General features: G+C 43.1%; 3 protein-coding genes across 4 annotated transcripts; 1 reads left to right on the top strand and 2 right to left on the bottom strand.

The window, feature by feature from the left end:
- Window positions 1-31,810: 31,810 nt before the first annotated feature.
- On the bottom strand, window positions 31,811-44,877 carry IDH1 (isocitrate dehydrogenase (NADP(+)) 1). The gene is made up of 9 exons (XM_084265707.1): window positions 44,856-44,877; window positions 41,892-42,019; window positions 40,011-40,302; window positions 38,175-38,280; window positions 35,778-35,955; window positions 35,185-35,336; window positions 33,991-34,131; window positions 33,195-33,357; window positions 31,811-32,742 (listed from the first exon to the last, which is right to left on the bottom strand). Exons 2-9 carry the CDS (start codon window positions 42,011-42,013, stop codon window positions 32,649-32,651), a joined length of 1,248 nt encoding a protein of 415 aa, XP_084121833.1. The 5' UTR covers window positions 42,014-42,019; window positions 44,856-44,877; the 3' UTR covers window positions 31,811-32,648.
- Window positions 44,878-48,615: 3,738 nt separating this feature from the next.
- Window positions 48,616-109,084, top strand: PIKFYVE (phosphoinositide kinase, FYVE-type zinc finger containing; the record flags this gene model as incomplete). 2 transcript variants are annotated; one of them, XM_084265055.1, is made up of 41 exons in its annotated part: window positions 48,616-48,787; window positions 50,310-50,462; window positions 56,157-56,275; window positions 58,997-59,168; window positions 59,885-60,092; window positions 62,309-62,398; window positions 64,664-64,802; window positions 67,453-67,610; window positions 68,378-68,489; window positions 70,171-70,318; window positions 70,809-70,976; window positions 76,110-76,172; window positions 78,208-78,337; window positions 78,691-78,871; window positions 80,186-80,260; window positions 80,927-81,034; window positions 83,073-83,213; window positions 83,677-83,803; window positions 84,905-86,091; window positions 87,465-87,565; window positions 88,728-88,799; window positions 90,331-90,502; window positions 91,859-92,037; window positions 92,521-92,634; window positions 95,211-95,319; window positions 95,425-95,579; window positions 96,133-96,223; window positions 96,559-96,619; window positions 97,183-97,326; window positions 97,496-97,616; window positions 98,687-98,782; window positions 99,485-99,568; window positions 100,101-100,192; window positions 100,812-100,976; window positions 101,531-101,590; window positions 102,034-102,210; window positions 102,857-102,960; window positions 103,220-103,348; window positions 104,694-104,955; window positions 107,008-107,082; window positions 108,501-109,084. In XM_084265055.1, 41 exons carry the CDS (start codon window positions 48,616-48,618, stop codon window positions 108,614-108,616), a joined length of 6,330 nt encoding a protein of 2,109 aa, XP_084121181.1. The 2 variants fall into 2 exon arrangements, with proteins under 2 accessions (XP_084121181.1, XP_084121182.1); XM_084265056.1 differs by lacking the exons at window positions 56,157-56,275; window positions 58,997-59,168; window positions 76,110-76,172; ... (27 more) ...; window positions 107,008-107,082; window positions 108,501-109,084 and having other exon boundaries at window positions 70,809-70,987.
- An 8,850-nt stretch (window positions 109,085-117,934) lies between these two features.
- Window positions 117,935-139,378, bottom strand: DNAJC10 (DnaJ heat shock protein family (Hsp40) member C10). The gene is made up of 22 exons (XM_084265413.1): window positions 139,172-139,378; window positions 137,474-137,639; window positions 135,740-135,790; window positions 134,947-135,029; window positions 134,639-134,770; window positions 133,719-133,812; window positions 133,444-133,521; window positions 132,202-132,245; window positions 131,704-131,841; window positions 130,513-130,602; window positions 129,595-129,708; window positions 128,679-128,793; window positions 126,907-127,034; window positions 126,520-126,636; window positions 125,183-125,284; window positions 124,032-124,187; window positions 122,556-122,689; window positions 121,287-121,340; window positions 120,764-120,911; window positions 120,191-120,310; window positions 119,585-119,701; window positions 117,935-119,036 (listed from the first exon to the last, which is right to left on the bottom strand). The coding sequence occupies exons 1-22, from the start codon at window positions 139,370-139,372 to the stop codon at window positions 119,025-119,027; spliced, it is 2,394 nt and encodes a 797-aa protein (XP_084121539.1). The 5' UTR covers window positions 139,373-139,378; the 3' UTR covers window positions 117,935-119,024.
- Between the last annotated feature and the right edge of the window lie 3,247 nt (window positions 139,379-142,625).

Genomic DNA, 142,625 nt, shown 5'->3' with positions numbered 1-142,625 from the left:
TGTCAAACTCCAGAGGTTTATTAGTCCATCTGCAGCAGATACAGGACTCTTCTTTTTTTTTTTTAAATTACTATTTTTTAAGAGAATAGGCATAGCAGTAAAGGAGGGGCACCTGTTTCAGCTAGAAATGTGAGGAAAAGGAGCTCCATCCCATTCCCAAGACTGTTTTTCCTCCTTTTCTTAAAGGTGGGTCTGCCAGTATCTGACAGGGAATAATGTGCTTGCAGGGGTGGGAGCTGGGGAAGCCGTCTCTCCTGCCCAGGGCTGATTCTCAGGCGTCAGGAGGTGACAGGGAGCTGAGGAAGGTGCAGTTGTTTGGTCCTAGCAGGGACAGCAGGGCCGAAGTGATGGCTTGCTGGGGACTGGCACGCACCACACCAGGTTTTGTGGGACCTGAGCACTGCCATTTCATCCTGGGTTCTGCCAGACTGGCTGGGAGGGTCGGGTTTGCAAAAGCTTTTTGTTCTGCTGAATCTGAGGGTGTGATGTTCCTCTTGCCTGTGCCACAGCCTCTGCGGCCAGGATGGATGCTGGGGCGAGCCTGGGTGCCCACAGCTCTGCTGCTCTCAAGGCAGGTCCTGGGGCAGCCCATGCCAGCGTGGCCAAACTCTGGCAAGGCTTGAAAATAGCCCTCAAAGTGCAGTGATTTCCCAGCTGCAGGCTGGGTGCTTTTCCCCTCTGACTCATCCCTGGTTTTCTCCCGAGTTGCCCCAACCTGTCACTCTCCTGCAGTCACGTTTCTGTGCTGGATAACTGTGTTTTGCGACTCTGCTGGTCTGAACGCATCAGTTCCAGGCAGCGGTGACGCAAAATGTCCCTTAGGTCACCCGTCCCCGTAACTAGAGGTGGGGAAAGGTGCAGTTTAATGAGTTGCACTGTCTGCTCATCCCCCGGTGTAAACGGGCATGGCTGCAAGAGGGTCCAGGGGCTGCGAGCATCTGGCATGGAAGAGGGTAAGGAGCGAGGGGCAGGAACAGCAGCTTGCAGGCAGAGCCTGTCTGCCTCTCTCTCTCTGTGTGCCATCTGTGGCCTTTGGAGCTTTCCAGTGGGGACTTAACCAGGGCAGAGGGGAGGATCACCTCCTTTGACCTGCTCCTTGCACTCAGCGCTGAACCATGACAACCAGCAACTAATGGAATTCCCCACCTGACGTGAAGTCAATTCAGACTGATTGGATGCCTCAGCTCCGTGGTGGTAGATACTGCAATCTCTCTCTCTCTCATTCTCTCACTCTCTTTCTCACTTTTCTCTCTTTCTTCCCCCCCTTCCCCTGCACACTTGTTGCAGGCTAAATAAACTCACTTAAACCTTGACTCCGTTTTGAGTCTTAATTCTGTTCCCGAGGATTGTGAAGACCTCCTCACAGTAAAGCACCTAAATGGACATCACTCAGGGGTTAAGCCCAGCCGCCCCCAGCCAACCAGAGCAATCTGAGGTCGCTTGGATTGCAAGGGGGTTTAACGTCTGCCAAAGCAGTCTGTCTGGTTGCGGATCGTGACACTTCCAAGTGAAGGCAAACTGTGGCCTGCACTCTGCCACCAAAGGAATGGAGAAGAAAGCATTTGCAATGTCCATTGTGGCGTACCACGTGGCCGCTTTTGACTCCAGTTCCTACTGGAGTTCTAACATACCTGACACTGCAGCACTCACAGGAGGTGTGACTTCACTTAGGCCACGATAGCCCACTGTCAGCCTCCACTCTCCATTGGACTTCTTCACTCGCCACATTGTGAGCGGTTTCTACCAATCACTCCCTGACTCCCCAGTTATGAGTTAGCCCAGGCTAACTCAGCTCACCAGTGCTGGCTGCTTGGGGAGGTTAACTCTGGCCTGGCCAGAACCAAGGCACAGGCCTTGAGCCGGCTAGTGTTTGCTCTGTGGAGCCTGCAGAGAGCTTCTGGCTGTTCCTTGCAGCAGCCACCCCTGCAGCCCCCCCACTCTCTGCCAGTACCCAGCTACGCAAAGCTGCGACAGGCTGAGCCCTGAGTGCGGCTTGGAGCCCCGACAGGCAGGACTCCAGTCTCTGTTCTGAGCTCCATGACTGGTCCTGGGAACTGGGTTTCAAGCCCCCAACATGCCAGACTTGAGCTCTGTTCTGAGCCCGCACACGTAGGGCCGGTCTCTGCCTCCCATGGGGTTGCCCCGATGCTGTGGGCCTGGGTTAAGCCCAGCCGCCCCCAGCCACACAGAGCATTCTCAGGTCGCTTGGAATGCTGTGGCTGCTGTGGTACCCGGCCATGGCTCCTGCTGCCGTGGCTGGTCTTTGGCTTCTGGCAGCCCCACGGCTGCCATGCCCCAGTTTATAGTGTGAGATGTCAAGGGAGCCCTTGATAGGAACGATACCTGCTTGATTCCCCCTTTAATTAATTTAATGGGGGAGATAGAAGAGTTTTTTGGGGGGGAGGGGAGTGTCCTTTTCCTGTGGATGGCTCCCCTGTGCTATTTTTGCTGCTCCTTGGGTAGAGGGCCTGCCCCCCAGGTCCCCTCCTTGTGGCGGTAGATAGGGCCTTGCGGTCGGAAGATGTCGGGCTGTACGGAAAGGTGGGACTCCCTCCTCAGGTAACCAATAGCGGTTAGCCGATGATGTATGCAGATGGAAGTGACATCGTAAATCTAGGCTATATAACACTGTGCCCCTCACTAATAAACGCCATTTGCCGTCCACCACATTGGTGTCTGTGAGCTGTATGGACCGTGCTGCCAGAGTGTGGCGCCGTTGCCATTCCTGAACCAGGTCTCCACGCCTAACAAAGGCAACATCCTTGTCAATCCCCGTCCCTGGAGTTTTATGTATATATTTATGTTTCCATATGCAGAGGAGTCCGCTTGGGATGGCTGTCGGGGAGGCACGGGAGCCCACCGACACTGGCTACCAGTATAGACTTCACATAAGGCGAGCTGGAGCAGCAGCTACAGTCTCCTCCTCCCTGAGGAAATCAGGTCCAGTGGTGGGATGCCCGCACTGGGAAGTGATCTGCAGCAAAAAAGGGCCGGCAAAGAGCCCTCTTTGGGGCTTCTTGGGGCCCGGAGAAGCTGCGGGCCTGTGCCAGAAAGCAGCCGCTTGTTGGCAGCCTGCTGAGGTGGCACGGGGTGAGCCAGCATCACCTGCGGCTGATCTTAACGAGGTGCCGAGGCCCCACGGGGCCCTCGACTCGACCCCTCCACACCCCCACCCTCAAGGCGGCTTCTCAGACCCTTGTGCAGCGAGCTAGACCCAGCAAAGGGGGCAGAGCGAGGCACCTGGGCCTGGCGCCCTGGTCTGAGCAGTCGGTCCTCCAGGCTTGGCCATTCATGGCTGGAACCTGGGCCAAGCTGTCACCAGATGAATGTGGCCTCCCAGAAATCAGAGGGGCCGTGCAGCCATGGGTGTCCAGGCCTCGGGCTGCCGAGAGTGCCAGAGCCTGGTACTTGTCATGGAGGGGGAGAGAGGCACAACGGCCATGTCACTGATGAGGGCAACAGAGACACCACGGCTGTGTATGGTGCTGTCAGGAGGCAAGTGTGGTGATGATGCTTGCGACCAAATAAAATGCTGGAATCCTAGAATATACTGAGTGGGAAGGGACCCTTATGGATTATGGCGCCCAACTCCTGACTGCTCCCAGGGCAAGCCAAGCTTTCCCCTTGCTTATTTCAAAAATATTTCCATCAGAAACATTTCTGGTGGTGATAATGAATAAGGCCTGTTGGGCCTTTACACTTTTATTACAATCAACAGTGGAAAGAGTCACTCTACATCTAGTGTTCTTCCACCTTGCCCATCGCAGCTTCTCTGCCAGCGAGTGCTTGAAGAGTGACAGTGTCACTTCCCCTTCAGGAGGGGGAGCAGGGGCAGGAGGGATGGGAGAGAAAGGCTCTACGCCAGCCTTCACAGGAGCTGGGAACGGAGAGCCGGCAGGACGCTGGGCATGGAGGATGTGCCGGTGGTAGGGCGTCGGGCAGGCACTTCTGCACTGCTGTCAGCATCTGGTGGTGGAGGGGAGCCCTGGCCTGGTGCTCTGGGTCCCAAAGAGCTGTGCTGCAGGTGGATCCACCTCCATGGGCTGTCCTGGCTCTTTGGGGGGATCCACCTCCATGGGCTCTTTGGCCTCTCTGAGGGGATCCACCTCCATGGGTTCCACACCATCGTTCCCCTGTGCAATGCTCATCGTCCTCTGGCCCCGTCTCTCCTTCCCTGGTGACTGCAGCCGGTTCTGCTCTCCCTGAGTCACAGCAGGATGATCTCCCACACTGCTGCTCTGAGAGCTCCTGGGGACCAGCACTGCTGGCACTGAAGCCACCTGAAGCTCTGTGAACTGGGGGCCAGTTGACGGGGGCAGGAACATCAGGCAGCAAGGTGGACTGTCACCTCAGAAGGCCATTGTGATGGCGATGCCTTTGACCAATGAAAATCCTGGAATCCTAGAGCCATGGAATATACCCAGTTACCAGGGACCAACGGGGATCATGGAGTCCAACTCCTGGCTCCACATAGGCCCAGCCCAGTCAGCGCGCAGCACTGAGCGTATGGTTCAGATGCTTCTTGCCCTCAGCCCAGCTTGGGGCTGTGAGCCCTTCCCTGGGGAGCCTGTGCCAGCACTTGACCCCCCTCTCAGTACAGAACCTCTTCCTGACATCCAGCCTGAACCTCCCCCCGTTGCACCGAGAGCGGATGATGTAGGCTCTTAGATGAACGCCAGGGGCTTGTTGAAAGATCTCCTTTCCACGAGCTCCTTCCTGAGAAGACAATCTTCACCAGTGGAGTTAGAACCTACGTCTCCTTTTCAGCATGATGCTCACTGGGATCAAGAAAAGTCTGTAAGGGCTACAAAATAAAGTTCTTCTCTAGGAACAGTCATCGTGAAGTGGCTCAGATAAACCTGCCCCTCACTCCCAGCTCCGTGTGCAGGAGCAGCTTGGCTTCTCCCATGCTTTCAGTCCCTGCAGACAAAGCACTGGATGAACGGCTGCTACAAAACGGCCTGAGCCATCTGGAATGTTATTCCCTGCAGCTTTGGGAAGAGGCTTTCCCTGAAGGCAGCCGCAGGACAGCAAACTCGTGGGGGGCTCCGCGTGTGCTGCGTTAGGATGCGCAGGGTTTCTTTCCCCGGGGCTTTATGAAGATGGTGCTGGGATGCCCATGGTTGGAATGTAAACCCAGCGCTCCTGCCCCTTCTTGTCAGGGACTGGGCTGAAGCCGTGGCCCTGTGGTTCTTTCCAAAGTCCAGGCTTCCCATGCCTTCAAGCTTCGGCTAGAGAGAAGGGCGAGGTGTCAGTTGGTGGGGTGTGGAGGCGCAGAGGCACCGCACAGCTCAGCAGGACACTCTGGATGGAGTCAGTACTCTGTTAGTGTCCGGCCACCCTCACAATAAAGAGTCTGTTTCCTGTTAGGAAATAAAGCACTAGAATGTTGGAGTGTGCTGTACTTTGTCTTCCTGCTGAACAGCACTGTGAAGGAGCAGATTCTTTACAGGGGAGATAATTTTGTTACAGTGTCATTGAATGCTTTGGGTTTGAAGGTATCTTAAAGATCATCTAATTCTAACCCTCTTCCCTGCTCAGGGCAACTTTTACTAGATAATTTTGCCCAAAGCCCCATCCAACTTGGCCTTGTACCCTTCAGGAATGGGGATTCCACACCCTCTCTGGGTACTCTGTGCCAGCGTCTCACCGCTCTCATAGCAAAGAATATCTTCCTGTTGTAGTTTTGCGTGGCTGTGTCCTGGTGAAGGGGTGGCTGCAGGGGTGGCTGCTGCATGGAGCAGCCAGAAGCTCTCTGCAGGCCCCACAGAGCTAGCTGAAGGCCAGAGTTGCTGCTGACCAAGGCCGAGCCCATCAGCGATGGTCACAGCGTCTCTGGGAGTCACAGTGAGGAAAGAAAAAACCCATTAGCATCTGCATTTTGCCCCCACAGAAGGGAGTGAGAAGGTGTAGGAAGCCATGCAGACACCAAGGCCAGAGAAGAAGTTGGAGGGGTGTGGGGAGGCGGGAAGAATGAGGTGCTCCAGGTGCTGGAGAGAGAGATTCCCCTGCAGCCTGTGAAGAAAGCATGGTGAAGCAGGCTCTCCCCATGCAGCCCATGGATAATGAGGGGGCAGGGGCGTGGGAAGAAATTCCAACTACAGCCTGGTGAGACCAACCCACGCCGCAGCAGGGTTGCTGGGGGGACTTGTGTGTGACTCTGTGGGGGACCAGGCTGGGGGAGTCTGGGCCTGAAGGTCAGCACCCCATGGAAGGAGCCGTGCTGAGGCACGTGGCGAGGAGATGATGACCCACCAGAGAGGACTCACACTGGAGAAGTTCGTGAAGGACTGTCTCCTGTGGGTGGGACCCCACGGTACAGCAGGGGAGGGGGGTGAGGAATGCCCCACCGGGCTAAGAAGGAAAACAACCGGTGAGGTGCTAACCCAAAGCCCCGTTCCCCCAGTCTCTGCCCCTCCCCGTGCCACAATGGGGGGCAGAAGGGAGTGAAATGCTGCCTAAAGATCAGTCTGCTGAGAAGGGAGGGGTGGGGGGAGCTGCTTTAAGCTCCCGGTGTCACTGGGGGTGCAGGGCCGGGCCATCAGTTAGAGAGTTTCTGTCCTTTACCCCGTGCTGAGTCTGTCCTGCCTGTGCCGCTGACTGCGGGATGGGCTCTCCCTGCCCTTATCTCACTCCTCAGCCTCAGTATCTATTTCCTCCCCTGTCCGCTTGGAAAGGGCAGTGACAGAGCGGCTTTGGTGGGCGCCTGGCCTCCAGTCGGGGCCAAACCACCGCAGTCGGTTCCGACAGAGCCCAGCGGGTCGGGAGAGGCCGCCCACCCGCTCGCCCGCAGCTCCCGGCGAAGAGCAGAAGGCGGCGCCGCCGTCCCTGGCGCCCGGCCGAAGGGCTGCAGACCCCGCGCTGGGGGTGAGGGCCGGGCGCAGGCAGGGCCGGGGCGGAGGAGCGAGCACGGGGCGGAGGAGCGAGAGAGCAACGGAGCGGGTGGCGGGGCGAGCCCAACCGCCGTGGCGGCAGCTTGGGGCCGGACGGCGCCCGAGGCGCATGCCAGGAGCTCGATATTGGCAAGCGGCTGCCCGGGCATTCGCGGTTGAGATCGTGACGCCAGTGAGTCAGGCCAGGAGCATTGGTCATTGCTCGTGTGTCTGGTTTGGGAGCTGTTGCATTTTGTAAGGTGGACGCTGGTAGAGACAGGAAAGGAGATAGGGCACTGTTAGCACAGAGCCTCAAGGGCAGTGGGGCTGCTTGTGGTCTACATGGGGAGGTTTGGGGCCAGGAGCGGCATTCAGTGCTGGCACGTTTGGTTTGGGGTTTGGTTGGGTTTGGTTTGTGCCCGTGGAGTGAAGCAAAAGCTGCAGAGGCTGCTGGCGGGTAACTGAGGCGCTGAGGGGTCAAGCCGAGAGGTGGCAAATGCCACCAGGGCATCTCCTGCTGGGCAGGGCCTGCTGAGGCTAGGGCTGTTTTCAGCCGAGAAGGGGGAGGCGAGGGTGTGACTTAACGAGCAAACATGCAGGCTGTGCGGGGTGGGGGTGAGGCAATGCGGTTATCCTTCCATGCCTGGAAACATCCTGAGAGTATTTCTAGGCCTGTGGCCTTCAGCTAAATTGAGGGACACGTAATGGGACTGGTGTGCAGTACCTTCATGATGAACTGTGGCAGTGAACTTGCTCTAATCACAGAGAAGGATGTTACTTTTATGAGGCATTTGAGATGTAAGGTATGGTCTGAAATAAATTCAAGAACAGAATTGGTCCCATGGACTTGGTTAGAGGTGGATTTTTGGATTTTCATTATCACAAATGAAGAATTTTTCACTTGTTTTCTCTAAGGACTGAAATAATATTTTTCTTCAAAGATGCTCTTTTTAAATTGATATGAGACTGCAGATGAAAATTCAGCTTGGCACTTTAGATGCAGGGTTTGGATGTTACCATCTCATGTCCCTCATGTCCACTGACTTCAGGGGAGTTACTCTGACCACTAAAATAAGTACAAGCTCTGAAGACCCCTGTAGTCAAGACAATTCCTTACTCTGGGCTTGAAATCAAAGGCTAAAAGCATTGTAAGAAGGAACCTAATCCATGTAGGCTCTGAAACTCCTTGGCCTTAATAAAGTACTGATGGTACTATTTATTCATTGATGTACAGCTTAGGGAAGTGCTGGTTATGAAATATCCACTGTTGGTTGGAAGAATCCACCTCTGGCAGTCATGGAATCCCAGCTGGGGATTCACCTGTACTTGCCAGGCCTTTGGATATATGTCTGTTCTCAGAAGTGCCACTGTTTATTTAAAACCCAGCTTTGTTTAAGAACATTATGAGACTCTATGTAGTTATAGTGAAAGTCATGCTGGAGAGAAGGGCAGTTACCCATGAACACAATATCATCTCCAAAAGTAATACCTTTAATTTTTCTGGAGACCTTCAACCTTATTTTCCTGTATATCTTTGAAGCCTAAGATATATAATCTTTAGGTCTGGCTCAGTGGCTGACAAAGGGAAATTAGCCAGACAGAAAAATATTTTTTTTTTCTTTAAGTGCTTTGGCATTTGAAAGCTGCTGAGTACACGGTAGGCTTTCTTTAGGGAACTTATCAAAGAGCTAGACGATAAAACCACTTAAGGTTTTCTGTCTGTGAATTTGTTGGTAGACCAGCAAACTGCCTGCAAACAAGTTGCCTAAAGGAGCTATGCATGTACTAGGTTGGTTGTTGGTGCACTGTTCACTCAACTGTTCTTGACTTGCCATTTTTTCCAGGGTTTTGCTATGAGACCTCAGCATGCAGGAGGAGTTAGCAGATCTTTATATAGAATGCACAGTGCTTGTGTCCACAGGAATAGGATAAAATATTTTTTCTCAGTGAAGAGAATGAATGTTTTTCCCCTTCTCTCCATTTCATTTTCTGAATGCAAAGTAACAGCAGTAGTTTGTGGGGTGCCAACTATCTACTGTCAGTAAGCAGAGGATCAAAGTAAAGGGTAGGTCAAACAGTTTTTTTACTGATGGAACATATGCAAGCAAAAGTGCTGGAAATGCTGCAGCACAATTGTTTCATGTGACTGTATTTGTAATGTCTCTTTTACCTGGTTATAAGATACTAAAGGGGTTTAACATATATGGTTTACCAGTGGTAGCAGCATAAAACAGTTTTCACAATATGCTGGTAACTGTTAACACTTTCCAGAATCTTCAGACCAGGCATTGCTGCCTGTTTCCTTCAGCAGTAAGAGTATGTATATAAGAGAGAAAGATCTAATAAAAATGTGTGGTAATAGATGTTTGCATCAATACAGACTTCCCTGCTGAAATTCTACATTAATGTCATTCAGACATCACAGAGACTAGAACTTGAAGGAAAGTCACCACTTCTTTAAGGCAAAGAGCCTTTTTAAAACTGCATATAGGAATGTTTCACTTGAGGTGTACAGATTTTTGGAGCTCAGGTACGAGTCACCAAGGCAAAATGCAACAGCATAGCAACTTCAGTTGAAGGAATTGTAATCGTATTTTTAACTTAAGTTGTTTAGGAAGAACATTTTGGCAAATTTTCAGTCTGGCCTGATTAATCCCAAGGATGCTTAGGACCGTGTTCATTCTGAGCCCTTGTTTGAACTGATGCAACACAACTCCCAGTCAACCAATACGTTGCAGTGGTCTTTACAATTTTGGGCTTGTAGGGAGCCCCAGTCAGAGCGGTTTTTAATTTATTGGAAGAGCAGACTGAAGCTGATGTGCTTCGGGGCTGTAGATTAAGTTATTCTGCTGTTCACTGTCTTTGGGTTCTAGCAGGAAACTTTTTTTCTCAGCTCATCTTTGAATAATGGGACAGGAAGGGCAGTGGATCGATCATAAACTCTGTAGCCAAAATGTCTTGGTACCCAAATGGTATCCAGGTTCTGAGAAATCAGTTATTTACATCTGTTCCAACTGTCCTTGACTAGTATACTGTTATAACAGCTGCTTTTATGTGGAGATTGACTACTTTTGTACCCCAGAAAAGCTCAAGTGTAGGGATAATCTGAAAATAGCAGTGAGTGTCTGTAGAGAAACAAGCCCTGCATGTCAGCAACTGTGGTGCCTGCTACCAACTGTGAAACAAGCTACATGAACCTAGATGACTTGCTAGCAAAACTTGGATGGTCTCTGTGTGAACTCACAGTACTCCTCTTGAGGAGTCTGCTTGAGGTGCTCTGAGCATTTGTAAATGAAAGCAAGTAAAACCTCTCAGTACTCCTTGAAAGGTAAGACTTGCCACCATTTCTGTCTTGAGCTGAGACATTTTGAGAAGTTTAGCCACCCCCAAACTCTAGGACACGGCCGAGTCAAATTCAGACGTCTTAAGTATCACTCTGATCACTGAGTAGTACACTTCTGTTTATTCATGCTGTTGACCAAAGGAATAACTTGCATATAACCTGCACATCACTGTGTAGCCATATTTCTCAGCTGTGCTAATTGAGCTAGATGCTTTGTTGGAGTAGTAGGTGTATGTTAATTATGTTTAGGGATCTGGGCTGTTCTGTCTTATTGTTGAAGGCAAATGGTTCCCTGTTCTAAGCAGGTAAATAGATGCTGTGCTTTGCACACATGGGTAGCACACTAACCTAAGCATGCTACTAACACCTGTACTTACTACACTGTGCAGCTCCTATAAATGCACAGTATTAGCCATTTGTGAACAAGAGGAAACATGCTTTTTCACACCTCTGCCTTGAGAGCTGAGTTGTTCATGCTCCATTTCTCTCTGGCTGAAGCATGATGCCTTATGTATGCCAGCCATTTGCAGCAGCTGAACAGCCTACTTTGTGCAGGAAAGGACAGGCAGGAGGGCAGATACAATGCCCCATGCACAAATGACACAACGAGAAGGGCAAAGAACAATTCTATTTTCCTCTCCAGTGTTGTCAGGGAAAGGCTGATGAGGGATCACTAACAGGCTATTACTGATGGGTCATGTGAGCACGAAATAATGGTTAAATGAGGTCTCTGACATTGTAGCAAGTGGAGATGTGAGTTTTAATGAGGCTACCTCAATGCTGTAGAAGTTGCTTGGTTTTACTGAAGGACTCTGTTATCAGAATGTTTACTAGGCAAAACAAAATCAAAGGCAACTGTCGAAGCTCGGATGAAATTGTTTAAAATTAAGCATGTGCGAGATAAGGTTGCAGAGTGTCCTAATGGTTCTGTTCTTGGTATTGCTTTTTCTTTCCAGAAGTCTCCAGTGCCTTGCTGAAGAACACTAGTATATTTGTCTAACTATGCCTGGAGAAAAAAATAATCTAGACTCTACTGCCTAAATGAGAAGAGCTGTGTTAAGATGTGAGATCTCTTAGCTGTGTTTTGTTATAATTTATTATTGCTTTCATTCATTATTGCACAGAGTGCCTGCTGGCACAGGATTCAGTGATGATTAACTGGCATATGAGTAATTACTTGAATGATAATTAATGCAACAGCAGACTTTTTCCAGCACAACATGTTTTCCTGTTTCTGACCCACATGGATGTGCTTATGTAATTTCTTTTGTGTGTAGAATAGCCTGGTGATTGAGGGCTTTGGTTCAATCTCCTGCTGCAGCAGATCAGTGCAGTTCTGAAGTTAGAGGAGGGCAATTGATACCAGCTAAACATCTAGTTCATGAAGCACCAGTTCACTAAAATATGCTGTATAAAGATGGTGTGATTTTTTTTTTTTTTAAGGATCTGAAAAAATTATTTCAGTAAGAATAAGCTGAACTAAGTCTGGAAAGCTTTCCTGGACTGGTGATAGCATAGAACAGCTTGTTTGCATGAAGAACTTTATACATCAGACCACCTGTATTCCTACTGTTGAATACCCTTGTCATGAGGATTGCTTAACTGTTGTACTTGAGTTGACGTATCATTGCTGTTACTGTAAGTATACTGTTCAGGGCTTGATTTTTGCCTGCTGGCCAGGTTGTTGACCTGGACTCAACTGGCAACAGGCAGTGTGAGCATGCAAGCAATACAGAAAGTTAGTGTGGAGTTGTCACAGTGCTTTAATGTCATATCTGACTCTTTCAAAGTGTAATCCCTTTGTGTATAGAATGATTTAGGTTGAAAAAGACCCTTAAGGTTAAGCCAAACCTCTGGCAAACTGGTGGGTAGATCTTTGGCATGGTAAATGATGTAGAGAAATAGTTCCTGCTGCGTGGATTGCATGGCCCTGCATGTCTTTGGCAATTGAAGAACATACCTGCTTCACACAAATGGATTATATGTTTGCACTGCTGGTGGGAATACCTGTGTGTAAGTACCTGGCAGATTGCTTCCATAACAGCATCTGACCTGGAGACAGTCCATGCAGAATTTGGCACTTGGTGCTCTCTCCGATTCCGCCTTACTGTAAACTCCTTTTTGGAGCCTGTCTGGGCTAATTCCTGTTCTGAGCAACTCTAACCATTCTTAGGTACAGAAAATGCAGCAGAGATGCTCTATACTTCAACCATGACTCCCCTAGTGGAGCCAGCATCCTTTCTTTTAGAGAGACTGAGTAAAACTGTACTCACTGCTTTGGCAGTGAAGTGAATAGTCCCTGCTTTTGAAGTGCTGCATCCTCTCTTTGGCTCCATAAAAGTAGCATGGTGGGCTGAGCAACAGTAGGGATGCACTAGGAAACTAAGTTCCCAACACACGGGCAAGCAAGCAGAAGAGAGGTGGCTAAGGGTAGAGGAGAGAATGACAGAGCCTTGTATACAAGATATGAGGGGTGGGAAGGAAGGAATGACTCCTAAGATTTAAAAACAAGCAACCTCCCCACCCCAAAAAAATCTAAAACACAAGTTGCAAATGTATTATCAAAGCTAAGGGAGAAGACATCTGTTAGCTCACCTACAGCTAAGTGAGGTACATGAAGTGTGGGTGTTTATTATGTCTTTGCTTCCTTTGCATTCCTGGCTTTTGACAGGTTGGTCCAGGCTTCTCTGGGGATATTCCTTGTTTTGCTTCTGTAGTTCCCTGCAGGATGCAAATGTTAATAAGCACAATCGCAGCATGCAGGGCTGAATCCATCAGGAGAGATGGAGACTGCATGGCAGATTGGCTTCCCTCCTGGTGTGTGACATGTGATGCACACTGAACTCAGGGTTGTGGGGGAGCCCCTTTACTTGGTGAATTCCAGCCCTGCTGCTGGAGTGTTTTCTTGGCTCTCTAGCTCAGTGGAGCTGCAGCAAACTAAGGCTTAGCAAATCATAGACTAATAGAATGGCAGAGCCCAAATAATAGAACCATCAAAGTTGGAAAAACCTTCAAGATCATCAAGTTCAACTGTCATGTATGTGTTAAACTAATCTGACATTACTGGCTTCTTAATGGACTGTTTTTTGTTATGTTTTTAAATAGTCTTCATCTATTTAAATACTATTTTATTTCGGTTTTTTTACCTAAAAGTGATAGTAATTTATGTGTTCTGTAGGAATATTAGTCAGAAGAGTGCCTTCTATGTCTATGTTGAATATTACTGGAGCTGACTTTCCAGCTCATGAGTGACACCTCCTGCCAAGGTATGATACAGTTGCTGTGAAAATCCAAATTAGGATTGACACTATATTATAAACTAGTGCTACTGTAAAACATCTCATGCTAAAGATTGCTGAGAGAGGCAGACAAGAAAGGCTCTGTGGGCTCTGTGTGGCCTGAGGTGCCTTTCCAGTTGTGACATTCAGTGACATTATTAAAAAAAGCAGTTTTACTGTCTTGTGTGAATTCTTTAGACTTACTTTACCAACCTGTTGTTTCCCTCTGGTGAGTTGCTGTCATTTTTAGCTCTTCTTGCTGAACAAGGGTTGGTCTTCTGATACGCTGCTGCTGTCTGGTACTTGATGCCTTGGCAGGGCGGGGAGGAAGAGCCTCACGTCATTCTGGGCTTAGAGTGCCCCCAGGCTGGTTTACACACCTCCTGCATGGGTTCAGTTATAATACATAGTTGGAGGTAAAGGGCCCCAGCTTCAAATTCTCTAATGCTCCTGAAGTTACTTCAAGTTTGTGGCACTTAAAGGAGAAGCAGGGAAAGGAGGTAGGGGAGGTTTTTTTCACTGGCCTGTAACATAACTTTCCAAAAGTCCTAGTACTAATCCAAGCTTAAGAACAAACAAGTAATTGTCAGACATGAAAGGTGATTCTACTAGAAATGTGCCATCTTATTGTTTACCTTGACCTGAGGAAAATGCTTATTTTGCAGCTGTCATGAACTTCAGGAGCCTGAGTGAACACTATTTCTAGGGTGCAATGAGAAAATACCTGTATCTCCCCAGATCTTCGAGTCTAGGACTTATCAGGGGGCATAAACTGTGCTCCAAGAGTTACTGTTAACACAAACAGTAGATTTTACCTCTTAAACTTACTGGTGCTTTGCAAAACAAGTTATCTTTAGTTTCCAGATTCATCAAGGTATTTTGGTTCCTTTCTCATAGCGTAAATGATCCTAAGACCATGATTAATATTAATCATTGTTGGCTCAAATAGAAACTGGAGATCCTAATAACACTGGCTTATTTTCCCTCTTCAGAAAATTCTGTCATTTTGCTAACTTATGACCATCAAGGAGATATCCCTGAGTCCACTAGGAACAGGATCAGGGAAGTGCACAGTAACATAAGATGAACAGAAAGACTGTCTCTGTTCTTTCTTTGTCTCTGCTTGCATAACACTGGAATACAAACCAAAGTTGTTTTAAATCCCCAAAATACTACACCCTTGCCCCCCCCCCCCAAAAAAAAAAAAAGTCCTAAACACACTATGGGAAGCAGCATGAGTAGCTGCAAGACTTCTAAAAAACCACCACTCCTCTGCAATGCATGGTGCGTACTCAAAATGGAGATTTCTAAAAATATCCTAGGTTGGAAATTCCTAGAGAAAAGGATTCCTGCCCATAAGAAGCATGACAGTAAAAATGTAGTGTAATGTTCCCAGCAAAAGGAGGGAGAGCTGATCTACCTCCTTATCCCAGGAGCAGATGGGAAGATTCCTCTTTCCAAATGCCCTGTTGTGAAAGGCTCCTATGGGCATCTAGTGGTACTTCTAGTTCTTCACATTGGAGAAATCAACTAAGTTTATGGTCTGAGCTGTTCTGATGCACATAACTGAGCTGGAATGTAGCTCTAGACCTTCCTGGATACCAGTTGGCAGTGGATGTTATGATTAAATATGACTAAAAGTGCACCAGAAACACTGTGAATTACATGTGGATAATCTAGTACAGTCTGATTGCAATTCCACAGAAACTTTTAATGGTTGCTTGGGAAACATCAATAAAATCTGTGCTACTGAAAGTAAAATTTACATATTCCAGCATGGATGTTCTTTTGTTACATAGCTGGACCATACAGGATGCTTTCCTGTGACTTTAATCATGAATCAATGACTCCTCTGTTGCTCTTAAAGGGTAATCACACTTATATGGCTGAAGTCATGTGGCTAGAAACCTTCCCTGAACACAAGCAAGGCCCTTGAAGCAGGCTGTATCTCTTCAGACCTGCATAGCCTCCTCAATCTATGTTAGTGGTACTTTCAGCATACTGGTGGAAATGCTTCTCTGTAAAGCACTATGCTCAAGGCACAGGAGCTGAGTTACATCTTAGTGTGGCTGTGAGTAGCTGGACTGACCTTTTCTTGCCATGATGCACTGTAAGTTGGGAGAGGAATAGTTCAGCTTTTTGCTATCTTTGCAGAGAGGAGGCTGGAGCTAGCTTGCTAATACTAATAGGGCAAAAGCAAAAGGGGCAAATGAGCTTAAAATTCAACATTTTTTAAAAGGCACAGGTATTATAGGATCCAAATGTGTTATGCCTTTATGCAGTGGGAGATTTCCTCGCTCATAGCACACCAGTCTAGGCAGTAGGAGAGAAAGGGAGCCAATAGCTTACCATTGCTATGGCCAAAGCTAGGAGTCACTGGTAACACTGGGCTGGTACATATCTGTTGGTGGACTTTCTCTAGACCCAAAGGGGGAGACGACATCAAAGTCTGGGGTAGATTCTGTAAGGTGATTTTTAGCAACGCTAGAAGCCTTTTAAGTATGTTTCGGAACAGAGTACCACTTTAAGACTGGTGCTAAGGGTAGGTATTAGTGTCAGGGCAGGATAGGATTTGGGAGTTTTAAATGGTGAAATCTCTGCAGAGCCCAGATGAGATCTGGTCAGTAAAGCTGAGGTATCTCCTTTTTGTCTACTGAAGGCCTTCCTTTATATCTATCTGGTTGCTCAGTTACATTTCTCTACTGTACATAGTTTTGCAAGAACCAAATACACATTTTCTTCTCCTGGTAGCCTGGGGATAACTTTCAGCTGAGGTCGAGCAGATGGACAGCACAACAGAGCCAAACAAGTCACTCCTGCCCCTTGAAGAACAAAGCCCTATCCCTGAAAGTCAGCTGCTGAAGACAAAGAGCTTTAATGTGTCTGTTCAGACCTGCAACCTGTAGAGAGGGGCAGATGCTGGACCAGGTTTACTGGGGGGGACTTGTGACACTGGGGGAACCAGGCTGAAGCAGTCTGGTCCTGATGGATTGCACCCTATGGAAGGGGCCATTGGTGAAGAGCTGAAGCCCGTGAGGAAGGACTCATGTTGGAGAAGTTTGTGGAGGGTTGTATCCTGTGGATGGGATTCCACACTGAAGCAGGGGAAGGGTATGAGGAATGCGACCCTCTCCCCCCTGCTAAGAAGGCAAACAACTTGTGAAGAACTGACCAAAACCCCCATTCCCCATCTCCCACAGTAACACCTGACAAGGGGAGGGAAGAGAAATCATGAATAAAGTTAAGTCCATGACGAAGGGAGGGGTAGCGTTTTAAGGTTTGGTTTTATTTCTTCTCTGACTCTGTTTTCATTGTGTATGTAATAAATCAGATAAAGTTTTTTTTATTGTGTTGAGTTTGATTTGCCTGTGACCTTAATTTGTGGAGTGATCTCTCCCTGTCCTTATCTTGACTCCTAATCTGCTGTATATGCTGTGTTTGAGAGTTAAAATGAAAGCAGTGCTGGTAACACCCTGATGTTTTTAGTTGTGGTCAAGCAGTCAAGGACTTTTTCAGCTCTTCATATTTCTCTATTAATGAGAAAGGAGGGGCGAAGCCAGGACAGGTGACCCAAACTGGCCAAAGAGAGTATTCCATGCCAATTACGTCATGCTCAGTATAAAGGGGGGCTGAGGGGAGGAGGAGCAGGGGTGGCTCCAGGACGTGCGGTTTTTGGGGGGGATGGTCGGGTTCCAGGACGGCTCTGGGTGGCACAGCCTGAGTTGTGGGTTCAGTGAGAAATTGCATTGTGTATAAACAGCTTCATATATTTTTTGCTCTAAAGTCCTGTTGGCATTGTTATATTTTATCTTTCTGCTATTCTAGTAAAGTATCCTTATCACAACCCACGGGTTTTTGGTTTCTTGGTTTTGGGGTTGTTATTTGCCCCTTCCTTTTGCCTTCCCTTCCCTTCCCTTCCCTTCCCTTCCCTTCCCTTCCCTTCCCTTCCCTTCCCTTCCCTTCCCTTCCCTTCCCTTCCCTTCCCTTCCCTTCCCTTCCCTTCCCTTCCCTTCCCTTCCCTTCCCTTCCCTCACCACCCCCTCCACCCCACTTCTCCCCCTCCTCTTTTCCTTCAAAGAGCAGGCAGCTGCGTGGATCTTGGCTCTCAGCTGGGGTAAAACCACGACATACTTACAGGAGTTTTCAATCTCTTCAGTGACTCTAGCTGTTGACTATAACATAAGCTCAATGGGATCTAGGAGAGAGAAAAGTGCATCCTACCATGTACCTCTGTTAGTGAGTGTACGTGAATCACAGATAAAAAGTATGGGACACTTCAAGATTCCCTACAACTATCTGGCTAAAAAAAATATTTCAGGTAGGAAACAGCAATAGAAACTGAGAAAAATCCAGTCAATAAAGAGTACTGAAAGTGAGGGTAAGGAATTTGGTAATGGGAAATGGGCAGGATGAGCCCATTCAAGATGAGTCGGAATCTTGACTGTTAGCTTGCAGATTGCTTGCATACCCATCGGAGTGATGCATATTCCCTCCTATAATGCTATCTATTGACACCACTGCTGCCTCTGAGTTTCTTGGCACAGGACTTGCTCTCCCCTGTGTATGTGTATTAATCAGATCTATGTGGTACAAAGAGGGGGTGGACCAAGAAAAGGACAAGTTGGAAGACATGAGGTAACAACTGGCCTGACAGGACACAGCAAAGACAGCAGCCAGCTTCTGGCCCTGCAATTTATTGTAAAATCAAAGCACATGCTTCACTCCTTTGCTCCATAATCCACAAAGTAATGACATACCTAGAAAGCTCTTTATGTTGCTGGATATTGTGCCCCCATGTGCTCTGTCTTGCATGTACGTGAGATATCATGCACTACCTGTATGAACTCTTGGGACAGGCTTCAGGATCTGGGTTTGGAGCCTCTCTGACTTCAGGTATCTAGGAGGAGGAACTCCCTTCTGATGTTGCTGTTCCTTTCTTGCATCTGCCCACTCAGTTTGCGTGCAAGGGAAATTAGGCTATGGCTTCACACAGGACTGCAGCTTTCTCTTGTTGCTTAGAAACAGCACTGCTGAGCTGACAGAAATTAGGGAGAAAAAAAAAGGCAACGCAGGAGAGATTAAACCTGCACCTTCAGGTTGGGTTAGCAGCTTCAGGCTAGGTGATCATTTCTAGGCATTGAGTTTCACTGCAGAATGGCTTGTTGGAACCATACAAGACTTGATAACAAGGGATGCAGAGACTGTTCACTGGGGTTTCCGATGGGTCTAAGTGGTTGTAAAAGAAACTATGGGTTTCCACTGTTCTAGCATTCCACTGCATGTAATGGTGAAAAAATAGACCAGGTGTTTCCCAAGAGCCCATCTAAGGTTCTGCTTGCAGTGTTTAGGGCATATATCAAGGATTCTGCTACTTGTTCTTTCATCAGTATTATGTTTTTACTAACAGTATTAGGAGATATTCTAACAGCCAAGAAATCCCACCACTTACTATGGCTTGCTAAATCCTTCCAATGGATGCAGGGCACATCTGGCATGAGATTGTTGATGGTAGCCAGTGCATCACAATGTCTAACAAGTCAGTGAGAAGCTACTGGATTTTGTAGATTAGGAAGCTCTGCAGTCTGTAGTTCTGAATTGAATGCACTATCCCCCTCTTTGAGATGCACCTCTCATGTTATTAACAAATTACCTAGAAAGCAATAGGAATGATCATAGTGTGGCCTCTCTCTGTGGTGGCCTAAGAAAACCTAAAAGCAAATGCATTATTGTGTTTTTCAGGAAGAAGCCTACATGGTTATAACAGAATTTGTGCTCTTCCTTATTTCATTTCTCTGCGCTTTTTTCAAAGCCCAAGCTTTAGGCATGTGCCTAAGCAGGTACAAGAGCTAAAGGTGGCAGAGACAGTTCTGCCACCTACCGTGTCTTTGCAATAGCAGTGGAAAGCTGGGAGGGCTGGAATTTGGGAATGGCCCTTTCTAGCAGCATTAGATGCTTATGGCCATTCTTAGTAATTCTGTGGTAAAAGAAGCATCCCCACTTTTCATTCCAGCTGTGGGGCTTGTAATCAATTGGGTTTATTTCTGAGGGCATCGGTCTGTCAGGCATCACGGCAACCCTGTGTCTCCAGTATAGATGCTGCTTGTTTGCTCTGCTTTGAGAAATGCCTTTCCTTCAGTTACACCTACTCAGGGCTTGGCTGCTGAGTGTGCCAGGTGAGCATGAAAACACCTTCTCTAAGTGAACACAACCACACCAGGACTGCCCCAAAGTCCTGCTAACCCTCTTCTATTATGTGGCAAGGGTGATGATCTGATGAAGAAAGCAACTTCCCTGAAATAAGGCTGGTCCCTAGGCCTGGGTTGAAGTGACCCCTGCTATTTTCCCCAAAGCAAGAAATGCCTCTGTATCATTGCAAGGCAGGGAGGGGGACAGCACTGTTTGTGCTCTTCCTAGGAAAAAAAAATAGCCACTAGTGGAAGCATGGGGAAGAGATAGGAGAGCTGTGCCAGGCGGCATCAAACCTTCTCAGTGTATTTCCCCATTCTCCACTGATTTGCAGCTCAGGACCTTCTTGAGCAAAAAGTGTCGTCTTGGCAGTTAGTAGTTCTTGCTTGCTCTGTTACTTCCACAAACTTGTCCAATTGCTTTTTGAAATGTAAGTAATTGACATCTATAGTATCATCTGGAAAAGTTTATCACTGTTGAAACAGGGCTGTGGGAAAGGGTCTCTGACTTTAAGCTCTCCATTGTTAATTTAATTTTTTAACCTGTATGTTTACTTAGTAAAGTAACTTAGAGAAAATTTAGGCTCCTGGAACTGTAGAATTCATCATGTATGCAGCACGTATGCATGGTTCAGAAATGTATTGGAGAAGGATACTTAAGTCTTTTCTCCACACCATTGCACATTTAATGCCAGTCACAGGTTCCCCAGAGTAAGAAATTAAACAGGCAGATTCTATGTGTCTGCAGCACTGAAATCTACTACAGATCTGATTTTCAGGGCTGGTATGGAGGGCTTGTCAATCTTGTACTTAAGTTGGAAGGAATACATTTATTTATTAATTCCCATGATTTAATGCTTATTAGCTAATATGCTAACAAATACCGCACAGAACAGGAACAGAGTAGGATATAGGACTCTTGCAAAGGGCTACATTTCTCATGCCTGTGGCTGCAGGTAAAAGCTTTTACCAGCCTTGTCTGTACTGCAAATTCCCCCTGCACCTTGACTGTGAACCGCTGTTCTGCAAACTATTTGGCTGCTTTTCCCTTACATGCAATTTCCTTAAAATACTGAACACTGTCACATCTGTACCTGCAATGTCAACTTCTTCAGGATAAAGTAAAATGTGTCTGTAAAGGAATGCATCGAAATATGAATTACTTAAAACTTCTTTTATAAGACTATAAAATGTCACTTTTCAGGAGGTGAAAACTGTAAGCAAGGTGATGAATTCTGCGGACAAACTTTTGGGGGAGATTTGTCCTTCAGACTTGCCCCCGGGCTTTTCTGAGGCGTTTTAGGAGCGGTTTATCTCTCCGTGCCAGGGACAAGGTGGAGGCAGTGGTGCTCGGGCCTCAGGACCGCGGCTTCACAGTCAGAGGCTTCCAGCCAGAAGGACGGCAGGGGAGGCGGCATTTCGGAGTCCCCTTTCACCAGGAGGACCGAGAGCTCCAGTGGCTCGGCGTCCCGGACCGCCATGGCGACACAAGATGGCGGCGCTACCTGACCCGAGAGTGCGGGTGCCACAGGCTCTCTGCACACGCGGGCCCGCGCGCCCGCCCGCACCCTGAGGGGTGGGCGATGTACCGTCCCCGCTCGTGAACAACCGGCAGCGGGGAAGGAACGTCGGTGCGCTCCCGCTTTTGTCGCTGTTTTTCCCAGGGAAGCAGCAGACCTACATAAAACGGCCGCTGCCCCACCGCCGTTTCCCGGGGCGGGGCGAAGGGAGGGGCGAATGCCGTCCCGCTTGCATTCGAAAGTCGCCCGGCGGGCGCGGCCTCCTCCCTGTTCTTCCGTACTTTTCCGGCCCGGGCGAGGGGCAGTCGCTCACCGTTTTGCGGGGCTTGCTGTGTCGAGGGGTGCTGAGGCTGCTGCTCTGCGCGCAGGTGAGGTGGGGATCTGCCCATCCCCGCGGGGCCGCCGGCGTGAGGGAGGAGGTGGAGGGGCTGCAGCGGCCCGGGGCGGCAGCCTCCCCTGAGAGCAGCTAAGGGCGAGGTCCGGCGTGGCGCCGTGCCTGCGGCCTCGTCCCTCCCTGGGGCGGGGCGGGGAGGGGAGCTAGGCTGCAGGTGAGCTTTTTGGGGAGAGCAAGCGCTTGCTGGAGGGGAGAGGGCGGGTACTAACTCTGCTCGGTGTCGCTTTCCAGCTATGGCATCTCGGCAGGCTTCTGAAGCATCCTTCTTCAACCCGAGCAGTGTAAGAGACAGGATGTTGGAGAAGAAAAGGGGTGCCTTGAGGGCTGCGAAGCTGAACGCCTCGCTTGCATCAAAAATCAAAACAAAAATAATTAGTGAGTATATTTTGCTCTGCAGCAACGTGCAGAGGCTGGCAGCCATGTCAGCTCGTAACTGTGCTTTTGGCTGTGGCGGTGGTGGATGGCAGTCTCTTACCCAGAGCTCGCATTTAACAGCTGCTTCTCTGCCTGCGGGTTTCCAGTGAATTCAGTATGCTGCAAATGAGTGGCTTGTGTTAGTTGATGTGCCCAAAAGTGTCTGAGGTATCTGTGACTGGCAGGTCTAACACTGAACCTTTGGAGCAGTAGCTGGGGGCATCACAGGCTGGCAGCATCTCAGATGGCATTAGACAGCTGGGTATCCAAGTCCTCAGGGTAAGCAAGTCCTCAGGGTTCAAACAGTAAAAATAAGCGATGTGGAAAGTATTTTTGTGTGTATGCAATCCTGTGTGTAAGCTAGCCCAGCTGTGATGTGGTTTTTATCAGGGAAGTAATGCAATGATAATGCATGAGATGATTTGGACTACTTTGTTAAAGATATTTCTGTTACTTTTATTGTTCTAAAATTGGGAAAAGTATCTAAATCTGCTCAAGGGCTACTAGAGAGGAAAGTAGGTTTTCTCCCTCTGTTGGGATGGACATGAGGGCTTGGAGCTATAAGTGACTCCTTCAAAATTAGAAGCCTATCTTTCTAAATTCAGCACCTGAACTATTTTTTCATTAAGGGTGAACCAGCTCTTCGTTAGCAGTTGAAACAGTAGCTGGCTGACTGAGCATGACCCACTGAGGAAGGAGAGGGTGCCTGTCTGAAGTGTTGCAGGTTATTGAGGCTTCACATGGAAAGTTTTTCCTACTGTTCTCTGGAGACTTATTGTGGGAAGGAATTATACTGACATTGTGTGGGGTCTGTTGAGTTGTAGAGATCTTGGTCTGAGGGAGGCTATTGTGGGAAGAGGAAGAAGTATGATGAGGAAAGAGGCACAGATGAGACATTGGATGCTGATTGTATGATACATCTCTATCACTTACAGACAACTCCTCCACTATTAAAGTCTCCCTAAAGCACAACAACAAAGCACTGGCCATGGCCCTCAATGCAGAGAAAGCCAATGCACAGCGGCTCGCCCAGGAGAAGGTCACCTTACAGATGGAAGTGAAGCGGTGCCACTTCGAGAACGCTGTGCTGCGGCACAAGCTCTCCTTCCTGGTATGGCATTAACAGCGTGGCTGGCATGGGGACGGGTGGTGGGCAAGGTAAGCAGCACCTCAACCTTGGGAGGAGTGAGCTGTTGTTGATGGTCCATAATCTGCATATGAAAAACACTGCCGTTCATTTACTCGTACTTTCTTCCAAGCTGTGTTCTCCCCAGAACATGCCTTGCTCTGGCTACCAGCATCCTTGTTGGAATAGATGTTTTGATTTTAATGTCTTTATGTTTTTTCTCTATATATTATTTCAACATAGAATAGAATCTTTAAAGAATTTGAAAACCTTATGGATGAAGTTAAGATGGCCCAGCTGTCTGAGGTAAGCCATGTGAACATATTGCTCTGGGAAGGGGGCTGTGTTTGTCTCTGTCCTTTGCTTTGTGTTGCCTGCTGATTCAAGTGTCTGATGCTTCAGCTGTTTTTCTTCCTTGAATTGTGCTGGCTGCATCTTTCTTTTGAGCTTGGTGTTTACAATTTCCAGGGTAACTTTTGTAGAAAAGGCTACAGTTTTAAATTGCTGGCTTCTGGGGCATTAGCTGTATTGTTCAGTAGGAACTTCTGCTACATCAGGTTGTGACTTTTATACAATTTCTCTGTTTTAAGTGTTACCATGGCAACCTAGTATCAGGAACACAACAGTTTGCATGTGTCCTGTCTCACGGGTGTGCGGGAAAATATTCCTGCTTCCTAGTCTCAGGCTATCTGAACTAGTTTAACTTAATCATTAAGCTTATGGAGACAGAATCTGACTCTGCTGCAAATTATTCCAAATTTTGCACAATTTAAAATGGGAGGTCACCAGCAGTATTTGACATAATTTCCAGGGTGAAACTGAGCTTCTGGTGTTTCTGTGCAGGAGGCTGCAGAGGGGATTGCAAGTGCTTTAAACTACAGAATCACAAGGTTGGAAGAGACCTTTGAAGATCATCAAGTCCAACCATTCCCATCCTATGCTAAAACATATCCCTAAATACCTCATCTACCCTTTTTTTAAACACATCCAGGGAAGGTGACTCAATCCCCGCCCTGGGCAGCCTGTTCCAGGCCCTGACAACTCTTTCAGTAAAGATTTATTTTCTGATATCCAATCTAAACCTGCCCTGGCACAGCTTCATGCCATTTCCACTTGTCCTGTCTCCTGTCACCTGGCTGAAGAGACCATCGCCCACCGCTCTACAACCTCCTTTCAGGTAGTTGTAGGTGGTGATAAGGTCTCCCCTCAGCCTCCTCTTCTCCAGGCTAAACATCCCCAGCTCCCTCAGCGGTTCCTCATATGATGTGCCCTCCAGCCCCTTCACCAGCCTGGTTGCCCTTCGCTGCACTTGCTCGAGGACCTCAATGTCCTTATTATGGTGGGGAGCCCAGAACTGCACACAGTACTCGAGGTGTGGCCTCACCAGTGCCGAGTACAGGGGCACAGTCACCTCCCTAGACCTACTGGCCACACTGTGTTTGATACAAGCCAAGATGCCACTGGCCTTCTTGGTCACCTAGGCACACTGCTGGCTCATATTCAGCCTGCAGTCAACCAACCTTTCTGTTTCTCTGATTCCAGTTCCATACAAGTTTTCAATCCTTGTCCAATGGCCAGAAGAGCGGCATAACTGAAGATAGCTGGGTCGATGATATTGTAGATGGTCAGTTTGTCAGGTGGGTCTCAAAACATCAGATATCCCCAACCTTATGAATTTCTATATGCTAAACTTCCTTTTGTGTTTTACATGTGAGCACAGTTGTCAGTTTTGTATAAGATATCTTCTCTAAAATGCCACTGCTGGATGTTTTCCTTTACCTCTGTGTCTTCTTGCTCCCAGTCCTTATTTGACCTAATGCCAAATCTATGTGTAAACTTGTCCTCCTTCCTCCTTTGTTTGAAAGCATGTTGCCTTTAGGTAGTTTTTCCTTTGTAGCTGGTGAGCACAGCAGGGTTTCCATAAGTGAGCACCACCCTGGCTGCTTTGATGTTTGTTACAATAGTCAATAGTCATCTGCTTGTATGATGTAAACTTGCGTTTTAGAAAAAACCTCAGAGCAGGATCTCTTAGAATATATTTAAAGCTTCTGTCTAGTCTCCCCTTTGAATGCAGGGGAGCTCTTGGAGCTGCCCACACATACCTCCAAGCAGCTGTGTTGGTTTCCCAGCGAGGTGACCCTGCAGTTGCAGCCTGTGCGCTGAAAGGCCTTTCTTTCTTGTTGCCTCAATGTGTTTCTCCATTTCTGTGCCTGCGGCAGTGTGTTTTCCTTATGAATTGTGCTTGCACAGAAACAGGAAATCTGGCTGGCTGGGCAGTGTGTGTTCTTCAGCACCTGGCTGGAGCCATTTGAAATGTATTTCAACAACACTTGATGGAAGTGAAAGGTGTAGTTCTGCTGGATTCTGGGGCCTGTCACAGGTATGGAACATGCTCCATTGCTGTTACTGCTTCTCACCAGGGCTACAGGGATGCCGATGAGGGTGCCCATTTCCAAGCTGTGCAGTGTAGGACAGCAGGATGGCAGCTCTATAGCAGTACAGACATCCTCTCCGGATCTTCAGAGACCTGCATCTAATGAGCCCATGGAAATTGTGCCTGTTGCTTCTAAAGACGCTTTATCACCACGGTCTGCTGAGAAGCCACAGTCGCACCAGGAAGAGAATTGGAAGAAGCCAAGTGAACCAACAGAAGTACAAGAGGCTTTTCTTGACTCCCACGTGTTTGGAGGTAAATTTGCATCTTTTACAGTTCTTCTGGTATGACTTGTGTCTGTGTTCAGAAATGAGTAAGCACAGTGCCATAGCTCCAGCTAGCTCCTAACCATCATTCCAGCAGATCCTAATTACCATTAGGAACTGAGTGTTTCAGTGATGCTGATACTGCTACAATTACCTATAGTCCAGTACGGGGTGGTGGGGATATTTGGCAGGTGGTATTTGGCATGTTTGCAGTAGCTGAGGATCACTCATCTGCCTTCCTGAGTAGTAGACACGGAACTTAAGGTTGTCACAAGTGTCTGAAGGTGCAGAATCTGACTAGATGCACATCTGTTCCTTGTGGATTTGCCATAACAATAATAACTCTTGTTCGTACTGTAAGCATGTCTAAATCCTAGGACTGCATAAGGCATCTTGCTTTGGGCTGCCTTTCTGTTTTGAGGGAGCTCACTGAGCAATTCTGTTGCACAGTAAGTTTGGGGAGTCCCTGTAGAGGCAAAATCACACTTTCTTGATGCTCTGGATTTGTGGCAGTGTGGGGACATGGCTTTTAGTGGTATGGGGAAAGCTGCCATTTGTCTGCTGCATCTCTCAGGAATTAATTTTGTCTTTCCAGCAGAGGCCTTGTGTGCCTCTGAAGAAAATCCCAACAGTTTGCCTGCATATGCCTGGGAAAATTATCCTCTTTCCTATGAGTGCAATGAGATGGCAAAAGAAATCTTCGATCGTCTGTCACAAGGTCATGTTACTCAGAGGAGAAAACGCTCCACTTTGTCTGCAACAAGCACTGTATCTTCCAGTGCGGATATCTTCTCAAGTGTCATTTCCACTCAGGCAGCTCGGTGTAGTATCACAAAGGATAGCAGCAGCTCCAGCAAGAGCAACACAGAGCCACAACTGAAATCTCTTAGCTCCCTGGTTTCACCTACTCAACTCACTGTTACTCCTGATAGACAGTCGGTGGGTAAAGAGATTTTCTGTCATCAGACACAGGCTAAAGAAACTGGATGTGGTGTTGAAGTGGACACTAGCAATAGCCAAGACCCTGAGTTTGTTCCTGTAAAGGTTAAAAGCAAAGGTAACTCTAAGCCTCGTCAGAAAACAGCTGTTAAAAAAGCAAGCAAAGGAAAAAAGAAAACAAATGTGATTAAAAGCAGTGCAGAAAGTAGTCCTGATCTACCACAAGCTGAGGAGAGTGCTCAAAATGCAAAGAAGCTTCTTCACACAGAAGCTGCAACACATTCTAATGAGTTTGAAGTCTCAGAGATGAGGCAGAAGGCTTGTGGGGGGGCTCTCAACAGGAAGAGCAGAGGCTGTGGTGTGGAGCAACATTCCTGTTCTCCTGATGGAGTTCGAGATCTCAGAAGAACATACACAGTGGATCCAGCACAGCTGCATAGTCTTGGAAGTGATTTAATGCAACAGAAAGAAGCTGTCCTTGAGATCCAAAGTATGGAGAGCTTGTCAGGAAGCCAAGTTCCTATCTTCTCAGGTCATGAAGCTCCCTCAGATTATTCCAGTCTACAAAATTCACCTTTCTTGAGGAAAGAGATCTCAAGCGCCTGTGTTTTGCAGGAGGATTCAAGTGTGAGGACAGAGAGCATCAGATGCAAAACCAACAGAAAAACTAGAATAATTAGGCAAGAAGATGACTCTCTGAAGAATCTGCCAAGCAGTTTGAAAATATCAGAGGCCAAAGCTGAAGAACAGCCTAAAAGAAGGCAGAGAAGCAGGAAGTCTGTCAGGAAAAATAGTTGGAGTAATCAGAGAAATGATGTTTTTCAGCCATGTATAGATGTTCAAGGAGCCCCTAAGGAGAACACAAAGGATTTGCCAGATAAGAGTAAATGTAGCAGGAAAACTTACATTGTCCAGCCTTTGGATCTTTCAGAGAACTCAGGTTGTGTCCAGAGACATTTTGAAGGGGGTGAAATTGTACCTTCCAAGCCTGTTCGTGGGAGCAAAGCTAGCAAAATCCCCAGAGTTCAGAGGATGGTAGCTGCTCAGAGCAATAAAAACCAGCCAGGGGGCCTTCAAGAAAAGGGATGGGCTGAAGCTGATGACAATAGTGTGAATGCTTTGAAAAAAGCGTCTTGTTCCAAACTGAAGCCTCAGAGGAACACCTCTAGTCCTCCCGAGACTGATACCCTAGCCAGCCAAAGTGATAGTGCCAAGGTGCTCACTGAAGGTTCAGCAGAACTTGCATCCAAGCAAAGTGACCTGACGGGGAAATTTTCCTGCATTACAGATCTGCTGTCTGACCCAGATGCCTTCCTGGAGGAACAGATAGCTGAGACATCACTTACAAATAATCTTACAGATATTTCAAAGAGTCTTGAACCTTCCTCTGTGACCTGTTCTGCAGCTTTGCCTGTCAGCTCCAGGCTTATGGATGTACCAGTTCTCAAGAGCTTAAGTACTGAGGGCGACAAAATGCCAAGTAAATCCTCTGTTTGGCTAGAAAGCTCCCTGGTCTGTAAAGAAAAGACTGCAGAGGAAACACGTGGGGTAAGAAACCAGGCTGAGTCAAGTTCTCAGAGCTCACCTTCACAGGATCCTGGTAGGTGGTCAGCTGGGGAGGGGTTGTGTTTGGAGATAAGTGTCAAAAATCTATGCAAGTGCTTATATTTTTTTTCCCTTCCGTCTCTTTTCAGAGTTACAGATCACTGTGCAGTACACCGTTTATGCTTCCACTTGTGCTGGCCAGTCATTTCAGTGGCTGCATTTGCATTTACTTTATTAGCATTCCTGTAAAAATTTTCTGGTCACTTGTTCATGTGTGGGTGTTGGGAAGAGACTAGAAGTATGTGCTGCAAGTCTCGTTTTACCACTCTTGTTACCTACAGGACATGCATGTCAATTTAGACAGTTGAGAAGTGTAACTTGATGCTGCCTACTAAAGTCAGTGTTACTGGGGCACAGAATAAGATGATGGCAGGCTTTTGGTCCAGAGTGGCTAGAGCTTCTAGGATTCACACTTTATACCTCTAGGTGGTATCTTCAATGGAGAATTGTCAGGAGCTACCTATATTCTCTTGGTTGTGGGTTTGGGGTTTTTTAAAAATTTAAGAGGATATGGAGGGTGTTTCCTTTTGCTGATAAGACAATAGTTAAGCTGAGCCTTTTTGAGAGCTTGCTGTTATTGGATACTCTGTAAAGAGAGTTGCTCTGTGGGGTTTTTCCTTCTATAGCTGTTGACAAACAGGCCTGTTATAGCTAAAGTGGGCTGTAGAGAGGGAGGAAGTTTGTTTTCCCACCCTCTCCTTCTTGGCCAACTTAATTCTGAAAGCTGCAGTGAACACTGACACAGAACTGTGTCCTGCTGGAAGTATGGTAGATTGTCTGCGTGCCCTAAGCTTGCTTTCTCCTTCATACTGTAAGGTTCTGGGTCTATCAACTGTCACTTCTGTATAATGCTTCTACATCAGGGCCCAAGGTTACTAGCAGTATTAGCAATCTGTACTTTTCTGTGAGGAACCTAATTTGATTTGTGAGCTGACTTCTGAAGAGCAGGTCAGACAAAAATGGTCTCCTGAGTTTAGAGGGAATATATGATTCAGAGTTGTGCAGTGTTCAGAGAAACCTGGTAGTGCACCCCTTCTCTATGTGGCAACTGTGTTGCTTAGGGTATTTAGAAATTATTTGAAAACACTATGATTAACTCAAGTGTGAATGTCTCCCTTTGCAGAGATTAGACCATTACAGGACCTGACCAATGCCAGGACTCTGTCTGCCTCCAGCTTGGGAGAAGCATCAGGGCGCCCGTCCAGGCGGAGAGGGGTCCCAGCCTGCTATGCAGAGCCTAAACTCAACAGGTTGGGCTTTAAACTATTTCTTCCCATTCTCTGCTCTCATGTTCTCTCTCCACTGCTGGACCCTCTTGTCACTTTTTTCCTTTGACCCTTTGTCTTTCTGTGACCCTCCTACCACAGTGGGGCTAAGCCAGAATTCTGCATTGGCATAGATGCATGGGCCTGCTTTTGGTAACAAGCTACCAAAGATGTTATTTCCCTCACTCTTAGCAGACTCCATCTGTGGTAGTCCAGTGCTTATGAGGAATTAGCATGAGGATAAAATACTACTAAAGACAGCTAAGTGGAAGCTGTAATTTCACTTGCTGCCATTCTGTGACATCTAAAGTCTTATTCAATGACTAACATGTCCATTTTAATTGGGTTTCAATGAAGGAAGTGCTGGGTTTTGAGGAGGGTTCTTCCTGTGAGCAGGGTCCATTTATATTTGCTTTTTCTGGCAGGTAAGAATACTCATAGCTGCATTTTTCCCTAAGAAAGCACAGATTCTGTATATCCAATGGCTACTGTACAGAACCATTTAATTCCTAAAATTATGAGTTTGTTGTTGTGCTACTGGGTAATACTATGTTCTTTTCCTTGGTAAGTGTCACAATTTGAACTTACTCTGAGGACTTCTGTTTCTCTACTGGAAAAGGAACAAACTGTACCACTCTATCATCTGAGAGTGAAAGCATTTCAGTAAAATCAGAAACATGAGACTGAGACTGAAATCATACACATATTCAAGAAATACCTTGATGGTTCAATCTAACCTTTCTGGCTCCACAGGAAACTGAGGCAGGGTGACCCATTCACAGACATGAATTTCTCCCACTTCCCTCTCCACAAAACCAGAAAGAGCAAAACTCCCAAAGCCAAGGAAATGACCAGGAAGATCAAAGTGGAAAATGAATGGCTTCCAGAAGAATGTCCCAGTGCCAAGGCAAGCAAGGTACCAACAATGGCAAGAGAGACAGAGAGCCAGAAGTAGAACAGTGGTTGAATGGGCAGTCCCTAAGTTTCTAGGGGTTTGCATGTCTTTGCTAGAACATCTCTGAAGTTTTGTGTAACTGTTTATTGTAATTTTAATGCATAAATAAAGTCTTTTATGGGTGCAGTATAGAAACGTTGTGACATTTATTACCATTGCTTCCACTCCCCCCCCCCCCCCCCCCCCCCCAAAAATGCTGGAATGTTTGACTGCAAAGTCTCCAAGCACAAGTACTTGTGGCACCACAGCCAGCTAGCTGGCTGTGCCAGACCAGATATTGGAGGACTCATCTTTGGGCACTGCAGAGACCCATGGAGGTTGTTTCAGCCTAGGCTGTGCCAGCAAGTAGAAGAGGCATGCTGCCATACTGCCTCATGTCACTGGCTGTAAAAGGGGCTTCTGTACAGGTAGAGCAGTCCCCAGAGAAGGTACACCAACTACTGAAGCCTTGGACATCTCTGTAAGCCAGAGTGCCTTGGTGCCTCAGAATGAGCATGTCAGGTAACTATATCCCTTCTCCCTGCATTGCTGTCAGTGAGGATTGTGTAGGAGCTCAAAAATAAGACTTTGTTAGAGGTGCCTTTGTATTACAACACAGTAATTTCAACTACTGATGTCAGAAGCTAGACAAGAACACAGATCTTTATCACGAACAGCTAAATACTTGCTGCTGCTCTGAGTTAGTAATACTTTTCAGCAACATGTCTTATGTGCTTGTGTTAACAGAATAGCAGACAGTGTTAATTTATATTGAAGGCACAGTAACAACTACTAGCAGTTGTAGACCTGCATTTCAAGGATGTGCTCATCCTAAACCAGATGTTAACAGCACATGACTGCATTGCAATCCTGACCAACACTTACAGCTCATCAACTGCAGGGTGAGAGTTTGTCTCACCTATAACCAGTTTCTGATCTTTGTCAAGTGGCAATACAGCAGTTTAAGTTTATATTAGTCCTAAAATAAAATATTAGCAGAATATACCTTGAAGTTCTGGTGCATTACCTCATGCTTCCCACCACACTAGAGATAGCATTTTGCCATGAGCCAGAACAAATTAAAACCCTACTCTAAGCAAGGAGAGATTATTTTGTGTTTAAATCACATTCCAAGACACTGAACCAGCACACACTGGACTGTGCTGAAAGACATTGGAGACTGAGGCGGAATTTCTCCATATCTGCTGCTCACACAGAGAGGAAGGAGACACAAAGGAGGTTAGTTGGCTTTTATTTTAGTCTGAACTAATTTTTTTTAAAAAAAAACAAACAACCCAAACAACCAATCCCAAACAAATCCATGGATGGAAGGAATAGTTTCTCACAGTCAGTCTGACTTGCTTATCACAACCAGAAGATTAGGTAATACCCCAGACAACTGGAGAACAGTTTCTATGCTTCACAGCCAGTCCAAAGGAATATAACTAAATGCATGGCCTGCATTTAGACACTGCAGCATGCCTTCACTAGGCTCTTAACCTATAGGGCTTTTTTTCCAGCATTTTACTAAGTGCTTTTTCTCAAATGTTACAGTCCTGACTGTAGCAATGGGACCAAATCCCTTAGTATGATGATACTATGCTCTGGTTGCCATTAAAAGTTAATTTAAAAGAGGTGCTGCAGTAGAGCTGGCATAGCCCTGTGAGCTCACTTCTAGTTAGTGGACAGTACTGAAGAGGACAGTTCTGATTTCTAAGGTCTGTTGGACAGTAAGTCACCACTGGTTTGACCAGAGACTGGCTTTCAGGCTGAGAGAAAAAGAAACCTAGATCAGAGTCATGGAGAAAAGGCTCAGTCCTGCTGTGAATGACATTAGGACTACAGACATACGTTGATTTTGAATACTATCACATTCAGCTGCTTAGCAAAAGTAAGGCTTATTCCAGCAGCTCAAAGGGTCTAAGAAAACATGTTCTTTTAAACATTTAGAAAGGCGTACATGTTCATTTCTGTCTAGTACTTAAAACGTTACACAACAGAGCGTGATACAGTGCCACTTACACTCTGATGTGTGAGATGCTTTGCTAGTCAAGCTTGAGTAGAGCCCATGCCTTAAAGTTTGGGCAGAGAGGCCAGCTTCCCCTTCAAGTTGTCAGCAAGCTTGTCCATGAACTCAAAGGTGTTCAGGTAGTCAGAGCGTGTGACACTACAGGGCGAAACAAGACAGGCATTAGTTGTAAAGCCATTCAAAGTGGGGGAAGACTCAAGTCTTGCCACTAAAATGAGAATTCTCCCCTACTCGTCAGGCTGATGTTTGTTGCCAAAAGGCTCCAGAGAAGAGGCCGCCAGGTGGTATTTTACAATGAAGTAGGTATCCATTCTAATAAATGGATAGAACAGGATCAGGCATAAGAGAAATCATTGCAATTCCTTCTTTATTTTCCCCATGCGTTTGGTACAATTGCAGGGCAGAGCAACCTACACTAAGCTACTTGGGGCAGGGAGTGTCTCATGTTCCGTTTGTACAGCACTGGGTACAGATGGGCTCAGTTCTATGACTGTACTCCAGCAGTTCTTCACCATACTAATATAATGCTGCTCAGAAACACCAAGTAAAACAGCCCTTCCCAAGCATAGGTGACCATTTAATATACTTACTTAGGCAGGCCTTTGATACAGGCAGCAAGGTCCTTTGTCATGAAGCCAGATTCGATGGTCTCAATGCAGACTTCTTCCAGGGCAACTGCAAAGTTCTTGAGGCTAGTGTTGTTGTCCAGCTTAGCTCTGTGAGCTAGTCCTCTTGTCCATGCAAAGATGGAGGCTTAGAGAGAACACCAGGTTATTCTGTCTTTCTAGAACTCCCTGGATATTGTTCTAAGCTGTCACATGGAATGGGAACTATTTTTTAATGTTAATAAAGCTGAAAACAGAAGAAACCCACCAGGAAATCTGGCATGGGAAAGAGAATGCTTATCTTCAACTAGGCATCCTTTGCATTTTGTGCAGCTCTAAAGAAAAGCAAACTCCAGAAAATACTCCCTGCCTCCACAATCTTGTCATGCATACTGTTTTATCTTATGTTGTTCCTGCCCAAGTCGGGACGAATGACCAGTGGTATGCCTCTGTGGTTACACAGAAAGTTGTCCTGATAGAAGGGTGCTTCTTCCTGGTATTACATTAAACTCTGTTCCCTATGGAACTCTGGAAGATTCTTTTGCTCACACCCCGTTCTAGGTGCACTTACAGTTTAAGTGTGTACATAGTTTGGGAGGTGGCTGGGGCTAGCTTATTGCTCACACTCACACTTCAAGCCCCTTTTTGCTTCAGCTGTCTCCATGGAAGAGAAATGCATTATCAACTACCAGTTTCACTACTGCAGTTCTCTGCAGAAAGGATGCAGGTTTCTTACTCCAAAACTGTTTTCATGCCTAGTGATCACTGAAGGGCAGCTTACCAATGGGGTTAGTGGAGGTTTCTTGGCCTTTCTGGTGCATGCGGTAGTGACGAGTAACTGTGCCATGAGCAGCCTCTGCTTCAACAGTCTTGCCATCAGGGCAGATCAGTACACTGGTCATCATCCCCAGAGAGCCATAGCCTACACAACACAAGTTTTAAAAGTTCAGTGTCTCCTTTGGACAGCCCCCTTAAATTCCCCTTAGTCCCCTCATTCCCCTACACTCTTGATGTGAGTTTTCCCAAGGAGCAGTGCTGCTGCAATTAACTGGCTACTCCCAACACATCCAAGTAGCAGCTTGTCTGAACATAAAGAGCTGCTAAACCATGAGATATAGATATGCAGACGTATTGCACCATTTCAAGAAAATCAGTAATCTCACCTAACTTGCTGGACAGATTTTTACTGAAAAGGTGCAATATAAAAACAAAGAATCCTAAATAAGCAGTGTTGGGCTGCCAATTGTTGTCTTCCTCACAAGGTGATAGGAAAAATCCTACTTCATATCATGAGTATCTGCTCTAATGAAAGAAACTATGAGCTGGAAAAACTGGATATTTACTTCACTTCTAACCCTGTAGGTTTCTGAGATTGGTGTCTCTGAAATCTTCTTTGTTTGGAAGTCAAACATACATCCTTGTTCCGTGGTAGGCAGTTTACTGGCCTTAGTTTAGGAAGGGCATACTACATAAAGCCACATGTCTTGCCTGGTGGGTTTCTGTATCCATATTTCTTTTGACACCAGGCAGCTTGGTTATACAGGATTCTGAACAAGCAGTGTAAGTCTGTAAAGTTAAATGTATCAACATCTATTTACACCTGGCAGATAGCTTTAGGTCATGAAAGTTTTCTTACTTGTCTGTAGAGCATCTGCCAGTATGGTCACCACCAGTCATCTTAATTCTGTCAGTGACAGAATCCCAGCTATCTGGGTACTTTCCATAAGACTGGAAAGCCGATCAGTTATAATGTTGTTAGGGACTGTCATCTGCCAAAGAGTACAACTACACAGTCTACATTCAATGGATTTTCTTGTAAGAGTGACATCAGGCATTCTTTGCTTGCCTTGTATCTCTGTAACTGGCACTGGTTTGAAATACAAGTTCTGAGACTCACCACCTCCTGGGCCATTACATGAGAGATGACCCAAGGTCACAAGAGACTGCTGTGCCTACTTCAGGAAGCATCTCATACCTTGTGCAACAGAGTCAGACTGCACATCCCCATCGTAGTTCTTGCAGGCCCAGACAAAGCCTCCTTCAGATTTCAGGGCCTGAGCAACCATGTCATCAATAAGCCTATGCTCATACCAGATCTTTTTAGCTTCAAACTGGGACTTGTATTCTCTGGAAAACAACAAAAAAACCCCAAAACAGAGCACTGTGCCACACAGATAAAAACAGGAATTGCATAGTTTGTGCAAGTATCTCTATGTACCACACTGTGCACAATTATGAGTAAAGAAACCAATAATAAAGCAACAAAAGCTTAAATTTGCATCTTCTTTACTCTTTTTTTTATCCTTGCTTTCTTTGCTAGGCCACTGCAAGTGTGCTTAAGTATCACAGATGAGCTCATAGAGAATCCGTGACTGTCAGGAAAGATGAACACCACAGCCATATTCAGCAGGACAAGGGAGACAGACAGGAAAGGTACATAGCCCCCTTCAAAGTGCTGCTGAGTGTCTGAAAACACTGAATTAGCTGTAGTAGCTCACCAGGCTGGAGAGGATGCTCCTGCTGCAGATTTATGAACTGCAGTAGTAAGCACACAGCTGTCTTAGTTACCTGTCATAGATGTCTTGGAAGATGTCTTTAAAGCGGCCATCATATCTCTTTAGGATGGTGTTCTTGGTGCTCATGTAGAGGGGCCAGCCTTTAGACAGTGCCATTTGGAAGGAACTGTGGGCAAAATCCTTGATAGACTGGTCAAGATTGTACATTCCCATGGCTACACCACCACAGTCTGTTAGTGGAGGAAGAACAGACAAGAGTCAATCAACTCGATATAGTTTTGGTTAAGGATTTGAGAGGCTCCCCAGCACGCTGTGGCTGGTGTCATTCCCAGATGTCTTGATATAGCTCTCAATTTATGGCCAGATCTTTGAGTGCAAAGTGCATCTTTTATCTGGACTGCTGAAAGCTCCAGCATATGGAAAGCTCTATGACACATGGAAAGTGGTTTTGTTTTACAGCTAGGCATATCTTAACCCTGCGATCTAATACCCCTAAGAAGCTTCTTTCTAATCCAGCCTATGCAGCAAAAAAGTGGCAGGAGTGAGTGTGCTGGGACTCCTATTAGCCATATAAGTAACACAGTATTTTTTATTAAAGTAGCAGGCAGCAGTTTGGAGCAGGGGTCCCAGCCAAAGCTAGAAATTGGTTTGCTCCCATCTTAAGTGCCTTGAACTTTCAGGCTTTGACTGCACTGCAGAATGAATCCAAGTACTGTGTCCTGCAGGACAATGGAGACCAGGACTGGGAAGGCATAAAGCTTTACACACCACACAGTTTGTTTCTAATGAAAAGTAGGTACTACATATTTAATTTTAAGCACGTCTCTAGTTTGTTGTACAGTGCCTTTATCAGGGATATGTCCTATGTAGGACACTTCAGATTTGAAAATAATAAACCAAAAATAGCCTTTCCTAATATTCTTTTGTCCATACTTCCAAATGGATGTTACTATATGGACATGCATGCAGAATGAAGGGAAGCCAGAGAAGGCTGCTATCTCTGCTTGCCAAGATAGCAAGGTCATTTAAAGTTGGTATTGGCAGGGAATTTAATTCCTGTTGTTAGCAGCAAATATACATGTTGTCCCCCTGCCTCCCTTACAGAGTCAAGGGCAGAACAGGGTCTGATCAGCTGGAGAGACTGTTTCCTCTGGAGCCATGATTTCATGGTTGCTAAATGACAGCTATAAACTTTTATTCAAACACTTACTTGCATGTAGGTTGTTGCAATTATACAATCCAACTGCCTGCTGAAATATCTTGATTCAGTGACAAGGTTGAACATATTGGTATGGCAAGCTTCCCTAATGCATTGTGAAGGGATACTGGCACAACTGTTATTGGGGAGGCAAGTTCCCCCAGAGCAGCAACAGTGATCTGCCATCTTTGAACTTCCTTACTTCCTGCTTGCTGACACAGTGCAAAGCAGTGAATTGGACTGGCTGCTGGAACTGACAGACATCTGTACAGGCTCACCAGTCACCTATCAAATGGCAACTCTAGATGAAAGACTGTGCAACAAGGGAGAGTAGAGATTTAGGCTCCCATGAGCAAGAATGCCAGAGAAATCAAGTATTGCAAAAGAAGATCATATGGCAGTCTTGGTACCTGTTTGCCAAGCTGACTGCACACAAACTAGGATTCTGTGGTTTACATGGACATACGAGATTTTTGTAGCTAGGAAAAAACCATTGCACTCACAAAGATGGATCACCATAACGCTTCAAATCATGAATTTTTTGATGACTGACAAGCAAGAGGCAGCTTGTGATGCTTTCCTGAATCCTGCCCCTAGAGAAACACCCTGGGTTTTAAAAACAATTACACTTATGTCACTACATAACAAAGCCCAGCCCTGTCACAACTCTTCCTCCTGAGCCAAGCAATGTTTACAAACCAGCACAGCAATATTGCTAAGAGGGACATCAATACATCTGGGACTGCATCTGTTAAAACAGCTAAAGCCTACACAGTCGAGAGCATCTTTGTCAAGTCTCCTTTCCACATTGCAGAGTATCAGTTCCCATTTCTATTAAAAAAAAAAAAAAAAGACTGCTTAATAGATAAGGGTAAAAGCTGCAAATGTAGATAGATCCCAGCAAGAGAAATTAAAACCAGGAAGAATTATACCCAAATTGTTCTTAACTGTATTTTAGGTCAAGCCAAGTTTCCATCTGATCAGAGGAAAAAAGTCATACATGCCACTAGACTCATCATACAAGGAACACAACAGTTGGCCAGTCTAGGATGATTGTGAGTTTGATATGCCTCTTCTATCCCAGGAAGGTTTCAAGTAACTTTTGGTACTTCACAGATAAACAAAGACGACCCCGACCTTCTACTCAACTCCTCAAAGTCATATTGTAACATCAACAGATCTGACTGATACTTCAAGGTTGAATAAAACCGGTATTTTTGGTTTCAATCACAACTTGGAGACAATACCTACTTTCGAAGTTATGGACCAGATATGTGACTGGTTTGCCTCCATCTTGTGGAGTATAGGTCATCTCTACTTTTCCAGGTCCAGGTACCACGAAATCAGTAGCTCTGTACTGTTAAAAAATAAATTGATATGATGATTTTTATTTATCAGGAAGACAGAAACATGAGACAAACCGCATTCGTTAGGCAGTGTGGAGAAAAGCATGAAGACATACAGCAAAAAACCCATTGAATGGGCTCTGCTTGCTCAGCCTTGTGGTCATTACTTTGCTAGCTATTAGAAAGACAAGTAGTCAAGACTGTTTCAAAAGAGATCTTTCTCTCTGAGGGAAGAAGCTTACTCTGCCAATTGATGGGGCCCAAGAATCTATTTTTGCAGGTGCACTGAAGTTTTAAAGTGCAAAGTATCCAGAGTGTTGTGAGGTCTCCTCTTCCTGACACAAAAAAAGGCTATTTATATTACTACTGCTGATCTCATGAATAAGGGGGAAATCATACAGCACCTTGACAAAAGCCATTATTTCTATCCATCATATGACATTTGAAAGGCCAATCTGTAGTAAGATTTCTTTGATTTCTGGAAACAGGTACACATTTTGCTCCTCTGAACTACACAGACTCAAAAGCAGAGCCAAAATGTACTTCAAGACTTCAATGGTCATCTTCCCAACTGCCCTGAACAGTACTATTTAAGGTTATATTTCCTTGAAATTCATCATCCTTTTTCACATAGTTTTCCTCCTATTGGGGGAATCAATTCCGTGAGCTGAAGTTGCACCATTGTCTCCTATGTGTTCTTTTATTATTCCTCTTGCTTTAATCTCATACTTTGGCAGGGTTTAAATCCTTTCCCCTTAATCCTTTGTTTCCTATTATTTTGATCTTCTAAATTACTCAGTACTGCTAAGGATGTTGAACTCCATTCTCTTAGAGTATCAGGGCTCTGCAATTGTTTTCCTCTTGGAAATGTTCTATTTTACCTTCCTTCCCCAGCTAACCTCACAATTTACCCTCAATTTGTCAGTTTACCCATCTATTTAAGCACTTGGCCTTCTAGAAGACTTTTGTCATGTCTGGCTGCTTTATGGCATACTACTCATGGAACAACAGTCATGGTTGACTCTTGTCCTCTGGGCTGTCCGAAGGCCTCTACACTGAGTGCCATGCTAGGGTTCTCCACAACTTTGTAGTACCTCTGCTAGGAGAGCTCTGCTAAAGGATGTTTCTCTGCATTCCCTACAGTACTTTGATACCACACCTGATGTGCCTAGTATGAAAACCAGCTCCACAGGAGTGCTGTGCAAGTAAGCTTAAGCAGCAGATCACAGTGTTTAAAAAAGAAAACCACAACAACAAAACAAGCACAAAAAACCCAAAACCACAGCCATGCACAGAAGGCAACTTTGCCCATTTCAAAAAATCATTCACTTAATTTTTGTTGTGAGCAATATTTATCACCAAAAAGTCGTTCCAAGTAGTAAGAAATTGGGCAGTGGAAAGGGCATTTTTCTAAAGATATTTAGAAGTAAATAAATATCTGCTCTGTAGGAAGAAGGGTTCTGCAGAGGTGATGGAAAAAACGTAGAGGAATTACACCTGGTGTGTAGGCACACACCTATCCAACCCAAGCGCAGACCCCTGAATGGCGATTATACAGCTATACTGTCTAATGAAGAGAGGCATGAACCAGGCTCTCTTGCACTTCACCAGGTGCTGTACAGAGTGCTAGCAAGTACCCACTCCCAGGCAGCAGCACAGGGATGCCTAAGTCTTTGTAGCTCTCTCTTTAGCTCTACTAAGCCTGTTAGGATAAAAAGGAGTAAGCAGTGAAGTGACTCACTTGATCCCCATAAGCATGACGGCCAATGACAATGGGTTTCACCCATCCAGACACCAACCGGGGAATGTTCTTGCAGATAATGGCCTCCCTGAAGACAGTGCCACCTAGGATGTTTCTAATTGTGCCATTGGGAGACTTCCACATCTGCTTCAGCTTGAACTCCTCCACTCTCTTCTCGTCAGGAGTGATGGTTGCACACTTTATGCCAACATTGTATTTCTTTATGGCTTCAGCAGCTTCCACAGTTACTTTATCATTTGTAGCATCACGATGCTCAATGCCCAAGTCATAGCTGTAACAAACCCACAAAGATGGTCAGAACTTCCCAGGACATTGTCATATCCAACAGGACAGAAACCAGACCTGATATGTGCCTATGAGTATGGTTCCAGCACTCTGGCATAGCTGAGGCTATCCCTCTTCCAGAGCAAATGGTGCTAGACTGGAAGAAAACATAGGCTCGTATACTGATACTTATACTGCTGGTAGGAGGTTAAGGAGAGGACAGCTTCAGTTCAGGTCTGAGCTGCCAGTCTGCCAACATGGGACAGAGCCAGTTATCTCCTACTGAGCTGCCTGGAATGGAAGCTTTTAGTCTGGGATTCTAATGGTATGGCACAACACAATATCAGATGAATATAGGCCTTCATTTCAAATCACTTGTGCTAAAGGTTCTGGTTTCCTTCATGTACTGAGCATACAAAGCTACCCTAGGCTTAAAAAGTGCTTTGATAATGGGTCCTGCAATCCTGCTTTGACAGAAAAACTGCCAATATTCCTCTCACACAGACAGAGGAAGCACGTTTCCCACACTCACTGTTTTAATAGCTTTTGGACAACAACAGTGCCCAGCGTGGGGCAGCCCTGAAGCACAGCCAGCTGTACATGAATTTAGCCATTGTGCTGCCTCAGCCAGGGGTTCACTTTCCCTACTCCCACTCCTCTTTGAAAGGGGATGTTCTCCAGACTGTGTGCATGTCTTATGCTGCTGGGTTCCCATTTGCTTGCTTCTCAACACCAGCAAGCAGAAAGCCTGATGTAGGTGGCATAAAAATGATTCCAGGAGCAGGGGAAAAGGTCAGACTTGTGGGTTTACCAGCAGATACCACTGAAGGCCTCTGTCCACATGGCTAGAAGCAATGCAGCTGGATACTTCTCTAATAATTATAGCTCAGTGGCTAGAAAGGGAAGAGATTATTTGTTCTGCTTGACCAGATGCAGCAGAAAACACGTCCCTTTTACCATACCAGCTGCTAGCATTAATTTTTTTCTAGAAAAGAGTGTAAGAGCACAGCCTAGGTTTAGGGAATAATTGCAAAAGTTAACTCACTCTGTTAGCTGCAGAGCTCAAGCTTACAGACATCAGGGCAGAGTCTGTGCCCTACAACTACTCTTTTGCCCTCTGGGTAGGTCTTCAGAAATGGCAAGAAGCCATAAGCCTACTCAGATGCTAGGCTTCAAATCAGGGAGTGGCTGAAACACCCCATGTTTCTAGTTGTTTAGGCTACAGGAAGCCATGCAACCTGCCCAGGTACTGGAAAGCTGAGACACAGGAGATAAAATGCAGAACACGTCTGTCAGAGACCTTCTTAGAGGCACAGTGTAGAAAAAAGCTAGCTCACAATTAAGGATCCACTGCTTACTGCTGTGAGGAACCCCAGCAGGGCTAACAGACTTTGACAAAATACCTTGACCCTGAGCCCATGCTTTCCAGAGTACTTAGCAAGGTTGGCCCTTAGGTAAGTAAACCAGGGGAGTCTGTTTGGAACACTACCAGTGCTAAAAGAGCTAGTTATCCTCTCAATGCTAAGTGAAATGTGATTGATGCCTAATGACACATGCAAATTGCAGTACAAAGTGTGTGTGTGTCAGAGATATTACCTGTGCAAATCCAGATCTACATAAGGAAAAATCAGCTTTTCTTTAATCAGTTCCCAGATGACCCGTGTCATTTCATCTCCCTGCATCTCCACGACAGAGCCTCCATGGATTTTTTTAGACATCTTGAGCTGCAGGAGACAAAAACTCAACCTACGTTAAAAACTGCCAACAGACATTACCAATACATGTGTCCTGCCTTTTTACAACACAACTAGAAGAGACATATAAACACAGTTATAAACACAGTATCCTAGATCTCTCCTAGAAGTCTTGAAAATAACCACAGTTATTTATATTCTCTAGTTTCATGCTAACTGGTATTTTTCTTACAGCTGCAGTTCCTTGAGAAATCTATGCAAGGATAAAAAGAAAGATTAATACCTGAAATTAAAGGGGATGCGTCCTAAGGTTATGAGCTTTAATTATGATTATACAAAAGAATTTGAAAGCATGACCAAACTCTTCCCCCAAATTCCACAAAAACAGATGAGCAATATGTATTTTTAGATTTCATTAGTCCTAGGCCAGTTGCCAGTTTCTCCCCCTTTTTCTGAAAATAGAGGTTAATGGGCATTATTTTAATGACAGCTCATATTGTTGGCACTATTAAGATTAACACATTGTCAGCATCTTATTGGCTTTCTACCCCAAGAAGGAAGGTAACAGGGACAGAAATCCAAGGGCCACATCAAGAGTACTTTCTCATGGGAAGCTTTATTTCTGCTGTTAAAGTAAATACCTGACAGGTTTGTTTTCTGTATGGAACAGAGGTTTCCCAAGATATTTGTTCACAAAGCCCCTCCCCCTAAAAAAAATCGCAACAAACCCCTGAACTCTGCCCTTCTAGTTGCACTTTGTTTCTTGATAAAACCCAACCCCACAGCCACTGAACTGCTAACACAGTGCCCTGTTTCTAACAGCTACAGTTTCTCAGCTCGGATTATGCAAGAGCTGTGACTTGGCAAGTTCCTCCTACCAAGACAGCCTTGTTCTTGTATGCAGTTGTAAGGATAGTACAGTGAGATACCGAGCCCTTGTGCCTGAGGTTGCAGTCTCACAGATATCAAGGTCCATGAATGGCTTTATCCAGAATGAAGGGCCTCTCCTGCACACAGAGTCTATTCATCTAGATGAATTTATGCAGGTGTGAGGTTTGCAATGCAAGAGCCCCCAGTTACAAGCACATGGGAAGATTCCTCCCCAGCTATTATTATTTTTTTAAAGTAAACTAATTTGTGCTGTATTTCTGAAATCCAATTCATTAAACTTTTATAATTTGGGAAGGGAATAAACTTTCTCAGCTATGTTCTATCTACTGCATCAAGCTTTTCCTATCTTTTCAGAGAGAAAAGTAAAATGAGGTTGTGAGTTACTGAGGCTCCATTTACTACGAGCACATAAACTTGAAAAATTACCTAGTCTGAGACACTCCTATCCCAGACAGCATTATGGCCTTATATTAGGCCTCTCTAGCCCTCACAGAAAATTTTAGCTTCACATGATCACACTCTGTCTGAGCTCAGTTTATTTATGCAAGCATTTTGGGCCAAATTTTCAATTTTTACTATCAATATACTGTCTCACACTCCCGTAGCCTAGGCACATGATCACTACTCAGAAGACTTCAGTTTTGCTTTTGGCACTTACAGAGTCTGAAAAACAATTTCATTCATTTAAGTCAAAAATGTACACATACACTCACCCAACATCCTTTATTTAAGTGGGGACTAAACCACAAAACAAGACAAATCAGACTACCTTAGTCACAGCAATAGGTTTTGCAAAGCTGGCCTCAGACCTCTACGGTGCTGCTGTCACAATGGGAACACAAAGGTACATGAGACACACCTCCACTGAGATACATTTCCATCAATATGTGGAAACAGCAGCTTCTTAAACAACTCTGACAGCATCCTACATGTTTGTTTTATCATGGCCCTAGTATTTGCCCCCTGGTCAAACACTGATGTCCCCCATTTCTCTATGCACAGGGCCAGAACTGCAGCAGCATCCACCTGTGCACCAGTCAATATGTTAACAGGTTCCTCTAGAGAGCACATATTCTCTAAATTTCAACTCTGTCGCTCATCTTCTTTGATTTTATACTCTCTAGAGCTGCCAAGTCAGAAGGGTCTTTCTCATACAGCAAGCCTTCTTCAAATACACTTAACCTAGGCATTTAGCCAAGACTACTTAGAAGAAACTTTGTGAATTTGCAAAGACTCCTCAGTCCCCAGAAAGGACTCCGGGCCCTCAGTAAATAATTAACTATTGCAACAGCTCCTTAATTCAGGTTTACAGAAGATCTCTTCAGATCAAGCGTGCTCCTAGGAAGAGCAGCGCAGATCGTTGTCACTAACCGAGATCTTGCCCGCACTTGTTTTTCGGCTGCGCTGCCCTCCATGCAAGCACACAGCCCTCCCCTGACAACGCGATGGGAGCGAGCTCCCCTGGCGCTGGTAGGACCTGCCGACCAGGCCGCGGCTGGTGCCACAGCTGAGACTGAAATCCAGGTACCGGCACCACCTCAGCGAGGCCCTGCCGGGCCTGGCAGCAGGGCAGCGGCCGGGAACTCCCCCCAGCGCAGGGGGGGCTGCCCGGGAGACGCTGGGGGCCCTAGGCGTAACCGGCGTCAGGCGACGCTACCGACTATTAAAGAGACATCTGGATCGCGCGGGTGAAAGCCCAGCCCCGGGCCGGGGAGGCCGAGTCCGAGCTGCAAGCGCCTCGCCGGTGCCCGGGGCGTCTTCAGCGATACCCGCAGCGGCAGAGGGGGCCGAGCGGGCAGCCCGCCGCGGAGCTCCCTCTCCGAGCCACTACAAAGAAAAATTCTCTTAAAACACAACCGTCCATTCAGGGTCCCTTCGGAGGGGAGAGGACGCCGCGCCGAGGAGGGGAAGGACAAAGGGCGCGGTTCCCTGCGGCGCGGCCACGCCCCACCCGTGGGGCCCTGAGCCCTGTTACCTGCAGACAGTCCCGATCCGGCTCTCTCGGCGATGCGGAGCTCAGCCGTGCGCGGGGTCTTTTATGGAGCCGCGCCCCCGCCGCCGCCCGGCCCCGCCGCCGCGTCGCTCCCTGCCGGCTCCGCCCGGCCCCTCCTCCCGGCTGCGGGGCGGGGGTGTGGGGGAGCGCGTCGGTTCGCGGCCGCCCTGGCTGTCTGTCCGGTGGCCGCCCCGTCGGGTCTGCCCGGCTTTAGCGCGCCGATGTCTCCCTGTGAGGAGGCCGCGGCAGCACGTAACGCGCCCCGGCCGTGCCGCCCGGCCAAGCGGCCCGCAGCGCGGTGGCCTGCCCGCCGAACCGGGCTTTATCTGCGCTCTCCCGAGACAGCCGCAGTAAGTGGCCTGCGCCGCCACAGGGAAAGGCGTGCTGGGTCGCCACAGGGAAGGCCTTGGCGCCGAGGGGGCTCGAGTGTGTCAGGGCTGTTGGAGCAGGCCGCCGGCTGCCCGCAGCGCAGCGCTGGCCTGGCCCAGCCCGAGGGACATTTGTACGCACGGGTGGGCACGCACAGGCTGCCATGTCGGCACTACGGCTGCAGATCCTCGTCCCAAAGGGCCGGAGAGGGCGCCCCTAGGCGGCCGGGGCGGGGCGCGGAGTGGGAACGGGGCGGAAACCCCACGGCGGTTACACCCCCCGCCTCGGGCTTCCTTCGCTGCCGGGCTGGCGGCGGCTCCTGCTGTGGCAGCCGGGAACCGCCACGCCCGGGCAGAGCCTCGCAGGGCCGCGGGCCCCAGGCAGCTGCGAGGCGGGCACTGCGGTGGGCGTCACCTCAACGGCCCCGCCCCAAGCGCCTCAGACGGCGGTGGATTGGCGCAGAGCTTCGATTTGCGATGCCTCGGCGAGGAGCGCCGCCATCGGCGGGCGATTGGGCAGGGCTGACGGCGGCGCGGCGGGTTGCTAGGGGCGGGGCGAGCGGGCGGGCGGGCGGGCGCGGGGCCGGGGCGGGAGAAAAGAGGCGGTGCCGCCCTGGGCCTGCACCCGTACCGGTACCGCCACCGCCGTCGCGGGGAGCAGGTGAGGACAGCCTGTCCGGGACCGGGCGATTCTGCTCGGCCTTTGCATGGGTCCGCAGTAGCGTCCCACTGGGGCCCGTGCGGGCCTTTACGGGGCTCGGCCCCTGATAGCGGCGGCGGCGGCGCTCCTAGGCTGGCCCGGGGGTCACTGCGTGGCCTCTGCCTGCGAGCAGCCTCGGCTGTCTCCGCTGCCTCCTTCCCGTCGCAGGTGATTTCCGGGTCCGCCATGCCGGGCGGGTGCGTGTCTGTGGGGGGGGAGACGGCGGGGTGTCTCCTGTACGGGGAGCGAAGCGGCGCGCTCGCCATAGCCGCGGCGCGGAGGCTGGGAGCGACGCGCACTGATGTTTAAATTGCCGCTGTGCAGCTCCCGCACCTGGGGTGCCTTTACCCAGATGCCCCGGGGTAACATCCGAGTCGCAAGGGGCGCCTGGGCCCCTCTGGCACTGGCCAGTTGTGGTCAGCTCTGCGAGGCGCAGGATGTCACTGGGCTGTTCAGATGCAACTGCCGAGCCTTCGTGGCCAGGCTCGCAACCTGCGTTTTATCGGTGGCGAGTTGGTGATTGCTGAAGACGTGGCAGCCTAAAGAGACTTTATATATATCCCCCGCGGCAGTTTTTGGTAAGGATCCTGAGGAGGATGCAGGCAGGTTTAGTGCCTGTTGACTTACGTGTGCCTTGCTTTCTGTTCTCCCATAACAGACACCTAAGTGACTGATTCCATGTACCTTGGTGCATCTGTGTGGTTTACTTTTAGTGTGAGAACCAAAGCCCTTTGAGAAAGGGTGATACGGTCCGTGGCTAATGTGTTGTGCAGCACAGAAAATACAGGTGTTTTGGGAGCTAATACTGAGTGCAGTGCTCCTCTTTTCCATCTGTTTTAATTAGGCTAGTACTGCCATCATGGAAACAATTGCTCTGTGGGTTTTTTTCCTTGAAGCTAAAGTTTATTTTTCCAGAATCATGTATATGATGTATGCAAGTTCAGAGGCTTCCTTGGTTTTTTTGGTCTTGCTCAGCTACAGCCAGTTGCTGAAAGATTAACATAATTTCCTGTAAAACTTCTGCTTGACTTCACAGTGCCATTTTTAGTGTTGTACAGCCCTTTTGTACATTCAACATCTGAAAGCAAGTTAATCGGTCACTTTAAGTTTTGAAGAAACAGTTCCAAAGTTACCTGAAAATATATCCTTGAAGGCATTTTCTGTGAACTCTAGTGTTTAAGTGTGTCCAGACCATCGTTGTTTAAATAATGTTGCTGAAATGCAAAACACCAAAAAAATACTGTGGCTTACAGGGGGAGAGGGAATGGAAGTGTTGCAGTCTAAGGCTCAACCCTACATAAATAACCTAACCAAATCTCTTGAAGCTCTGTGAATGTCTCTCTGATTTCTTTCTTAAGAATATGTGAGAATCAGGAGAAACTGTGAGCTAAAGGCTCTTGCTATACAGAGCACCAAGCAAAAGTCCGCTGAGATGTCATATGACTGATTTGCAGTTACCATTGTTTGTGCATTTGTTGTAGGAGTGGTCAGACTTTGTCATAGGGGTTGCATGCAGCACTTCCAGTGTCACTTGTCAACCGCGTGGATTTTCTCTGAACCAGGCAGATTTTTAGTGTGGCTTATTAGAATTAGGGACAAAATGTTCTAGTCAGCAAACTGTGTGCTTCTAGACTCTACGGAGCAGTGGTGGAAACTGGTGTTTCGTGAAGGCGCGTTATCAGCTGCTAAGGAGGAAGTGGACCCGTAGAGGGTTTTGATCCTTGGCACGGGTAAAAGTCAGCTGTCACTTGTAGATTTCATCAGCTCCCCGTGTTCCTGCTCTGTCAAACATTTCTCTAAGTCTTGCTTAAACAAAGCTAAAGGTAATAAGCACTTTACCCGTGGAGGCTTAGTGAGGCCTAGTGGAAGAAATCAGGTGTGTATTGAGATTAAAGAATATGGGCCGTGGGAAAGTACATCTCCTGGCTGTAGGAAGGCTTTGGTACGCAGCAAGTAGGCTTAACAGGTATGGCTTCCCTTCACAGAGGATGTGTTTTGTTTGTTTCTTTCCCTTAATGTCGCTGCTCTTGAAAACAAGGAAGTTTGGAGGTGTACAAATAAACCACAGTTTGGGTTGCTTCCCTGGTAGCTTGCATGAAGCCCTGTATTGTAGTGAGGAGGGGAAGGAAGCAGTGTGCCATCAAACTTAATTTCTCAGTCACACTTTTGTTTGTGTTTTCATTTTATTTCTTGTTCTCAAGTTAACCTGGCCAGGCAATGCATATGTCTTGTGCTTGTTCAGGTGGGCCCTTGCCTGTTACAAGGGCTGCAGAAGGTACAGCATTGACAGCTCTTAGGCTGAAGTTAAAACTTCTTTGTGATATCTATGCATAGCCTCCATTTGAAAACTTTGGGTTTGCAGAAAACAGCAACTGGAGTGTGTCACCGAGCAGCACAGTGGCTGTTTACTTACTTTGATTGCTCTGGATGTTTAACTAGAAGCTCTGAATTGCTCTCTGCAGAGATGCTGATCTTTTACCAATGACTAGGCAGGGACACAGGCTCCTAGCTCTGTCTCTCCTGACCTGTGCTAATAGATGTCTGTGGTAGGTGGGATGAATTTTCCCCCTCTAGCACTTAAGGAGAAACCTTCTCCTCCTCAGTTGACTGAAGATGTTCTGTTTCACCACCCTGTGTGTAACACGCGTTGCTGAACTCTTCCAGGGCACGTGAAATGGCTGCAGATGAGAAACGGTCCCCGACACTGGACTCTACCAGTGATCTACCTCATTCTCCTAGTAGTCCATCTCATCTCACTCACTTCAAACCCCTGACTCCTGACCAGGATGAGCCTCCTTTTAAATCAGCCTACAGCTCTTTTGTAAACCTGTTCCGTTTCAGCAAAGGTAAGTGCTTGGGAGAACGTGTGCCTGTGGATTGTGCATGCTGTTTTATTGACACCCTCTGCTGTCATAAACTTACAAAACCACCTCTGAAAATGTCAGACAGTTGGCCAAATGGATGGTGAGTCAGCTTTTTTGTGAGGGATGTTGGGTGATATAGCAGAGCTTTGCTGTAGGAGAAGATAGCCAGCATGTTGCATCTAGAAGTTTGTGGCTGTCCATGAAGGTCAAAGACAAGCCAAGTAGGAGATAGTATTGTTTACCTTCTTAGCTAGACAGCTGGATTTCCTTTGTCTGTATGAAGTTTTTTGGACTAAAAGCAGGAGTAACCCTCTGCCAGCTTACAAGAGCAACATGTGTCCTGTCCTTCCAGGGCAAGTTCTTACTCCAGACTTCTGCTCCTCACCTTCCAGTGCATCTTGTGGCTTCAGCTGAGTGGCAGCTGAGCTGCAATAAAGCAGTTTATTTACAGGAAGTCCACCCTTAATTTGCATGGTTTAGGTGTTCCACATGAAGAGGTCTGAATTGTTGTGTAAGTTTAAAAAAGGCCTTTGTTGCACGTATCATGAAACGTATTCTCACTAGGCAAGCTCTTAAAGAACTATGTGAGGTTTTTCTTTTTTGTTTCAAGTAAATACACTGCAGAGTGGTGAATGAATGTGCCTTGGTTTTGTACAAAAACTGTGCATCTGGAGATGGCAAGGTGGTCAGCTGCTTTTGTTTAGTCTGCTCGTTATCTAGCTTTGCTAAGCATATTTCTGCGATGTTTGGGCTAGGGGAAAAAGACCAAGATAGCATTTTGCATAAGCAAATGGCTCTGTTCAGACTCTAATTATGCAGAAAAAGAATTACTTGGCATGACTGTTGTTAGTTTGCAGAGTAGAATATCACCTGCCACTATGACTTTATTGAAAACAACATAAGATGTTGCCAATATTGGCTTCACTTGTTTGTCACTGACAAATGTAGCTGAGTCAGCAAAATACTGTATTGAAAGAAGAGGCGAGCATGGATTGGGCATGTTACTGGAATCAATGAGAACCTGCCAATCCTTGATCCTCTGATGGAGAAGGGTGGTTTGTTAAAGGCTGGAGTAACTCTTTAATGTGACCTCAGTACTGGCTTCTAACTTAACTGAAACACTTTTCAGGGCAGAAGCTGATAATCAACTGTAGTTGTTCTATATAGCAAGAATAATTAAATAATTAATTGATTGCAGTTGCAGACACAACTGGATGGTTTGTTTAAGGTCTTTTAGACACTTTTCACATCTATGTGAGTGAACTCACAGAACTATGACACCTGAGCATAAGTTCTACATGCTGGCCTGTTGCCATGTGTTGTATGGCACTTCTCAGACCAAAAATTCATGTTGTTTGTTTTGTAAAATCATGACCCAAATAAACTATTTATGTGAGGCTTTTTACTCTGTTTTGTATGCACTGATGTTTTTTTGTCATGTCTGAACAGTTGGTTTCTTGCTTTTTGTGGACTCTAGATGATGGCAGGCTCTCATCCCCAGCAGAGAGAGCAGAGGCAACACAGAGTGATCCACAGGCATTGAGTGGTGGCTGGTCCAGTCCTCAGCATCCCACCAGGGCTCAGTCTCTGAGGTCACCGGTTCCTTACAAAAAACAACTGACTAGTGACTTGCAAAGAAGATCATCTGCAACTCTGGGTAATTTCAGTTCTTCGTGCTACAAGGGAATGTCGTGCTAAGCAGTCTAACTTCGGAGTAAGGTGGAAGGAAGTGAATAAAGGTTCATTGACTGTCTATGTTGATGGCGGAATTTGATATCAGGCTACTCTGCGTCTTAGTGAGCTCGCACTTTAGCTTCAGAAGCATGTTCCCTTCACCCTTCATAGCGTTCCAGTAAGGTGCTGTTGCTGGGACTCTGCTGTTTCAATCACAAAAAAGAACAGGCTGCCAAAACATCTTAAAAGTCACTTGAACTTTGATCCTGCAGATTTTTGCTTTGTCTTGTGAGACTCCAGACTTTTAACAGCCGCCTGCAAGCTTTAACTTTAGAGCTGAGCTCAGTCTGAATGGGGTTGATGTTTGTGGCGTCAAGGGAGTTATAAAAGCAAGTTTTTGCTTGTAGCTGTTTTGAGGAGCATTGAATAGATCTTGTGTCTAAACTTTTTTTATTCCTAACGTTGGACTCTTGCCAGATGCCATACTGAATCTCTTTTGGTTGGAATGGGAATTGAATGTGATTTCAAAGGTGCCGATACAACAGTGTAGTGGCTTAATAAAAATCTGGAACAGCTAGTAAGTAGATTGCAGGGGACCCTCTTGAGATCTACCTGGTTACTGACAGACTTTTATGATACCCATCTTAGCAGTTTGCTCAAGGCTGAAAATCCTCTGCAAGACAGTATTTCCAAGAGTACGGTACCCGGTGCAAACAGACTGAATCTTAAACACTGTTCATGAGTATGGGATTTTTAGCAAGATGTCTAGTCTTAGTAACCAGGCAGAGGTCCAGTACAGATAGCTAGCATTTTCTTCTAAGTCTTTTACATGCTGTCTTCATTGAACATATTCATGATTTTACTCGTTACCCTGAAGTGTAGTATTTGTGCTATTCGGTTGCACCTGTCACAATAAACCAGTTAAGGTGGTGGTGGGTTTTTGGGGTTGTTTTACTTTGTAGTGGTTTAGTTGTTTTGTTTTGGGTTTTTTACGGCTCTTTCTGAGATCCCCAAGGACAGCAGCATGCACTTTGCCAACTTGCTGTACTTCATTTTTAGTTACTTCTTGGAAATTACCTGGGGATTACAGATTAGAAACCTTTAGGTGAGGTAGGTTGTTTTATTGTTGTTATTCTCTTCCTTTGTCATCCTATTACACTGTATCTCAACCCATGATTCTTTTTTCACATTCTTCTCCCCATCCCCTTGGGGGAATGGCGGGGAGAGTGGCAGTGTGCTTCTCTGTTAGAGACTGGGGTTAAACCATGGCACATCTGGATTAGTTGGTCAGTTTGCCCGCTCAGTTCACTGATGGTGAGCTGTCTAGTCTCGCTAAATGTTCTGGCAGCTTTGTATCTGCAGGCCTGTAAATGCCTTTTTGGGTTTGGTCATTGCTCAGATACTTCATAACATCTGCATCTTCTGCCTACACTTGTTGAAGTCCTTCACAAAGGTCTGTTTAGCCTGCTTGAGTTTAAATAACATGCTGAGCTTAAGCAAACTGAAAGGAATAGGTTAAAAAAAAGTCTTCTGGTGCTTGTAGAAGGTGATGGAATGAAGTTGCTCCTGAAGACATGACTTCCACCCCTCATTTGTCCATTAGATGGCACAGCAGATGCTGACTGACAACTGCAAACATGGACCAACATGGAGGGATGCTGGCTTTTGTAGGAAACTAACATCACATATGTGGGATTTCAGTTGTGTTCTTCCCTCCAGGACTGCTTACACAAAACCATTGTAATAGCACCTTAGATCCTTTTGTGAAAGTAGGAGAAGCTGTTTGATGCATGCCTTGCATCAGATGCTATGTGGGCTGCATGGCTGAAGAACTAGTGCTGACTCTGCACTGGTTTCTGTGGCCTCCCTGTGGGGCAACCTGTTGCATTCTCAAGTGCTGGGGAGCTGGTGTCACTTCTGCAGAGGCAGTGGGCGCAGATAGTTGCATTGGCCTGTGTGTGTCTGTGTGCTGGCTGCTTTCAGGGTCCTGAATTGAGCCAGGATAGTCTCGTGCTGAGTTACTGTCGCTGCTTGCAAATTTAGTTTAAGGAGCATTGGAAACATTGACTGGTTGGAGAGGGACTATTGGTAGTAAAAGCGCTTCTGGCTTGTTACCTGTCATGCTGGACAATGCTGTTAATGCTAGACAATTGTAGCAGGCTGACAGTAATAGGGAATGGCAAAGGAGCTTAGGAGTAAGTAAAGGCCAGCAATTGTGTGAAGGGGAAGAAGGCCTGAGGAAAGCATGTGGTGGTTACTGGGAATCATAAAGAACATGATTTATTACCAGAACATTTTCCATTGAAAGTGGTTTTGGAAGATTAAAATGCATGTTGTAAAATGAAGTTAAGAACAGCTTTCATAATCTTCCTGTCAGTACTTTGTATGGCAGTTACTTGGGGAAGATGCAGTGTTTGAACTGTGATAGTCAACTTGAATATGAAATGATACACTTTGGCAGCAAGTAACTAGAAAGCAATTCATCCTGATTTGTATCAGCAAAACTGTGGTATCTGTGGTGGGGGTATTAGTTTATTGTTGAAACTCTGAAGCTCTCTGTTGTACCTGTGCTGTCAGCTATGGCCAGCTCTCTTCCTGTAAACTGAAACTAGCAGTTGAGTTGCAACAAAGTTGTTCTAGTGTTTTTGTGTTTGTTATTCATTGTAAAATGATTGCTAAGTAAATAGAGCCATGAAAGAAACTCTGAATCACTGAAATAGATTTTTTTTTTTTTCCCCAGTAATTGAGGATGCAGTGCAATTGCATGAGTTAGTGAGTAAATCTTTCTGTGGCCTGAACTCAGAACTGAGTACTTGAGTGGATAATCATAGCTGGAATGATATTGCAGGCTCCTTCCCAGTGGTCACAGTTTGGGTGGGGAGAGTAGAAGAGGGGAAAAACCTATAGTATTTAGAGATTCTATAGGTTTTGCCAAGGATTGACAGCCATGAATATGTATAGTTAGGGTTATTGTTGAAATAGGAAGATTTTTTTTTTTTGAAGTTGTAGAAGTTAATTTTTAGCTTAGGAAGGATAATTAGGTAAGAAATAAGTAAAATTGAAAATCTAGATTTTTAAATTTTTGTATATTGAAGCTTTGTTCAGTGGACGTGTAAGTGGGAAGAGAATGGATAGGAAAAACACAGTTACCTCATAAGCTGGTACTCCCAGAAAAAATGTGTTCCATGCTCATGTTGGTGTGTTACATTGAAGGCCTGAGATGCAGCTGGCTTTTGTTTGTTAAATGCAAAATTATGTCAAGTGAAAAAATTACAGTCTTGTATGAATGTGTGTTTGACATGGGAAGAAGAGTAAATGGGTGAAAACATGGTAAAATTGTGGCCTGAGGAAGTATAAGGATTCAATGTATCAAAACCACAAGGATGCTGTCTTTACTTCCTGCAGTCGTTTTTGTGGACAGTGACAAGGAATAGTTTGTGGAGCTGGTCTGGTTGTCATAACAGATGAAATAACACTTTTATTTTATAAGCAGAGTTTTTTGTGTGTAACTTTTAGTCATGCTAGTGAGGTGTACAGGTTATTTTTTAGGGGGACTAGGGTAGAGTGGTATGGTGTTTTGTGGTGGGGATTTTTTTAGTAGCTTATGCTGAATTTGCTGCTTCAGGAGCATGAAAAAAAGTTTATAACTACTTAGATGTGTATGTGTGGTCAACCCCCTTGGGATCAAATCAAAAGTGGATATGAAATTTTTCAGCAGTGCAACTGATGGCTGTTGGGTTGATGATGTAGGCAAGGCAAGTTTCCATAATTGTGGAAGGGAATGAGAGTTTTGCATTAATGGTGAAATAAGGAAATATAGTTAACAGCGCTGAAAACGTTTACATCTGTAAATCATGTGTGCATTAACTGAGAAAATGCTCTGGCATTTATAGTAGTGGCATTCGGATCAGGAGTAAAAGTCAACCTAAGATTGATATGTGGGAATTCTCTTAAGAATGATGCTTTAGCCACAGTGTGTCCTGTACTGCAGGAGTGATAACCTCTTCCATTCTTGCTATACAGTGAGTTTTCCTCCAGAAAGGGAGAAGTCACATAAGTGCAAAGGAGAAGAGCGAACTGAATTTTAAGATGAGAAATAGGTTAGCCATGTGCTTCTACTGCTGCCACTGTTGTATGGAATACAGCAAAGGTCATTTAACTAACCATGGAACCGGTGCAGAGTTAGATACCTGTAGCACTTCTTCAGGACTGTGTATGTTCATGTGTTGGGAATCACTTGCCAGTGAAGCAGGAAGCTTGATAGTCATTTTTTGTTTTGGAAGTGGCATTCCTGGAAAAGAGATACTCTTGAATTCAAAAGTTACAGTGAGGAAGTCCAGGAAGTAATGCAGTATAGATCTTGTAATAGAAGTTAGGAGAAGCCAAAGGTTTCCATGGTATTATCAATGTTTTCCTGAAATATTACAGTCCCTTCAGTCACCCTAAAATACTCAACTTTGGCCGGTCCAAAAGTATTTCTTTGAATTGTAAAAATTAAATTCCAATTGGCTTGCCACAGAACTGGATTTAGGTGCTCTAGAATTTGATCAAAATTGTCTCCTGTTGTGGATTCTTTGGTGCACATAGGTCGTTAAGCATCTAAATGTGGGCTGATCAACTAAAAATGTCCAATAACAATCTGAAGAGGGTCATGGAATCGCACAGTTTTAGTCACCTTACTCAAAGGGTTTTGATCTGCAGCAGAGGAACAGCAGCCTGGTTGTTACTGCACAGCAACAGTTAACACGCTTGTGCTAGTGCTGTCAGCATTCCCGCTGACATCAGTGGTATCTAAAGCAGTAAACAGAGAGCAGCCATGTCTGTTCCTCCTGTACCACGGGGAATCAAAACAAAATGCTAATCAGATGGAGAGCAGCGAAGCTGGTAAGAAACTTTCAACTATTCAGAAAAGTTGCTTATGTAGAAAAGTGGCTCAAAGCATTTAAATGTTTAGGGAAATACAACACTTTGCAGAAGCTTTTGGAGAGAAGGATCCTATTTGCAACTCATACAGCAATGCTTCAAAGCTAATAAGCATTTTATAGGAAAGAAATTTAACTGCATTACCTTTTTACTCAGGAGTCTCTTTGCTACAGGTAATCAAGAATGACTGTGCAAGTTCTCAACAGCTTGGCTTTTTTTTTCTCAGAAAATAACAAAAATACCCTAAAAATTGGGAACTTCTGATTGCATTTTCTTCTGAGTTACTGTTTTTAATAGAAACAGGGCAACTGAGTCCTGAGACTTGCTGTAGTCATTTATAAGTAAGCTCAAGCTAAGGCATTGACTTATACCAGTCCTAGAATGAATGTGAAAATCGTTACAATTACATTGTAAATATTAACGTGCTAGAGGGCATTGTAAAATGAGACTGCAGTGCTTTCTAAAAGATTATTACAAGGTTCATGTAGGAGGTTGAAAATCACTTTTTTTTAATTCCTAGAGAATTTAAATCAGTTTTTGTAAAGACAGAGGTTGGTATTTAAAATGTCTGTCAAAGCAAGCTGTCTGGCTCCTGTTGGGGTAGAAGAGAAGTATGAGAGGCTGCAAGGTGATACACACTTTAACTTTGTAAAGTACATACATTCACTTATGTATCTCCCTCTCATGGGGGTTTGTGTTGTGATGTGAATGCTGCCATATCACGGAAGAGATTAACACTTCTCTTTCTCTCCAGACAATCGAAGGAAAGTCGAACCGCCTCTCGGAGGTCATGATCCTCGAACTGCCGTTCAGTTAAGAAGCCTCAGCACCGTTTTAAAGCGCCTCAAAGAAATCATGGAGGGGAAGAGCCAGGTACTTCTTGTGAGGGATTTCTAGGTGAAACTATCTAGAAACTGAACTATTTACGAAGCTGCTCCGAGCTTCATTTTTAGAAACATATGGGACTTTCAGATGTTTGTAGGATAAATGAGTAAATGGGGGGGGGGGAGAGGGAGGGCACAAAAAATAATTGTGTGAGCTGGGAAGTAATTTAAGTTGATGTGGACTTCTGTCATGTTAAATATCTGTCATATTCTGTGAGTGAACCATTGCAACTGCTCAGCTTCTTTAACCTGGACCAGATGCTTTCGTGTTAGACTGCTTCCCATTTCCCTAACCAGTACTATCTGATGGTTTTCTCTTTTGAAGACTAACCATGGGCAGGTGAAACACACTGACTGTGACAAATATTAATGAGAATTCTGAGTATAAAGTAAACCTACTACTTACTGTAGTAATGACTGACCAGCAATATTTGTTTGAAAAGCTTTTTTCTGTTAATCAGTTTTGTTTCAGCTGGGTAAGGGTCTGGTGGCTGCTATTGACTTGCAGATTTCACCTTCCTCTGCTGTGTTAGACCATACCTTTAAGAGGAGGATCTAGTTGAGAAAAGTAAGCCACAACTATTTATAAGTGATGATATAAATAGTTGTGTCTGGGAGCAAGACACAAACAAGCAAATGTACACTTAATTAAACTGAACGAAGACGTCAAAGGCTTTTGGCTTGGTGGCTTTTACAGGTAGATTTTGAGTAAACTCACTTAACTTCTGGTGTTATTCTGCTTCTAAGGGTACTTTTGTTTTGGTAGAAATGACAGCAGTTTCAAGGGTGAAACAAAAGCCTTTCATTGCAGTAAGCAGGGCATTGAGCGTGGTCTCTACTAGTATTTCAGCTTCTGGCAGCTTCTGAAGGACCTGGAGATTCTTCTTTGAAGCTGTGGGAGAACTGCTCAAACAGACAGGATGCAGCAGTAAATGAATGTGTCCAGACCTTTCTCTGAAAGCAGTATGTTAGGTGTCAGCATGCTGACTTCTGTACAAATGATAGTGCATCACTGCCCTTGGCTGCAGCTATGTCTTGCTTGAGTCACTTTGGGCAGTAATTTTTTCATACTGTAGACTTGGATTGTCCCTACAGAAGACAGCTGTACTGCTGTAGAAAGTACGTGTCAGATCCTGGAAGGTGCTGCTCTTATCAACCTCTACTGCTAATGGGGGACAGGCTTCTGTTCTGAACCCTTCCTGGTGGGCTGCCCTTGTCATTGGTGTTGGCTCTGACTTGGGCAAGGCAGAGAGCTGGAAGGTGTTGTCAGCAATGGCCGTGTTTCTAAGCACCCAGTCACGTGCAGGTGGGGCAGAGGCAGTATGGGAGAGGTGGTGGGCAGAGGCAGCACTGCTTGGAGCAGCCACTGTCTTGTGTGGCCGAACCAGAGACTTTGCTTGTCATGCAGAGCTGCAGCAAAACCTGTTAATCTGCATCCCCTGTAGCTTTGCACCAAGTTCCTTGGCAAAGCTCTTCACTGCATCTTGAAGCTTTATAGAGGATCTAGACTACCTTGAGCAGTCTTTGATCTCTTTGGTTGAGGACAGCACAAAATTGTTTTCTTATTGACCATAGCTGCTAGACCATTTTGAGACCAAACCAGCTATATCAGACACCACTTTGTGAACATCCAAAAATAAACCCCAATTCAAACTATGCTTTTTTCTTTTGGCTATGTGAAACTCAGAGTATGGATTGCTGTTCTTCTCTGTTGTTATTCTCTTCTCAGGTTGAGAAAATTCTTGCAGCACTTTCTCTTACTGAGAAAAACCCGAAGTATTCAGTCCCTCTGAAAAGGCTCGTTGCCAGAACTGAACTCTAGCAAAAGAGTGTTTCACAGTCAGAGCTGTCATGTGACCATTAGCAGTTCTCTCCATCCATAGTAACTGTAGCAGTGTGATCAGAATCCTAATTGAGAGATTTGTCTTGCTCTGTTTATAGCTACGATACCAAATGGAAGTTTTAACTCTTGGTTTTAAAGTCTTAAAAACAAGACAAAAATTCCTGTGGCTGCACCCATCCTGTAAATCAGTTTATGTCATTATCTGTTGCGTGTCTATTCCACAGTTGTCTTGACGTAGCAGTTAACCTGGAGTTTTGAAACATCATCAATCTGGGACACTTCTACTGATGTTCTGAAGAGTTTGATCATATAACAAAACTTTTTACATGAATCTCTAATCCTTTAAAGTACATCCCAGTATTAGCTGTTGAAATTAACTTCCTGGTTTCTGATAACTTGATTTATCCCTGGGTAATGACTTCAACTAGTATGTGTGGGGTTTGGTGTTGGGTGGGTGTGGTTTTTTTTTTTGCTTGTTTGTTTTTTTAACTGTGCTTGTTGAAGGCCTGTCATGTGCTTAGGGGCAAATGAGAGGAAAAGGCAATCAGCACTTAATATGTTTGTTCTTGACCTTTATCTACAGCTCATAATAGTTTTTATCTGCTTTGTTTTGATCTTGTATCAAGAAGGGAAAGACTTACTAGATTTATTCTCATAAATAAGTTAAGAACTCTCTCAGCCTTTAGGCTCCCTATAAAACCACTTGAACAATAGGTTCTGTGCATGTGTGTGCTTATGCACCAGGGCATGCAAGCACACACTAATAGGAAATTGGTTTTGCATGCACAATCTACAAAACAGTCATGAATCCAATTATGGTTTTTTTATATACAAAAAAGAGCTTTTGTCTGCTGCCTTCCCTCATAGGACAGTGACTTGAAGCAGTACTGGATGCCTGACAGCCAGTGCAAAGAATGCTATGACTGCAGTGAGAAGTTCACCACTTTCCGGCGGAGGCACCACTGTCGCCTTTGTGGGCAGATCTTCTGTAGTCGGTGCTGCAATCAGGAAATCCCTGGAAAATTCATGGGCTACACAGGTAGGGTTTATCAGAATGTTCTCTGTGCACTCAGCCCTGTTTGGACTACTGCATTTTAGATTCTGGCAGCTGCTGGAAAATGCTGTGCAAGTCTCTAGTGGGCTTAGAAATAAGTTAAAAGAATCTCAGGAGCAGATTCTACCGATTTTCTTCATGCATAATAGTGGATTATGCCATGCCTGCTTATTTTTGTAAACACTGTGTCCATGATCACAAAATAAATATGGTCACTATTGAACAAAGATGTTCACTACAAAAAAGTGTACTTAAGTAAAACCTGCTGTAAGTAACGGTGGTTTTAAAATATTATGAGCTATGTGTTCTAATTGAGGGTGAGGGAAACTGTCAAATACCAATTTCCAGACTCTACACATCTCCTGATAGAGGGAATGATTTCTAGACATCAGCTGGCATGTTGTATCTGACTGGCTATTGTTGTACCATGATTTCAGGGTGCACATGTGCTCTCTCCCCACCCCCACAACCTGTCTCTCACTGATCATATGTTGCACATCATTTGACTTCAGGAAGTTCCCTGAGTGTATAATGCTCTGGGGTTTTACTCTTTAAGGTAGTATGAGAAGTAGACTTAAACATGCAAAGAGGTTTTGAAACAGAAAATCCTTCTTTTCTCGCCATTACACACCTCTGATCCTGTAGGAACGGAGTACTATTTGTTCCTGTTCACTTACACTCTCTGGTTCCCCTTTCCATAGGGGATCTCCGAGCCTGCACTTACTGCCGCAAAATAGCCTTAAGCTATGCACACTCCACAGACAGTAACTCCATCGGAGAAGACTTAAATGCTCTGTCAGATTCTGCCTGTTCCGTGTCGGTGCTGGATCCTGGAGAGCCACGCACACCAGTTGGGAGTCGTAAAGCAAGCCGCAACATCTTTCTGGAGGAGGATCTAACCTGGCAAAGGTAAAGTGAATGGCTTCATGCTGACCTTCTGAAACTTCCCGCTGTTGTTAGGCTGACACCTGCCTAGACAAAAGCTGGTGACTTCCATCTAGGAAAAATGTGAAAATAACATAATCCTGTGTGTGCTTTTAGTGTTCTCTTCAGGATGAAATCCAGAAACATTTCTAGTGGCATTCTAAATTATTTGTAATTCTTGCTTTAACTTGTTGAATCAGCGATTCTATACCGGGGCAGAGCAGGCTTTTAGTTTCAGAATTCAAAAAGACAAAACCAAAATACGTCCCTTCTAACCACCAGCGTGTTGAGGGGCAAGTCAGCGTGACAGTGCTGTTTTACCTGTCAGTTTTTGGATTGGGCAAGAGAATATAAGAGATGCTGTCTGTGTAAATGAGAGACAAATGGTGGAATAACCATTTGTTTCAAGTGAAGTGGGATTGAAAGGACAGCTGTAAAGGTTCTCTGATCTCCTTTCAAAGTATATTTCTTATTGCTCTTAAATGGTGGGATCTTTATTTTTGGAAGGTGAATAAAAGAACGCTACTTCTCAAGCAGTAATGCAAGCTAATTTCTAAGGACCTGGATTTAACTTATTGGGGGGAGGAGGGGGGCGGGGAGAAATAATCAGATGTGGAGTTTGTGCTCGTTTCCCTAAAAACAGAAGAACAGGCAGAAGTGCCACTACTCAGGACATCTTGAGTCAGAGCCTTTCTTTTTAATGGAAGGGTAGTGTTAGTGACATGTGCCTTTCTGTGGATCACTTCTAGTGATTTTAACAGTATTAAAAGTAAAACCTCAAAACCAGCTGGCTTCAGAAAAGGCCCTGGCTCTGGAACATTGCTTTTCAGAGTATTGTTGATATGGAAGCAATTAAAAAATCAGTTTAGGCCTAAATAAAGGAAAGCATTTTTGTTTAATGTCATGATTACTTAAAGGAGTAATGTTGCAATACTTGGGATAAGTTCTACCACATTTTGATCTAGGAAATAAGTATCTGTGCTTGGAAAGCTGCTCTTTGGGTATACAGAAAAAAAGAAGGTATCATTAGTTCTGTCTTCTGATATGTTATTAGTGACTTTGTTATGGAGATTCAGCAGCTTGTAGACATGAACATGTAAAGAAAGTATTTATATCATTATTTTGGGCTGCTTGTAGCACTCGAAAAATACTGCCTATTCATGAAAAGGCTGATAACTCTACACTAGAACACTTAGTCTTGTTGGGAGAACCTGAGTAAACATAGGCTGCTTTTGTGTGTGAGAGGGAGACTGAAATCAGGTAGCTTATAGTTGCTTTAGGAGGATTAAAATGTTCTTCGGTGCTTGCTGCTCTTAAAATGCAAAATTTTGCAGTGGGCTACAGTGCTTTTTTTAATACTGTATTTGTTAAGCTCCTGATTGACCTTTAGAAGTTTAAACTCAAGGCATTGAACTTGAACAACACCACAGTGGAAAGTGGCAACTCACAGTTTCGTAATGGAAGCAAAGTTGTTTCTTCTAATATGTGGCTTCTGTATGAGAAGTGTTTTGCTTCAGAAGAAAACTTGGGAATTGAGTCTCCTCCCAATATAATGTATCTGAGAGAAGGCTCTTGCCTCTCCTGCTGCCAGATGCTACAAAGCAGTGGGAAAAGCATTTAGAGGAGCGATGCTGTATTTACTTGTCTGGCATTGCTCTGCTCTTGGAGCAGCAGGAATGTGGAGGCATGGGCTTTTGCTTTACCTAATATGAAGTGCTGCATCCTTTAAAAGTGAAGGCATGGTGTAGACAGGGCAAGTGCAGCTACTCAGGCAAAGGTGTACTGTGTACATTTTCCCATGAAGAGTATTTCTTGTGCTAGTAACATGTCCTCATCCTAGAGCACAGTCAGTAGGGTTGTATCAGTTGGAGTGTAGTGGCTTAATCTGATGTCAGTAGGAATTTATACTGATGGTGTATGAACATTTACTTTGCTTCTTCCTAAGGTGGAAGGAGAAAGAAGGCAAAGGTGATTGTCTACAGGTTAAACAATTACAGAGGGTTGTAAGGCTATCTTGGTAAAAGCTGTCTAGTGATACCTGTAGGATAGCATTGCTTGGATTGCAGAGATGGTGTGTTGGGAAGGAGGGGCAATGCCTCTGCCCCAAAGCATGAAATAGCAGCCTGTAAGTAAAGAGGATGTGTAAGAAATGCATGTGGCAACTCTCTCAAACATCTGTAACATGTTCCTTTTCCTTGCAGTTCGATTCACCCAGACTCTTCAACTACCACACTGTCTGCACGCCTTGGGTCTGTCCAGGAGGATTCAGGGAAGTCACCAGCTAGGAACAGGTACACTAATCTGAGTATTCTTCTCTGGATACGCTCCTAGCACACACTTCACTGTAAAGCCTGTATTTTGGGGCTTGTTTTTACTGAGCATGCTGTTTCATGTCTAAAATGGGACACCCCATTATCCATACGTAGTGCTAAGGAAAGACACTGAGGATATATGTCCCTATTAATGAATGTACTACCTTGGAGGAACCTGTAGAGTCAGTCAGATAGAGGTGGCGGTGAAGAGGACCAAACTGCTGAGTCAAGTTAAATTTTAACACTCTGGTTATTCATGGTCTTGTCATAGTACTTACCTGTCTGGACTCATGTTTGAGGAGTAAAAAGGAAGTATAAGCTATCTCTGTCATAATTCTGAACCTGTGGAAACAAAGCTGTTGGCTTTGGGCTAGGCAATGCTAATCTTTAGATCTTCTGAAAGCAGATGTAGATGTTTCTTTGAGGCAAGCTTGACCATCTCTCTAGCTTGACTGTCTTTCAAGGTGAGATGAAGCGAAAAATATGCAGGTTGAAGTGTGTTTAGATGCAGGTAGCAGCAGTTATTTAGTATTACTTGTTTTCCCTGTGGGTGGGGAATATACAGTGGGTTTTTTTTCCTCAGACTCATTATTTGTGAGGAGAGGGGAAGAACAGCACAACAGTCAAATCTTGCAAGTGGAGGAATTCTCACTTCTTCTTTGCAGGCCCTACAGGTTAGGGATTTGCATTGCAAAACCTCCCCCTCTGTTTTTAGAAAAGATAAATACAGTAAAGTTCCAGATGTAATTGATGATAAAGACATGTATATGGAATATTAACTAAGTCTTGCTTAATTCCCTTTTACATAAATTAAAAATCCCTGCTGCTTCCAGGTAGGTGGCATAGTTAAGGCAGTTGTGAAACAACTGGGAGGAGTGCTTAATGATGGACTTTCATGCCAGTCTTACCTTTCACATAAGAATGCTTTCTGTTAAGCTGCATAACTCTGCCAGTTCTAACTTTGTTTAACTTGAGAACAGATGAGTAGTGGAAGACTGGTGGAGTTTTAGTTTGCCATGAATGCCTGACAGTGACATAAAGGTCTTGCATGTCACCCCTAGATGTATATGCCAACATAGTTTCCTTTGATAGTGCATATATGACTGAACAGGACCTAGCTAAAACACTGTATCAGCCCAGTATTCCTCCTTAAGAGACAGAAGAGGAAAGAACAGTGATTTTTGAGACTACTGTACCTTTGATGCCTACTTTCTAGCAGTACAAAAGCTGAAATAGGGTGGCATTGCTATTTCATGCCTGGGCTCAGCCATGTCATCCATTGAACATTCTTGCGAGTAACAAGAGTTTCTCTTAGCCAGTAAGCCAGCTCTGTGAAGTTTCACTCCAAAGAGTAGAGGCTGGAAGTAGGTCTCTCATCATTGAGGCTTCTGCCAGCCTCTTGAGTTGGCTCAACATTTTGAGCTTCTCTTGCTGTATACAGAGGTGTTTCCCATCCTCACTCCTTAGAGTGCTGCTAGCATGAGTAGCTTACGCTGCATGCCTGTTGCAGCAGCATGATGAGAAGTTGCACTCTGGTTATTCAGATGTTTAGTCTAGTTGTGGGATATTGGAGCAGAGGGTATCTGGAATGTGTATTTGCATTTGTAGCTTTGCAATGATTATTGCAAAATGGTGTGTTTGTACTGGAGTGTGTAGCCACGATTTCCTAACGGCTGGGCTGAGACTAGGTGGATGCTCCATATTGCACGGCAAGAAAAATTGCCAACTGGCATAGCCTCCAGCTTCAGCTAACAGTTTAGCCACTAGTCTTCCAGACTCTGCAAGCCATCAGTGGTGTATTTCAGAGAGCTGAGGAAGAAATTTTAAATGGGTAAAGGAGAGGGGGAGTCTCAGTGCGCTGTTACAGGGATCCTGATGTTGTCTGCCTTTGCTGGCATCTGTCTTGCTTCCATACTGCTGGACTTTCTAATTAGCTGGCATCCCATGCCTCCCCAGTCTATTCCTGTGCAGGCATATGTGAATTACTGTGCCTAAATTTAGTTTTAATTCCTACAAAAAGCTTTACAAAAATCTAACTGAGATGTTCCAAAACAATACATTTGCTTCCTACAGATCTTTTATTCTTGCTTTGGTTGAGGAGAAAGCCTTAAGCAGTAAGTCTGCACTGAAGAGAATGAGCAATGTCATGGGCTTAAGTTCCTCTTTAGCATGCTACAAGCTCAGTATCTGCTCTGGTGAAACACTGCACAATGAACACTTCAATTCTTCTCTCTTCCACTGCAGATCAGCCAGCATCACTAACCTGTCACTGGATCGGTCAGGTTCACCAATGGTGCCTGCCTACGAGACATCTGTCAGCCCCCAGGCCAGTCGCACACATATGAAGGCAGAGACCACCGAGGACGAGCGCAAAATCCTTCTGGTACCTTTTGGACTTATATTTGTCTTGCTCTGTGAAGGCAGTGAAGTTGTCCTTTCTTGTACATGCAGCAGGAGCGTCTTGATGCCTTTAAAGGCTTTTGTCTGAACACTGTTACCTGAGGCCCTCCTCCTGATGCAGGGGTGGAGAATACTGATGCTGATTTGGGCACATAATTACATGTGCTGTTTGCTTAAAGGCATTTAGAGTTTTAGTTTTGGGAAGTGTTACACAGTGCGGAGTTGGTGTATGGTGGCTCCTTGTGGATTAAAGCTGTCATGGTTGCAGCTGTAACACTATGACCTCATTCTGTATCTCTGAAAGTTCAGATTTTCCCTTTCACAGACTGCGTAATCAGAAACTTTAAATGGCTGCTTCAAAATGGTTACACCATGATGAATGAGCTACAACAGCATATTGGGCCAAAACATAACTTGGCTCCTTCCCTTGTTTGCAGAATAAATACAACATTTTGCAGAAGGCTGTAGTGACGTATGTGTTCGAAGAAAAATCAATGTGCAGCAGTGTTCTGTGTAATCCTATTATCCCCTCCCCAGAGTGGCAGTGTTGTAGGTGGCAGTTACTCTACAGTGTTCAGTAGAAAACAGTGTTTCTTTTCTTTGAGGGAGGGGAAGCATTTCCAACAACTAAGGCAGAAAAGATGCAGAGAAGGGAAGGGAGAGTTTTCCACATGCTAAGAGTTGCAAGATTGCTCCCCATTGGCAATTTAGAAGCAGAAGGGCTGATTCCTGTGTTGTCAGGTATTTGCTTGCTGTCAGCAAAATGCATACAAGTATTCCTGAGGGTGCAGAAACACTCTAGTTCCTGTTCAGTTGCACAACTCCTTACCAGGGTTCTCTGTAAATGGGTAACCATGGGAGGGAAAAACATTTTTGAGGCATGTCTTTACACCACCCTACCCATGTGTATGTTAATGCAGGAAAAAATAAATTTACAGTGCTATGAACCCAACTTGGACCAAGATGATCTTGTCCTAGTGCACTTCTACTTCACACTGTTTAACTTTTGTTTGTTTCCTTCCTTGGAGGAGAAGGGGATTGGTAGTATTGCTTCTGGTGATGTAAGAGCAGAAGATGCAGTGTTAATTGATGTAGGGTTTTCTGTGAATTCCCACAGTTAGTTTAATGCCCTTAGCATCTGGAGCTGACTCCCTATTAGGAGTTAATTTGAAGCTTAACATACTCCATTCAGAAGACTAATCACAGAATCACAGGAACTTTGAATGAATTTAATGAACTTTGCTGATGAAATGAAAGGTAGAGGAGAATGCATGTACGCTGGGGTAAGCACATACTTCTGTGAGCTAGGGGTCAAAATCCATGAGTTGAAAGGATTTGCTGTGTTCTGCTAGTTTGTCTAGTTTACTGAATTCACCACGTGACTTATGGGTAAACCACAAGATAGCTGAACTGTGGAATTGCCAGTTGCATCAAATCTTGTGATCCTGTGATGTGTTCTGTTACTGATCTATTTGACCCTCTACCTGGTACAGAAGGGGAGCTGCTAACATTGGTTTTAGGGTTATATCCAGGATAGCCACTGCTGAAACAAAAGCAGAAAGCTAGTCCAATAACAGCAGTGGAGCAAAATTCTTGGATCTCAGAGTTCCTGTGGGAAAGTGCAATCCTGTGGGTCTGGCAGTTAACTGGAAAGCTGAAACCAGTTCAAATTTAATTAAAGGTTATTTTTTTTTTCCTCTGTTACACAAAAAGCGAACCAGTGAGGCATTTTCAAATGTGAGCTGTAGTGTCTCTTCTCCAGCCCTCAGGGTGCTCTGTTGCTCTCAAAATGATTTCAGGTCCCAGTTTCCACTCCGCAGCAGTAGGTTGTGCTGTGCCAAGCCAGGGTGCAAATAGGAGAGCAAAAGGGGCCAGGTGCAGGGACACAGCTCACTTTGGATGGAGCATCACTTACACAAGAGTTAGTGAATATGCTTAACAGGCACCTAAATAAGTACATGTTACAGGCTGAAGTGTTCCACGTGGTGCGAGGAAGAGATCCGCAGATTCAAAATTGATCAGTCGTGTTGGAAGGGGTACACGCCTTTTTTGCCTAGTAGCCAAAACTAGCAGTACCAAAAAAGGCTTGGTACTGGGCAGTAACAAAAGGAATCCTCTGTAAGAAATGGAATCCCAGAACTTGTAAATATCAGTGTGCAGTGCTGTGTCAAGTGATTGCTCTTTACCTGGACTTGATAGTATCATTCACAGAGCCTAGGTTGAGCACAGATTATATAGAAAAACCTTCCAAAGGATGAGTTTTCATTGTCCTCTGTATTTACACATACCTCCTGAGTTTGAGAGTGGGAAGCAAGAGGGCAGTAGTGAGGACATCAGTATCTTGGAAGTACAGAATCTTGCCACATTGAAACAAACTCTCCTTAACTGTGAGGGTACCCGCTTTTTCTTCCCTGGCTTCTCAACTTCCTTTTTATGTGAGGAAGGGTATAAGGAGCTGAACTCACATCTCTTCTCTGTTTCTGTTTGCACCTTTACATAGGTTGTGCAGAATAGCTTAATTTTTATGCCGGTTTGTTGAGGGCTTCTGTCCTAGAAGCTGATCTGGGGTTCCAGGTTGGTGTTAGGTCAATATGTGAAGGTCAGACTAGTAACTTGTACGTCTCCCTGCCCAGGATTCAGTCCAGCTGAAAGATCTGTGGAAGAAAATCTGCCATCACAACAGTGGAATGGAGTTTCAAGACCATCGCTACTGGCTGCGGACGCATCCTAACTGCATTGTGGGAAAAGAACTGGTCAACTGGCTTATTAGAAATGGGCACATAACCACAAGGTAACCTTGATGCTTTAGTACAACAGGTGTCTTCTGTCTCTGTGATTGGAGATTATGGCTTCTAACTGATACAGGATATCTTAGACTGCAGAGATAGTTCACTTTGCAGGGAGATGAAAAAGCTCAGAACTCTTTTTTTACTGACTACCAAATAAGTTAGGGTTCTGTTTCTGTGTGGCCCCAAACAATAGGGCACAGGGTGCTGTTGGGTTTGGGAGCTGATGTGGGAGGACGTTTCCACAAGTATCACTCAAACAGTTGGAGAACAGTAAGTGTGTTTCAAAAATGTTCACTGATGCTCCAGAGGGTAAGTCTGTCTCTGGGATCAGAGATCACTAATAGAGTCTGATAGCTAAATTTTTATGGTGTTGGCAGACTCTTAACCTTGTGAGCATAAAGAATCTGATGTATTTAACTACATAAGGAAGGGAATAAAACTGAGATGCTTCTATGCTGAGTGAGGACTTAGGTCCTCAGCATGTGTAACTCCAGCTAACAATGTGGGAGGAGCACAACCAGTAGGTCTTAATCATCTGCTGGACACCTCAGCTGAGTTTAGAATACTGGCAGTCCCTTTGGCTCCATAATTGAACCAATACATGCTGCTGCCTCTCCACAATATTTTAAATAGTGTCTAGTTAAGCATAGCAATTAGGATACTGATGAGCTAAGTAGTGTGTAGCAAGTGACTTTACTTCTGTAGCATGCTTGTACCATTTGTGTTTAGAACTAGGCCTAGAAAACCACCTCTGTTCTTATACCTCCAGGGTCCAAGCCATTGCAATTGGGCAAGCGTTGGTTGATGGGCGCTGGCTAGAATGTGTCAGTCATCATGACCAGCTCTTCAGAGATGAGTATGCTCTCTACAGACCATTACAGGTAAAAGGAGTAAGAAAGCTGTGGTTCTTGCTGGGCTTGGCTGCTGACTAGAATCTTGTCTAATCCTGTCCCCAGTAGCTGTTGTATGTCTTCTAAATCAGCCCTTCTGACTAGAGAGTTGGGATCCAGGCCTTTTTCCTTAGTAGTTTAAAACCTGAAGGAGGTGTTTCCCAGAAAGCTTTGGGGCTGTCCTCTATGGAGGTTGAATTGTTACATTTAGTATTGCTTAAAGTGGAGGAAAGGGTCGTTAATCTAGGCCAGCTCCTTTCATCATGGATATCTTCCACGGAGGCCTTGGAATGGCTTGTCAGCTGTGCTAATGTGTGCAGTATCTAGAATCTCTGTGCAATTAATGGTTACTGAGACACAATGGTGGCCTTCTGTTTGAAAATTCCTTCTTAAAAAACTTACAAAGAATAGGTGGTTTATATATACAGTGTTGGATCTTCTTGTATGTCATATTAGCAACTTTCTTCTGAAGGGGACAGTGTCTTTGTTATGCTTCCCAAGTAGGACTGACTAGCTGAGGAGGAGACAGGGAACTGGTGACCTATGCTGTCCTACCATATTTCATTGTAATCAAATGTGCTGAGGTGTAAGAGCAGTCACTGGCCTGAGTGATTGGGATGGGTTTTTTTAGCTTGAACAAGCTATCTCTCTAGCTTGTGTGTTACCTGAAAGCATTCAGTTGAGTCTTTGTGTTCTGCAGATTCTCACAATAAAGAATAGCTCAGCTGTCCCATGAACCTCAGCCAGAAAGCTTGCAGTCATAGCTTCTGGTCTTCCTTGTGCATTTCAGCTCTCTGCCACAGTCACACAGTCTTCCATTGAGATTACTCTGGACTTCATCTGGCATCTCAGCTAGTTAACTGCACTGTCTCTGTTTGCTAGTAAAAGCCTACCCTTCACTAGCAAGTGCTTGTGTATCCCTGTTAGTAACTATTGTAAGGGGCTTATGTTATTCAAGGTTTAAAGCCAATTCATGTTCTCATCAGCTGGAAGCACTGTCTGATCTTGTTTCTCCTGGACAAGAGCCAGGAGAAACAGTATTGTTGACTCAGCTGCTTACTGTACTTGCTGTAGGCAAGTGTAGGACAGTGAGAACTTCTCTTGAAGTGACTGGAGTCATAATGATGGTTGATGGAAGTTGCTTAGGCCCTGGCTGGATTCTCTGGCATTCTAGACAGGCTTTGTTTTAACACAGTAGACCCAGCTAGAGCCTGACTTAAATGAAACGTGTGGAGATACTTTGGTCAGTCACAGAACTGCTCCAGTGACTTAGAATTAGCCTCCTCCAAAAGCTGCATGTGCTGGTTTCTGGATGGAAGGATATGATCATCACCCACCTTGGCTGGGGATAGGAAGCATTCGAAACTGCTTAGCTGTGACAGAAAATGTGCATTAAACATGTCCTTTTATGCCACTTAGTCACAACTTATGTAGAGGAGGCAGACACTAAGCACGTGGGAAGTGTAAAGAAATACTTGTTTCCTGTCCGAAAGAGTTCCTATTTCGTGCCAAGGGGCATGGCCCCATGACTAACCTCATTCAGTCCACTGAGAACATCCTCTGATTTTTTTAAAAAAATGTATGATCACTATTTGTAGCAGGCTACTGTCTAAGGCTGCCTGATATTTTGCAGAGCTGTACTTGAGCACCTTTTTTCTTTCTTGTCTTCTAGAGCACTGAGTTCTCAGAAACCCCATCTCCAGACAGCGACTCTGTGAACTCTGTAGAGGGGCACTCTGAGCCATCCTGGTTCAAAGACATCAAGTTTGATGACAGTGACACAGAGCAGATTGCTGATGAAGGAGAAGATAACTTAGCCAGTGAGTGTGACCTGAGTCTTGTTCTCACACTGCCTTCTTCCCTGTTATCCCCAGTCCTTTGGGACATAGTAGTTTAACCATGTCTTGCTTTATGTGTGCGTTTGTGTGTGTGCGCCTGGAGCTGTAAGGATCTGAGCAAACTATAACCTAGTGAGTCCTCCTGTTTCTTATGATGGATACAGCTTTTGTATTTAGTGGAAGTAGTAAAGCTTCATACTTCTGATGGAAGAGAAGCACGTAAATCACTGCCTTCTGTTTCTCAGGCAGACTGCTTGATTTGGGCCCTATAGTAATGCACTAAAGAATGGCCAATACATCAGTATGCACACATGAAGATAAGACTAGAACTATGAAAAAACTGTGTTCCTATAGTATTGCACAGTAGTCTTTATGTATTAAAGACAATTTTTCTCCTCTCCGGTACCCTCGTGATACCCATTTGAACCCTTCTCCTCCTCCCTGTATCTTCCCCCTTACCCAACACTAAAAGACTCCGCCAGCCCTAGCAAGCGCACTTCAGTCAGCAGCTTCCAGTCCACAATGGACAGTGATTCAGCCGCCTCCATCAGCCTGAACGTGGAGCTGGACAACGTGAACTTCCATATCAAGAAGCACTCCAAGTACCCACATGTGCCCCCTCACCCTGCTGACCAAAAAGGTATGAGGTAGTCACCAGCTGGAGTTGCACATGATGGAGAGCTGGGCCCTTATAATACTGACCTATTTGGACACTACTTTGGTAGCTGTCTCTCAGAGGGGAAATATAATATTCACCTGGCACTCACTTGCAGTTTTGATGCGCTCACCTCTGAGAAGGCTCGGTAGACCTGTTGAAACACCTTCTCTGCAGAGTGTGTAACTTCCCCTGTGACTTTCTCTTTGCAATTGAAGGAAAGTCTCGTGCCTGTACATAATAGGGCAGATCCACGTACACAGGTTCTGGCTAACTGGGGTGGAAAAATAGTCTGTGCATATACCAGTTTGATATGTATCTCTGCGCTTTGAGATAAAACTGGAAAAGCAAGCAAGAAAAAAACCAAAACTAACTTGGAAGAACGCTGTACTGACTTCTAATTGTACCTTAATAAGCTTACATTTGACAGAGTAATTTAACTGATGAGCAATAAGGCCTAACTTATTTGTTCAGAAGAAAAGGTCCTCTTAAGCAAAGTAGAGGGAATCAAATACTCAGCATTGAAGACTTTTTTTTTTTCTTGTTCTTCCCTAAATAAGTTCTAAATTATCTTTATGGATAAGATAAGCAATCTTTCTCTATGGAAAAAATAATGTGCCTGCTTGTTGACAACTGCATTCTCCAAATCGGACATGGATTGGCTGAAGTAAGGGCTTGCCACAGGCTTCAGTCTGCTATATTCTAGTTACTTTATATGCTGGGTAGCAATTGACATCTTTCTCTGCTTCCTTACTTAAGGTTGCATCAGCTTTGTAGAGTTCTATCTCTGGCTCCTTCTGAGGAGTTTCTTGTTCTTAATTACTAGTTCACCATACCCCTTCAGTATTTCCAACTTTAAAAGGTGGTCCAATATTAAGTAATTTGGACTTCTAATGAATTAATCATTAAGTTTATGCTTGCATACAGACTGTGTTTTCTGAAACTGAAATGGTCACTGGAGAGAATGAGTAGTTACCTTTTTGTTATTTGGTAAAAATATATCTAGAAGAAGGGAAATCATAACTGTCTATTTTCCTCCCCCAAAGGGAGGAGCATGGACTGTTTGAAACTTCAGTTGATGTTGACAGTAGGGATAGGTTATCAGCACTACTGACGCCAGTTCATTATTGTTTCCTTTCAATGTTTCCAGTTTGCACCTTAATCAAATGAAAAGCTAATGCATCTACAGGGAAGGAAAAGTGTGGAGAAGGAGAATGGATCAACAAACTCCTCTCAGAGAGAAGGGAAGCTAGATTAAGTGAGCTGGAAACAGGCCCAGGTGTGCTTCAGTATCCTATGAATTGACAGCTGTAGCAGGTTTGTCTTTATCAGTGTGTGTTGGCAGTAAGGCAGGCAGTAGTCAGTTTATCTCTGGTCAGAGTCAGAGGGCTTGCAGAGTGACAGTCACGGTTAGGTATATCTCCATCTTTATCTCCTTCTACGAAAAGCGGTGCATGATGAAGGGGAAGCGTAAGAGAGCTCACCTCTCTCGGAAACTGCTGACCAAATCAAGGCTTCTTGTAGCCAGAACTGAAGCTCTTCTGAGAAAGATTTTGATGATTGAGAGGTCTGAGAAGATCAGCAGCAAAGGCAAGTGGTGAGGAGACTGAAAAGAGAGACTCTTGCCTATCAGTTATATGTTGGCAGCACTCTGCTGTCTTTGAATTTCTGCTGGCTGGTGTTAACTGTTCTGAAATGTGTGGTTTCTTAACCAGGCTCCTGTGTAGGAGGGTTAATTTGCAGCAGAGAACTGGGAACAATTCTTCTTAAGAGAATGAATTTCCCTTGAGGGGAAGACATCGGTAGTATGCCCAGAACTGGGATAGGGTGGAGATATGAGTGATTAAAATGTACTGTGGAGAAGGAGGTATTATCCTGCAGGTTTTTGCATACACAGAGGATACAGATTTTTCAGAGGACTCTTCTGTAATTTTTTTTTTTCCTGGCATGAGTCTCTAGAGGAAAGACCAGGGAGCAATGAGTTAAAAGGAATTACAGTATCTTGAATTGCAGGAAACACTACTTGGCAAAATAGGGGGACTGAAATTTTGTAGTATTTAAACAACTGTTATTCAAGGCTTTCAAAAGTTAGGTGGGACTATACCCTGTAGTGCCTAGAGTAGTGAAGTAGATAAATTCTAAAATGTTGTTGTAGAAATAATGGAGTGCAAAGACTTTCACCTTGTGTTCCTGATTTGTCCTGGCTGTGTTAAACAAAAGATGCCATCCAGATGCTACAGAGTATTGTGATGATTAGACAGCCAAGACTAGGTAGTTTAACTTGTGTGTAAAATGGAATGTGGTTATTTTAAGAACAGAGTACTGTAGTCAATCAGTGACATGGTGTGTTTGTTGCTATCAGGGGTCAGTAATTTCCCTGTGACTGTTATGGACACTTTTTTGGCTTGATTTCGTTGGAATTGCCTTTTGTCCTTAGACTGGATGACAGTGACTTAACTTTCTTTGAAATAGTGAAGTAAAACTGACAATCACACCCACCTTTGGAGTCTAGCAACTTAATTTCCTCACAGCTGTGTAAATTAGAGTTGTTGAGAGGGCACTGACAGGATAAAACATCAGTGCTAGAAGTGCAGGTCAACTTTAAGTGGTTAGTGGGTTTCTTCAAATGATTAAGGAATATGCAATTTCCACCAGTCACAGAGGTCAGCTGATTTGAAGGAACAGCCTGTGATGTACCAGCTCTGTTTTACAACAGAGTGGTTTGTGTACAGTCTGAGTCTAATGGCAGGACTTCTTATGATGGTATAGGTTGACTAATGTCTGGTGTGTTTCCAGCTAACTTGGAGTCACTAGAATTTCATGGCTTGTAAGATACTACAAGTCAGTAGTATAGTGACTCATTTATAGTATCATCTGTCTAATGACATTGGTACTGTGGAGTGTGTATCAAAATGGGAAACAGCAAGATTGCTTTCTGCATTTAAATTGGAGGAAAATATTAAGGGACACCTTTAAATGTGGGTTTTAGTTGCTGGTTTTAGAGATACAGGTGTCAGTATGGGAAACTTTATTTTCTAAATGTCTTTGCAGATGGGGATCCTGGTTCCAGGCATTTTGGGTTGTTAGTTTTTGATCCCTGCATCTAGTTTCGAGGGGGGGAAAGAGAAGATGATCTGAGTAACCATGACACAGTCCCTTATCGTTGCTTGCCAGGGCATAGCATGCCATTGCCAGGAGACCATTTGGTGCATCTTCTTTCGAAAAGGTGCACCGTGGTTTTCAGTGGATGTCTGTAGATGCATGCATCCCTGTTTGTGTATCTAGAGGAAAAGTTGTGGTTTTAGGGTTTAACCATACCAGTCTGTAAGGTGTATAAAATTTGTATGTGCTGTTCTCTGTTGGAGACCTGTGTGTTGTGGTATTTGCTTCCAGTGATGCCCTTGAATATCAGACCTAGGAATTTCTATGTTCTGGAGTGGGATTTTTTTTTGTTCATTTGTTTTGTTTTGATGAAGTTGTCCAAGGGAGCTTGTAAAATAGCTTGACAGCTAACTGCTTGCAGACACAGCTGCAGAATATGCTGCAGGAACCTCCTCCCTCCTAACATTCTGTGGAGCACAATGCATGTAGGGATAGTTTGAGGTTAGAAATGTGTTAGCCCCTCTTATGGTCTCAAACTCAGTGTGTGATATCTGTCCAGTCTAGGAAGAGGTATGGTATCTTACGTTGTCAGGATCTTCCCCTGGGACACAACTGGAAACAAAGTTACAGGAGGTGGAGCTGTATTGAAGAATAGCATTTGTGGTATGGAGGTGCCACCTGTGTCTTTGTCAAGAGCATAACTAAGGTTAGGTTTCAGCTGGGGTTAACTCCTGCCTTTGAACGTGTGTCAGACCTAATTTGAGTATGTTCACAGTAAGAGCTATTGCCCTGAGGTTGTTGCAAGGTGAGAAGGGATGGGGGTGCTAGTATGCAGGTGTAGGTGTGCTGCATGGCATGACTTTCTCCGGGTAGTCCATGGGGCTACAGGTGAATGAATGCTGAGGGTGAGCCAACTTGTATCAAGCAGTAGGTTGCTTGTAACCCTTAACTCTTCATTGAAGCAAGAGGTAAAAGGAATCTGCAAATAACCATCAAGCTGCAAGCTTCCCTTGCAGCTTCTCTTGCATACATTCATTGGTCATCTATTGAGTATCTGTTTGGAAACCAGTCATCTGCTGACAAGCTCAGATTTTTAAACTGGTGGCATGTAAGGGGTCTTTTGGGTGCTGCTGTTTAGAGACTTGTGATTGCTTGTGTCCTGTCAACTTTCTGTTGGTGTCTGAAATCTGCCTGGCTTTGCATCCTGTTTGTGGCAGGTCTGGTCCATTTTCAGGCAAGGTGATAAAGGGTTAGCTCTAGACTTCAATCATTGTGCTTTATAAGCCATTAGGCTATTACTGCTCTTTTCCTTTTTGTAGAAGTAAGGAACTAGCTAAAGGCACCACAAGCTAGCGGCCTCTGCAGAAAATAGGCTTTTTGTAGCCAGCCTGCCTGCATGAAAGATCAAGACCTAGCAAGCTAAACAGTAGCAGATGGAGCTTCACTGTATTTCCCATATCTAAAGTGATACATAATTCTTGCTGTCCTTTGTTGCTGGACATCCACCTGCCAGTGTGGATACCTCAAAATGCTTTAAACTGGTCTAGATTTCTTGCTCTTGAAGGCAGGCTGTTTTCTGTTTCCTTCACTGCGCAAGACAAGTCTCATGACTAGAATTTCCCATAGTTCAAGGTACTTCATTGGAGCATGAGAGCAAAACAGTTTCTGAAATGGCATTTTTAGGCTAGAGCAAGGAGGCCATTCTCTGTCTGGACAATTGGAAAAGCAAACTCTTAACTACTAGTTCAGTCTTTGCTCCTGTCTACTTTGTTTGTTTTGTTTCCTCACAGGAGGAGGTAGTATTTTCTTGTTGTATTAGAACTTTTTGATAGAACAAGAATGAGAGGATATTCTTGCCTTGATCACTCATCAAGCTGTTGCTAAATCGGTGACTAAACGCTTAGATGAGTAATGCTGCTTCTTCTGGTGTGGGCGTGTACATGGTAATTATATGGGTGCACCAGTGTAACCTGTCATTTTTGTCTCCGCCTATCTCCCTCTTCTCTCTTCTTTCAGAGTACTTGAATCCTGAGAACGGAGGGCAGCAGATGTTCTCTATAAGCGATGCTTTTATTAAAGGTAAGGAGAAACTTCAAATGTTGCTGTTGTACAGTTTTATTATCATGATTAAAACTCCTCAATATCCCTTTAATAGGGTATTGTCCCTTTAGAAATCTTTACTTGACAGTAAAACAACTGAATTTGTGGCAAAAATTATATAGAAACTGTACTCTTTAATTCTGTTTGAATGCACTTTAAAGCTTAAATTTCTTCAACTTCTCAGACTTCTTCATTCAGAAGCACCCCAGAAAAAACATTTTACTTTCTTTTTTTAAAATGAGTGACAAGCCTGTTCACAACTTCCCCTCCTACAGCCTTATGTAACACACCAATTTTAACTTTCTGTGCAAGCAAATGAAGTTGTGATATTAATTGCTCTGCTTCTATGGAATAGCTTAAGGCTTGATCTGTTAAATCTTTGTGGATTTCCTGTCATCACCACCTCCACTACTACTGCTTCTGAAATGAACAGCTGTTAGATGCAGTTCTGAGTTTTAAAACCCATGTGTCTTTTAATACTGTGGCCAGGTGTACTTGTGGGGGTTTCTTTTTTCTCCCAGTTAATGCTGTTTGTTTTGATGAACTCATAAGAGGAGGAAATAAGGTGGAAATCCAAATGTCTGTGCAGCCAGAAAAATAAAGTCTTTGATTAAACTGATGCTTAGTTTTTAACTGAGCTTTTGCAGTAGAGTGGACAAAAATAGGGAAGTCAGTGTGGTTTTTGTTAATCTTGTACATAGCTACTATTGTGTATGGAGCATCTGGAAGATGTTAATTGTTTTTAAAGAGTCTTTTTTCACTAGGCCTGCTAAGTTTACTGTTGTATAAGGATTTTGCAGTTGTATTTTGTGCTCAGAGGGGTTTTGAGCTTGACCTCTGAAGCCTTATGTACTTGCTGATGAAAATTTATGCACTACTGGCATAATGACTTAGAGATCCTGAGAATGGGGAAGTTTATAACTTCTCTCTATACTATCATAATACCTGTGTGGGAAGTAATCTAGTAGCTCTTTCAAAGCACAGAAAACTGTGCTGAAATAACTTCTATTCCTGGTACTGCTAAACAGAGAACAGTTCCAAGGAGTTACTGTGCAATATAGTGATTGAAAGCAGCAGGCCCCTTCCAAGTGAGGACTGTCTTATACTGCCGAAACATGCTTTCTGTTTACAAATCCAGAAATGGCTTTAGTTTTATGCTCACATTTAGGACTTAAAACCTTGTGTTCAGTGGGTACAGCCTTCACTGGCATCCTGTTTATTGTAGCAGCAGAGATAGTGTGATGGTTTGGGGGATGGAGGTGAGAATATGTGCTGAGATCTTTTGAAAAGCTTGTGCCACTTCCTTGACAGAAGATCGTTAGAGAATTCTCTAGTGTTAAATACTGTGACATAGGCTAGATAAACCAGCCTCCTGGCGGCTCCCTCTGCACATGAGCAGCAAAGAGGTGCTGTGGAGGATCAGGGCTGCAAGTCACACAAAGGTTCGAAAATCTGACACATGAATTGGTAGCATAGCTTTTCTATAAAATACACTTAAGAGATGCCATGAACAAAGGCTTTACGGTGCTATTTGGGCTGCAGCACAAATTGCAAAAATAAAAAAACTAGTGGGTTTTTTTAATGTCACTTGTGTGATGTCTTCAAAGCAGCAGTATATTATGGGTCAAATTAGTGCCTGTGTTTTAAGTCTAAAAGCTATTGTCATTAGGTGTTATGAATATACATGATAACTTTGAATTTACTGCTTATTTATAGGCAAAACTGGGATATAAGACTTTTCCCTTGTCTTGACAAAATTAGTAACGATGCAATTCCAGAAGAGGAAACAGTCAGCTCTGTACTGGCAGTACAAGGATTTCAGTACCACACTTTTCCTTCATACACTGAATACTGTTTGCTGCATCCGGTTACATGATATCTAGCTCAATCTCAGAATTTCAAGAGGCTTAGACTTATGTCTTAGTAAATTCTTTTAAAAGCTACTTTGAAAATGAAAAAGACGCGGGCATTCAGCTGTGACCTTATATTAACAAGGTTTGTTTGTCTCTTACAGAGTCGTTATTCAACAGGAGGGTGGAGGAGAAGTCCAAAGAACTCTTTTTCACGCCCCTAGGCTGGCACCACAGCAATCTGGATCTGCTGAGAGAAGAGAATGGGGAGAAACAAGCAATGGAAAGGCTGCTGTAAGATACATCTAGAAAAAGGAATTTACTTATCTTGAGTAACGGTTCCTGAAGCCTTCTCTGTTTCACCAGTATTGTGGACTTGTTCTACGGTGGAAAATGCAAGGAACTAATTTGTATTAAGAAAATGGGATTTTTACACTATATTTTGATTGGGGTAGTTTTTTCCCCTGTGACTCTTTTTAATATATTGAATATAGGACCAGAGTTAACTGTAGAACGTTCTAGACAGCTGTTGTTTCAGAGGACTTCCTGTACTATAAACATTAAGAAATTTTCTTCTGAAAAGTGACTTTTAATCACTGCTCTGTAGTTTTCTCAGGAGAAATCTATTTGTTTTGTCTCTTTTACAGGTCTGCTAATCACAACCACATGATGGCACTGCTTCAGCAGCTTCTGTACAATGAGTCCCTGTCACTGTCTTGGAGGGATATCATTGTTCCTGTGGTCTGCCAGGTAGTTCAGACTGTACGACCTGATGTCAAGAACAGAGATGATGACATGGATATCCGCCAGTTTGTTCACATAAAAAAAGTAAGTTTCAAACAGCGAGTGTAAGGAAACAGAAGGGGTACTGGAGCAGCTGCATCCTTGTTTGAAGAGAAGTGTCTCCATCCCACATGCCTCCAGCATGTCCAGTGGTGTAATTGTCTGTCATGGGCATTGGATTAGGTGGAGTTCTAGCAAGAAGTTGAACAGAAGGAACTTTGCATCCTGTGAAAAGTGCATTAATGCCCTGGAGCTGATCTCCTGTTTTAGGCTGTAGGCTGCAGAAGGTAGCAAAGAGCAACACCTCTGCCATGACTTGCTTCCTTTCTGGTTTCTGCTTGGATTAGAGATATAATAAATGCTGGATAAGTAGCTTGCAGGACTCTGTGTAGCAATCTTTTTCCCTGTAACTAGCCATTACGGAGGATTGAACTCCTCCAATGCCAAGTACAGTGACTTTCTTCAAGAGGAAAATGTAATTGTTACAGGATGGTGCATCCAGTTCTGCCAGATGTGTTGACATTACTGCATGGTAATGCTGGAGTTCTGGCATGCAGGGTTTCTTCTGAGATAATGATGTAAAACTAACACCTAAGGAGCTAGTGTGACTAAGGACCAAAGGTTTAGGCTTATTTTTATTTGGCAAGATTCACCTCAGGAGGCCTCTCTTGTTTGGAAGCAATGTAAGATATGAGGAGAGACTTACTGTTCTGGTGGTAGCTCTGAGGCATCTCTTCGGGCATGATCAGTTGTTGCTGCCTCTCCTGAAACTCCAGTTCAAAGAGCAGGTGTTTAGAGGAGAGAGCCTTTTGTAGATGTCTGGTATTTTCACATGCTGATTACAGAAATATCTTCTGGAACATGTTTTTTCAGAAAACAGTTTCGTGTTGTTTATTACTCTTGTAATTGATACTGACTGTAGGCACGTGAGTCAAGTGTTTGATGTGTTCAAATAATAGGTACAGATTTAATTTTCTGTCTTTTTTTTTAACTTTTTCTTTCCTTAAAGTTGGTGGTGGTTAGTGGAAGTGGCACGTACAAAGGTATATTCTCCCCAAAGCCTACAGAAGTTGGGTTCACTTAGCTTCCAGAGTGTACCTGGGTTAACAAATAAACTTCTGTTGGCAGGGGTGCAAAGATCCTGAAACACAGTACTTCTTTTCATGCTGTCCTTAGTTTGCTAGATTTTAAAGGAAAAGTTGTGTGTCCAGCATGACTGTACCTGATCTTTCAATCTGGTAATTGAGGGTGTAGCTGAAGCTCACACATCAGCTAATACAGGCATTCTATGTATCAGGGTTACTGTATTTGAAGTTATGGGAGTGTATGACAGCTCTAAAATGTTCTTTGCTTTATTAGATCCCTGGTGGAAAGAAATTTGACTCCATGGTGGTGAATGGATTTGTTTGCACTAAGAATGTTGCACACAAAAAGGTAATGCAGGCTTGACTAATGAAGTGCTGACTGTAGTGTGTGCTGAGGAAACAAGTGTGACTCCTTCATTTTTGTGTCTTGAAGCTCTTCTTACCACTTGGAGGTTCAGGAGCTTTCTCTAGTTGGAGACCCTAAGTAAGAATGGGTTTTAAAGCATTGCTTTTCTCAGTTGTTTTCTCTTAGCCTGGAGATTCTAGGAGGGGAAGCTTTCCTTGTGCATGCACAGAAAACATGCTTTCTGCCCCTACCACTACAGAAAGCATCTAATAATTCCCCCAAGTTTTAGCCAGAAAGAGGCATTTGTGGTTCTGACTTACGACACTGTAGTAAAGTGAATCTTTAAATAAGGCAGCAAATCAAGATAGACGGATTTGGATGGAGGCTTCGAAGTGTATTGAGACTTTGGGGTTCTTGATGGTGTCTGAGTAGACCTCTAGCATTGCACTCTTACTGGACAGTAGCTGTGAAATTCCAACAACTGAGTGTAACATCTTCATAAGAAGGAAGAATGTGTAACTGGGCCTGCAGGAGGAGGGATAGCTGAGACACTTAGAGGTTTTTTTTGGGGAGGGGGGGATGGGGAATTGATCATGGGAAACCTCTCTGTCTTTTGTACTTCTTTCATTCCAGGTATTTGTATTTTTAATTGCTCTTGTATATTTTTAGATGAACTCCTGCTTAAAAAATCCCAAAATTCTTCTACTGAAGTGCTCAATTGAGTACCTCTATCGAGAAGAAACAAAGTTTACCTGCATAGACCCCATAGTACTTCAGGTGAGAGCATGCTTTTGATCTTGGTTAAAATTGCCTGATGTCTAGTGATTCAAACAAAATGATGATCAGTGCCTGACACTTCTCATTGTGTAAGGTGGAGTTGAATGAGTGGGTCTGAATGGGAAAGAGAAAAACTTCCTCTTCTATCAGCTAGTTAAGATGACTATCACTGTAAAAATGGTGCAAACTTGTAGCATTGTGCCGAGGGCTTTTTGTAATCAAGTTACATGTAAGTCAGCACTCTTAAGATCCTCACAATTAAATGCAGCTTTTTAGAAAACACATTTTGTTTTTAATGATATACTGTATAAGGAATATACACATCAGAATGTCAGAGCTAGGCATGGCTTAGGTGTGGAAAGAAATATATGAAGAGTTATTGTAAGCTAGAGTTGAGTTGCAGCTGTGTTGTTTCTTGTCAGGCTTGGGAAAAAACATGACAACAACCAACCTAAGGAGGTAAAAAACTACAAAATGCCACTTTGGAATAGGCCCCCTGCCCCTGTGAGAAAGGAGGTGCCTTAAATATGGAAGCACTGAAATGGATAGGTGTCTTCTGTAACACACTGTATTCCTGCCTGAGAACTGGTGTTCAGGCGTTTGCCAGGATACTTGTGACAAGGGCATTTGGTGCCCTGCTGAGCTTGTGCCATGCTTGTTTCTGTATCTGACTATGTCCTTATCATGCATCTAAGACTTAAGTGTTTGGTGATTGATAGTCAGGATTACAGGTATGAAAGCTTTAGCAATAAACTTGTCTCTTAGTGAGTTGCTTTTCTAGTAAAAGCTTAAACTCAGACTGTCCTGCGAGTGGGGTAGAAGTTTCTATTATACTTTTTAAACATTGGTCTCCATGATTTTTTTCAGTGTCTGCTTCAGAATGTGATCATAATTATTTGTGTATCTGTGTTAAAGTCCTGTAGGACAGAAAATACTAGAGAAATGCTAGTTCAATTGAAAAGGTTAGCTTCTAGCAAGACCTTTATCTCTGTTACTCTGGCATGGATGTTTGTGTTCTAAGGAGCTGGTGAGCTGCTTTTGTGGTATCTTTCACTTGCTCAGAACTCTTAAAACCTCACTGATCTTAGCTGCAGTAATACAGTTGAGAATACCTGACTTAGGAAGCTGAACTGTCCCTCTAGCAGTGTAGGCCTTTAGTTCAGGTGGAGTTGCAGCCCTGCTTTCTCTTTCTGTGAGTGATAATAAAAGCGTGTGAGGGAGTTTTATTACAGAGAGAGTGGTGAGGTGCTGGAACAGGCTGCCCAGAGAGGTGGTGGATGATCCGTCCCTGGCCGTGTTCAAGTCCAGGATGGATAGGGCACTGGGCAACCTTATGTAGATCCAGGCTGGAGGTTGGTGTCCCTGCTTTGGCAGGGGGGTTGGAGCTCTATGATCCTTGGGGTCCCTTCCAACCCGTGCCATTCTATGATTCTATGACAGTGAGATGAAGCCAGGTGAGTATGGCTAGAAGAGCAATTCTGCACTGCATAGTGTTTGGGATCCCACTCCAGCAGCACTGTCCCTAAGTACAGATTTAGGGACTGAGGCTCTGTATACAGAGGTGTAGAGCACTGGCATACTCTGCGTGAATGGAAGTGTCTCTTGCTGCTAGCATTCAACAACAGCATGCAGCTGAAGCTGGAGAGCACAACGTGGTGAATCGATTTGGTTTAGGATGCTCTAATTCTAGCATCTTTCTAATGTAAATCCTTTTCCCGTGTAAGGAAGTAAGATGCATATATGTATGTGTGGGGGGTGTGTGTATATATATATATGTTTGGATTCTGCTGCAAGTCTCTTACTTCATACTGTCATTGCACAATATCCTCATGTGCAATTAGTGCATATAAGAAATTGCTGATAAACTGGGCAAATGTGCACAGTGGGCACAGATGGTGCTTTCTGGGTAGCTGCTTTCTCTGTTTTATAGGAAAGGTCAGCATATAATGGAGAGAAAGTAGAATTAAGCATTTAAGTGTGGTTTTTTTTTCAGGTAGGTTTGCAGTAGTTAAATGCCATACTTTCTTTCTGCCTACAGGAAAGGGAGTTCTTGAAGAACTACGTACAGCGGATAGTTGATGTCAGGCCTAATTTGGTCCTTGTTGAGAAGACTGTGTCCCGAATTGCCCAGGACATGCTCTTGGAACATGGTATCACTCTGGTCATCAACGTCAAGCCAGTGAGTGTTTCCTGTCAGTCAGACTAGGCTTTATGGTGGATCTCTGTAATTTTTCCTTGTAGCAAGCTACTTGGAGAAAGCAGAGTTTTCTTATTTTCTCACCTAGCTGAAGCTGGGCTCCTTTTCTAATGGCACAGCCAGCCAGAGAGCTGCTATGGGAGTTGGCTGAGCTCCTGGTAGTCAGCACTGTACATCCTGGAAATCTGTTCCACTTGAACAGTTCTAGATACTGCCAAGGAAGGACACGGTCTTACGTCTCACCAGAAATATTTACCCAACTGCTTTTGTAAGGTTCTTGTGTGTTGTGGGTGTGTGTGTGACTGGGTTTGATGCAGAGTTTGCATCCCAGTGAGAGGTTTCCTGGCTTGCACTGGCAGTTTTTGTTGGGGGTTTTAAAGAGAAGGTAAGGATGATAGTGTCCTCTCTGCACTGTAAATTCTTACCATTCTTTCCATTCTTACAGCAAGTTTTAGACCGGGTGAGTCGAATGACCCAGGGAGACTTAGTGATGTCAATGGATCAACTGTTGACCAAACCACGTTTGGGAACCTGTCACAAATTTTATATGCAAGTTTTTCAGTTGCCCAATGGTGAGTAAAACTTGATGTGTGTTAGCTTGTGTGTGTGAAAGGATAAATGCTTTGCTCCTCTTAATTAGACTGGAACTGTTGGGTGCCTTGTCTAATCAAGTATTATCCTTCCTACTCATTTTTCTTTACCTCTGTTACATCTTGGGACTACAGTGGACACAAGCATGATATTTCTAAGGTGACACATGCTAGATTTTAATTAGGCTTGCTTCTTTCTTCCAAACTGCTTTTTCGCTTCCTGCCACACTGGAGTTTGTCTAGTCCAACTTCCTGTTCAAAACAGGAAGGATTAATTTCAATGCAGGATGAGATTTCTCCAGGCTTTATCAGCCAACTCTTGAAAATATTGCAGAACAGAGATTTCAGAGCCTGTTTGGGCACCTGTTCAGTTGTTTAATCATCCCTTGGCATAAAGAATTTTTCTGTGTGTCAGCAGAGAATCGTAGAACAGCCTGGATTGGAAGGGACCTCAGAAGACCATCTGGTCCAACCTTAAGATATCAAAACCTGCCTTGTTGCAGTTTGTGCATGCTGCCCCTTGTCCAGTTGTACACCTTTGAGAAATTAGGCTTTTCTCATTTACACCCTTTTAAGCAATGGAAGTCTGCAAAGGAAGAAGGAATAAATGCTGCCTGACAGGTTATCAAAGGTGTTGGCACGTACAAATACTGTTGTTGCATATCTTTGTGGATATGTAGTCTACATCTCTTCTTCCACTTCTCCATGCCCCCTTCCAAACTTTAAATTGCACTCTAAATCTTGCAGGCTTTTGACTTGTAAGGATGAGTAAATATGCCCGAAAGTGGCTTGTTTGCTCTGCTGCTGCAGAATATTTGGTGATTTTTAGAATGCAATGTTTAGGTCACTGTATTTAATTTGGACTTGATGATGAATTGTTCTACAAAACTTCTCCTGTTTTGTAATGAATGTTTGTTTTGCTTGCAAAATAACACTTCATACAGTGATGTGAATTTCTGCAGCTGGGTTGTGCTACCTGTTATTTGCTCTTAACCTTTGTTACAATCTCCTCAATGTGTAAGATACCTAAGAGTAGGTGAACTGTAGTTGTCATCCTAACTCTTGTTCTTGCTTTTCTTCTAGATCAGACAAAAACCCTGATGTTCTTTGAAGGGTGTCCCCAGCATCTGGGCTGCACTATCAAGTTGTGTGGTGCTGCAGAGTACGAGCTGGCCCGTGTAAAGGAGATCCTGATTTTCATGGTCTGTGTGGCTTATCATTCCCAACTGGAAATCTCTTTTCTTATGGATGAATTTGCCATGCCCCCTACTCTGACCAAAAACACCTCCTTTCACTCCCTTATTGAGGAGCCAGGAGATGAAAATGAGCAACAGAATCTCTTCAATGGTGAGGATTTTAGTACAGCAGTCAGAGACACGGAACTATCCTCTGAGAAGCTGCCTGTAATCTCTGAGTCAGTGTCCTCTGATGAGGTCAGGCTGCTTGAACAAAGGGTTTTATTTGAGAGAGGTGACCAAGAGAACAGTCAACTGGAAGCCGTGTCCTCAAAACCACAAGACCATCACAAAGCAGTGTCACAGTTCCCAGTGTTCAACTCTGTACCTCCTGCAATACCAGAAACATCCCTGCTGCCCCTCCATGGCATGGACCAGCACTTGACTACTCTGGATAGCCAGGCACCAGAGCCTCTTCAACAGGCAGATGATCTGCAAGAGTCCAAGAGTCAGATGAGAGTCTTCAGAGACCCTCTCCAGGATGATACTGGTTTATATGTCACAGAAGAGGTAACCTCTTCTGAGGATCGTCTCAAGACTTATTCTGCAGCGTTTAAGCAGGAGTTGAAAGATGTCATCCTCTGTATTTCTCCTGTAATGGTGTTCCGCGAACCATTTCTTTTGACTGAAAAAGGCATGAGGTGCCCTGCCCGGGAGTACTTCCCTGAACAAGTTTATTGGTCTCCTCTCCTCAACAAGGAATACAAGGAGTTGGAGAGTAGAAGGAAGAGACAATTATTGCGAGATCTCTCTGGACTACAAGGGATGAATGGGAGTATCCAAGCCAAGGCTATCCAAATCTTACCCTCTCATGAGTTGGTTCATACTAGAATAGCAGAACATCTAGGTGATAGCCAGAGCTTAGCCAGGATGCTGGCTGACTATCGGGCCAGAGGAGGGAGGATACTACAGAAAAGCACAGATCCCTTTGCCCAAAGTAAGGATGTGTCTAGTGTCCCTACGGGAAAAACTGGGTGCAGAATTGAAGAGGACGAGAAGGGACTAGCTCAGAGCGAATCCACATGGTCTCATAAGGTAAGATTCAAAGCTTTGTTAACTCCAAACCATCAGTTTTTCTTGGTAACACAGATGATGTAGTGCCTCAGATGTTAAATGAGAGTTGGTAGGGATTTTTTTGGTTGTGGATTTGTTACTTTACTGGGTCAAAACTGTGTTTTAGATTGCAGTGCTCTGGGCAATGTAGTCAATATAACCAGGGATGATGTGGATATCAGAAAGCAGAACAAGAGACTGACTGTAAAATTTCCCTAGAAAGGGAAGAGGTGGTGAGACTGCTTTCTGAGGAAGCCAGTCAGCCAAGAACCAGTGTATTTATTATGTTGCCTGTTTGGCTCAGCTGTATGGTACTGACTTCTGAAAATGGGTACAAAAGAAGGAGCAAACTTTAAAGTTTCTGAAACAGCTCTATTGCTGCTCCTATTAGTGATCTCTAAAAGTGTAACGTATCCATCTTCAGAAGTTTTAACGCCATGGAAACAGCAGTAGGCTGTAACTACTTGAAAATATTTGACTGTAAAAGTTTGGGTGATCTGAAGAAATGTGAGAATCTCATAGCTGGAGGGGGCAATATTTGAAATTTCAAAGCAAGGCAGTATATGCTTATAAACAAACTAAAGTTTTTAGGAGACTGCCATGTAAGTAACTGACTTGTATTTGAGAAATAGGATCTCAAGTTTCCTGAACTAGAAGCTGTTCAGGAAGAAAGTCTATGAACAAGAGTAGCAGAGCTGATCTCTGGAAATGGTCAAACATTTTGGTCCCCGAGCCAGTCAGCTCCCAAGTTCGTGAGCAGAAGTCACTCTTTAATTTGTGCTTGAATGTAAATCTGTGTAGCTTCACAGGCCATAATCTTACAAACTTTAAGACTAGCCCTTGCTCGGCATCAGACTGGTTGATGCTGTTTTAAATTTATTCAGTGATCAAAGAAGAGTATTTGGTAACTTCATAGTTCTGTAGGGTGTGGAAGGGCAAACAGCTACATTCCTGCAGCACTGTGGTAAATCTCTTCACAGAAGACAGAAAATTGGAAGTCTTTGTATAGCCTGGATGAGGTATAATATATTAGCAGAGTTTTTGACTCTGAGGCCTCCTAAGTTGTACAGTGCTTGGGAGACTCTGGATGTTTGTCTGGGGACTCTTGTTTTTTGTTTCCTTTAGCTTTCTTTCTGTGTACATTGATTTCATTGTGTGTATTAGTTATGTTGTTCTAAATGTGGCAGTTACCAATTATACATGGTACAAGTCTACCTGAAGCTTGGAGATACTGCAAGGTTAAGCTGTACAAAAGGAGCACTGTAAATAAAACTAGGAACAGAATTTTGTCATCAGGAGTTGTGGGTGGGTGGAGGTGTCTGTAACCAGTAAATGAGTTGTTTTCTGTCTACCAGGTGGATTGCCTGAGTCCAGTAAACCATCAGAGGCTCTGTGTTCTCTTCAGCAGCTCTTCTGCTCAGTCCAGCAATGCTCCAAGTGCCTGTGTTAGCCCCTGGTATGAAAACTAGCCCTCTTCAGCTTCTTCAGTTGCTATCTTTTTCCCTAAGTTGAGGGCAGTGCTTGCCTCATAGTGCTATTTCTTTGAGGGCTTCTTGGTAGGTTGTGCCCATTCTATAATAGGAACTGTTGGCAAAAGAATTTTGTCTTGCCCAGTCAGGTGGATCCAGTGCAGTATCCCATGATGTCTGTAATCCCCAAGGCATGAATGAGAGAACTCAGCCTAAACTAGAATGCTTTAGCTAGTCCTTTTTCCGCAGAGTAATCTGGTGGAGGGTGAGGTGGGTGGCACTGTATGCAGTCTCATGGGGAAGAGTTAGTATTTGTAAACACAGAAGAATGGTCCAAGCCCCGAAATAGGCCTTGAGAGAATCTCAGAACATGTCTAGACTGCATTATCTGAGTGCCATTTGAATGTATTGTTGTCGTTCTGATAGTCACTGGCATCAAAAGCTTTAACTGCATTTCCAGTTTAGGGGGCTGCAGTGTGTTGCATGTAACCTATGACACACTCCTAACTCTACTAAACAGGATAGGTCTTCCTGTTTCATCATCCATCTCAGGTGAAAATAGAGAGTTTTCTTACAGGGAAGGGTCTAGAGTTCCTGTAGGAGCTTAGGATTGAAGCAGAGGTGGCAATAAGTTCGCTAAACAGCAACAATGACAGAGGATGTAAATTACCAGAATTGGAGATGTCTGAATTGTGGCATTTAAAATATCTTAAGTATCAGTTTAAGTGGCTTTGTCACCGCAGGTTCTGAGAAAGCAAAATTTGCTATTGAATCTTTTGGAGAATAAGCTTTGCCTAAGCCTTCTTCTATCTTCTGAATAGACCCTTTTTTGTCACTGCTTAAATATCAGTGTTTGAGCCTTCAAGCTGCCAAGATTTCTGTGCCTAGATATTTTTGAATGTGATCTGCAAAGGTGCAGGTGAATTGTATTCAACTTTTAAACACCAAGTTTAAAGTTGCTCTAGCAGGGCTCTGACCTCATTATTACCTGCAGTGATCTAGGAAGGGCAGTCAAGAGGGAGAAGAGCCTTGCAGGGTATACAGGGCTGAAAACAAGTCAGCAGTGGGTTCAGATCTCTGCACCTGAATCCATTGCACAGCTAACAGTGGCTGCATCCACCTTCCCAACCTTTTCTTTCTCTGCTTTAGGATTGTGACCATGGAGTTCTATGGGAAAAATGACCTGACTCTAGGGATTTTTCTGGAGCGCTACTGTTTCAGGTGAGCAGGAAAATGTTATAAATATCATTCTAAACAAAACAAAAGCTTTTGATAGTGCTTTGAATTTGACCTGTTGCAAATAGACTGTGCACTAAGAAGAATAGCATGCAAGTCTGCAGAGCTGGTTCTGTCATAGCAAAGCTTACACATACAACAAAGGAACCAGCAGATTTATTATTATGCTGTAGGGAAACAGGAACTGGATTTAAGAATTCACTTACTCATGTTCACTTTTGCATACAAATACATCGTCTGCTTTCCTATTTCAGCCCTGTACCTCTTAATTCGTTTAATGAGGAAGTGAAACAGATCGTGAAACGAGACTCACAAGTTCATAAAAATGGACGTATTTGCTTAGCACTTTCTTGTAGTGATTAGGGTGCCAAGGAGCTAGTTAAGAGTCTGAGCATGGATTCCAAACAGCTTTTTTTCAAGACAAGGTACTGTGTTGATCACAATTTTCTGAGGTTCCTATTTGAACTTTATATGAGTTCTAGAATAAAAAACAATCACCTACTCCTTTAGTGTTATCTGAAGGTCTTGGAGTCAAATCTGCAAGGTGGCTAATTAAATGGTGTAGAACACTTCTAGCCCTGGCAAAGTACTGTGTAATTTATTTCATCTGACAGAGGTGCAAGTGGTTACGCTTCATAAATAACCAGTACTGCCAGAACCCCATACAGAGTCTCATCAGGCTGTGAAGCTGGATAGGTAGCCTGTGGCTCTTTGAAAGACAAGATTACTCCATTCTCACCACTGGCTACTTGTAGTAGCAAAATGCTCTTAATGTTCAGCCTTTTCTGGAGGAACAAGTATTTCTCCTTGTGCTGATCAATAAGGAGGAGGAGCTTAGCTGCTCACTTAAATTAGCATGTACTAAAGTGAATGCTTTGAAATCTTCATAGTTTCAGTAATACTCCCCTTCCTGCCCAGCCCCGAACAAGGAGGGTCTGGGTGTTTTTTATCTTCTTTCTGTGTTTGAAGACTTCCCCATTTCTTACTCTGGTACCTAAACAATTCAGTCTCTCTTACCTGACTTAAAAGAAACCCATTCAAAGAAAGATCATGCATTTTTCAGTTCAAAGAGAAACTCCTCTTTTCCTTGAGGACCTGAAACATGACTGTTTAGAAGGCTCTTTGGCAGTGTACCACATCAAAGGCCACTGAGGACCAAAGATGTGCCAAAACGGTCTTCTAAGTTGATGCCAGGCACCTCCAGGTGCTTGATCCATATTTTGTGGACAATATGGAATATGTTAAAGTGATTCGTTTAAAAATGTTGTGATAACCAGTGTCCAGTCACTACTATTGGGACCCCTATAGCCATTGCTGGCCAGGGAACTTCCCTACATGCTGTTTCGAAGTCAATACAATTCACTCTGCAGAAACAACCTTCACTAAGGTTGGGAAACTTCTACTGTGAAGGTAAATAGTACTAAGATATTAAGAGGCATGTTAGATATGTTGGATCAGTTTTTCAGCAGTGCCTAACCTATGATCATTCACAAATGTGTCTGTTTCTCTCTATAAGGCCTTCCTATCAGTGCCCCAGCATGTTCTGTGAAACACCAATGGTGCACCACATTCGTCGCTTTGTTCACGGGCAAGGCTGTGTGCAAATTGTGCTGAAGGAGCTGGATTCCCCGGTCCCTGGGTACCAGCACACCATTCTTACTTACTCCTGGTGTAGACTGTGCAAACAGGTAAGGATGTGGATGTAAGAATCATCGCTATTCCAATTTAGTATTCCTGATGTGACTGGCCTTGTGCAGAAAGGCAGCACTTTTGAGAAAACCCTCACCCCTGGAGCTATGGCTAAACACAAAACCTGTTACTGCTACAGATGCTCTCACATATCTACAAATTCCTCTTGTAGAATTTGGGCTGTTGAGGGTGAAACATCTTGGGTGGGGTAGTCCTGCTGGAAAGCATCAAATCTGGCTCTGAGAGAATAGGCTCAATTAGTTTCCAGCAGTATATTGACCCCAATTTGTGACACATGGGGGGGAGAAAAAAAAAAGTTTCCCTTTTGTATGAAGAGTATGGTCCCTTCCCTGCAGTGAATCAGTGTGGGCATCAAAAGGGTGTATGTGTGGGGAAAGGCAGACAGTGAGACATGGCTTAGTAATTGTCTAAAACCCTTCAGTATCCTTTGATCTGCTTATGGCCTGGGCAGTCTGCATTGTATCGATGTGGTGTCTAGACTTCCTTTAGTAGTCATTAGAAAGTAAATAAAATCTTCAGTAGAGGAATTATAAATTGCTTTAAAAAACACGAGTTAGTAAGATTGTGTATTATTTGAAACTTGTTCTGTAATTTAACAAAGTAAACATTACCAACTAGATACTCCTCTCTAGCTGAACATTGTAAAACTTAAGAGCCTTCAAAGTGATGAGCATAAAGGTTAATTAGAAAAGATTCCTGCAGTGCCTGAAATGCAAAACGTCTCGGTTACTCATGGGCATGACTCGATTCACCTACTTACGTTGGCTTAAACATGGGTGTTGTATTTAAAGATACCTGGAGGAAGCTAATGTAGGTGCTGAAGGCAAGCCCTGTGCTTCTGTGGATACACCTGTTCTATAACCTCTTATTTCTGTGTGCTCATGTAAACACTAATATGCTTGTGGCTATTACATATAAAGCAGTGACTACTCTGAGCTTACAAACACTGCTGAAGTTGAAATACACTGCAGGGCAATGCCAGCGTATTTGCAGCTGAAGAATCACCAGAGAAAAAGTATGTGATGAAGCCACTATTGCTGACTGAGTTGCTGCAAATTGTCTCTGTGTATAGAAGTATCATTCCTGGTCAGAAACTTCTGCCAAGGATATGTTTGTACTCCCAGTTTTGCAACTGTCATCAGCCAGCAGTTGTTTATTTGATTTATTGTAACTATGTGTCAGCCTAAGCTTTGGATAAATGCTTGCTTTGTTTAGTTAGTTTCAGGGTCATGGATGCTTTTGGTTTTAGAAATGCTAGATTACTGTCTAGCTTAGCCTGTCCTTTGTCTTGGTTGAAGGATGAAATTAAGACACTTGGCTTTCAATTTTTTCAGGTGACACCGGTTGTTCCCCTTTCCAATGATTCCTGGTCGATGTCTTTCGCAAAATACCTTGAGCTGAGATTCTATGGGCACCAGTACACACGAAGAGCCAACGCAGAGCCCTGTGGCCATTCCATTCACCATGACTATCACCAGTATTTTTCCTATAATCAGATGGTGGCATCTTTCAGGTGGGGTCCATGGCTAAAAGCTTCCCTCTCCCTCTAATATTATGTGAAGCATATAGGTTTAATAAGGATTCGTCAGGTCTCACATTTGCTTTGAGTGTAGTGTGGGATAACATGACTGCGCTGTAGCCACAAATGCATGATTGTCTGCTGGCTTGCAGAGGGCATTGTGGGTGCCATCACCGGATGGGGTGGGCAGTGTGCCTAAGAATGGAGGGCTTCAGTTTTTGATACAGAAGAGAGACGCTTTTCTCTGTCTAATCTTGAAAGCTTGCAGAATTTTGGTTTAGCAATGTGATCTGTGATTTTACTTTCTTGCATAGGAGATAAATGAGCATGCTGGCTGTTCCTGTTACTAGAAGTAACTAAAGCCCTAGACACATTGACAGTGCCCCATTTCATATAGGGGCCACAAACCACAAGGTGGTGTAGAATTAGTACTAGGAGGGGAGAGTGTTGTTAATAGCTGTCATATTGCCTTCTCAGCTACTCTCCAATCCGGCTGCTCGAAGTGTGTGTCCCACTCCCCAAGATCTACATCAAACGGCAGGCTCCATCAAAGGTTACCATTTTGCAGGATCTCAAGGACTTCTCTCAAAAGTAAGCCTTGTTCTTAATGCCTTTCTCAGCTTACTTGTATTTTAGATTTTCTTTATTAGCAGAACACCAAAACATTTTTGCTGGTATATGCAAGGCTTGCTAATACTTGTTAATAGAAAAGTAACGGTTTTAAGCACGTTTACATGTGTGTATTCTTTTAAGGGAGGGTGGTATTGGAATACTGTTTATTACCTTTAGATGCTCTGTCTGTACTGATCTCTCACTTTTTCATCTGGTATCAATTAATCTTAAACATAGCCAGTGGAAATGGAATTCTTCACTTCTCAGTCTCTGAATGTTGCACTGAGTGATACAGCATATGTCTGAATGACGTTGCCCAGTAGCCACTGAAAGGTTGACTATTCGTGTTTGAAAAGTTGCCTTTTCTTACAAAATGCCTTCTCAAGCTCAGCTAAAGTAGTTCTAGTTCCTCTCCCTAATACTGAAAGTGGAACAGAGGCGGTGGTCCTAGAAGGATTAATCTGAAAACTGCAGGTAACACTTGGTATCCTTACCCTGTGTCACAGTTTTGCATAGCTGGGTGCTGAGAGAGGTACTGGGGGCTGCAGAAAATGGCTTCTGGAATGCTCTGCTGGCCCCCAGAAGCATCAGGCAATTCAGGGCCAAAGTTGCTCTGACCAGGGCTGAACCAATCAGAGATGGATTCATAGTGCCTCTGAGAATCACATATAGGAGAAAAAAACCTGAAAGCAGTGGCATTTTGCCACCGGAGAAGGGAGGGAGAAGATGTAACAGCTGTGCAGACACCAAGGCCAGGAAAGGGTGGGGGAGGAGGTGCCCCAGCTGCTGGAGAGAAAGATGCCCCTGCAGCCTATGGAGAAACCCATGGTAGAGCAGGTGTCCCCCCCGCAGCCCATAGAAAACGCCGAGACCCCACCTGCAGCCCGTGGAGAGGCTCCACGCTGGCTGGAGCAGGTGGAGACATGGACAAGATGCTTTGACCCTGCGTTGGGATAAGCCCCTGCCAGCACTTGCAGCCATAAGGAGAATCAGAGACACAGATGAGCGAGAGAGTTTTGCACTGGAACAGGTTTGCTGAGGGAGGTTTGGAAACTTGTGGAGGACTGGGACTGAGAGACATTGTGATTTAAAGCCCTGTGGGAAAGGACTCACGTTGAAAAAGTTCATGGAGGACTGTGTCCTGTGGGTGGGACCCCACAGTGCAGCAGGTGGAGGGTGTGGAATGAATGCCCCCCCCCAGCTGAGAAGGAAACCAACTTGCAAGGGACTGACTGAAGCCCCCATCTCCCAGTCCCTGCCCCCCTGTGCTGCTATTGGGGGGGAGGGGGGGGGGAAGAGGGAAGTGAAATCATGACTAGAGTGAAGTCCGCTAAGAAGGGAGCGGGGGGACGGAAGTAGAGGTGTTTTAAGATCTGGAAAACAGCTCATGAAGAAGTAACCGAGAACCCCATTTTTTTCCCAGTGCCTGCCCCCCCGTGCTGTAAACGGGGGGGAAGAAGGGAGGAAAATTCTGACTAAAGTCTGCTAAGAAGGGAGTGGTGGGGGGAAAGTGTTTTAAGATCTGATTGCATTTGGTTTAAGATCTGGTCACACTCCTGACTCTGGTTTCACTGTTCTCTGTAGTGTAGTGTAATAAATCAGGTAGGGTTTTTTTTCCTTCACTCTGTGTTGAGTCTGTTTTGCCCATGTCATTCGATGACAGGATGATCTCTCCCTGTCCTTATTTTGACTCCTGAGCCTCTTTGTATATATTTTCTCCCCTGTCCAACTGCAAAGGGGAGTAATAGACTGACTTTGGGCATCTGGCCTCCAGCCAGGGCTAAACCACCACACCCTAACATTCCTTTTTGGAAGATCTGACTAAGCTTAAATCCAGCCTTCAGCCCAGAAAAACAGCAAAGGCATTGTTCAGATCTGTTGTCTGAACAGAATTGTTTTCATTGCATTGGTCATGTGACAACTAAATTCTGTGCGGTGTGCAAGGCTTTGTTTTGTTAGCTATTTAATACAATGACAGCAGGCAGTCTGGTACCTTCTTGGAGTCCGAGGTAAATTACTGTAAGCCTAGACACCTTCTAATTGTAGGAACAAAAAAAAGTGCTGATACAAGCATGATGGAAACGATTGAACCCAGCCTGAGTGCTGTTCTGCCTGGTGGCAGCATTCCTGTATGGCTGATGTCTCTCGAGCTTAAGTCAGGTGGTTACAAAGCTCCACAGGTTCTGAAATGGTTACTCACTCTGACTGTCTCTGAGCCCTTCTGGTGGAGGTGCAGCTTGCAGTCCCAGGTTCTTCCTAGACACAGATGCCAGAACAATTTCTCTCTGATGGCAGTGTGTTTGTATTGCTCTCTGACGCCTGCTGCTGCCAAGAATAAGTTGTGAAGGAATGTCAGTGTAGACAACTCTGAGGTTTCTGCCATGCTAATGATTTTTTCCAACTTTACAAAAGATATGATAGTCTTCTGCGCAGTAGGCTGTCCACTAAGTTTACGTGCATTCTTAAATGCTAATCTTAAGCACATTCAGGCTTTTATTAAAAATGCTGAAGATATTGCAAGTGATCTCAGTGTAACTTGGTATCCCTGTTGATAGGGTGTCACAAGTGTATCTTGCTGTTGATGATCGCCTTGCGTCTCTGAAAACGGATACTTTCAGCAAAACGAGAGAAGAGAAGATGGAAGACCTCTTTGCCCAAAAGGAGGTAATGGAGTATTTCTGTACCAGCAGACTGCAAAGCGTGTCGAGAAGCCACTCGGATCTTGTGTCTTCTCTGGTCACAGAACCCTGATAGCTTTTCTTTTGGCAGATGGAAGAGGGGGAGTTTCGAAATTGGACTGAGAAAATCCAAGCAAGGCTGCTTTCATCATCATTAGACACACCTCAACAGCTGCAGTCTGTTTTTGAATCTCTCATAGCTAAAAAGCAAGGACTTTGTGAGATGCTACAAGCCTGGAATAATAGGTAAGGGAACCCATGTTGGAATCATGAGCAATACTGATAGTGCATTTGGTTATAGAAGGGAGGAGGTTCTTTTGTACTTGCTCTCCCTGTAGAGCAGTTGCGGTATGGAGTGTGTTACCATGGCTTGTGCTGAATTGTCCTCTACTGGGTAAGACCATGGAGCTGGCTGTTTGGAACAGAAAATCATCTGAGGACAGATAATCAGCGTTGTGTTGTGGAGCTCAACTTGCATCTGAGAGGAGCAAGTGTCATTTGAATAAAGTTGGAAGAGAGGTGAAGAGATGAGTGTGGGAAAGCAATTAATTGGGTGAAATTATCTCAGAGGTGAAGAAAATATTCAGATTTTGGCCATTTGAAACACAGTTTTGTGTATGTTAGCAACTGCCTGAGTGCAGTAAAGACTTGTGAAGGCTTGGCTGTATCCTAGTATAGAGAAACTTCATAACTTGTGCCTTTCATAGCTAATACCTGTAACCTAACTTTTGCTTAATTCTTCTTTGTTGCTTTTTGTTTATTTGGATTTTTTTTTTGTGGGTTGTTTTTGTTTTTAAAGATTGCAGGATCTCTTCCAACAAGAGAAGGGGAGAAAGCGTCCATCAGTACCACCCAGCCCTGGGAGACTGAGGCAGGGTGAAGAAAGCAAGGTATGATTGCAGCCTAGAAGCTACTTAAACATTTCTTTTTTTTCTGGGGCAACGTAATAGTCTTAATAGTGTTAACCTTGATCAAGCAGCAAGTAAGTTTATAGAGAGGAAGAGTGTAGTCTTTAAAGCAGCATACAGAGGTGATAGTGGTCATAAGCATGTTGTAAAGTTGAGTTGCTGTTGTCTTGTCTCTTTCATGTGTGGCAAATAGTGGCAGTGCCATGGGTGGGAGTACTGGGCTGTGGTACATAGGCTTTTGCAAGTGTTCCACAGAGGAAGGATACAGCTGTAAAGAGCTTGGAGCATCACCATTGGTGTTTTATGATTGTACCTAGATCAGCAACATGGATGCTTCCCCACGCAATGTTTCTCCAGCACTGCAAAATGGAGAGAAAGGTCTGTTGTTTGCTTATTTTTCTAACAAAATAAACTTGTTGTAACACTCCCCACCACATAACATGGGAGCCTTTGTTAAATTCCATAGTTTAGGGAAATAGTAAATTGCCATTGTGTCAGGTGCAAATAGGCCATTTTCTAGCTTGCTTTCCAAAAAGTGACATGTGCTTCTGAAGCTGAATTGGTCAGCAAGGGTTTTTTTTTTTTCTTGAAACTTGAGTTAAAAAACTTTCAGAGGCTTTTGAAATAACTGAGTAACTTGGGAAATGCCTCTCATCTCTTCTGTGAAGTTGTTGTGGGTGCTGACGCCTCTTACATGTGAAGCACACTGAGTTTCTGGGAACTGAAAGTAGTGGGTATTAGTGTATACATCTGCTGAAGGCTATGGGCTATATTGGGCAGTCTGCCCATCGCTTTGCTATGGGTTGCCTTAGCTGCTTTCTAAATAAAAAAACACTTGAAAATAGACACTGGTGATAGCTGGGTTTGGGAGCAAACAATATCACATTCTGACAGCTATGTAAAATGCTTTCTTCTGTCTTTAACTGTCCTTGTAATCTCAGAGGATCGTTTCCTGACAACTTTATCAAGTCAGAACTCCACAGGCTCCACCCATCTTCAGCTGCCCACCTCTCCAGAGGTTGTATCAGAGCATATGAGTGGTGGCAACACACTGTCTGAACAGGATACAACAAGCAGCTCAGAAGGTATAGTTCAGTTGTGGTCTTGTATTCTTTCTCTTTTTTTCTCTATGGCAAGTGTATGAGATCCATTTAGGAAGTGGTAAACCTGGTAACTCTGGTCTGCAGCCTTCCTTCTGATTTTACAGCTTGAAGTTTGACATTGTGAAGCAAACTTAACTTGCCTGTGTTTCAGATGTGTTTGATGGACACTCACTGGGATCTACAGACAGCCAGGTGAAGGAGAAGTCTACTATGAAAGCTATTTTGGCAAACTTTTTGCCTGGAAACAACTATAACCCTATTCCATTTCCCTTGTAAGTACTGCATGGTATGTGGTGGATGAAATTAGCAGTCTGTTCAAATTCCAAACAGATCCATGCATGCTTCCCTTGCTCAGTATATATTTTATCACTTGGGTTTAGCTCTCAATAAAATAAAGAACTTCCTCAAGGCAAGAAGTTTTCTGCTTCCCTCCTAGGAGTTTGTAGGCTGTTATTAATAATACCCTTGTGCATATACATTATCAGTTTCACTGCCTCAGAACTCTTGTGGGGGAAAGGGGAGAAAGATGCCTCCTAACTTAATTGCTACAGGGAGGGAGCATGAATGTCCTTCCTTAGCAAAAACGTACTAAATCTATGTGCCTGCTTCTTGTTTTTGCTTCCAGACCTCTTCCAAGGGTTGGATTCAAATTGGCATTGTCTGGGTGTAGGTCAGGTTCAATGGTTATTGCATGTACCCTCAAGTCCTCTTCTCATGTGAAAACGGGCAGGCTGGAAAGTCTTTCAGCTACTTGGTCTGCGTGCTTTGTAGTGTTTTCATTTGACATGAGCCTAACGTTTGGCAGCCTGAATTTGACTTGTGAATCCTACCCCCAGGGTAGTAGTGGAAACCACGGGTTAATGAGGCAAAGGTTAAAACACTAGACACTACAGACACGTAAAAGAAAATCTTGCAGAAACCCGGGAGGCTTTTTTTCTGTGCTAAACTCCTTGTTCAGACAGGAGTCCAGGTTTGTGTCCAACATTCATTCTGCAGGCTATGCTGCAGGACAGTCAAAACAAGCTCAGGCAGGATTTGGTGCCGTTAGAAACAGTGGCTGCTAAACAGATATAGACTCTTACTCTAACTTGGAGTTGGTTTTCTGATCTAAGCAGCTTGCTTGAAGTGCTGGTTGCCCTAACCCATTACCACTTAGATTTACAGAGCTATGAATGTGTATGTTGGGAGAAGCTGATGTGGGGAGCTTTGGTTCCATGCTGAGATGTGCAGCTTGTGTCTGGGAGTGCAGTGATGAGATCTGGGTTTTGACCAAAGCTTAAACTTTTACTTCTGCATGCTTTTTAGCATCTTCTAACAGTCTCCCAATTTTGCTTTCATTTAGTGACCCAGATAAGCACTACCTGATGTATGAGCATGAACGTGTACCTATTGCAGTCTGCGAGAAAGAACCGAGCTCCATCATAGCTTTTGCTCTGAGGTACTGGTGTGATACTGCTCTTCATCTGACCTGTGTTGTATGTACTTCAGCAGCTTTTCTGTGCAAGGAGTATTTAAATCATAATAGTAGGGAACAAGCTGGACAGAATTTCTTCACTCAGCTGTGGTGAGAGTTTCTGCTAGAGCTGAAGTTCTATTCATTTTACTACTGAGATGTGGATATCCAACTTGCAACTGGAGTTTGTGCATTTCTTGCTGAATTCTGGTATGCAAAAATGAATTAGCTTTGTACTAGTTGAATTAGTGTTCCCTGCAATGAAATACTGTTGGAGAAAAGAACAACTAAATTTTTCTCAGCTCTTGAACCTGGAGGAAATTCAACTGAGTATTCAAACTGCAGTCTGTCCCTTGCCTACCTTTGGTTGTAGCAGCTTGTGCCCTCCAAACCAGCTGCCTCACTAAATCTTGGTGTTTGCATGCCACAAGACAGCAGGCTTTGAAAGAAGCGCATTCTTACGTTCTGGGAGAGGGAGAAACGAGGGGATTTTTCATGCAGTATGACCTAGAACAGCTTCTGGTTTTAAGGGAACTAAGTTCTAATTGTAAGAAAAATGTAGGAGAGGTTTTTTCTACTGTGGGTTTTTGTTTACAGTGGTTGTCTCTGAACTGAATCTTTGGGTTGGTGTTACAGAGTCTACCAGGGAACAGCTGACTCTCTCATTTATTTTCCTTTCTCCCTCAGTTGCAAGGAGTACAGAAATGCCCTGGATGAGTTGTCCAAAGTATCTCTGAAGAACAGCTCTGAAGAAGGACTACAGCTGAACAGGTTACATGCAGGACTTCCAGTACATAGAGCAAACACACAGTGCTTGTAGGGACTAAGCTGAAAACAGGATGAGAAAGGAGCCTAAAAATATGCTTCTTAAGATCTCTGCTTTCTGATGGACCCTGATGCATTCCATGTAACCAATGCGTATTTGCAGTATATGGGTTTCCGTTTAATGCTGGGGACTCCACTGGCTCTATCACCTGATCACTTAACTGTGTGTGTGCCAGGGATTACTGGGCCTGCTTGCCTTTCCTGTGGTGATGGAACTGTTGCTGTGGAGCCCTGGGAGGTTTTTCTTGGGGGAGGATTTGGGAGGGGGGGCTGTGAAGGAGGACAACTATTGAGTGTCTCACACTATTACAACTTTAAACTGTACAAGAGCAGTTTAAACTGTACAGTTTAAACTGTACTTAAGCAGTGCATAGTGTTAGACGTGGAGGAGAAATAAATATACAGGAGTAAAGTAATAGTGTTTTGAATGGCAGTATTTGTTGGGCTCATGACTTCTTTTTGGTCTTTCTCCTTTCAGCATGTCAGACAACAAACCAAAGAGTAGTAGCCCTGTACGCCTGCCTGAGGCTAACATGGGTCCTTCAAATCGCAACACAGAACCAGAACAGAGTAAGACTGTTTTGCCAAAATCATATCTGTGATGCTAGTCAGACTTGATTCTATGTAACCTGGGTTAGAGCTCTTATGATAGTTAAGATAGGACAAAGAAAGTACATTCTGAGCTGAAATTATGATTAGTCTTAGAGTTGACTTGATGTAGAACGTGTGTGTGGCTTTTGAAATCTGTGCCCAATATGGCTTTCTCTGATTCTTACAAGATCAGACTATTATTCTCTGATTTAATGTTACAATGTAGCAGACCTTGGGTTGTTCTTGAGTCTAGCCTGTTCAGCTGGGTATGATGCCCACAATATGTTCTGACCTCTTTTGGCACTGCCTTCTTTAAAAAGATGGCAGTTGAAATATTTTGAAATGGAGAAGTTCTTATGTTAAAGTTACTTAAAAACACAGACCAAGCATAAGTAACTCAACATTCCAGAATGCTACTCAGAACACTGTCTGCCAACTTGATGGACCTTGGTTGTCTCAAGGGTGGCAAATGAGTTGAGTTGGATGATATAATCCATCCAGTTAAGGGAATTCTTTATTCATTGTTCTATGAGTCATGGTTTTGTTAAACTGCCTGTGGAAATGCCATGGCAAACTCCTTTATTCCTTTTCACTGCAGCAAAGAAACCATCTAGTGTCTTGTCTTTCTTCCGTGGCACGGGAGGGAAGAGCCCAGACCTCTCCTCTCAGAAGAAAGAGACTTTGCGTGGTGCTGACAGTGCCTACTACCAGGTTGGACAGATGGGCAAAGAGGGAGCAGAAAACCAAGGAACAGAGCCTCAAGGTAAGAGACTGTTGAGTCCATCTGCTGTTTGGGACTGTTACTTCCTCCCAAACCTCACTCATACTTGCAAGGCTCAGATTGCACTCTTCATACTTTTTCACCAGTCCAAGATTATTCCACTTGCACTGCAAAATGAATGATTTGAGCATCAAATGTAGGTTTCTCATAAAGACATTATTTTGCTTTATGGGAAAGGAAGTAGGGTCTTTCAAGCCTCAGAAGCTACAGGGACACTGAGTAGTCTGGGCCCGAATGCCTTTGGAATGAGTTGACTCTAAGCAGCCTAGTCTCTCTTCCTCACTTCCATTGTTTCAGCTCATGGAATATGAATGAAGAGAAAACAAAGAAGTTGTACTTGTTTCCCATGAACAGTCATGCCCTTCTAGCATATGTTTTTTAGCATATAATTAGAGCTGTATCTCTCAATTCCTTCTGTATAGTTCCTTCTGTATTCTTGAAAAGAAGAAAATATTTCTTTGTAACGTGAGTTTACAAGTAGTATCTTACCCATCTTTAATAATGGTCAACCCTGACTGGTCCCTTTATCCCCTCAGATGATGTAGATGGAGGAGATGGACAGAAGAAACAGCTGGTGAATCCCCACGTGGAACTCCGTGAGTAGTTGTAAATAATAGCAATGTGAAGTCTTAGCTGAAAACTCCTCTTTTCATGCAAATGTAAGGGGAATCCTGAAGTTAATAATAATTATCTTTTTATCTGTATTGGTCAGGAAGGAAAAATAAATCAAGAATGGAGCAATGCAATTGTTACTTACTGTAACCAATCTCTGTCACAAAAATACCCCATAAAACTTTTTTTGTGTGCTTCTTTTTTAAATTTATCTTTTTCCCATGGCATATGCTATGAGCTAACCTAAGGGGGGGTTGACTAAGATTTCAGTTTAAATCCTGTTAGTTTAAACTTCCAAGGTACAGGAGGTGTGAGGGAGGGATGTTTTAAGGGATGTCTTCTAGACACTGATAAAATCTGTAAGTGTGTCTCAGGCAGTCAGTGAGTGTTGCTGCTGTTACCGAGGAAGATCTGGGTTTTTTTGCAGAGTTTTCAGATCCGAATGCCAAGTTCTACTGCCGGATTTATTACGCTGGCGAGTTTCACAGGATGCGTGAAGTGATACTGGGGAGCAGTGAAGAGGACTTCATCCGATCACTCTCACACTCCATGCCCTGGCAGGCACGAGGTGGCAAATCTGGGGCTGCGTTCTACGTGACGGAGGGTAAATGCCACTTCTTCCCCCTTCGTAACTAGAGAGTGCTACTTGTGGTGGGTGGTGGTTAGCATGTCAGTCCCAGATTACTTCTAGCCATAGGGTTGCTGACTGAAGTGGCCACTCAGAATGGAAAATAAGTTGTTCTGGGGTCTTTAATACCAGATCTTTTTGTCTCTGTGCGCAGGAGAACAAGCTGTAGTTCTGTGCTTCACTAGCAGCAGCTAGGAAGTCCAGTTGAGCAGAAGGGTTGTGCTCTATTAGGCAGGCTTCATCTTGAGTATAATTTAAGGAACACTGGTTGTTAAAGACACAAGTTTTCTTATAATCCCACAGGCTATAGTTGATTTATAGGGTTATTTTCTTTTTAAAGATGTGGCTGATTCAAGGCCCCTACTTAAACCAAGTCTTGGATGAGAGCATTAATCTAAGGCAGTTGTTTCTCTGTGATTTGCTAGAAGACTGAAATCCAGAACAGCTGAAATTCAGACTATATGAAGTAAAGGAGTTTCTAGAAATGAGCTTCTGTAGCTAAAGATTTAAGAGGATTGTAGTCCTTCAGTTTTGCAAACCACTTCAGCATTACAACAGTCCTAAAGAACTTGCAAAGAATACATCACTTTATGTAACCCAGTTGTTTCTGATGTTAAAACAGATGATAGATTCATCTTGAAGCAGATGCCTCGTCTAGAAGTCCAGTCGTTCCTTGACTTTGCTCCACACTACTTCACTTACATCATTAATGCAGTTCAGCAGAAGGTAATTTAAAAAAAAAGTCCCTTCTACTGTAGGCAGTGTTTTATGTTTTACAGGATAGTAACACTTTTTGTTATCACTTCGAAGTAAATGTCAGAGAGTATGAGTTGTACTAATAATGTGGTTTTAAGATGAAAAGTGGGAATTGTGCTAGAGCTTATAAGCTGTAATACCCAGTCAGATACAACAGTGGTGCCTCTAGTATTTGATTGCTGATAGCCTGTATGCAGCTCTATCTTTCCTTATGTCTTCTCTTCATCAGAAGCCCACAGCACTGGCCAAAATCCTTGGGGTATATCGAATAGGATACAAGAACTCTCAGAACAACACTGAAAAGAAGCTGGATCTTCTTGTCATGGAAAACCTTTTCTATGGCAGGAAAATGGCTCAGGTAAGAACCAAGTGCTCTGTTCCTTTGCAGGGCAGTTCTGACTGGGAGCAAGAGCAGGGTTACCAGTAGCTGTCTCAGTAACTTGCAGCTTTGTGTGTGCTGTCTGTATCTCACACTGCTTGAGGATGACAGTTGGTGCCTGTTTCCTTTTTACATGATCCTTGGTAACTTGATGCCTCTATCAGCTAAATCAGATAGTGCAGGCTTCAGCTTCTAGAAGCTTTATTTGTCCCTGCATCTCCTGTGTCTGAGAGAAAGTATTGCCAATCTAATTTTGAAGATCTGAAGCCTTTTTTGCAAAGTTTTTAGAAGAACTTACTCCTATTACAGAAGACCTTGTATAGAAGGAGAGTTTAGAAGAGAGAGATGGTGAGCTACTGTGTAGTGGGGGGAAAACTAACAGTGCTTTGAACCTGCTGTTGTCTCTGAACCATTTCGTGTGGGGGACAAGGTTTTGAGTTCAGCTTTGCTCTTAGTAAAGGAAAAATGACTTTCATGAGGCGGTAAATTGGAAGACCTTAAATTCAATGGGGAGAAAATTCTCTTCAAGTACAGAGCTGATGCTGAAGAGGCAGTTCACACAAATGTCGCTTCTAAAACTAGATAGTATCACTTCTTTCTATCTTTCCTCCTAATGCCTGACCTCAAACAGTGGGTCTTCATGGGAGGAAGTGAACTGAGGGCATTCTAGATAGATGAAAGAATGTTGTGGGTTTTCTTTTTGTTTCTCTGTCTTTTAAATTGTGAAGGGTGATCATCCACCAGAACAGAGACCCAAAGACTGTACACTAAAGTTAGTCAAATTTTGACTGAACAGGGTTTGGCCAAACCTTCTCTAATGGTAGCTGCTTCAAGCAGGGCATTGGACTGGAGACCTCCAGAGATGCTTTCCAGTCTAAGGATCATCTGTCTCTTGCCTTGCCAGCAGATGTTAAACAGTGCTTCATGCAACACCCTTGTCCCTCTTTAGTGGATTTACTTTTGTCAGCATTTCAGTCTGTAGGAGCTGGCAGCAAAACTGAGTTTCCCTGTACAATATAAAAATAGGAGCACCCTATTAAAATTTTAACTTTTAAAGAAATGAATTTAACTTAAGATTAATTCTGTCCTAGCTGAATCAAGGATGTTCTCTTAAATTAGGCTAAACATTGATGAAAACTTGTCTAAAATTTTTCAATTGTAGGCTTAGTTGCTACTGTCCTCTTGGGAAACTTGAGGTTTTGTGGTGTGAAGGTATTTTTTGTTAACTCTGTTCTTTCTGCAGAGATTGCTTTTTCAAACACTGCAGTTCGGTGTTGAAGTCTCTAACCCTGCAGAACAACATAGTGCTGGTTTGCATTTGCAGGTTTTTGACTTGAAGGGCTCCCTCCGGAATAGAAATGTTAAAACAGATACAGGCAAGGAAAGCTGTGATGTAGTCCTGCTGGATGAGAACCTTCTTAAGATGGTCCGGGATAATCCTCTGTACATCCGTTCCCATTGCAAGGCTGTGCTGAGAGCTTCCATACACAGTGATTCCCAGTTCCTCTCCAGCCACCTCATCATCGACTATTCCCTGCTGGTGGGTCGTGATGATACCAACAATGAGCTGGTGGTTGGGATCATTGGTAAGTTACTACTTGTATTTTCTTGCTTTCAGTTGGTGAAACTGCTTTCTTCTGGTTTAGTTCTTTATAGTACTCTTAAAGCTGCACCATCACCACCAGAGATGTGTGTCAGGAAAGCTTGTATTCTCCCTGATGGAATACCACCCTATCCTCTCATGGATATGCAAAGCGGAGGCAGGAATTCTCTCTAGCTCTTGTATGGGCTTGTATTAGCGTTTGTGTTAATAAGAATACATGGAGGAGGCCACACTGGTAGTGAAAAAGCAGCCAAGTTGGTGTTTAACCTACACTTGGACTCCAGCTCATAGAATCATAGAGTCATAGAATGGTTTGGGTTGGAAGGGTCCTCAAAGATCATGTAGTTCCAACCCACGTACTGTGGGTAGGGATGCCCTTCACTAGACCAATTTGCCCAAACCCCTGTCCAACCTGGCCTTGAACTCCTTCTAGTTAAAGTAGGGAAAGCTATTTGTAGACTTCTAGGTGCTTGATCTTTAAAAGTTAGGTTCAGCGATGTTTGCATAGACATCTGAATTGTAACTTCTATGAAGGGGACCTAAAGAGAAACAATATTGGTAGGGATGAAAGAGGGAAGTTAAGCATCATGATATTACTTGTGGTCATGAAGTCTGACCTGGATAATGAGTGGCAACACAGTAATTACCTCCCTACACCCTCTGACTTGTGACTGGGAAACAGAGCCTCATTTTTAGGCAGGAAAACTCATATTGTGCAAAAGACTTGGAAATGAAGCCATTTTGCAGGATGTGGAAGCGACTCTTGGAAATGAGATGCTCTTGAAACCTACCTCAGAAGGTACCTCAGAGATGCTTCCAGATGAGACCTTAAGCCAGGAGTTCTGGCATATTCTTTTTGAGTTATTTCCTAATAAAGTTTGAAAGCTGTCCTGATAACATGTCTAGTTGACAACTGAAGTCCCAGATACAAAGAGCTGCAAGTTGTTACTACTTTCTAGTTCTGTAGATTCTTTAATAGCTGGGTAATGGGATGAGACTGCCCTTTCTGTATGTGTGGCTTTCTGCTGTCCATATAGAAAGAGAATATCCTGATGATGTTTAAAGCTAACAGTTCCGTCGCTGTGGTGAGAACAGCTGTTTGTGATCTAAAGGAGCTTGTTTAACCCAAATATTCAAGAAGAGAGTACATGCTTACTGTATCAGGCTATCACAATGGTTTCTAAATGATACCCTAAGAACTTAGAAAGTACTCGAGCTAGATTTGTCGTGGTGGCAGCTGAACTAAAAACCACTAGACTGGACTGAGTTTGAATCTGAGGTCAGAGTCTCTAGCTATTTTAGATCCTAATGTGATGCAGGGAACAAGTAACTTTGGTCTGTGAGGAGCAGTGAAGGCTTTGAAGGCCATGTTGTGTGGGTCTCTGGGCCTTGGGGTGTGAAGTGGCGTTTGTTAGTGCACACACTGATGATGGCAGTCCCAAGGCACTCTTAAGGGACCATTTTCAAAGAATAATCAGATAAATAGGTAAGTCTTAAGATTGGCAGGTCTGGATGAGTTCTGTGTAAAGAATATCTGAGGTGAAATACATAAATATCTATGGTGGCCTTTTGTGAAACCAGAAACAGTAAATTCAAAATTGTATAATTACAGCTGTAGTTAAATTTTTAGGTGATGATACCAAGCAACAAAAAACTTGACTTACTGCAGGCTCAGCTTTGCAGTCCAAAATGTTCGTGTGCTGTAAGGACTGAGGATGCTTTCTCTGAAGAGGGTTTGGAGACAATTCCAAGTCTTCTTGTTGCAGCCTCCTCTTCCAGTCAAGTTCCCTGGTGGTGTTTCCAGTCCTCCATATCTTGGAGTAAAAAGTGTTTTGCTGTGGTGTTAATTCTGTAGGTGGCTGCAGTGATGAGAAATATTACTACTGGCTTGAGTGGATAGGTGTCCAAGTTGTTAGCTGCTGCAGGGAAGTTGTGGAAACTACTTGGGAGGAAATAAGTTTTAGAACAGTGCTACTTGGGTCATTGCAGACAGGATATTTTGTTTATGGATATTTTTGTCTTTTTATTGCAACAGATTATATCCGCACTTTTACCTGGGACAAAAAGCTTGAAATGGTGGTGAAGTCAACTGGCATCTTGGGAGGACAAGGTAAGTCTAGAATGACAACAGAACTTCTGATCCTGTTTACGTGTTACCTGGAAGCTTCCAATAACTGTGCCAATAAAGCCACAACTTCCCTGCTGTGCAGATTTTCAATACTAGATTGAGTTGTCCAGAACAGGGGAAGGAATAACAAGTTTCAGAAAAATTTAGTATGTTGATCTGCCTCCATGAATGACCTCTTCCTAGAATTCCTGTGAATGGGGTAAAGAGCATCTACTTATGAGACTGTCCTGTTTTTTATTGTTGTGGTTTTGCTCCAGCTGAGAGCCAATCACCACGCAGTTGCTTGTCCTTTAAAAGGAAAAGGTGGGGGAAGTTGGTGGTGGGGAGGGAAGGGATGGCGAAGGAAAAAACCCAAAACCCCACGGGTTGGGATAAGGATAGTTTACTAGAATAGCAGAAAGAGAGATATAAAAACGATAACAGGACTTTAGAGCAAAACATATATGAAACTGGTGCTACACAATGCAGTTTCTCACCAAACCCACAACTCAGGCCGTGCAGCCCAGAGCCGTCCCGGAACCGGACCATCCCCCAAAACCTGTGTCCTGGAGTCACCTGCTCCTCCTCCCACCAGCCCCTCTTTATGCTGAGCATGACACAATTGGCATGGAATACCCCCTTTGGCCAGTTCGGGTCACCTGTCCTGGCTGCATCCCCTCCTTTCTCGTTAGTAGGGAAATATGAACAACTGCAAAAGTCCTTGCTTTCATCCTAACTCCCAAACGCTGCATTCTATCCACTATTAGAAAAGAAATTAACTCCATCCTAGCCGAAACCAGGACACTTATTTACCAACTACTTGCATACAAACATCGTCATCCATACAGACTTACTAGCAAAAAACATTGCTGCATGGTTTCAGAAGATGTTTCCTGAGTCCAGAAAATCAGATAAACTCTGAGCTGTTAGTGCAGAGAATCCTTATCAAATAATTGACTTCTACCTGTACTTTGAGAAGTTGAGGAGTTCCCTTTGTGGAAGTGAGTAGAGTACCTTTTATGCAGCATTGTCTAATGTTGGCTACATGTTAGTAGGAGGGCTGGAACGAGCAGGGGAGGTAAACACTTGATGTCCCACTCTTCAGGTATCTGGAGAAGAGCATGTCTGTAGAGTGCAATTCTTAATGGGAGAAATTAGCATCTCTGCTATAAAACCAAAGACTGCAAGGCAGCAGAAGAGAAAAATTCAGTGCTGGGGTCCAGACCTTGATCATCTTCTCTCCTAAATGTTTAAAATCAAAATGAAAGAAGGGCAGCTGATGATGCTTGTTGGTTCTAAGACCTTTCATGTACAGTGTGCCATCGTTATGCTGTCTGGTGTTGTACTCTCATGAGGCATCTGTCTGTACTGTGGTATATTCTTTAGCCCATTTCTAACTGCTCTTGACTCTTACACATTAGGTAAGATGCCAACTGTGGTCTCTCCAGAACTGTACCGGACCAGGTTTTGTGAAGCTATGGACAAGTATTTCCTGATGGTGCCAGACCACTGGACAGGACTGGGCCTGAATTGCTAAGCTAAAGCCCATATTGGGAAAGCACAAGAGGACAATGACACTACAGGCCACTCTCTTCCTGTGGTCTGTCTAGCAGTAAGCAAGAGGATTGCAGTTCCATGTCTACACTGACCACGTGTGTCACGTTGTGAAGTATGAAATCTGCTTGTTGCACTTTAATCCTCCTCTTGGAGGCTGAGGAGTGAACCAGCCTCACTAAGAATCTTGAGCTGTAGGGTACCACTGAACAATGTTGGTAAGACATTCCCTCTGTCAGCAAGGAAGGTGATGCTATCTCCATATAAGAGCACTGAAACGGATACTATCCACTTCATGATGGTGTAGAAGTATGTGATCTCTAAGTCTTGCACTGCCTGAGTGGCGTTGAATATGAGCAGCTCGTGGTTTTGTACTGGATGAGTGGTACTGCAAATGTGAAATAACCCCTACTCCTGTCTGAGGGTGGATGAGAGAAGAATGAAGTTAGTTCCCGAGCTGTGCTGTTGTTGTAGTGGTCTGTAGTTGACCTGGTTGGGAGCCATGAATAACTTGTTCTGATTATGTTATGTAGCTTAATTTTTTTTCCTAGGTTCTATAAACAGTATTTTAATTTTAAGGCAGCTCCACAGCTGTAATGCCATATCACTACATCTTTTAAGTTATATTGCTGCAGTACAACTCTGTCTTTATCTGTCACAGTGTCATTCTATCTGAATTCCATAAAGATGCAAACCCCAAAAGATACCCCTTCAGTCCTAAACAGTACTTTGACCTGTTTGTTGCCCAAGTTGCTGGAAGTGAGTAACTAAAAAAAGATAACCTTTAATTTAACAAGACTTGATTAGTTATGACTGTGAAGCTGATTAACCCCTTCCTTAGCACAATACACTAAGCTGGCAGACAAAATGAAGTACACTGCCTTAGAGTGACAACTTTCTCCTTAATGAAACCATCATTCCTGGCCAGATCACTTCAAATCCATCTTAGTTCCCTGGGACTTTCAAACAGTGCATTTACCTCATGGTGAAACTTTGCCAGGAGAGTGTTTTTCTTGCATCTATGACATGCTGATGAGAGTGAGCATACAGATCTCATCACACTCTGCAGTTGCAAGGAAAAACTGTCTCTTCATCAGTATTCGATTATTTTTTGCACCACTGAGATGAATGTAGTCATCTTTTTCTGTAAAAAGAAAAACCTGAGTTAACAGGTACCTTGTACAATGGATATGATATGCAGAGATCTGTGAATCTGTTATGACAATAAGCACTTCTTTCCTTTTTTATTAATTTTTACCTGGTTTTTGTAGGTGATGAGTTTACTTTTTAACTTCATTATAATATAGGCCAGTAACTGAAGAGGCTTTTTATGAATTTGAGAGACAAGAATACTGTCCTTTGGTTTCCAGTCTTTGATGGAAACGCTTCAAATAGACATGGACAATATATCTCTTTATGACCACTTACTCATCCTGATCAGTTGGCTGGTAAAGCAACATCTTCATTGTAATGATGGATTGAAATGTGCATTTTGTTACTTCCTGTGTTCAGTATTTTCTTCTGCAGCAGATGGTGGTGCCTCTGTTCAGGAGTGACAATGGGGCAGCATTGAGAAAAGAAAATGCCAGCAGCAAGAACTGAACTGTTTGGTTCCAAAACCTATCAATGCAGCTCAGGTCTGAGCTGCTGGGAGGCAAGTCATTTGTATTGGAAGAGTCTTTTCAACCCTGCTGCAAAGCCCTAATGGAGGATGAGCAAAAAGTCTGACCTTGAAGCAGCAGAAACAAAAGTATTCTCACTTCCTCTGTACAGTGTAATGGTTGTTTCCAGGGTTGAGCATTGAGGGCTCCAGTTATGTATGTTGTGGAAAGCTGGCACTTGCTGCCTATGACCCAGCATCTCTTCAGTCCAGCACGGTGCCTCAGTACAGCTGACCACCTCTGGGATACATCTTGCCATCCGTGTTGAAATGTGCTGCCAGCATGTCTAGCTGTGTGTGGGACCTTGTGTGGTGAGGAGCCATCTAGTCCTGTCAGCTCACTGCAACTCTCACTCCTGTGGCTTCTACCTTCTCTCTTGGTCCATTGATGTGAAAGACTGTGCTGTGCAGTCAGAATCTGTTCCAGTCTCAGTTAAAGATTATGTTATTTTCCACCTTTTTCAGTATGTGGACTGGTTGATGGAGCATAAATATGGGCGGTGTCATGGCATCTGACCCAGGCTTATGTAGAGCTGTGATGCACTAGCCCTGTCCTGTCACCAGTAACCCTCACCACAGTGATGTGTGTCTGCAACATGATCATCTGACTGTAGCTAATATTTGCCTGTACATGACAACATGAGGCCTTCAGCACTGAAAGTGAGAGAACCTGCCACTGCCTAGCTGGTTTTTGCAGCCTGTGAACAGAGAGCCCAGACGTGAATTGTGACCTCCTTGGGCTGAAGTCACAGCAGTTGGAGAGTTTTGCAGGAGTGATCTTGAGCTGGCATCAACACCTAACAGGATGTGACTGAGCAAACTGGAGTTAATGGTCATGGGTAACCCAATAGCTGCACTATCAACTGGAATTGAGACATCTTTGGGTGCTGTGTGACAAAAAAGCTGTAAGATTTTCTAGTTGAAATCCCAGCAGTTGATTAGGTCTCCTCAAGTGTTTCCTTTTCAGAATAAGAATTGTCCTGGCATTTCACTCGCCCCAAAGCTGACTTTCTCAAAAGGAGAGCAATACTTCATGCAGAAGAGATCTTTGAGAGCTCCTTGGGCTGTGTTAGGTCTGTGTCCCTGCAGCATGCCTCAGGATGTCCTAGGGTACATGAGCCCTATGATCAGAGGGTTTTTTTTATTTCTTTATAAGACAGGTTTATCACGTGTGTGTGTGTAAGCAAATCCCAGTTGTAAACATGAAGACTGCATTACTTCAGAGCCACAATGGCTCTTTTTCTTCTGTTGTTCTGATCTGAGGCCTTGTGACAAGTGTTGAAGCCTTGTCCCAGTCAGAAGTGATGACTTGCATTGAATCACTGTGCAGACAGCAGAATGCCTTGTAGTGGCCCAGTGATGTGTTCTGTCCCCCAAAAGCACATGAGGGACTCTTGCTGGTTAAGTAGCTCTGTTGGGCTCAGGGGAGTTAACTGTGGAGTAGACTCTCTGAGAATGACCACAACCAAATGAGTTGCTCACTAGCAGGTGGCCAGACTATGATTATTCAAAGCACTTAATGTACCATAATGTATGTATTTCTAATCTACCTTGGTTCAATTGTATTTTATAAAATTGCTATACTAAACTATTTGAGAATAACTGCCTTGACTACCTGGAGAATCAAAGTGTGTAATGTATGTAGATACAAATAAAGTGACTGAAATACATACTTGAGTCTGTTCCATGTGGTGGAGCAGTTAGGTGTCGCAGCATCCCATTTTCTTGATCAGAGGCCAAGCCTTCTGCTTGCTCTGCAGCAGTTGCTGTGTTGGAGGTTGCCAGCTTTGCATACAGTAGAGTAGGCAAATAACTTTTCCTGCACTTCTCCCACCTTTTCCTCAGTTGCTTTTCAACACGCAGTGGTGTGTGAGCCAGGGAGACAGTTTTCTCCAGCAGAAGGTGGCAGTGCCATGGCCCAGCTCTTTCAAGACGTAGAACATGTTCCTCAGGAAAAATATCCAGGTATTTCCACAGTCTTCCCTTAAGTGGACTAGATAAAGAGAAAACCCAAGGAGGTCTGAAAATTAATGGCATGTCTTGATTGCTTGATACTAACCTGGTACATAGTAACCTCCTCTCTTAAGCTAACAATGTGTGGTTAGTTCTGGGAATGGGACTTGTTTGTTCCTAGACTATAAAAGTAAAATCTAAAAGTTAGGATTTTACCTATATTCTGGGCCATCACCACTTTTGCCAGGTGAGTTTGAGTTCTCTTACCTGTTGCAGTATGGAACTGCATCAGCAGCTGTCCTACTGTGGTGTGAGCAAGGCAAAAGGTGCGACGCTCAGTTCAGGGTAGTGCTGCCTTGTACTGCTTTGAGTGCTGGGACTTGAGCTTCTGGAATGAAGTTGAAAAGCTCGAATGCAGGGTTATCAGAACAGCATTCCACCAATACTTACAAATGTGACTGCCAACAGCTAGTAAAGAACAAGACTTTGAGGTGGTTGGTACTGAAGTTGTTAGTATTAGAAACTCAAATGGCAATTGCATGTGTATTCCATTGATGTAACTGCTGGTTATGAGTCATTGGTCAACTTCCCCACTACTGCCTTGACTTAGTATTGTTGTCTATTTAAAAAAAAAATAAATGTTGAGATTCACCATCTCAGCCTAGGCTGTAAGGTTTCAGTTTGAGTCCTTTGCTGCCCTATGTGAAAATACACAAGCTACAGGCAGTACTTCAGTTTTAGTGTGGAGGCTTTAAGTCAGTGTAGATACAGAGTAGGCCATCCATCGCTTCTCCCTATTCTCAGAACATGTAACTGGAAATCGGGCGCACTAGACGTTCAAAATCCATCTGTGCTAGACACTGGTACTAACCTAGCATTGCCATTAAGGTACTAAAGAAATAAAAAACCAGTGTCTCCAAGCTCTTGCTGTGGAGCCTTGGTTTGTTATATGCCTGTAAAGAGCAAAAAAACCCCACCCTGCTTTATTTTTGATTGAGAGGGGTTTTGTCTGTGTCCTTAAATGTGTGCCTGGAGGCAGAGCCTGCTTCTCAAAACATGAAGGATGACAGAAGCTGGTAAGAAGAGTGGGTGGGTTGGGGACTTGTTCAGTCATCCAGCAGAGCAGCAGAGTCAGAATGAGCCCAACACGTGCATCATGTTACAGTGCCTTGTTCTTCAGCCCCTGCTTCTCATGGCATGAATGTCCTACACGAAGTGATGTGTGTGATGACAGATAGCAATGCTTAGTTCGAATGAGGGGAAAACAGTGCTGAAATATCCCTGGCTATGATTTAGTATCATCCTACATACTAAATCTGAACTTGCAGAGCTCCAAGCAAGCTCATTTCTTACACACTGTAAGGCCAATGTTCTTGAGTGTTTCCAAAGACACAAGGTTCTCATCCTACAAAACCATGTTTGTTCATACAGCTTGTGCCAGTTAGAGGCTGTTTCTCAGTTTACCTCTTACAGCCTACAACAATACGTGAAAGCAGAGTTCTTCAGCTGCCCAGCTCCTTATTCCCTCTGGTTATGTTTTTTTTTTTATTCCCTTAGGTAAGATCCATTTGTGCTGGATGGTGTCATTTGTGGAGCTGCTTTCATTATACCCCATTTCCAGTGATTATAGGTAGTGTCTCTGTTGGAGACCTTGCTTCTAGATCCCTGTAAAAAAAGTGCTGGGTATGCAGCTCTGGTGTGAGGAGACCCGAGCAGAAAGAACAGTTTTGGTAGTCCATTGCAGGCAATACTCCTAGGATGACAGAACTGGCTGTACACCTAAATATACAAAATGAATTGTAAAATCTCATTGCTGTTCTGAAGGAGACATGTCTAGGCTTAGTAAGTACAGCTTAGATCTTGAAGTATTGAAAACTACTTGTGTGGGGAAAACAGCGAGTATGTAAAAAAGCAGGCGTGTCAGAAGAAGAAAAACACGTGCCTATATACCAATTACCGTTTTAGAAAGTTATTCTTGCAGAAGGGTGTGTTTTGGCTGCCAGAAACACAAGAATCCTGCCTTTGGCTCTGAGGATTTTGTAGTGCTTCATCCATGAAGCTGATGAAGAGAAGGTTGGAGAAAGGCACGAATGAGCACTGATGAAGTTAAAAACAAGAATCCCCTAAAAACACGTAAGAGCGTGCCTGTGTCTGAAATAATACATTACTGAAGTGTTCAGCCTTTGGTTACCTGGATGTGATCCTGAAATTGCAGTTTTGAGTGAAGTTTCCTGGACTTTGCCTTCCAAAACAGAACTTAATGTATTACCAGGTCCTGTATGTTGTTCTTTGTGCTTGGCATAGGGACAAAGTCATTTACAAGTTCACTGCAGTTAGGAGGCTCTTTTGGCTGAGAATGTAGATGTGAGGGGAAAAAAAAAACCCCGTGGTTGCAGCAGCAGATTACAGATTGTTTTGTTTGCTTGTAAAATGTAAACTGTTGGAGGGCTGGAGGAGACCTGCTCCTGAGTCATCACTGCCACCTCCTGGCGCTCCGAATCTTCACTTCGTCCTCTAGCGGGGAGGCTGGCTGTGCGCTTACTCAAGTTACCTCGCAGGGTATGAGAATTGTAAGAGAAAGTAAGATTTTAGCGGTGGGCCTGTGGTGTGTTCTGGGTGTCTAAATGTGGTGTGCATCTGCCTCTGAAGAGGCAGAGGACAGCAGTCCTGTAATCTGTTGTCACAGAAGTGCACATTCAGCTGTCTTTTCTGTTAATATCTATCGTCAACAAACACATGATGGCTGTATCCCTCCCACTCCTTGTCAAGGAAAGGCTGTCTGTTCTGAGGCCTGGGGAATTTGCTTTGCAGTTTCCACCCAAAACAGCAAGAGCAGAGTGCTGATCTCAGCATGTCTGCACAGAACCAGCTGGAAGTCCTTTGTGATATGAACACAGGACTTGTTTTGGGTTTTTTTTGTACAGTGGAAATAAATTTTTAATTCCACATTATCTGGTAGCTAGATTTCTGCAGTAATATGGGTTTTACACATGTATTCTCTAGGAAGTTCAAATTGTATAGTATTTGAATAGTGATTACTCTCACCATAGCAATGTCAGAAATTACAGCTAGTGCAACTTCTATTTACTTGTTTAGTTCTGGGAGGAAACCCCTACTTTCTTCCGTGCTGTCTCTCACTGGTATTTGGCCAGTACTGGTAGTACTTGGCTCTACTGGCTGGCCAGGCATAGAGGTGGTGCTTGAATGCTCTTCCAGCCTCAAACCCAACAGAAAAAACTGTGCACTATAAACACAGTTCACTCACTCTAGTATTTAGCTGGAATAATGAAGTCATGTAAGACATGATCCGGAGACCAAAGGTAGGATAATTAAGTGAACCTAATTACTAAGGAGAGAGTATTGATTTGCAGTTCTGGAGACAGGATGGGAATACAGCAACTTTTCCTTGTCGCAGATGGAGAATAAGTGCACTAACATTTGTGAAAGGATTGATTGTACATATAATCCTTTAGACATAAACCGTTGACCGAGTCTGGGACTAAGACTGAATCCAGCCGCACCTGGGCTCCTCTCTGAGCAGGAGTTTAGAAAGCAAGGGGATTCTTTCTGAACCTTGTGACTCAATGGGAGGATCTCCCTGATAGATTCATCTGACCCTGTTCTCTATGCACTAAGTAATCAAGAGTACCTTACCATTGAATCTTAATTATTGTCGCGTTTATTACCAAACACCGTTACACCCTTTTGTTTATATCAATAAACATATTACTTCCTCTCTCTTAAGAGTGAAGTGCATCCCTCTGATCTATCCCATCTGTGACATGTTGACATGGGCCATTTTTGTAATACAGCCTCAGCACAAGTGAAACACAACAGATCCTGGACATGGACTTCTGTTACTGGACTAGTGGAGACCTTCTGATGTAACAGAAGTAAATTAGCTACCTGATGAAACATTACATAGGATAGCAGAACTGGGACTGTTTAATGTATGCATATGCATATAATGAGAGGAAGAAAATGATTCAGTTAACTACCAGGATTATAAACACTCTGGAACACATGCTATGGGGAGAACTGTATGAACTTCTAATGGTTGAAAGGATCTGTAATCAGTTCTGGCGAAGTCTGTTTATGTTAACATGTCTGGTACTTAACAAGCAGGGGAAGGAAAAGAATAAAAGTAATTCTTTAGTTGGGTCCATGGAGGTCTATAATATGCAGAAATGATATCCACTTCATGTAAGTTTGAGCTGCTTTATGGAAAAACAATATTCTGAATTTAAATGTCAATATAGCTACTAAAATATGACTGTAACTCCTTTTGAACTGTTTGGCATTGGGGATTATATTCCAAAATATTCGATCTATACACTGCTTCATTGCATTTTGAGAGGACTTCATTATTGGTGGCTTTTATGGTTTGGTGATGGGATGGGATTTTCTGTTTGTAATCTGATTTGTGAAGTATGACTCTATGTGAGAAAAATCAAGGGCCCAGGATACTTCAAGATATTATTTAAAAATAGTGCTGCTTTGTCTTGAATAACGGGTTTAAACCCTTGATTAGTAAAAACAGAATCATGCAATTATGTGGGTTTATTTTTAGGGAATGTTAGAGATACAACACTGTAGGATTTATTTATTATTTACAATTTATTTATTTATTTGCATGGATAGAAATAAAGGCAAGATTCTGTTACTTACTGTGTTCCCCTAAACTGCTGACTGAAAAGTGTCAGAAAGGGCAGATTGCAAAAAAACCCATGCAAACTTGGAAAACTTCAGAAACCTACATTGTCTCCTGTGTGTTTTCTCTTTAGGCCCTGAAGGCCATTCTTTCTCCATACTCATCTGTTTGGCCTCCAGCTTAGAAATTTAGAAATCTGGATGCAAACTATGTATCACACTACAGTTATTTTTTTTAAACATCAGTAAAATTAATTTTTAACTAAATCCTCTTCCCTATTTAAACTAAACTCTAGCCTAGATGAATTTGAAAACCAGTAGCCTGACAAAATAAGTCAGTTTAGAAGATATTTTGATGAGGACAGGAGTGGTATGGCATCTTAGTAGTTATTTGTATATACTTCATATGACAATACCAGAAGGAAGTGATGAAGGAACTTTTTTACAAAAAGCCATCATCTTATGGAGGAGAGTCCTGTGAGGTGTTTTCTTACTTATCTGTTCCTGGTACCAGAAATACTCTACATTGTACAGTGTCTTCTTTATTCCAGTTAAACTCCTATTCTAGGTTACATTTTGATTAGGTTTTAAACAGTAGAAGCTATAGTATGTAACCATGGCCTCATTCTCCGGGAAGAAGAGAAGAGGTGGGAACTGAAGTTATACAGATAAGCAATAAATACAGTCTTTGCTTTGGGCAGTTAAGTCACAAAGTACTGACATTTCAACTTTTGAAATGACTGAGGCTGAAGTTTGATTTGGATGGGGAAGACCTACTTTATTAAAAAATAGGTGCAATACCTCTGTTCTCTCTCATATTTATAAGCTGTAAAACCACAAAGCAGTAGAGGCAACCCTAAACCTAGGGGAAGAAGCATTTGAATGTCTCAAATTTACCAGGAGCTCTTCCTTTTCTTTCTTACTACCTTCCTTATAAAATAAATTACTTGTAGATAACAATATATTTACAAATTTATAACACTCACCCTACAGTAACTAGTCATACCAAATTAAGTACATGGAGAGCAGGGAGAAAAGTCCATCTGACAAATTCTCAGCAGCATTTTATTGAAAACACAGAACACTTTTCAATGTTGAACTCAACCACAGCAGACAGTTTGTTGTCTTCTGTCATTGTTTTGTCTATTGAGAAGCTATGAAAAATATTATGAGAGTGGGAATTCTCTGTACAAGGAGACATTGCAATTTACAGTGTTCATTATTAACTTAAAAGGCACTTGCTATCCTGCTTGCCTAATGATTATATAAAAAACCCAAACAAACACCCCTCCCCCAAACATGGCTGCAGAGAAAGGAAAAGTGGTGTAATACCAAAAGAGGTTAACTATGTCCTCAGAATACATTCATATTTGAAAAGGCAATAATAAAGTTATGACCTAGTAACTTAAGCAGATGCTATTGCATAACTTAAATTTTGGAAGTCAATGAACACTGAGCTTGAAGTCCTTGGTATTTTTTTATTATTAAAAAAACTCAAAACACCCCACCCAACCTCTTCGAAGTTCTATCCACCTGGTCAGCACCACCACTGGTGCCACAATATTATTGTAGCCCACCAAAGGGCAGAAGCGCAGTGATTCAATATCTGCATCCTGCTACCAGTTCTTGATTTCATTTTTCACAACTGACAAGGCAGTAACACACCCTGAAGCAGAGTTATCATCAGGTAAAACTTTGTCTTTCCACTAGACAATCCCTCACTGTCTTTTTGCAGTCAGAGCGGTTGGTTTGTGTGCATATTCAGCCACAGGCCAGTGCCACATTCAAGAGACAGAAAAATACAAGGATCTAGTAAATGGGTAGGCAAAGGTGATACAGTCCACATTTCTGTTAAAACTCCAATGTTTGACTAGGAAGAAGGTAGTTAGTCTCTCAGAAGAGGGACATGCAGAATTTGCTTGCAGAAACACCAAATACCTCCACCAAAATGCTTTCATCTCCCCCCAGTTTAAACACAACTGCTACAGTCACATCTGCCTGTGAACTCAAACTAGTTGTCATTTTTTTTTGTCCTGTCATGAATGTAATCAGCCTTATATTTTCCTCATGGTGTCTTCTGTATTCACAGCTTCAGAATATTTTTCATCATATCTACCTCCAGTACCAATTACAGTTCATCCTAGGGACAAGGAAAGAAACAGTTCAGTTATTCTGGAAGCACAAATAATAATAATATTAAAAAATAATCAAGATTACTTGGTTTTTTTTTCTATGATTTCTGTGATGATAATTTTTTAACTGGACAAATGCTTCTTAAATAGAATTCAAGGTACTTCTTAATAGCTGTATATTAATATCTTCTGAGCTAAAATGTCAATCCCAAGCTTGCACCGATCAGCCTCTGTAATTTGGTGCCTTGCTAAATCTAGCCTGAGGATTACACTCGAGGATACAGTGCATCTTAAGCATCCATCTTTAACACAGCTGTCCCAAAGGTAGCCAGAAGCTCTGCTAAGTCTTGCCATAAATGATGTTGCAACTGCAGTTTTCTCTGCCCCACCTGTGGACACTGAGAACTGAGTCTGAATAAACAGCAGTAACCAAAACAAGACTGGGAATCAAACGTACCTGAGACCACTTGAAGATAGAGCAAATACTGACATTGTTTTAAAGGGCTATTCTTTACTACAGGTTTTTTGTCAAAGGCCCCAAAATAAGTATTCTTACCTTATTTCTAGATTTTTTTCTTTTCCCTTTGTTTTGGATTGCTTCTAATTTTTCATTCAAAAGGTCAGCAATACCTTTTGCATCTCTGCTGTCTATATATTCACCAAGGACATTTTTCTTAAAATAAAAAGATTGTTATATGTTAGCCATGCACTACACTGAATAGAAAATCTGCTTACTTTCAGATAAAATTCAAGAGGAGTGCAGGAAGACAGTGGCTCTGGTAGGTTGATTTAGAGATAGATTTGTCTTCACTTACTGCTAATTGTTTTAATAGTAAAAACCACACTGAGGGCTGCTAGTTTTCAGAACTACACAAATTTAATCTTGATCCTTAAAGAAACCTGAAATAGTTATAAAGTATCACATTTATTCACTTAAATATTTAATATAGACAGCCATTATGAAGCTTTCCACTTGAATTTATGTTCATAAAATCTGGCAGTGGGTTGCTACTTTTGAGACCCGAAGAGCCATTACTCTTTACCACAGTCTCATGGAATTTGATAGGATTGTGTGAGGAAGAATTTCTAGAACTTCCCATCAGATTCAGTTACATCTACTAACAGTACCTGCTCACTTACGAACACAAAAGAGACACTTTACCGTTGCTCCTTGGTAGGGGTAAAACTTAACAGTAGGGTAGGCTCTGATATCAGCAGTTTGACAGGTCTGAGAGTACATCTGACAGTCTACTTTTCCAGCTTTGACTTTTCCTTTAATGGTCTAAAAAGAAATATTTTATTAGAAACAAACTTCAACTTTCTATAGGTGACTGTGAGCAAATAACTTGGATAAGCCAGTAGTGCAGCTAGAAGTAAATGGAAAACATTGCTCAGATCTTAAATATCTCAGAGTAAGTGCTTGCTCTCTTCTCAGACTGTTAACCTTGTATCAGAAGTTGCTACATGGTCAGCGGAGCACTTCTACTTGAATTCAGGGCAAAGCACATCACAGTTCTGACAGTCACCCCATCATATGCTGAAATCTGTCCCAAAAGAGGGTCTGGGTCTGTGCAAGAGACATAATACCCACTGGCAAGTGGGACCTGAAAGTGTGGACTTCCAACAAGGAGGATCACTGGGGTATGGGATTTTTTTTTTTTTTAAATTTGGATAATTGCTAAAGTGCTGATGAAATATATTTTAACAATTAAGAGTAGAACAGTTAAAAACATACCCTTGCAAGGATCTCAAATTCAGGAGCAAAATTTTGGCAAGGTCCACACCAAGGAGCATAAAAGTCAATGACCCAATGATCTTTCCCATTCAGAACTTTTTCTGTGAAGCTCTGTGGAGTCAGGTCTACAGACACTTGAGGTAAATACCTGTGGAAAGGAAGAATAGCAGTCATAATCTATTCAGAACTTTAAACATTTCCAAATTCCATTTAAGCAGAAGAAAACTTCTGACATTAAGAATATTAGTGGTCTGGAGATCTGTTCTTTACACTTTGTACTATGAAAGAATCACTTTTTAAAAGTGGTAGACATACAGTCTTCAGAAAGCGGGTGGACAGTAAGTAGTATGCTATTTCTCCACATTGTATAAGCTTGAGCTACAAGCTGAGGAAACTTTAACATCTTAAATTTAGCAATACATATACCTGCTTCTAATTCTTAATTTACAGAGCATTTAAACATCAATTTCTCCAAGCAAACAAACTATATAACCAGCTTCTGTAGTTTGATGCAGTAACTTACGCCAGTGCCCAGCCTCTTAGTGAATATGAATCTCTGTGCCATCCATTGTAGCTACTGTAAAAAGATCAAAAAGAAAAGAAAAATCCAGTTGCACAGTAGTTCAAACTGCACTTGAAAAAAATCCAACCACCCCCACTCTGTAGAGCGGAGATGATGAAATGATGCACTTAAATACCACTGTTTGAGGATATATTTCCACCTTGTTTTCAAATTAGAATAAATAAATATCATTAATACAACTGAAACATACAGAGTTAAGGACTAGAAGATGAAGAGAAGAACACTACATCAAGAGTCAGAAACTTGGTTTGGAGCATATAAACTTTGGCAGCTAGAACTATTTTGAAATTAATAATCTCTGGTAAACTCTGGATAAAATTGCAGGTTCTAAGAAACATGCAAGTTAAAATGAAGTATCTTAATATATTTTCTACATGATACCCATTCATTACAATAAAAAATACTTATAAAATTTCCCTCAATTTGACAGTAGAAAAGCCAGGCAAAGTCATTATGTGGACAGAGGTTTATTATTTGGACTTTCATGGCACTGCTTAGTTTTGATATTCCAGGGACAGGTTTGGAAAAAGTTTTATTCGGGATTCAGATCCACTACTTGGCAGCTTTATAACAAAGCGTTTTCACTAGTCATCAGGGCAAAATCTGACTTAAAATAAAAAGCACCAAAAGCTGTCAAGAGAGAAATGTCCGTATGTTTTCAGGAAATAGCTGTCTCATGAGGAGGAATTTGGCACTTAACAGTCATATTCACCAGTTTAGTGGCTTTCAACATGAAAAAGAAATTCTTCTTTTAAGAGAAAGTTTGACAAGAACTGAGTAAAAGCAAGCAGTCCAATGTGAAAGCTAATGCAGGAAGTTTTTGCAACAGTGCTAACAGACTGTTGGCAGGGAAGATGCTCTCTCATTCCCTAAAGATAAAGCTACAATCAAGTTAGGCCTAGTACTATTTTTATATGATATGATTTAAATCATCCACTTTAACAAGCACTTAAGAGTTAGAAAACTGGCACCTGATAAAGAACAAGAAATAAAAATTAAGATTCCTGAGGCAGTCTCAGTTCAAATGACTGAAACAAAATAGCAAAATAAAGTGGCAGTACCATGAAGTAACACAGTCAGTAATATCTAGGACAGTAATATCATACCAGCATATTTTAATAGCTGTGATGAATCTTTTCTATGCAACAGACGTATATTTATCATCTTCCACATCATCTAACACTTCCCAAACTAAAGTAAACCACTTACTAATATTGATGAGCTGTGTTTGATTTTTGAGGAAAGAGTCTTATTTCAGGATATCCCCGAACACTTTCTTGGTGACAGAAAGAATAATATTTTTGACAATCCACACTGCCTACGCTGATTAATCCAATTAACATCTGAAAAAAGAACAACACCTATAGTAAATACAGTAATTAATACCACAATTTCAGTAATATTTCAGAACTTAAGTCTTAATCATTTAATTGGGGGGAAAAAAACCCACCGACAAACCAAGATGATCACAAGCTGTTGTTCTTTCCTGTAAAGGGGTCACTGGTATCTAATGGGAACCAGCCATGCAGGTACATTCCCATCCTGCATAAGGCTCCTGAGGCACTTACCTGACTTCTAAGGTCCCTGAGTGGTTATTTAGGATAAGGACTACTACATTACCATGTTTCATACCACAGGCTGATGAATTATGAGCTCCAGGTACAGCACAGATGTGCTGCCAGTTACACAGCTGGCCTGTGTCTCAAACACACTGTGTTTTGTTGCAAAGGCTCGAAGCACCTGGCCTGGATGGGGAGTCTGATGATCACTGAACATGGACTACAGAGCTAATACCACTTCACAGCCATTTGACCTGAGTACAGAATCCTAGCTGGAACTCTTAAGTCTAGGTGAGTTCTAAACATCTGAAAGTCATGGACTTATTCGCAAAGCCCAAAGGTTCTCCTTTGAATTCCTGAAAACTTACCTGGGAAAACTCACCTGGGAAAACTCAGATTGTTGTCAGTGAAGTAATACTACCTTTGCAAATGAGAAAACATGGTAATGGTCTTGCCAAACAAAACCATCCTCGCCAATCCCAACAATTCCATATTCAAGTATGTGTAACTCAGCTGCCACTCAGCCTTAAAGTGTACGGTGTTTAAAGTTTATTTGCTTTCAGTGAAGAAAAGATCTCTGAAGAACAATCTTTCTAACGTAGGAAGTAATTAAGATGGATAAGATTGTACTTCTTGAATCTTAAACCGAAGTCAAAGGTTTCACCAAAGTTTAAATGCTATCTTAAAGATTACTAAAAATCATAAAGAATACAGAGTATAAAGAGGCAAATTATTTCAATTAAATCTTATCTAATTTATGGAAAAGCGTTTTTCACACTGTAGTGGGTCTGTGTGGCAAGAGCTGCTGTCTACATAAAGCTCTAAGCAGCAAGGAAAATCAGTTACTTTTGAAGTTTCTTAGGTCTTAGAAAACACACTTGTATTGAGGGGGAAAACTGGAGTGCAGTATCAATGTATGGAACTTAAAAAAAAAAACAACAAAAAACCCCTTTGTATTTGAAACATTATAAAACTGTCAGGTAGGAATTCCCCATTTTGCCTGTAATATTAATCACTGGGACTTTCTCAGCTGATAAATCTGTATGCCAACACTTGTAACATTTCAACCATTTCATGAAACAGGACACAAAAGCAGAAAAAAAAGATTCATTAGGATATCATTTACCCTAGCCATTTTTTTCCATTCTGGCATTAAAGCCTGACAAGGTCCACACCACGGAGCGTAGAAGTCAACCATCCAGATCTCTTCTCGTTTTCTTCTCTGAACTAATTCAACAAACGTCTCTGGCGTGAGGGAGACTACCGATGGATTCCTAAGATCCTGAAGTAAAGACAGTTTATAGACATATACTTAGCAGCACGAAGTTACCCTGTATCTAGCACCATCACATACAAAGAGACTGTACCAAATTCTGACAATGTCCCTCTTCCAGTGAAATTTGCTTGCTGCTGGGGTAAGGAAGACTTCACGCCACAGAAAGGTACAGAAGCATCAGATGTCATCTCTTCACTTAATCATGTGCCTGATTTGCTGAGAAGGGCTATCAAAAGACTGCAGCCAGGCTGCCAAAGGGAGATTTTCTGCCTCTTGCATAAAGGGAAGCAAAAGGCAGGAACAGGCATTACGAGATTCAGCCATGTGCTTTAGGCTGGGATGGAGAAGAATACACATGGGGCACTAGGAGCCTCTGAATATCAGCTAAAAAAAGACCTGTTCCTGCTTGTGTGCTCTTAAACCTGCTTTTTTTAGGATGCCAAGAAGGAACAAGTAATCTCTTCCAAGAGCGGAAAATAGCCTGCAAACCTAGCAGCGAGGGAACCTGAATGCTGGAGGAAAGAAGGGTGCTAGAACTCTGGCAGGAACAGCAATGGTGAGTCCCAATTACGTGCAGTTCTGTGATTTATGAAAGGTCAAACAACAGCTGAGAAGTGTGGAGGGCAGCAAACTAACATAGATGTGAACCTCCTCCTATGTCTAGGTGTGTATGTGAGGCATTTTTACCTTCGTAGTACAGCACTTCATACTTTGAATTCCTTTATCCTCTATAGCTAGTTATTACTTCTAGTGCTTTGCAGGTTGGAAGGGATCTTTAGGTATTTGCTAATAATCTCAAGGAATAGGGAAATTGATACCTAATGGATTAAGTCCCTGATGGACAATTGCTGGATCACTTTCCTAGCCCAAGGTTTTTTCTCCACTTTTTACTAGTCTAACTAATAAAAAAAAAAAATTTGTAGGATCTTCCAACTAAAGAACATGTTTGTGAATGAGCTGCATGCAGAGCACAGTAATGACACAGATTATAATTTACCTACCTCTATGAACTCCAAGATCTGCTCCGCAGAGTGATGTCCTTCATATTCATGAATGTCAGACTGATTGAACACAACTGTTGTTGGATAAGCTCGGATGTTATGCTAACAAAATAGAGAATAAGAAATCACAAGGAATTATTAGGTTTCTTGTACTTTCCTTTAGCTGCCATTGCTGTTGCTGGCTCACAGATGCTAGTCCTATCCAGTTTGTACAACCACTCAGATCACATGCAGATGGGAGTCAGAAACCATTACAGTACAGAAAAGATGCCAATTGCATTCACAGATGACAGAGTTCGTTCTGAATTTAAAACACAGCCATTAATTCTTTTGCTGTGCTCCACAAATACAGGAATTACTCCATGGGCCTTCTAAGCCTTGACTTTAAAGTTATTCCAGGTCTTCAGGTGAAAACACTTGTACTATAACTGCATTCTTTACTACTGACCACAGGCGCTTCCATGGTTTGAATTCTTCAGTGTGTAAAACACACCTAAAAAAAACTTTAAAAAGCTTTTTCTTTTTTACTCATTTTACACGTCTTTTAAGACATTCATATTTTAAAGATAAATACAAAAATAATACTAGAAAAAGCACTCAGGAATAAGAGGATGTACAGTTGCAGGAAAGTTGTCAAAATGTAGTATTTTGTGGAATTTGGGAAAGGTAATGTCAAGAAAATCTACCATAATAAATTAATCGGATAATAAATTAATCGAAGCAAAAGTTGAGCAAGCTTCAAAATGCAAAAACAAAAGAAACAAACATTCATTCCTTTACTGTATATTTAAAGAAGTGTAAACGGTAAGGAGTAAGCTTTCCTTTACTTTGAAATTGATTCTGCACTACAAAACAGAAAGCAAAGTCAGTCAGAGTGAACTGAATTGGAAGTGGTTTTGCAGACATCTTCAGAAAGTGTTATAAAACAATATAAACCCCCATATTTTTAAATGTTTTACTGGTGTTTTTTTCCTCCTATACAAAGAAAAAAATGCATGGAAGTATTTGTATTCACACACTAGAAAAAAACTTTCTGGTTCTACTTTTTTTTTCTTTCCTTAAACCTAGGAATTACTAAATTCTGACACTTCCAGTGTTTTTCACTATGAAATCAGAGCAAAGGTCAACCTATTTTGCATTTATATATTATCTGTATTAGTTACATGGCTTGGTCCTCAGAAAAAACATGATGATACAAGTGCTCTGTTTAATATTCCTTTCTTAAAGGGTAGTAAACCAAAGAACAAGCATTGCCTGCCCCCATCCCCCAACTAGAAGAAAATAATATTCTTTGAAAGGTTTTGTGGTTTTGGTTTTTTTCAGTTGCTGCAGCTTACCATGTTGCAAAGCCCTTCATGGACAGTACAGTCCAGTGTTCCGAATTTAAGCTGACCATAAAGATGTTTTGATGCTTTCCTCAGCTCTGGTAACAAAGCTCGACAAGGAGGACACCACTAGAAAACAAAAAGCAAGTGAGCAGAGTTGCTTTCCCCACAGTTGGCTCTCAGGAGAACGTAAGCTGTTTGAGATTAATAGCATGCTGCTTTGACAACAGACTCCACTAAATACAAAACCCACGCAGTCTAGGAACTAGTGCTGCCAAGAAATGAGAAATTACAATACCATCTCATGATGCTGAAGGGCAGTTTCAAGATACTGCTAGTGTTTTGTTACATGGTTACATAGCAGATTTTAGAAGGGAAGTATAGATATGAAGTATTTACCGGTGCAAAGAAATCCACAAGCCATGGCTCCTTCTCTTTGTCAGGAAAATTCTGAGGTCCCAGTGTGATAACGTGAGAGTTGACACTTTCTTTGGCAAATGCAACAATGTCATATAAGATCTTCTTTCCTTCAAAGAATAATGTAGAGAGAAAACTTTATTTTCCTCCATAAAGCACCTCATTAAAAATCTCACTGAGAGCAAGAGCAGTCATTTTGTTCCTTTGACTAATCTTTAATCATGACCTGCTTATGAACAAGTGGAACAGGTACTGACTTACTTTTTCTCAGGAAGACAATGCTAAACTGTCCAAACCTACATAGGTAAGACATACTTTATGTGATATTTGACTAAATATTAACCTGGGTATTTAACTATTATTAGCCAATTAAATCTTTAATCCAGGACAAAACATGGTTTTGTCCAGCAAAATTAATGATTTTTAGTGACTGGACTAGTGGCGGTTTTAGCATCTTTCTAGTGTTTGTTGGAATTAAACTGATTATTCTACTACATCTGTTTCTGAAGTTCCTGCTGGAACAGCTCAAGTGGGCAAAGACCAAGTCTCTTCACACCCTTCATGTACATATTTGTCAGCAGAAATGAGAGTGCGTGTCTTGAACTGAGATTAAGAATTTAAGAGTACTTAAATCTAAAGTCACCGTGCAATGACTTAGCAAGCTTTACTACTGTTCTCAGATTTTTAACCTCTTGAAGCCCTTCAACATAGCATATAAAAAAGCCTGATTCTTTCAAGTATTACATTATAAATACCACAGGGAGATGGCTATTGGCAAACATTCCAGATGCCATCTATTTTGTACATAGTAAACTAAACCACTCGGGAGAGAACGTATGTACTGTAGTCCAATGTATGTTGCTTACACTGTCATCTATGCCATTATAAAAGATCTACACAATACTGTATGTATAGGACCCTTTCTTGGTTTTCTGCAGAAGTAGAAATTTCAAAGAGAAAGGCTTTTCCTGGCAGCAATCATTTGATGTATGGGACTGTCTTTCCTCCTTAGATACAACTAATCTTTTCTACATGGTGAAAAACTTTTCTCCTTTCTTCCTTATTACAGCCCTGAGGTTCTGCCTAAATTCTAGCAAGCTGGTTTTAATTCTTCAGGGGCTGAAGAAGGAACCTCATCTTCATAGTTGTATTGAGCCACTCTGGATAAAGCTACACCTATTACCATAAGGTAGATCTTGCTGCAGGCTACCTTATTCTTCAAACAGCATTTCTGCACCTTTCAGTGATGCACAGAAACATAGTTCCAGCCTTTCCTGGAAGGAAACTGACTTTGGAAAGGAAAGTAAGTGGTAAAAGTGTCAACATGGAGTCCAGTGACATGAGATAAAATCCAAGTTTCTCATGTTGGCAGCATGGTGTAACTAGCACGGTCAGCCTCTGTGCAGGGTGTGCCTCGCAGCATTCCTGGGTTATCCTACCTAAAGCAGAAGCTGTCCTGATCATCTTTAGAGATTTCATTTGTATGTAATTACATATGGCATAGAAATACACAGAATAGTAAAGACAAAACACAACTCTCGGCCTCTGATGACTGCTTACCCAGGGAAAAAAAAAAAAAAAAACAAAAAAACAAAAAGGAAATAAATTTGTGGAAAGCTACAGAAAGATCAGAAGAAAATTAGCAAAAATTAAAACTACAAAACTCTTATTTTGGAAAAAAATGCAGTTTGCCAAAGACCGCATTAGATCAAAGTGATGATGTAATGATTCAGACTTGCCAAAGTTTCCCTTACCATGATGAATTTCATAATCTCCAGTTCCTTTTCCTTTGAAGACTGCTAAACAAGGCTGATGGACGTATAGCTTGTTGCAGATGGTTGGTGAGGAAAGACAGTCAAACTTGCCAACCTGTTTAACAGACAATACCATTTTAATTAAGGCATCCTAATTTCTATAGATGAACACACTTCGAAAAGCATTAAGAATTATTTTTAAAATTCAGAATTAAATAATTTTCATTGAGAAATTAAAAAATAGTATAAAATATGTAAAAGCAGTAACCCTTCCATAAAGAACAAGGATTTAAAAACAATTGTGTAACTACTAGTAGAACTACATGAGATTGGTTGCTATCTTTTAATTTAAAGGCCAAAAGGGAATAAAATCTTAGCGAGTCGGGTTTTTTTTTTCTTTCTTCCTCTAAACAAGCTAGCAAGGAAGCAAAAAGGCACTGTAAATAGATGTGGAATTAAAATTCTTGTAGTTGAAGAAACATTTAACTAAACACACATACCTTGCAACACAGTCCATAGGTCTTAACATTTGATTTTAGTTCCTTTTTATTAAGAAAATTTTCAAGATATTATAGGGTTTTCCGAGTAATGAAAATATAGTTTCACATATATCAACTTGATGTTGAAGCATTAATTTTTAATTGTTCACTGAATAGGATCTGCAGCAACAATTCCCATGAGAGCACAAATTTAAAAGATATTTTTTCCTAACTACTTTTAAATTATTCAAACCGTATGGGAAACTTCACTGCTTGCTTTAAATTAAACACTTTACTACAGATCTACCATCTGATAGTGTATCTCTTTCAGTACCAAAGGTGGTAGTTGGTAGTAACAGCTAATAACAATGAAAACCATACTGACTGGTTCTCTAAATATAAATGGTATTTAACATTAGACAAGTGAGCAGCCTTACCTGAATATGTTCATCTTTAAGTAAAAATTTAAGTTTCTTAAATTCCTGTACATTTGATTTATCACTCTCCCCAAAGTGGAAGAAAAGCAGCCATCGGTGATGAGCCAGGCGGTCCTTTAAACAAAGGAAAACAACCCACCCCACATCAACAAAACAAAATAAACCCAAAAAAAGAGGAAAAAAATATTCCAACTTATAAATTCCACTTATGTTTTGTAAAGGCAAAAGCCAAATTATTTATCTGATCTGAGTGACCGCCTCCATTCGGCAGATTATTTCATGCAGTCTTTCCACTAAACTTGATTTTACTGCATCATAAGCAGGGAAGAGGAAAAACAGCTTGAAAGCAAACTGGCTACTTGCTACCCACTGTACTTTTGTTTCCATGTGTGTTTCCTGTTGTAGGATCAAGATGCTCAGTGCTATGTGTGCGAGAAGAGGTTGCCTCTACTTTTTCACCCAAGACATGAGTAACTTTTATGACTTTTAATTTCAGTTCTATGAGTTATATATAAAATTTATCATGGATTATATATAATTTATCCTGGATTAACCAGTATTCTTTCTTTCTTACATTAATGACAAGATACATTTAAAATAAAATGCTCCACAACACAGTTGATTTTTTAAAAAAAAATCTAGACAGCTACAGTTGCAGACTGCAATGGCAATTTCTGAGGTTTTATATTTTCCTATTAGATATGGGCCCACTCTTTTTACAAGAAAATTAAATGTAGAGAAACAGCATTAAATCACTTTAACAGAGGGGGGAAATTATTAGGTAAATAAATAATGAAATAAAATAAAGTATATGAATACTGCTGTCATATCAACAGGATTTGAAAAAAATTTAATAACCAATGATAAAACAGCAAAATTACATTATTTAAAGAAATCAATTTATTTTCAAAAAGTTACCTCTAACGACTCCGCAGAGATGATTTCAAAATCTGGCAGATGCTGCATTACTTCCTGATATATTTCTCTGGCATCCAAGGAGCTAAGAAACTAGGAAGGAAAGTTAACTGTGTTTATTACAAAGAATTGCAAACATCAACCTTATAATATGAGTACTAATCAACAAGTCAGGATTTGTTCTTTTCCATAAACTGAAGGGTACAGTTAACAATATATTTTATATAATATATATTTAGTTTCCCAAGTATCACTCTCAGAATACTGCTTTTTAGCTCGTATTCCCACAATATTGATCTCAAGATACTGTATTTTGTCAAGATCGGTGCTAAAAGTCTCAAATTCAAATTTCAAACCAAATTTTCTAGTGAAGTTCAGAAGAACTCCAAAGTAGTTTCCCAGCCTTCCTTAACTGCACTGTACACATACTTAAGTTCCAGTAACTTTTTAAAGTTTGGAAGCAATACAAATCAGTAACTCGGGGTTGGTAAGTTACAAGGTTGAAAGCAGGTAGGTTACAAATTTCATTTCCTCCTTTAAAAGATACAGTGGTGACAACAAAGGTTCAAGCTGTGCTTTATACTGAGAAAAGCCTCCCATCAGTCGGGGAAGTTCCAACTACCCTGCAAACGTAGGAGGAGGTTACAGTGTAACGTGAACAGTGTAACCCCCACCAGTGGACAAGGCAGGAGTCCTTTTGTCACACATATCAGTACTCCGTTCAGAGTAGCATTTCTCAAACTTGGGATACCTGGGGCTTATTCCTCCTGGAATAAAAACTGAGGGCAAGTCTCACAAGATTGCCCAGGATAGCTGGGTAGAAGCTACAGAACTACTTCTGGAGGCCTGTCTCAGAGCACATCCTGCCCCTGGACTCCTGTGGCTGCTGCAGGAGGCTCCTGAGGAGGTAGCTAGTCAGAGTTACTGGCACTGCTACTGCAGCCTGCTGCTGTTTACCCTCCCAGCACACCAGCAAACTGGGGACCACCTCCAGGCATCACTGCCTTAGAAGCCAGGAGGGATATAAACTCAGATGAGGGCACACAGGCTTAGCAGAAGGGAGGAAAAAAAAAAAAAAAAAAAAAGGATTTTTTCAGTACTATATAGTCGGTCTGGAAATTATTTACACATTCCTTTGTCACTGCCATCCCTGTATTTTATCTAAATACAAAATGGTTGAGAAACAACTCGTACCAAAACACCTCCTTTCTCTTTGTTATTTATGGTGGCTCCAGGTGGAAAGTATGCTGTAGTACTAGATGAGATATCTAAATTTTCACAAAGCTCACCCTGGGTGCCACAGTCCATCCAGCCTACATTAACAAGGCCTTCCTGTAATGAAAACACACAAACAAACCACAAAGCAACAAAAAAACAAACATAGAAAAGAGCTTTTAATTTCAGGTTCAAAAATGCTTTTGAAAATCTCAACACAAGCAATTATATACAACATTTAGAAAAAGGAAGGAGACCATATTGTAATTCGTTAGTTAATAGCCATTCATATTTTATGAAACAGTTTAAAAATTTAATGTTATTCCAATAGCTATTAAGCCAAATTGTTTCACTCTTCTGAAAGCTAGTGGGTGAAATCTTGGTTTCGCTAAGCTCAGAGTTTTGACTACAACTTCATGCTTTCACTTCTGTTATTTTAACTATAACAGGTAACTTTAAAAATGGAACACTGCTTACCAGCATGCCAGCTAGCTTCAGGCGTGTTTGGTAACTCAGGCAATCTGTAAAATAAAAGCGGTTTATTTACAAACATGAAACTTCATTATTAATGCACTAAACCTGCTCTTGTTTAGAATTGTCCCTTTCCTCCCTACAAAAGCGAGCATTTCAAAAGGCATGCTTCCTGGCTGTTTGTCCAGTATTTCAGTGACTTGAAGTTGTAACATCTAGTAGTAATCAGCACATCTACTCTTGGCTCAAAATAAGATGAAAAACATTTTCTTGCTTCATTAACATATCTAATTCTAAATATTTTATTTGCTATACTAAGACTAACCTTAAAATGTCTTCTTACCCAATGTTTTAGAAAAAAGCCCACCAATCCCAAAGAAGTATCTACATACTATTTGAGAGTGAGATTTCAACAGAAATAGCAACTTTCTGTGATTCAAATAGCTCACTATAATAAATACATCAGATGCTCTAATTACCCCTCCAGACTTTCAATAGTTATCTTGTGCTGCAGATTTTTTTTCTGAAGTAAGAAGATGCAACAACTTCACTTTAATCGGGCCAGTTGAAAACATAGTAGCAAAAGGGCAATAACTTGAAATCAAGCTACTGACAAATGTAAATCCAAGGTTATTCCATTCACAGAGCAAAGGTCTCTTCATAAGAGCAAGAAATCTTTATTTGTCAAAGGTGTAGTGCATTTACTTAGCTCTACCAGCTAACCAAGGCACCTTTCTCATGGACCACATCCAATGCTGATCCCAAGAAAGTCAGTAACAAACAGCTACAAAATATAATGCAAATCTAAACCAATTTCTGTACAAACCTAATTTAAGAGGAACTATTCAGCTAATTTTTGAGTACTGGTGGTTTAATGGACACGCATCCTTTTCTTCTACTGAGCTATCACGACAAACTGGCACATAGCTATGCAGTATCTGTCATTTGAGTTTGAGGTAGAACCTGGTCAGTGGCCTCTTCTGCCAGTGCTCTTCCTGAGTAGTTACACGTGAGTGCTGCTGTAACAACTCATGTGACATTACAGAAGCACAATAGCATAATCTTTCTATTACCATCCCTTTTGTCAAACTGCCTCTCAAATGGAGCTTAAGTGACCCACAGTCCAAATACTGTGATCATCTAAGATTCTTTACAGCTTTTTATTAGAAGCAAAAGGGATTATCCCAGTATCAGCAAAAAAGTACTTTCTTTTCCTATTTACTCTATTTGAAAAATTAATACACCTACCCCCACGTTCAGCACAGAAGGTGATCAGCCAACCGATGCCAGAAGCAAATGAAGTTTCAATGGCATTAACAAAGTTTCCTATGAGTGAAACAATTTGCATCAGTTTGTGACTAAAGGTGACTATGAAACAAGCTTTTAGATTTCTATTAGCAAATGACAATAAAATAGTAACAGCAACAGTTAAGAGATTCAGTTGCATATGTAGTTTCTGACAGATTTTATATTGTAAAAGCAATTGAAAGAACAACCCCCAAAGGAAAATAGGTGAACATTACCTGCCCATAACTCAGTGACTGTGGTTGTGACATATTGCATGGCAAAGTTCTTTAAACTCTCTTTTGACCTGTCTCCATAGTATTTCACTGGTTGCTACAGAAGACAAAGAATACAGTTTATAAAGTTGTCCCCCCCACCCCAATCACCACCCCAAAAACTAGTGTTTCTTTATAACAGTACTTATGCAACCACGGCCCACCTTCCCCACACACCCCTCCCAACCCTCACTGTTCTGTCCCTCCCTCATTGGAGCACTTGCAATTTAACTTTTACTTCAATTTTGTAATGTGATTTCTCACAAGTCCAGCAATACAAGAATAATTTAGTCTTAGTAACACCAAGTCCTAATGATTATATTTCTATTGAAATAAAAGTTGCTTGGCATACACAGTCTCTGCCTTCAACCTCTCAAACCTCATCACTGCCGAAGCCTACCCAACTATTCAGGTGTTGTTCTTACGCCGCCCCGGCATCACTACTTAACAAGCAGCTATAAAGCATGATGTATGTAATGCAGCTAGTATGGAGGACATCTTGTAGAAGGAATTTCCAAGTTTCTTTAGGTACCTAGCTGTAATGTTTAGACACAGAATGACAGGCTACTCTTTGTATTTGAATACTATAGGAAAACCCGTTTAAGTAGACTTGCTACAGCACCCCTGTTGGTAACAGCTTCACGAATCAGGAGTGATATGTTGCACAGTAAAATGATTCAAACAATCCACTGTATCAACCAGGTATCAATTTTTGAAGTTAGTGTTCTAAAGTAATTTAACCAAGGTAAAGGAAGTGCAATTTATTAAATTGAAATATATTAAAAGGAAGAACTTTACATAAAGGTCCGTGATTGAACAAATATTAAAGAAATATTTTTCCAGATTTCAGTCTTTACAAAAATGCCTGAAATGTTGTCACTCACCATTCCAGTTTTGAAAACATACAGACTGGGATAACTGTTAATCCCTTTAATTCGACAAAGCATTCTGTTATCTCCACAGTTGACAGCTCCAATGCGTATTACTCCATCCATCTCCTTAGCAAACTCCCTCCACTAGAAAAAAGGGGAAAAAAAAAATCCTATTAAGAAAGAAAATTCAGCACATGTTTTATTCCTGGTCTCTTGAATGGTTGACTTTGTTTTCAGCTTTAGTGTAAAAACCCAATTCATTATGTTTTATGCTGTTAAAACCAATGAATGCTCAGAGTTAATTTGCTTGTTATACATACCGTAGGTGCTAAGTCGTGGCAGTGGGAACATCGAGGAGAATAAAAGTTTACAAACCACAGTTCTCCTGAGTTAACAGCAGCATCTAGATGGAAAGGAGGAAATTTTAAGTAATGCACATTCACAGTACGGTTATATCTAGAATGTACATTTTTACTATATTGTTTTCCCCAAGAGCTCAATTAAGTATTTTTATGTCAGACACAGTAACAGTCATTTTGATAGGATAAGCAGTCACTCTACGTAGGATTTATAGCAAACTTAGCTATAGTTTTAAAAGATAAAAAATAACAGGTGATGTCCTCACTGAAAGCATTATCTCTGCAGACCTTGTTTTATTTAGCTGTGTGTTTAGTATCTGGTATCACCTGGTCTTGACCCTCTTGTGCAAGGCACAGGAAAAAAAAAAAGAAATATAATAGAAAATTTCTATCAAGTGCATTTTTAGAGACTAAAAAAAATTAGTAATGATCAATGAACTTGAATTCAATGTCCTGGTTTCAGATAGGATCGAGTTAATTTTCTCTCTAGCAGCCAGTGGAATGCCACAACATACTTTCCTCTTACAGATCTCACAAAGCATCTTTCAAACTTAAATCAATGAACACTTTAGATTATTTGCTAACTAGCATTTACCAGGGTTTTGCTTATGTTCTTATCTGAAGATGTTTTTCTCACAATATTTTGTCTAGATGCATAACAGAAGCCTGTAGATAATACAGCTAATACAGCTCAATGTAAAAATTATTACTTTGGGTTGCCATATTGTCAGATAGCTGCTGATTTAAAACTTACCAAATTCTCCTCTATCCAATGTTATAATTTCAGGATCATCATCATAAATACCTATTAAAAAACAAATGCTTTTTATTTTTGACATCTTTAAAATGAAGCAGCAAACTATCATTCACAAGACAGAAACCAGAAGACAGTACACTGAAATAGTAAGCTGGTAAAGTTTTTACAACAACGCTATATTTATTTGGTAATACGTAATTTTAACTTCTTGGCAACTCCTACACCCTCATGCTACAAAAGCCACCATCAGAAAAGTTATTCTGGTGTTCTAGCAGAGAACTTGAACTACCACTGTTACAGCAAGAGTATTAGAAATAATATCAAGCAGTTGTCACATTAAAAGTCAAGAATGCTCAGTTGTTAGTAAGAGCTGAATGTAATGGCTGGAAGCTTTCACTTCTCTCACTCTGATTTTATCTAACCACTTTAGATCAGAAAGGTGTTTCTGCCACAAGTTTTTCCACTAACACAATGTATGAACGCAGTGGAATGAAGTGGACAATAAAGGTGAGGGAGACAGATGGCTTTTCTAAAAAAGCTCAGCTGTCCCACCTAGACCACCACTACAATACAGCCTACTGCTTCAAGTATGCAGGAAAGGCAGTGCAGACACCAGAAGTACTCTTAGGCAGCATTACGTGACGCTACTGTGGCTACAAATCTTATACAGTACCTAACACGGTGAGATGCCATTTCACCTGAGGTATTCAAGGATTAAATACAAATAAATAATGAGAGAAATTAATTTCTACATGTGACAGGGTACTTTTGATATTACTATCCATTTATATCTTATGCAAAATAAAACACGCACTCACCAATACATATATATAACATCTATGTATATATACATACACATACATATTAAAATTATACAGCTACTCTACAAATAACTAGTAAATAGACATTCAAGGACATTGTTTCTCAATCAAGCAGTGTGACTTCAGACAGAAAAAAACGTTTATCTGAAGTTTTAGGGTAGCGTCCATATTTTCCTGTGATGGTTGTACCTTTGGTTGATTCAATTTGCACAGACAGGTTGGGACATATTAAACCAAACTACATCAGGAAAAAATTTTGCAAAGGCAGAGGTTCATTTCAGCTTTTTCTTTCATATCAATCAAACAGTGCTTCTCAGTTCCCTATTTTAGCTTACATCTGTTACAGCAGCTTTGGGGATGGTTCATCACAGCCTTTCCCTACAGCTACCTAAAATTTGTTGAGACAAATCTTAAATAACTTGTCTCATGATCATTTTAGGTGTGATTCTGTTGCTGTTTTTTCATTTTGTACTACCACTTTACTGCTCTCTAATTGTCTAACTGTATATAGAATAAGGCTTGATAGTACAAAAATCTTCACTTGAAATCCACTTGAGAATACTTTATCTAAACAAAAATGTATTCCTAAATTGAAGACTTGAAAAGAATATTGATGAAATAGTAACACTGAAATTTCAGTGAGAAAAAGAAGCTTTGCACTTTAATAAAAAAATCGAGTTAGGTGGCAAATAAAAAGGTAACATGAGGAACAAAAAGCTAGGTAAACAAATTATCACAGTTTTGGTACTTCTAGGTAGCTGTTAACAGGGTAAATAAAAGATTGGGTCAACAGCTACAGGAGAACAGGCAGAAATCTGGAGAGGATATAGCAGAAGTGTGTGAAAAGATCTGAATGTTGCATTTACTTATGACTGTTTTACACAAATCACAAACATACACCATAACTCACCAAAATCATAGCGATAGAAATGCCAGCTTTCGTAACGACCTCCTTGCTGCTGATCCTCAAGACCTTTCTCTCCATATTTATCATACTTCTTCCGTAGATCTTCATCTTTAAGTACTTCATAGGCTCTATTTATTTTCAGAAAGTTTTCATGTGCATTTGGATCATTCTATTTAAGGAAAACTATAATTAGTAAGTAATTAATAAACCATATCTTACATAGTAATGCTGGGAAAACAGTCTTCAGAAATATTTTTATGTCCCTACTAACAATGCCAGTTGCAATGGAAGCAGACATTCTGCAGTGATCTCCAAACAAACTACAGTAAAGTTTTCCTTTCCTGAAGCCAGATATGTCTTCTGCCCTTTCTAAAGGACCAACCACAGGGTGAACTGGTAGGAGGCTGTCAAGTTCTCCTGTGATTCCTCTTCTTTCAACTCATTTTCTTCAATGGAAGAAAAAAAAAAAAAAGTACTCAAGAAGTCTCATCCCTGTAATCTTCTCTACACCCCTACAATCCCTACTCTTTCAGTTTAAAAATCTCTGCTATAAAGATAGATTCACCCCTCCTGATCTTATGGCGTAGGCAGAGGCCCCCTTTTTATTTAAACAGCATCCTGGCTCTAGGTAGCTTTGGAATTAGAGTGGTGCACAGTCACATTACCCCACCCTTTTAACTTGTGTTTACACATTCCATACAACAGACATTTTTTCTTAATGATTCTTGACTTATTTACCTAGAAACAGATGAAATTAATTACTAATATGAAATTTGTGTAATGACTTCATCTTCTGTACATCACCTTTAATGTTTGAAATAACTGACGGAAAAACTTTTAGTAGTATTTTAATAGTATTTGCATACTTGGAAACTACAGAATCTGACCTAAAATGTTATTATTTTGAAAGATAATAACACAGGGAAAATAAACCTTGCAGTTAATAACTACAAGTCGGCATTTCTAACTTTGTTGAGATTTGGCTTTTTCGTTGTTCAAATCCATGGTAAAACACGAGTGCCTCAGAGCCTGCAATGCACTGTGCAGGCAGGCCCTGAGCTCACATGGAACATCACTATCTTCTGGGGCTCTGTGCAGGTGCAGTTACACATATGCAGATCCAAACCCTTGTATTTCCCATGAATTTCTGGTTATTCAAGAAACCTTGAGGGAAAACTAATTGTGTTTAAATAAAACAATTATTTCTTTGTACTTTGGAAAATACGGTAGCACAGACTGAGCTGCTCCCAGTCTTCTCTCTCTAGTTAATCTAGAGCTTCCTACTGCTCTCCCTCCTTATGTCCAAGCGGTCTCAGTTTTGTCCTGTTTGACAGCTGGAGACTGATGTCTCAGTATAGGTGGGTTGTGATTGCCACTTAGAAAGTTACGCCAAGATAAACAGAAAGAAACAAGCTAGTCAGTTTACCAACAAAGTAACATGGTGCAGATATAAGTGTTCTTCTATTTACAAAAATCTAATTGAGAACTAAATGTTTGTTTGGTTTTTTACTACAGCAAATTCAATACAACCAGGTATGACCAGTCTATCCCTTTTTGTAACTTTTCTCTGCAGAAAATATGAGCTGAACCGTGTTATCCAGTAATGACATCGCAAGAAAAGAGTAACATTTAAAATCACATTGTGTTTAGACATCAAGATCATTAACATACCGACTATGACATGTTAAAGACTTAACTTACCTGATTTTTATCAGGGTGTAACTTTAATGCCAGTTTTTTGAAAGCTTGTCGAATTTCTCTACTACTTGCTTCTTTGGATACTCCAAGTAAACTATAGTAGTCCTGATCAGTGCATACAAGAACTAGTACACATACTAAAACTAGCAATAAAGACCTTTTCAAATATCTAAGGTAATCTGTTTTGGATACTAAGAACTCCATTATGAAGCTTTTGGGAAGTTTACAGGTTCTGATTCAAGCAGGCTTTGGGAAGAGCCTCCAGTAAATTTGCCAACATTCAGGGATACGGCCGTGTTTAGGATGGAGATCTTCAAAACGCTGGTTGCCCTACTTCATGTCTTAAGACTTGCAGAAGTTACAACCTACGAGAGGGGGAGAAAAGCAATTAAGTACATTTTCTTACTTGTTCAATAAATACAAGTTAGTAAAGAACCCCGTTGCCAGCTTGTGCCGGCTGCACGTGAGCATTTAAGTTAACTGATGGCTAATTATCGCCTTTCTGAAGCCCACGCAACGACAGCCCATCTCTTGATTACGGATACCGTGAATGAGGTAATCACACGGAGCCTTACTGAATAGCCCTAAATACCAGCCGCTTGTACCACAATTAAAAGAGCGGGCTTAGGACCGCTTGCTCGTCCTTCAAACTTAGTTTCGTTGCCGGAGGAGCGGCACTTTCCCCACAGGACCGGGCGGCTTTGAGGCAGCAGCCGCTCCGGGGCGGAGGACTGCTCGTCAGGGAGAGGGCGGACGCCCCTCGCAGGTACAGCCGGCAGACCTCGGGGGCGGCTCGGCCCCAGGATCCGCGATGGGACCCGCGGCGGCACCGGGGGTCGGCGGGACGCGGAGATGTACCGCCGGGTGCCACACGCCGCGGCGAGGCCGGAGGTAGCAGCCCCGCGAGGCCGGCGGACGGCCGGGGGGCGAGTGAGGGGATGTGCGGCGAGAGGCCGCCGCCGCGGGGTAGCCGCGGGGCTGCCGAGCTGTCCCCTCCTCTCTCCTCTCCTCGCCTCCCCGCTGGCGTGGCCCCGGTGCCGGGCGAGCCCCGGGGAAGCGGCGCGTCGCTTACCGGGCTCCGGGGAGGGCACCGGCCGCCGGCTCGGAGCAGCGGGGAGCGGGCCGGGCGCGGAGCAGCATGGGACGGCGGTGCCTTCACCCCGGCGCCGGGCGGAAGGGCGGCCCGCGCCGGGATCCGGCTCTGGGCCGGAGGCGGGCGGGGCGGCTCCGGGGCTGACGTGGCCGCCGCGCCCGCTTCGGGCGGGGTCTCAGCCCCTCCCGTTGCCTAGCTTCGGCTGCCGCCTCCTGCCCTCGGCAGCCCGCGGAGCGATGTGGGGTTGTCGGTACCACGGCGGGGCCCGAAAGCAGCCGCTACACTTGAGGGCCCAGGGAGCCGGGAATAAAGATGTGCAGGTGGTAGGGCGGGGATGCGGCTGCTGAGGAGAGGCCGCCGCAGGCTCCGGTTTGTGCCCGCGGTGCAGGGCCGTGTGCGAAGATGCCCCGCAGGTGTCTACAGAGAAAAGCGGAGGGGCTCGTTTCCTCGGGTGCCTTTCCCCGCAGCGCGGGGAGCTGCCCTGGGTGAAGCTGGTGGCGGGGAGAGGCTCCCGGGGGCGGGCAGGCGGCCCATAGCGGCCTACTCGGTCTCTGGCCTCTCCCGACACACGTCCGCAGTAGCGTAAATGTCTGGAAAGAGACAAGCCCGAGGCGCTGCCGGAGGCTTCCCGCTGGGGAGAGAGCCGCAGGGCAACCTCCCGAAGTGCAAGGCTGGACCCCTCCGTTGGGCTCCTCCCACGCTGCAGACAGACACACGTCTAGGGCCTGGAAACAGGTTCTCAAATGCACATACAGTTCAAGGAGTCTTTGCAAGAATTACCTGTTCTAAAGACAATTCTGCACTGTACTGCAGTGCCCATAATCCAGGATTTGTTGCGGTTTGTCCCTCCATGTGCTTGCTTTGTTTGAAATCACGTCAGTCTTTTGGCTTGCTCTCTGAGCATCCTCTTGTGTACATAGAGAAAACCAAACATGGGTTAGATACTTCAGCCCATGTCAGACACTTCAGCCCATGTCAGACTGACAGAAGTTCCCAAAGGCTCACTGAAAGTGAATTGATTCATGCTTTCTGTCTTTGCCTCTCAGTCTCACAAAGTTTCCACTGTGAAATATTTGGGGGAAGAAAACCTGTTTAGTCAATGAAGACAACAATGTTGTGTCTAGGAGAGTTCACCTGAGAAATCAATTTATTATTTTCATGTTACTACAAATTCATGGAAATCAGAATATCTGTCAGACTAATGGCAAAAACAACCGTATCTGCTGAACATTTACGTTTCCTTCCTAAATGTTATGTGACAAAGCAGGTTAGTGGATAGTTCCTTAGTTTTTAATTTCCAGAATTTAAGTAAGACTTCCTATATAAGGACTGAGTTTTTTATTGCAACATTTATCTCTTCATGTGCATATTAAGTGACTTTGGATCTTCTAGATGGGGGTGGGTATGTTGTCTTACAGTTGTTAAAAGTTAATTTAGCAGACAAGGACACATAAAGCCTCCCAGGGATATTAAGGAAATAATGTGTGCTAAAACATATGCAATGTGTCAGACCATAGTTAGCTTAGTATAACTAACTGTCAGGTGTTTCTTTCTTTTTTTCAGCCCAAGCTTTGCTTAGAGGAATGTAAGCAAGAGCAGTTCTCTCTCTGAACTCCTAGGTGTTGCCTTCTAGTTGCATCATGTGTGGTGGTGAAGTGTAAAAGCTCTCCTCTTTAGCTAGATGAATACAAGGCTAGGCAGTTCTTGATTTTTTTCAATCATGATAAAAACTTTAATAATAACTTTGTCTAAATTAACGTTACTTTTTTGAAAACAATGCATTCCCAAAAATATTTTCCCTGGGTTATTCTGCTGTTCTTTTCATCTGTGGTTTTGAATGCCTAATTTATGTGTTAAAGGAGGTGGGCAGCAGATGCTTTCGTATAGTCTTAAGGATTCTGATCACTCTAACAGCCCAGTCTCTTTAGTTTTATCATTTTACTGCAATTTTTATTGGAGTTGATATTCTAATTTACTCAATAAAATCTTTCAGGTTTTTGTAACTGCTAATTTAAATCCATATACATGTCTGCATGTCTAGATGGAAAAATAGGGTTACTTATCTTTCTACGTTGTACTGGTTGTATATAAAGAACTGTACTGTGACATAGCTGCATTTCATCAATTAAGGAATGTCTATTGATGGTTTGGATTGCTCTCCTGCTCATTCCTATGGGTATGTGTTGGATCAAGAGAAGGGAAGGCCCACTAATTTTTGTGGAATTCTGAGCTGCCAGGTGCTGAACAAGTGCCCAGAAAGAACCAAGAAAAGCTGCTGTCGTTTAAAATGTGCAACATGCCCTAATGCTAGAGCTTTTGATTTATGTGCAGGATGTAACAACCTGACTCACAAGTCACTTAGAA

This window comes from Gallinula chloropus, assembly GCF_964237585.1.
Source record: "Gallinula chloropus genome assembly, chromosome: 5".
Taxonomy (NCBI): domain Eukaryota; kingdom Metazoa; phylum Chordata; class Aves; order Gruiformes; family Rallidae; genus Gallinula; species Gallinula chloropus.
Note: the sequence above shows the minus strand (reverse complement) of the source record. Positions and strands in the feature narration are given on the sequence as shown.

What these genes read in the sequence shown, in the direction of transcription:
- IDH1 (XM_084265707.1), bottom strand. Translation starts at nt 42,013, where the DNA reads ATGTCTAAAAAAATCCATGGAGGCTCTGTCGTGGAGATGCAGGGAGAT. An exon ending in GTAGATCTGGATTTGCACAG is followed by an intron (nt 40,303 to 41,891) that starts GTAATATCTCTG and finishes GGTTTGTTACAG; the next exon opens with CTATGACTTGGGCATTGAGC. An exon ending in TTCCAAGACATCTATGACAG is followed by an intron (nt 35,337 to 35,777) that starts GTAACTAAGACA and finishes GTTGTTTTCCAG; the next exon opens with AGAATACAAGTCCCAGTTTG.
- DNAJC10 (XM_084265413.1), bottom strand. Translation starts at nt 139,372, where the DNA reads ATGGAGTTCTTAGTATCCAAAACAGATTACCTTAGATATTTGAAAAGG. An exon ending in ATTGGATAGAGGAGAATTTG is followed by an intron (nt 135,030 to 135,739) that starts GTAAGTTTTAAA and finishes CTTTCCATCTAG; the next exon opens with ATGCTGCTGTTAACTCAGGA. An exon ending in ACCCCTACCAAGGAGCAACG is followed by an intron (nt 119,702 to 120,190) that starts GTAAAGTGTCTC and finishes TTTTATTTTAAG; the next exon opens with AAAAATGTCCTTGGTGAATA.